This window comes from Schistocerca nitens, chromosome 1, assembly GCF_023898315.1.
Source record: "Schistocerca nitens isolate TAMUIC-IGC-003100 chromosome 1, iqSchNite1.1, whole genome shotgun sequence".
In the NCBI taxonomy this organism is placed as follows: domain Eukaryota; kingdom Metazoa; phylum Arthropoda; class Insecta; order Orthoptera; family Acrididae; genus Schistocerca; species Schistocerca nitens.
Genome location: NC_064614.1, coordinates 13,409,405 through 13,553,583, shown reverse-complemented (window position 1 = coordinate 13,553,583; position 144,179 = coordinate 13,409,405). Strand labels below are relative to the sequence as shown.

Sequence of the window (144,179 nt, the reverse complement as noted above, 5' to 3'; positions counted from 1 at the left end):
TCCCAAGGCTGTCAGTAGTTCCAATGGAATGTTGTCTACTCCGGGGGCCTTGTTTCGTCTCAGGTCTTTCAGTGCTCTGTCAAACTCTTCACGCAGTATCGTATCTCCCATTTCATCTTCATCTACATCCTCTTCCATTTCCATAATATTGTCTTCAAGTACATCGCCCTTGTATAGACTAGCTATATACTCTTTCCACCTTTCTGCTTTCCCTTCTTTGCTTAGAACTGGGTTTCCATCTGAGCTCTTGATGTTCATGCAAGTGGTTCTGTTATCTCCAAAGGTCTCTTTAATCTTCCTGTAGGCAGTATCTATCTTACCCCTAGTGAGATAAGCCTCTACATCCTTACATTTGTCATCTAGCCATCCCTGCTTAGCCATTTTGCACTTCCTGTCGATCTCATTTTTGAGACGTTTGTATTCCTTTTTGCCTGCTTCATTTACTGCATTTTTATATTTTCTCCTTTCATCAATTAAATTCAATATTTCTTCTGTTACCCAAGGATTTCTACTAGCCCTCATCTTTTTACCTATGTGATCCTCTGCTGCCTTCACTACTTCATCCCTCAAAGCTACCCATTCTTCTTCTACTGTATTTCTTTCCCCCATTCCTGTCAATTGTTCCCTTATGCTCTCCCTGAAACTCTGTACAACCTCTGGTTTAGTCAGTTTATCCAGGTCCCATCTCCTTAAATTCCTACCTTTTTGCAGTTTCTTCAGTTTTAGTCTACAGTTCATAACCAATAGATTGTGGTCAGAGTCCACATCTGCCCCTGGAAATGTCTTACAATTTAAAACCTGGTTCCTAAATCTCTGTCTTACCATTATATAATCTATCTGATACCTTTTAATATCTCCAGGGTTCTTCCATGTATACAACCTTCTATGATGATTCTTAAACCAAGTGTTAGCTATGATTAAGTTGTGCTCTGTGCAAAATTCTACCAGGCGGCTTCCTCTTTCATTTCTTAGCCCCAATCCATATTCACCTACTACGTTACCTTCTCTCCCTTTTCCTACACTCGAATTCCAGTCACCCATGACTATTAAATTTTCGTCTCCCTTCACTATCTGAATAATTTCTTTTATTTCATCATACATTTCTTCAATTTCTTCGTCATCTGCAGAGCTAGTTGGCATATAACCTTGTACTACTGTAGTAGGTGTGGGCTTCGTATCTATCTTGGCCACAATAATGCGTTCACTATGCTGTTTGTAGTAGCTTACCCGCATTCCTATTTTCCTATTCATTATTAAACCTACTCCTGCATTACCCCTATTTGACTTTGTGTTGATAACCCTGTAGTCACCTGACCAGAAGTCTTGTTCCTCCTGCCACCGAACTTCACTAATTCCCACTATATCTAACTTTAACCTATCCATTTCCCTTTTTAAATTTTCTAACCTACCTGCCCGATTAAGGGATTTTACATTCCACGCTCCGATCCGTGGTAAGTCGCAGAAATCGCAGGAGTCGCAGAAATCGCAGAAGTCGCAGAAATCGCAGAAGTAGCAGAAATCACAGAAGTAGCAGAAATCGCAGAAATAGCAGTGGCGGAGGGATACACGACCTAGGTTCCTTAACTGCGACAAATCACAGTTAAGAATAACAGATACTGAAAAGTAGCATTCACAGAAATCACTGATATCGGAAAATCGCAGTTTAGCCCATCACTAGTTGAATGACTCGACCAAGTTTGAAGTGGAGGTGTTTACAAAACCTGGAGCCTCGCTGAGTAGTGTTGTGGGTAAAACTGACTTCCGTGAATTACCTACCAAAGATTTTCTTGTAATTGGCGGATCAAACGATGTTAGAAAAAATCAAGCACCTGATGCAACCTCTGTCCTCAAGAAAACACTAGCTAGACTCAAAATGGTTCAAATAGCACCAAACACTATAGGACTTAACATCTGAGGTCATCCATGCCTTAGACTTAAGCCTAACTAACCTAAGGACATCATACACATCCACGTCCGAGGCAGGATTCGAACCTGCAGCTGTAGCAGCTGTGCAGTTCCGGACTGAAGCGCCTAGAACCGCTCGGAAACAGAGGCCGGCAGCCTAGCTAGACTCACACATACAATAGCATCACAGTGAACATACCACATCGACATGACTTGACTTAAGGTTCATGTGTAAACAAAGAAGAATCAAGAACTAATATTAGATACAACCAAATCTGTGATCATTTTTATAACGTAACAGTAATAAATATAAGCACTCTTAAAAGAGACTGTTACACAAAACATGGACAGCATTTTAATATTCTGGTAATTAGCTTTATGCCAGGCTATTGATAAGGTTATAAGTGATAGGTTAAAATTGCAGAAAACAATCCACAGTCTTGAACATGAATCTCCCCAGCAGGGAAACTTGCAGTGATGACCAATACTTGTTCTTACAAATCTTGGTCTAGGCCTATTAACCTTCAACTACCACCATTAACTACAAAGTTGGATTATGAGAAACCAGTGCTACAATTAGAAGAAGACTGTGACCATCTGCCCTTCTTTCATATAAGCATACAGTCAGTGAGAAATAAACTGCATGAACTTGAACTGGTTTTAAAAGACTTGCACTGTGATATTCTGAGCCTAAATGAGCACTGGCTTAAAGGACATGAATCCAAGATGTACATTCCTGCTGGTTATAAATTTTTAACTGCCTATTTTAGATCAGTTATGGAAAATGGAGGAGTGTCATTACTAATGAAAACTGACCTCAAACATACAGTTAAGTTTACAGAGCTTAAGGATTTAGTGCATGAAGGAGAAATTGAAATTGCAAGGGATTCACTTCACCAAAAGCAAGATTGTTGTAGTGTCTATGTACTGTGTCCCCAAAACTGGTGCCAAAGTTATTGTCCAACATGTAGATAATCTCTTAATGTACTTAGATATAACAGTCAAAAAACGTCAATATTTGGTTACATTAATTTAGATGTGATGGTGCATAATTCTAAAAGCAGATTACTGCTAGATATCCTCAAATCATACAGTTACAATTGCCCTAACTATAAGCCTATCAGGCAGGATGCCTGTCTAGATAATGTCATATCAAACATTGGCAAAGGCGATGTGGTCTTAAATGTTGTTAAACCAGTGCTCTCTCACCATGATGGAATTTTCCTGAAATTAAAGGCGTTAAAAAGAAATCATGCTCAACCAATAAAACCCTAGACAGTGATGCAGTTAAATCCATGAAATGTAACAAACCTCACACAAAGACTTTTGACCATCGATTGGTGTATTACCATCATGGAGAATGAACCTTTAAGTGATGCTTTTGATTATACCATTACCACTATCTTTAATGAAATTACCCTCTCATCATTAAACACGATAGACTAAATGCAAGGAGAAAACAGAAAAGTAATGTAACTGACTGCTATACACCTTACTTAAACAACTTAAGAATTCTGTTACGAGTTTACTATGATAATTCTTGCAAAAATAATGAATACAGACATACATACGCCAAATTAAGAAAGCTTTACAGAAAATTTATCATTTCTGCAAAGAAAAAAGCAAATGAGAACTATATTTCTCAGGCCAGTAACAAATGTAAAAAAATGGCTCTGAGCACTATGGGACTCAACTGCTGAGGTCATTAGTCCCCTAGAACTTAGAACTAGTTAAACCTAACTAACCTAAGGACATCACAAACATCCATGCCCGAGGCAGGATTCGAACCTGCGACCGTAGCGGTCTTGCGGTTCCAGACTGCAGCGCCTTTAACCGCACGGAACAAATGTAAAGCAGCATGGAAAATAGTTAAAGCACAAACAGGTTTAATTGCAGAAAATTTACCTGTCCCTCTGAGTGCAGATGAAATAAATAATAGTTTCATAAATTATGGGTATAGGACTATAACAAATGAAAGAGATTGAGAGGAAAATGCCGATAGACTTCCCAGTTTGTGAGAAACAGAATTGCCAGCAGACCTGCCACAATTTGGATTTAAAACCATTTATCCTAAGGATATACTGAATGTAGTCAAATCATTGAGCAACTCCAGAACTGAGGACATCTATGGTTTATCTAATTTTATGCAATCCACTGTCTTACCTAACCAATAGGATTTTTACAGAATGAACATTTCCAGACTGTTTTAAACTGGCAATTGTCTTGTCCATATTCATAAAAGGAGACAGAAATTACAAACTCATTGCAGCAGTACCTTTATTATCCGAAATTACTGAAACATTATTGAAAGACCAATTACATTATTTTTTTGCGCCCCAATATAGATTCTGAAGTGGGCTATCAACAACAAAGGCAGTTCAGGAAGTTTTATTATCAATATCACATGGTTCTGAAAATAGAGAACATATCTATCACATTTTAGAAGATTTAACCAAGGCATTTGACACTGTCACCACACAGTATTTTAATTTAAAAACTTGAAAAATATGGAATAACTGATGTAGAACTATTATTGCTGAAAACATATTTGACAAAAAAAACCAAATGGTAGTTTTAAACTAAAACAACAAATCTGACCTCCTCAAGGTGAAATATGGAATTCCACAAGGATCTGCACTGGGACCTTTCTTATTTATTGTGCATGTGAATGACCTGCCCAGCTTATTACCATACAAATCTGTATTACCATATAAATCTGTAATGTATGCCAAGACACAATTTTTATCACATCATGTAGTGACATGAATGTAGTCAAACAACTGAGCAACTCAAAGAAGGAAAAAGCAGCTTAGTGGTTCCAAGAAAATAGACTGTCATTAACTAAAAACAAAACTGAACACATCTACTTTTCCCTTGGAGATATTAATAAACGCAGACATTCAGTAAAATTCTTAGGCATATATCTAGATACTAAATTATGCTGGAATACCCACATAGAAGAGCTCTGCAGTAAGTTGGCAAGTGTTTTATATCTCCTTAGGAAAATGAAGGATTGTGTCACTAAGGAGTGCAAGCTTATGGCATACTATGCCTTTTTCCATACACATTTGCATTATGGAATACTTCTTTTGGAAACTCTGCTGGGGCAAAAGATGTCTTCCTCTAGCAGAAGAAAGCCATTAGATGTATTTTTGGCTTGAGCAAATTTACGTCTTGCAGGCAGTACTTTATTGAGCACAGAATACATACAGTCCCCAGTCTATACATACTCAAAGCGCTTATGCTAGCGAAACAGAATGCCCACATGTATGAAAGTAGGTCAGATGTGCACTCATATGAATCCAGAAACAGGAACTTATTAGACATTCCTTGTAAGCATTTGAGTAAAGTGCAAAATAAACTTGTACATGCCGCCAAAAATTTTTTTAACATTATATCACATGGCACAAGGGAGCTGCATGAAAATAAATTTAAAATAGTGGTAGAGGCATGGCTGAAAGAGAAAGCATTCTATAGTACAAGTGAATTCATACATAACAAAATTTAATGCTCTTTTATACAATGAAAAATATGATACTCTTTTATATAATGAAAAATATGGTGCTCTTGTCTGTCTGTCTTGTCTTGTCTTGTCTGTGCAACTGGTGTAACTGATTATGGATGAGTACAAGATATTCAATATTTATGTAATAGTATCTATATATGTTAACCTTTTGTATAATCATTTGTATAACCATCTATTTAATTATATATCTACCTTTTGTATAATTTGTGTAACCAACTGTATAATCATGTAACAAATGACAATGCCTTAATGTTAAAAAATACATCGGCTCAACCACTTGTTTATAGTGTAAAACACTTGCGAGGTGCCAGGGCTATCAGTGTATTTAACACTAAATTCTTCTAGAATCTTCATATATAAAGGATGCCCTAAGCCCCCCTATTCTAACTCCGACTTTTTGCTGTTGCACATGGATTAAACAGAAACACGAACTGCCTGTAATCGACCCTGCAAGTGGAGTAGAAAAGAGTTTGGCACCTGCAATAATTTAATTTGATAAATAAGTTAAATAAAGTAAAGTTTCATTAACGTAGTGAGAAATGATAGGGTTGCTCTACCGATTAACAGAATGAAAGTTCTGTCCAAAATAACAATATGATTTATTATCACTCAAAATAATAAACAAAACCACATGAAACATTTACAATACATCAAATTGGCTCAAATTGGATACTCAAATAAATGCTGTGAAGGTGAAGTTGTCCCTAAACTAGTTTGTGACATTTATGACGAAGTGGTATGTGGAGCCAATTCCTTGCAACTCAAGTCTTAAGAGAGACACGCAGCCAACCCAGCATTAACTGCTGCTACATTAGTGAGAACTCAGACAATGAACACCCAAGACAGATCAAAGTTAGAAAAGACAAACAGGCGTGCTCTGCTGAGCTCGGATTATCACCTAGCAAAATTGCCTGCTTTGCTGGTGCTGCGGACGTACATTACCAAGCTGTCTTCTTAACTGCACGGACACGATCTGGCATACCGGAGGCGATGGCTGGTTGCTTCGACGTCCCGTCGTGGTGATGATAATGTCGCAAGTATAGCCCGAAACAAATTATCCTGGCCTGGTTGTTCCACACTAAAGACTTCCTAGCAATACAAATGCGCCCTTGAGGGAGACGAAGAAGGCTCGCCACACAATCACTGACGGTACAGTGGTTGATTTTAACAATCGAAGTCACACAGTAACTCCGATACAGTCAACTTTAGCCAAAACTGCTCAAGACAGACAACATAGGCCTCTTGTACGCAGAACGCTCAATTGCCAACTGTACTCGGAAAGTTACGTTGAAGTCGAAACTTCAGCAACTTCGTCAAACAGTTACAATTAAATAAAAGTATATTAGACAGCCAACGGAAGGCAGGCTGTCCAGAGCAGTGAGAGCTCAGTCTTGTAACCTACTCCGACCGAAAGGCGAGAGCCGACTCCCCACAAGAGCACCCGTACAAACCGAACACAGAACATTCCCGCCCCCACGACAGTGACCGTGGTTAACTGTTCCAATCAGCAACTCGAAAACCGGCGGAAATTTCCACTCTATTGCCGGAGCACTACCATTCCATCAATGGAGATTCTTAGCGCCAATTTCTGCGCCGATTTTGCTACGTCACGGAGCTATGCCCTGAGCAAGCCAATCACAGTTACTATACGGCAGAGAACGCGGGAATTTGCGCGCCAAGGCTGGTTGGGAACACAAGTCATTCCCACGCCTCGCTGGTAGCCCGCCAGAAAGTGTTTTCGCTAAGTTTCTGCAAAGTAACGGAACCTCTAGCCCAGCCGCTACTTCAGGCCCCTCCGGGCGTGTCTTTTGACAATGTCGGCGTCTGGAAAGCATTTACTCGACTCCCTCACACCCGTCGGCTTACCCTTTCAAGATCAGAAGAGCCCGCCTGTCACCGGACTACCTGGGTGACGAGAGACGCTGCGTGGGAAGTCCGCGTGTGAAGGAATAGAACTTTTCACCGCATGCAATTAGAGAGGAAAATCGTAAGATAGAAATATGAGAGGGGGTCATGCCACCTCTCATAGCCCCTACGCCATTTTAGATTGTAATTGGTGAGCGGTTGGCTCACTTAGGAGGAAGGTAGTGAGTCAATCGCCCAAGAACAATCTTACAGGGAGCCCCTTCCAAATTCCGATTCACACAGACATTCACTCTCTAAATAAGGCCCGGGCATGTGAGAGAAATATGAGCAATTTATTCTTTACAATCAGAGTTGGAGTGCTCCGCAATTAAATGCCCAAGATGTTACAACAATTTGAATCAGTAAACTAACCTGAACTCACTCACACATGATACTATTTAAGTTAACAATCTCTTTGTGAGCTTTCAGAATCTAATTACAACCTCTCTGCAGCAAGAATAACCTTTACAAAATGTTCCCTGAACTGATGGTCCATTCACAATGACAGTGGTGGTATCTGCTTCAGTTTATGGGGACTTCAGGCACACTGTTTGCATACACACAACAATAAATACAAAATACAAACAAAAAACATGGCGTGGAGAACAATACAGAAATTTGTGATTTGTGCGCCCTACTCTATCACTTGCATAAGAATTACAGTGTAAAACACAAACACATACAAGGTATTACAAAAACAACACTAGAGAAAGAAATTTAAGAAAAAAAACAAGGTTCATGGGGTGCCAAGTTGTGCTTGCACATTGCACAATGTTCACAACTGTGCTCAGAATGAGGCACTAAATCACATTGCTGGAAATATTCTCTGAGGGGGTTGGTATGTTGAGTCATATGCATTGATGCATGTGGTTCCATGTCTTGAGCATAGGAGGGGGGCTTTTGGGATGGGGCCACAGTACTGACATCACATAGGGCTAAACGTCGGGTGTTGTTGCTACGTTGTTGCAACAGCAATAGGGTGTGCTGGAGCATCTGCAGTACACTGTTGAGATTGCAGCAAGACCCACACATATGATCACGGCAGTACGGTAGGAAGACATAGGCTCTCCTCATGTCGATTAAATGTCTCTGAGGACTACTAGTTGGGATGCATCACTAGTCCAGGTCTCTTCTCTCCCTGGACAGTACTTTAAGTTTCCCAATATTGCAGTTCGACGAGTGATGATGGCACGTGGAGTGACTCCACAAGTGTGTGAGGTGATCCAGACAGGATCGAACTAGGAGCGACGATTCCTACAACTGCTCTCTAAGTGAGAGGAGAAGTTAAAAATGAGACAATTCATTTGTTAGAGTTTGTGGCACGATACTGATTTGTGTATGCAGATCGGCCAATGCTAGTGAGTTGTAAACACTCAAATAGGTGATTATATAGCGTCCCTTTCTGTCCTGAGGCACATGAGGCGCAGGTTCTGACAACTTATGTGATCTTCGTGTACTCACGACAACGTGGTCTGCCGCAGGGAATCCCTCCAAACGGCTGCCGCATCCGGAGAGCTAGCTGGCTGTTGCGTGCTGGTCGCATGTCAGTGTCAACGGCCAGCCACACTTTCGCTTGTGGCCCGGCGAGGGCTGTCTGCCGCCTAATCCCTCAGGTATACGGCCCGGTGACTGACAGCTTGTAGGACCGGATGCCCCCGCGCCCTTCTCGTCAGGTGGTGCGCTGACCCTCCCCTTCTTGCAGGTAGCCGATGACCTCTTGTTTTTGCTCCGCCTGGCCTCTGCATTGCCACGATTCCCGTCATCTGCACAGTTCTGACAAAAATCTTATGCCTAACTTTTTCCTATGACCTTCTATGTTATAATAAATTTACATAACGATACATTGATGGTCTGTCATTTCAGACACTCTTATTTTAATTTTATAGTTATCAATCTACGGCTATCATTATAACAAAATCTTAGTGTATCTAATCTAGACATGGAAATAATATACCTTGATATTTGTGTATAGACCGATCTCACTACTGTACATGGTGTGTGACGCTATACTGGATGAACACTTAAATGTGCGGGCCCGCACTTATATTACTATTACTTATATAGAGCGACAGTAGACATGCTCAAGAGTTAACTACCAACTGCCAACGATCTACATTCTATGTCTTTTGAATAAATTAGGTGATTATGCAGGTGGAAGTTTTACTGAGTTATAAACAACATGCAACTATTCTACATTCGCTCGCCCCTCGTCCCTCCACTTGGGGTCTGTGGTTTGGTGACCTGAAAAATAGCATCCCAACAGGCGCGCGCCAAACACCTATGGTAGAAAACCCCCACAATATTAAGGATCTAGCTATTGTTAAATCCTAAAGTTTAACTTATCCTAGTATATAGTACTCTCCTTTTTTTCTATTTTTATTTTATTTTTGTTTTACCTTATACAACAGTCTTACATAATTCCTGTTACGTTGAGATGTCTCGCTGCTCGCCGCTGTTGACGACAGTGATGTGCGCACTGTACGACATGACCTCCGAGTTTTCATTACGCATCACTGAAACTCCGGAGACTGGGTTAGCCATGGCTATACAAGACAATAAATTTATAGTTGAACTTAATTTTGTATGTGATGCAGTTTTAGCAATGAAAGCGCACCTTTCCAGAGGCAATGTAATATGACCAAGCCAAGACTGGTTCCTGTTAAGGATTCAGTCGCCCACCACACGCTAGCTACACAGTATGTCACGAATATCCAAGTATAAGTCCCTGGTTATTCATCTGTGGCAGTCGCAAGCAGCATTTCTACCGTCTAGGGCACCAATGGAGTCAAACGCTCACAGGTTCACTCCGACTTGCAAGACAATGATGCTGGCGCATCACTGTAAAAACTATACTGCCCATATTCATCCTCGAAATCACGCAATATACCACAATCTTGCAGTGCACTGTTGCGTGCCTGCAAGCATTGGTATGAACGTCTCACGAACTGATTGTGGCTGCTATAGAGCGTATCACGACTCTTCTAAAAGCACGTTCTTGTATGCGCCCGTTTGTGCGACATCTCCTCACTCATCATTATCCCTCAACATGGACACCAGACAGGAAAGGACAAAAACATTGCTCATGAAAAGGTAGTGTCTCCTACTCCATCGACATTGGTAGTCGCGAACATAAACAAAAAGAGGATAGCAGCAGTAAATTCTTATGCGAGACAACACAGCGTGTTAATACTTTAGCAATCTTAATCTATTAATGCAACGATTATTGTTCCCCGAAGAAAGGTTCATATATTTGCCTATTCTACTATGCACATCACTTACACTACTACTATAGCAAGGTTCATGTATTTGCCCATTCTACTATGTACACCACTTACACTACTACTATTCCACGAACTTCTTTATGTGAGAGATGTGGTGGAGTCCTATGGACTTCTTTCCTTTCAGCGTCTCCAATTCATAAGCATTGTGGTGAGCTGCTCTCCTTATACAGTACGGGCCGTTGTAAACAGAATAGAATTTTTGGCATTTCATTTTTTGTTTGTTAGAGAGTCGGAAAGACTTCACGAGCACCCTTTGTCCAATTTGGAAGTGTCGTAGACGAGCTCCCCTGTCGGCACGTCTCTTCCTGACCTCTGCTGCAGCCCGTATCCTCTTGAGAGCCAAATCCACTATGGCTCGGTGCTGCGTTCGCGCCCTTGATGGAAAGTTTACGACTTCGGTTATCAAGTCCTTAGGAACCCGGTTTTTCAGTACTGTAATGGGTGCCAATTTTGCTATCCCATGGGATACCTCATTGATCACCTCCTGGAAGTCTTTAAGGAAAACGTCCCATGTCATGTGCCGTTTGTTACAGTACAACCGGCACAAGTTTCCGAGTTCCTTAATAACCCATTCTGCAGAATTCGAGCTCGGATGGTGTGAAGATATAAAAATGGGATCAATTTTACATCGACGCAACGTCTCCTTCCATGTTTTTGACTTAAACTGTGGCCCGTTATCAGAAATAATTCTACTCACATGACCAACCTGTGGTAGGAAATCCCGGATTAGGGCTCGTGATACAGTTCGTCCTGTCGCCCTCTTCAGTGCCGTAAAGGTAACGTATTTGGACGTTAGTTCAACAAACACTAATACGTAAGTATAAAATGGCTCTGAGCACTATGGGACTCAACTGCTGTGGTCATCAGTCCCCTAGAACTTAGAACTACTTAAACCTAACTAACCTAAGGACATCACACACACCCATGCCCGAGGCAGGATTCGAACCTGCGACCGTAGCAGCAGCGCGGCTCCGGACTGGAGCGCCTAGAACCGCACGGCCACCGCGGCCAGCCAGACTCGTAAGTATATCCTCTTCTTGTTCTTGGCAAAGGTCCCATCAAATCTGTTGCTGCTAATTGTCTTAATTTGGTCGGTACGATTGGGTATAATGGTACCTGCATGCTCACAGTGGTGTGCTTAGCCTTTTGGCAGTCTTTACACACCGACAGGACCCTCCGAATTCGACACTCCATGTTTCGAAAGTAACACATGGTCCTTAGCTTGAGATTGCACTTGCGTGGTCCGAAGTGTCCATAGCTGAGGTGAGTATGCCATATAATCTTGTTTATTAGGTGTTCAGGGATGCATACCCCCCATTCAGTGTCATTGGCATAATTTCGATGGAAAATTATGCCTTTCCGCAAGAGGTAGAACTGCCTGACGGTGGCGTGTCTTCTGTCTATCCATTTCTGTTTCAATAACACTAGGGCAGGGTCCTTGTCTTGCTCCTTCTTGATGTCCTGCATACTACAGGTAATAAAATTTTCAAAGGCTACTTTCTGCATATAGAAAAGGCAGTAGTGATTTGCCTCCAGATCTTCTTCCATGTTGTGCTCAAATCCGATCGGTGACCGTGATAAGGCGTCTGCAATAATGTTCTGACTGCCGGGGATATATTCTATCGAAAAAATTGTATTGCTGCTGATATGTTGCCCACCTAATGAGCCGCCTGTGATTAAGCTTTGCAGTCATCAGGAACTCGAGTGCCTTGTGGTCAGTGTAGACCCTCGTCTTGCGACCAAACAGAAGGTATCTGAATTTTTTAAACGCCCATACAATAGCCAGCGCCTCTAACTCGGTTACTGAGTAATTCCTCTCACTCTTGGCTAGTACTCTGCTACCAAACGCAATTGTCTTCCACACCCTGTTTCCTTCATGTACATAGTCTTGGAACACCATGACACCCAGACCTGAGTATGAACTGTCCATGACTATGCAAAGCTCTTCTGCTAAATTAGGGTGTGAGAGGATGGGTGCTTGTAATAATGCGAATTTTAATGCTTTCCATTCGGATTCGGCCGCCTCATCCCATTCCCAAGGAATCTTCTTTCCTGTAAGTTGATGCAACCTAGGACTGCTCTGAGTTTTGACATGTATAAAGCGGTTATAAAAATTTATGATCCCCAAGAACCCCCTTAACTGCTTCTTTCTCGTAGGAATGGGAAACTTTTCAATCGCTTCGATCTTTTCGGGATTTGGGGCAATGCCCTCACCCGTGATGATATGTCCTAGAAATATGACAGAGGACGTCCCAAAATTCGATTTTTCGATATTGATAGTTACTCCGTATTCCTTGAATGTCGCAAGAGGTTCACCGACGACCGCATTGTGCTCTCCCCAAGATTTCTCCGCGATCAGCAAATCGTCCACATAGCTGGTGACATGACGTTTCAAATTATCGATTAGTATGCCGTCCAGCCCCCGAATGAATGCGGCAGGCGAAATGTTCAAACCAAATGATAGACGACGAAACCGGTAACATCTTCCAAATGCTAAAAAGGCTGTATACTGTCTGCAATTTTGATGGAGCTCGATCTGCCAGAAACTCGATTTTGTATCAACTGATGAGAAGATTGATATTCCATGGAAGTTTTGTAAGAGTTCCTCTAATCGTTCTGGTCTGTCTGTTTCGGGTTCTATTATGGTATTAATCTGTCGCGAGTCCAAGACTAACCTAATACTACCATCTGCCTTCTCGACTACTCTTAACGGGTTATTATAGGCTGAAGCCGTAGGTTCTATTATTCCTTCACTCAGCGTTCGCGTAATTTCAGCTGCTACTTTCTGTCGATATGCCAAGGGGATTGGGTAGGGTGGCACACGAAACTGGTTGTGCGGACGTACACGGAATTCATATTGGAAGTTCTTTATTGATCCTGTCTTGGGAATGAAAACCTCCGCATGTTCTACTAGTAATTTATGAAGTTCTTTGCGGTGGTCGCACCTTATATTCTTTATTGCTTCCACTTTTTCTCCTATTTTCTCCTTTATTTCTCCCATTAATACGACTTCATTCTCATCCGTGTCCTCTCCCCTACCCGCAACGTCGACCTGTTCTTCCTTTCTGTCTTTCTGACACGCATAGTTTATCCGAACACAGTTAGACGGTAGTTGAGCTGGGATCAGCTGGTCGTCGAACTTAATGTTGACGGGATTCCCTTTCCTCAGAACCACTTCACCTTGTCCTACATCAACTATCGCTTCATGCTCATTTAGGAAGTCCGTTCCTATTATCATGTCGATCGCCAGATTTGGCACGATCTAAAAGTTAGACTCTATTTTGTGTCCTTGGCAGGAGAATTCCAGTCTTGTTTGTTGGGTGACCTCCGTACATTTACCCGCTAATGCCCCTTTTATTTTGGTTTTCTTAACCGATAGGACAGGCCAGTCCACCTCCTGAGAGCACCTCTTGTATGCTGCCTCAGATATTGGTGTTATGTAGCTTCCACTATCTATTATCGCATTCATACTCTTTTCAGCTATTGATACTGTGATAAGAGGCTGCCGATCCTGTCGAGGAGTTGTTTTATGTTCTTCGAGCAGGATTTCTGATAAATCTTCGTAATTTATCATCAGTAGTTGGCCAGGTCCGAGATTACGTGCGAAATTCCGGCGGCCTGTGTTCGCACTAGTCTGGCGTCAATCCCTTGTTACGCTCCCGCTCCTCTGACGTGCATTAGGATTTGCGGGTCTAGTTTCAATCTCCTGGCTACACTGTTGTCCTTAGTTTCGCTCTCTCCAATTACGGTCGCTTTGCCGTTCGTTATTCCTCCTATCCCAGATTACTTGTCTAAATTGACCCTGCTCCCTGACATTCTGGTTTCCGTGTCTTTGGTTTCCATAACCTTGAATAGCGTAACCTTGGCTTCCGTAACCCTGGTTTCCTAACTGACCAGTGCGATTATGCGATCTGTTGTCGTCTTCCCTTCCTGGCCCGTGGTATTTGTTATTTGTTACTTTGCCCCTTCTTCCTGTCCTTTGCGTCTTGTTTATCAAAGACAACTTCGAGTTTGCGCAATAGACTCTTGAATGCTTCTATGTCAGATCCACACTTCCCGACAAGTGTCTGTTGGTACCTAACTGGCAATTTGGAAAAGCAAAATTTAATGATTTCTCCGTTGCTATATGGACTATCTAAAAATTGATTCTTCTTGAGTAAATCATCAAGAAATTTGGTTGCACTCCTATGCCCGGACACTTCCAGTTCAGGACAAAATATTATTTCCTCTTTAATCCTGTCTTGCGTTTCCTTTGACCAGTAGGTCCGCAGGAATGCACCAACAAATTCCTGATAAGTCCGACACGTCGCTGCCACACCTCGCATCTTTTCCGCGGCTTGGCCTTCGATGTGTCCACATGTGAATTCTAATTTTGCCTGGATTGGCCATGATGCCGGTAATGAATTTGTAAACTGCATCACCCAGCTCTTCGGATGCATCGACCCTCCATTTTCTTTGAACTTCTGGAATTTTAGTATCGACAGGAAGTGATTGTGATCAAAATCCTGTCTGATCCTCGCACTGGTGTTGTCACTCGTTTCCGATACTTGCACGTCTGCTGAGTGTCCTGATCTATCTTGCTGATAACTGTGATGTGCTACGTCTGTATCACAGTGGATGTGGCACTCAGAATACACTCTCCTAAGTGGGCTACAATTATTGGAGCTATTACTCGCTGTTTCTGCGTGTGCATTGTTAGTTCTGCACTCGGTAATTGGGCTAGAGCACGGCGGGCTTTTCCTCGGAGACACAATTCTGTGTACTCCATCATTGGTATCCGAACGCGCAGTGCTCGTGTGTCCGTTTTGCTCTAGTTTTGCTATCCGACTCTCTACTTCTTCCATTCGTTTCGTGTTGTTCGCAACCGCGATATTACCCTGAGTTTTTAAGAACGCTAGGGATTTTGAGTGGGATTTAGTTGTACGTCGCAAGCGCCCTGCGAGTTTAGAAGTTGCTTCCGCGACTTTCATTGCCCCTATTGCCGCCGTTTTGGCCAGGCCTGCTACTTTTTGTGCAGCCATTGACATTTGTTTGACTTCTCCACATTCTTTCTTTATTGTTAGTAAATCCCCTCGAATTTCTCCTACATGCGAAATTACTGTCTGAGTGTCGTTCTTACGCTGTTCATCAGCTTCTTGCTTCTCCTTCTTACGCTGTTCGTCAGCTTTTTCCTTCTCCTTCTTACGCTGTTCGTCATCTTCTTCCTTCTCCTTCTTACGCTGTTCGTCAGCTTCTTCCTTCTCCTTCTTACATTGTTTCTCATCTTCTTCCTTCTCCTTCTTACGTTGTTCATCAGCTTCTTCTTTCTCATTCTTACGCTGTTTCTCATCTTCTTCCTTCTCCTTCTTACGCTGTTCGTCAGCTTCTTCTTTCATTGATCGTAGGAAGCTCAGTATTGGGTTAATGTCATCATTTTGATCCTAGTCACACATGGGTGATGTAACTCTGGACACCTGGGCTCTAGAGCTCTGACGTGACCGAGCTGGCCCCTGTCTGCTCTCGTTCGTTTGATTATAAACTTCTGCTACCGTCTCGACCTGTGTGCCTGTCTCAGTTTCATCCTCTACCTCACTATCGTAATCACGGCGGGGACGTTGCTCTAAGATCGCGTCCAAATCACCTTCCTCATCAATGACCCTGTCGTCCTGTCCTGCTAAAAATGTGCCCATCTCATCTCCGAACCTATCCCCGTCAGTAAACTGCCCCTTATCCATTATGCAATCCTCTTTTGTTTTAACTTCGTTCGATAAGACTCGTGAATAATCTACTCAATATATTTTTTCGACACAGACACAAAATTTCAACAACGCCGTTCCAACGCTGTAATTACATGCACAGAAACTGCACACAAACCCGACAAAGTGTGAAGTGGTACGGACACCACATCAAAGAAACATGTAAAACAATGAACAAACAAACAAATATATACGCTGAAAACAAAAACAGTAATCATGCGCAGCTACTTAAAACTAATCACGGAACTACAAGAAAAACACGTTGGGTATTAATCATTAAAAAAAAGTTGAGAAAAAAATTTGAATGTTCCTACAAAGAATACTGTTTGCTTATCAGTGATTCACAGGAAAGATCCGAGGCTAAGGGTCGCCATTTTAGGTGAGGTGCCGGGGCTAGCAGTGTATTTAACACTAAATTCTTCTAGAATCTTCATATATAAAGGATGCCCTAAGCCCCCCGTATTCTAACTCCGACTATTTGCTGTTGCACATGGATTAAACAGAAACACGAACTGCCTGTAATCGATCCTGCAAGTGGAGTAGAAAAGAGTTTGGCACCTGCAATAATTTAAATTGATAAATAAGTTAAATAAAGTAAAGTTTCATTAACGTAGTGAGAAATGATAGGGTTGCTCTACCGATTAACAGAATGAAAGTTCTGTCCAAAATAACAATATGATTTATTATAACTCAAAATAATAAACAAAAACACATGAAACATTTACAATACATCAAATTGGCTCAAATTGGATACTCAAATAAATGCTGTGAAGGTGAAGTTGTCCCTAAACTAGATTGTGACATTTATGACGAAGTGGTATGTGGAGCCAATTCCTTGCAACTCAAGTCTTAAGAGAGACACGCAGCCAACCCAGCATTAACTGCTGCTACATTAGTGAGAACTCAGACAATGAACACCCAAGACAGATCAAAGTTAGAAAAGACAAACAGACGTGCTCTGCTGAGCTCGGATTATCACCTAGCAAAATTGCCTGCTTTGCTGGTGCTGCGGACGTACATTACCAAGCTGTCTTCTTAACTGCACGGACACGATCTGGCATACCGGAGGCGATGGCTGGTTGCTTCGACGTCCCGTCGTGGTGATGATAATGTCGCAAGTATAGCCCGAAACAAATTATCCTGGCCTGGTTGTTCCACACTAAAGACTTCCTAGCAATACAAATGCGCCCTTGAGGGAGACGAAGAAGGCTCGCCACACAATCACTGACGGTACAGTGGTTGATTTTAACAATCGAAGTCACACAGTAACTTCGATACAGTCAACTTTAGCCAAAACTGCTCAAGACAGACAACATAGGCCTCTTGTACGCAGAACGCTCAATTGCCAACTGTACTCGGAAAGTTACGTTGAAGTCGAAACTTCAGCAACTTCGTCAAACAGTTACAATTAAATAAAAGTATATTAGACAGCCAACGGAAGGCAGGCTGTCCAGAGCAGCGAGAGCTCAGTCTTGTAACCTACTCTGACCGAAAGGCGAGAGCCGACTCCCCACAAGAGCACCCGTACAAACCGAACACAGAACATTCCCGCCCCCACGACAGTGGCCGTGGTTAACCGTTCCAATCAGCAACTCGAAAACCGGCGGAAATTTCCACTCTATTGCCGGAGCACTACCATTCCACCAATGGAGATTCTTGGCGCCAATTTCTGCGCCGATTTTGCTACGTCACGGAGCTATGCCCTGAGCAAGCCAATCACAGTTACTATACGGCAGAGGACGCGGGAATTTGCGCGCCAAGGCTGGCTGGGAACACAAGTCATTCCCACGCCTCGCTGGTAGCCCGCCAGAAAGTGTTTTCGCTACGTTTCTGCAAAGTAACGGAACCTCTAGCCCAGCCGCTACTTCAGGCCCCTCCGGGCGTGTCTTTTGACAATGTCGGCGTCTGGAAAGCATTCACTCGACTCCCTCACACCCGTTGGCTTACCCTTTCAAGATCAGAAGAGCCCACCTGTCGCTGGACCACCTGGGTGACGAGAGACGCTGCGTGGGAAGTCCGCGTGGGAAGGAATAGCAACTTTTCACCGCATGCAATTAGAGAGGAAAATCGTAAGATAGAAATATGAGAGGGGGCTCATGCCACCTCTCATACTAAGATTGACGCGTTTCGGAAGTCAAGCTTCCATCATCAGAATAATAAAAAGCAAAAGAACCTGTTAAAACCCGCTAAAATGGAACATGCACTAGACTGTGGCTAGGCCGTGTCTCCATAATATCCTTTCTTTCAGGAGTGCTTGTTCTGCAAGGTTCGCAGCAGAGCTTCTGTAAAGTTTGGAAGGTAGGAGACCAGGTACTGGTAGAAGTAAAGCTGTGAGGACGGGGTGTGAGTCGTGCTTGGGTAGTTCAGTTGGTAGAGCACTTGCTCGCGAATGGCAAAGGTCCCGAGTTCGAGTCTCAGTCCGGCACACAGTTTTAATCTGCCAGAAACCTTCATATCAGCGCACACTCTGCTGCAGAGTGAAAATCTCATTCTGTGACCACTGATGCAAGACTTGTCTGTTGTGAGAGGATTCTTACAGCAAATGTAAGTGAATTTAACTTTTTATTTACTTTATTCATGTATGTCTTCTATTTCAGCTTATCCTGTATATGTATACTCAATTATTTTGTCACATTCACAGATGAAACAGTGTTTCCATCGATGTTAAAAATGTGTGTTACTGGGTGGAGTTTCTGCAAAGTGTGGAAATTGATTGTCACTGTTTTTCTTCAGAATTTATTATTAACTTGTTTGCTCTGCACCTTTTTGTTATATAAATTTGATATTACATCTGCAGTTGTTCTTTGCAGGCTGTCTTCATTGCATTGTGTCTTATGCACAAAATACTATTGTCCCTTTAGTTAGTTTTACTAATAGATCATTAACATGAAGAATGAGAAGAATAGGACCAAATCCTGGCCCTTGAAGAAAACCATATGTGATATTTTTTGCATCACTATAAAAATTAGAAATTTTATGCATTTTCGTATCTTTGTATATTATTTGAGTGATCTCTTGACGATCATACAGGTAAGAGTGAATCCACCTGTTTGATAGGCCATCTATTACAAAATTCCTTAGCTTTTGCAGCTGAATGTCATTATACAATGATTGGAACTTAAATAGTGGCAACTATTTACTCACAGCTGATACAAAAGAGTTACATGATTGCACCTGTTACTGTCCTTCAAAGTGGTCACCAGCATTGTGTAGAACCCGTTGCCAGCGATGTGAAAGGTGTAGTATACCGTTAGCACAAACTGTTCTGTTGATGGTGCAAATGAAGCGGTCTACTGCATGTCGAAACTCTGGAACATTTGTGAAGCGAATGCCACGAAGTGGTTCCTTCATCTTCAGAATTAAATCAAAGTCACAAGGACGTAAGTCGTATTACTGTTCGTTTTTCTAGTATCACCTGCGACCAGCTTTGTGAAAGAAGCGGCGAAACATTCTGCACAACCACCCATCATTTTGCACGACAATGCGCAAGCTGTGGCTGCTGTTTTCGGTCGATGGGACTGGGAAGTACTGTACCATCTACCAGACTCCACGGATTTAAGTCCTTGTGACTTTGATTTGATCCCGAAGATGAAGGAAACTCTTTGTGACAGTCGCTTCAGAACTGTTCGAGAGATTCGACAACAGTAGACCACTCCATTTGCACCATCAACAGAATAGGCTCTGCTAACGGTATACCACGCCTTCACACATCGCTGGCAATGTGTTCTACACAACGCTGGTGACTATTCTGGCCAGTAACAGGTGCAAACATGAAACTCTTTTGTATCGTTTGTGGATAAGGAGTTGCCACTATTTAAATCACATCTCTCGTATTTACATCAAAAACTTTCCTAAGGTCAATGAATATAGCAGAAACATGTTGCTTATTATGTAGTTCAGTTAGAATTTCATCTAGACTTTGTAGGCTGTCCTGGCGCAGGCTGCAGACACTTAAATATATTCATGAAAACAAATAGTTAATTCAGTAATAGCTGTCGCTTACGTTATATTACACCCTAAGGAAGCTAATTAGAGCATTTTTCATCTTATCCATTGGAGGTTTCACTTGTTTCAACGTATTTTAAACCAAATTCGTATCCCAAGGGCTGGTTTCTGTGTACTTCAGACATAGGTTTTCATACAAATTTTAGACGTTTGGGTAAGTATTAAGTGAAGCGTTTAGGTTGTTCACGTTACACATACAGAAGGGTCTAGAAAAATGTAAATACTCCTTGATAGTTAATGTCTCTGGAACAAAATTATATAGTTGTAATTTTGTGCAGTAGCATAGTCCATTGTTTTCTCAACAGATGTTCGCATGCTTTTTCCATTAGATGACAGTACAGCAAAGAATGAAGTAAGATTGACATTGGAGGAACGCGAGGTGTCTGCAGCTCGTGGTCGTGGGGTAGCGTTCTCGCTTCCCACGCCCGGGTTCCCGGGTTCGATTCCCGGCGGGGGCAGGGATTTTCTCTGCCTCGTGATGACTGGGTGTTGTGTGATGTCCTTAGGTTAGTTAGGTTTAAGTAGTTCTAAGTTCTAGGGGACTGATGACCATAGATGTTAAGTCCCATATTGCTCAGAGCCATTTGAACCAATTTGAACGCGAGGTCATATTAAATTGTCCTTGAAGTGTGAAAACATGATGGATGTACAAGGGCACTAGCATAGTGTATACGAAACTCAGCAACCAACATGTACAACAGTTTATCGTATTCATGATGACTTTCAAGCAAACATTACTATTCTGTATGTGCATAAGGAAGGACCTGGCCAACCAAAATCATCAACAAATCCAGCTTCAAGTACTGTTGTGTTGTAAAATTTCACTAAGTCACCTCAAACATCTGTGAAGAAAGGTGCACATGAAAGTAGAGTTAACCAACCAACCATACGACGAATTCTGAAGGCTTATAAGTGAAGACTCTACATTGAAGATCGCTGCACACTTTGAACAAGGATCAAAGGATGGTGTACTGCAAGAGTTTTTAAGGCATGCTTCGAGAGGATGAACAGTTTGCAGGGCGTCCTAACGAGACGCAATTTAAACTGAACAGTTTTCTAAACCGGAATGACTGCATGTACTGGGCTCCTGAAAATCCTTACATTGATGTGGACAAACATATTAATCTACTGGGTTTAAAAATGTGGTGTGGTCTGTCATTGCTCGTTTTGATTGGTCATTCTTCTTTGATGGTACTGTAACTGGTGAGATGTCTCTTCATACGCTGCAAACACCGATTTTCCCGGCCATCCGAGAAGTGTTTGTAAATAAAGATTTTACCTACAGCAAGATGGCGCTCCGTGTCACTATTACAGAGATGTCATAGCCCATTTGGATGGAAATCTACCTGGATGATGGATAGGTCGAAAGGAGCTGCTGAGTACCCACCAGTCTCCAGACACTACACAACTTGACTTCTACCTATAGCGGACTTTTAAAAATAAGTTTATGAACAGAAGCCAGCTGCACTGAACGAGCTATGAAAAAGCATCGAGGCATCTTTTGTGGCTATCGCACCAGCAATATTAACAGCTGTATTTCAGTCAACAGTTGAGTGTCATCGAGCTTGTTTGGCTGCTAACAGGAGCCTCTTTGAACGTATAAAACAACCTCCACCTCATGCAAGAATTGTAATGGTGCATTATTATGTTTCATTAATATTGTTTATCAAAGAGTGTCTACATTTCTGGACCCCTCTGTATATTTAGAATGCCATACCAACTTGGGGAGTCAAAGGTTTTAAGGTTAACTTTTATTCCTTTTCAAATGGCTTAAAATCCATATTGTACGGGTTTTCAGTTTTAACGTTATTCTAAGTGCATTATGTTATTATATTGATAGTATATACATATGTTTGTGTTCCTCTTATGATCTGTAGTTAATAGATTATTACTGTCATTGTCTAGATAAATTTTGTAAAATGATTGTAGACAACCACGAGCGAGAAATGTTTAAGATGCTGTAGAGAAGTTAGTTCCAGGTTTCTATGCAGCTGTTGTGACAGTAAGAGAACAGTATCTGACAGTTTCATTATTGACACAAACAATAGATTTATCTTGCTATATCAGCCAACTAAGGAAGAGGTTCAAGTAGATGTAAGGATAGTCAATACTCCTCAGACTTTCACCATGAAACCAAGTGTTTAAAAAAAGCAAGTTGGAGGAAAGCTCCATTGTTAGCTAGTAGCCATGGAAGAGGAGTAGGCAACTTCTTGTAGGAAAAATTAGGTGAGAGGTACAAGATCACAAGTTTTTTCGAGCCTAGTGCATGTCTTAGCCAACTGACAGACGATGTAGGATCATCGTGCAAGGGTTTTACAAAGCAAGATCATGTTGCGACAGTGGGTAGAGCAGGAAACAGTACTGATAGGAATCAGGTCTACAATACTGCACATTATCTGGTAAAAATAGTAGCTGCAACGAAGCACACAAATGTTGGCTTGGTTTCTGCTTTCATGCAATATGATCGCCCCCAATTAAAACCTCTATCTGGAGGGTCAATGTGGAGTTAGACCAGCTGCTTCTGGCAGCTATTTTGTCAGCCATGGGTTTGGTTCTTGTTAATATTATTTGTAGATGACACTTCACAAGGCATAGCCTGCATTGCAGTAGGAAAGGGAAGGGCAAATTAGTGGGAGTGATAACAAAATTTTTAAGGGGGCACTGAAACGCATGGTACTATCTGTTTTTTAGGCTAAGATCAGTGTACAATCATTCAAAATTGAATGAAATCAAGCTTAATAAGAAGCTCAGACCCACCCCAGTTGAAAAATAATAGCAAAGTGTATAGCTATAACATTAGAAGAAGAGATGGTGTTCACTATTCTGGGTTAAATCTGTCTTTGGCTCAGAAAAGAGTGAATCATACTGTCACAAAAGTCTTTTGTCATTTATCAAATAGCATTAAAAGTTTGGCAGATAGTAAACCAGCATTTAAAAATAAATTAAAAGAATTTCTGAATGACAATTCCTACTACTCATTAAATGAATTTTTAAATATGAATTAGTAGTTGTAATACAAACATATATATATATATATATATATATATATATATATATATATATATATATATATATGTATGTATGTATATATATATATATATATATATATATATAAACCTTAAATTGACATGTTCCCTATCATTGTAAAATGTTGTATTCATGAATGAGATTTTCACTCTGCAGCGGAGTGTGCGCTGATATGAAACTTCCTGGCAGATTAAAACTGTGCACCCAACTGAGACTCGAACTCGGGACCTTTGGCTTTCGCGGGCAACTGCTCTACATCCCCCAGGCTGTGGCTAAGCCATGTCTCCGCAATATCCTTTCTTTCAGGAGTGCTAGTTCTGCAAGGTTCGCAGGAGAGCTTCTGTAAAGTTTGGAAGGTAGGAGACGAGGTACTGGCAGAAGTAAAGCTGTGAGTGCCGGGCGTGAGTCGTGCTTCGGTAACTCAGTTGGTAGAGCACTTGCCCGCGAAAGGCAAAGGTCCCGAATTCGAGCCTCGGTCGGGCACACTGTTGTATTCATGTTCTTCATAACAGTTATTAATGCTATGAAATGTAAAGTGTAATGATATGCCACTTCTGAATACATGCTGAGAATCGCTTATAATCATATATTTACTTAGAAAGGGTGTTAGTCCCCTACAAAACAGTTTCTCAAGAATTTACCAAAGCTTAACAATACTGATTCAGGCCTGTAGTTTACCGCCTCAAATTTGTCTCGTTTCTTGTAGAGCATTGTTAATTTTGCTATTTTCATATTTGTTGGGAATATACCACTCACAAATGGTGAGTTGAAATGTTTGTTAATGGTTCTATGATAAATACAACAATTACTTTTTGATAATATCTGGTATTTGTGTATTACTTTGGGTTCTAGAAAAATGTAGCAACATGTGTGGCTGTACTGTCACTATGAGTTATCTTTGAACCTAAGTTGAAGTAAGATTTGGAGGATGTTATTGGCAATGTTAAGTTGACTGAAATTCTGAAGGCAGCAAGAATAATAAACAGGGAGTGAAATGTTGTCTACAACTTGCACAGAAATCAAACTGCAGTTACATGAGGTGAAGGACATGAAGTGAAGCAGTAGGGCTGTCAGTAGTTGTGAAGTGAGTGAAACAGTGGTGTAGTCAAGGGTGTCGCCAACCAATAGGCGCAGGGGGCACAGGGGTGGGATGGTATAATGAGAAGCAAGAAATTGTGGTACAATGATTAAGGCAGAAAAATTGTTTAGTGCCAAACAAAATCATAAACGATTACAATGAATTTTACAAATTAGTAAAATTTAAGGAACTTTAGATAATATACAATCGCCTCAGATTTTTTGTATTTTCTCCTAACACTTTACTAATAAAAACTTCTTTTTGGCAAGAAGAAGTTTTCTGTGAATACTCATCGTTGCTAAACCAATGAGGTGGCTTTTGACATTGTGCTTCTCAACTAGGTTTTGATTCTTCTTAAACTGCTGGAAAATCATCTTAAACTGCTGGAAAATCATTCCACAAGGGATAGAAAACAATTTTTTAATGCTTTTCGTGTTTTGGGAAAGAAGTTTTCTGCTTCTTTCGGGATATCAAGAACATTTAGTTCCCCTGGTTTCTGTGTGTTCCGCCACAATTTTCACCAAAGTTCAATTTCACTTTTTACATTCGATAAATTAGAAAAAAATGGCGATGGTTTTACAAGCTTCCATTAAATGATCTTTCAACATGGTCATCATGCGTGCAGAATGTAACTGGGATAACGCAAATGCTGGGGTGCTTTCGTCAGCAAAACTTATTTCAAAGGAGTTAATAATAGTTTAAATAGGGCATTATTAAAGCTCATCTCTAGAACTTTGATGTACTGACTGCTGAGGGGTTGCCTCTATGTTGCTGTCTCCCAACTATGTACAGGACGGTTTTTATATTGTCCAACCCAAATTTTTCAGATCTGACAGTATCTGTCGTAATTTTGTCTGTGATTGTTTCAAGATGATTTATCACAATGAGTTTTCAATAGTCGCAAAATTAATGTAATGTGCTGTGAGGCCTTGGCTGCAAACCAAAGCAGTGGACTGCAGTATATTTACAATTGGTTCCATCAGAGCTGAATATTGCGATATTGAAATTAAACTCAGAATAAATGGAAAGCAGAAGCAGCTGCATGGAGTTAAAAAGTATTTTTCCAGCCGAACCGCTTCCATTATCTTTGACAGTTCCCATTGTGTTCCAAATCCCAGGAAGACTGTTAAGGCTATCGATGACTAAATTCAGTTGCACTTTTTACACAAGATTGCTGAAACATCAGTGTCTTTTCTGCTCATAGCTGAACAACTATGAAATCCCAAACCAACACATTTCACAGGAGCAAGATTTTCTTTTGCCAAAAAGTCATTGATGGTCTGTGCAGTCGGTCTAGCATCTAGAGCTTTCAGCCCGTTAATTCAAACGAACATTTCTTCCACTGTCCGATTCCTCATCTATGTATAAGGCCCTTACTGGTCATTATTCAGTTCCAGAAAGATCAGATGTTTCATCTGCTAATACACCATACGATTCTGCCTTTTTCACTTTCTTTGTAATATCTGCCTTGTGCACATCACCAAAAACCCTGATATTGTCACTTTAGACATGGGCCAATCGATAGCTTGCATTCTTTTTCCCATGCACAATATGCTTCTTCAGAGCCACGTCTCCTCCTTCATTCCTTCCTTGTGTAACTGTTCCATAATTCTTTCTCCATAATTCCTCCAGTCTGTATCTTGTCCTTATGATTTTAATTGTGATAAGTAATAAAATGAAATTACTTACCTAAATAAATGGCATTTTGTTGCATTACTAATATCACGCATTTAATCATCAGTCAAGTTAGTATCAGTAATATGCAGTTAACGAAGCATCACTCTACGACTTTTTTTATCGTTAGTTTCTTAGAATATTCACCAAAGCCACAAAGAGGACACCAAATTCGAAGTTTCAGTAGGAGATTTAATGGATTCCAGCTTACAACACTAACAAACGCAAAACATTAAAAGTGTCGTAGACTCGTGGCTTTGTGGGGATAAAAGGAGGTAGCACATGAGTTTCAAGGTATGACGAAATAACAGGAATTTTGGATTTCGCAACTCCCAGTCGTTTCAAAATGAATATGTTTTTCTTCCTCAACCATTTACAGACACACGAATATTTCATAAACGTCAGAAATTAATTTCCAATCCATTGCGCCGAGTGTTTTCATTGGTGGATGTTAACTCCATTTCAATTTGTTGACTGTACTTAGTCTTCAGAATGGTATGAATTCGAGGGCGAGGAAATAAGCGCACGTGAGATTTCAGTTCAATAAATCCAACAAACATTTCTTCGACTTTGTTGAATTCATCATCGACAATAGAAGCCCAATCGATAATCGTTCAGTTATAGAATATCAGATGTTTCATCTTCTAATACACTATACGATTTTGCCTTTTGCACTTACCTTAACCACATTACCACAAATCCTGATTATGTCACTTTGCAAATGGACCGATCGATAGCTTGCATTCATTTTCCCATGCTGATTTTGCTTCTTGAGAGCCATGTCTCCTGCTTCAATTCGCTCCTTGTATAACCCTTTCATAATTCCTTCGCCACAATGGTTTACCTCCCTCGGACAGGTCGCAAGTCCTGCAAAACGTAATGCAAGAAAGAATGGATTTAATAATTTATCTGTTTTCTTGTAATTTTTTCTTAGAGTACTGTATTTATTAATGTGTGCATTCACTGGAACACTTGCAAGAAATGCTCTAGCAGGGTCTAGTGGTGCTCTATGGAATGGGTTTGTGTGTGCTTCTTGCATTACTCGTGAACATCTTCGAACTTACAGGCTGTCCTTATGATAAAAAATCCCAATACGCCCATAACACACATCAAATTTGGCGGAAAAAACGTTCAGTATTTACAAAAAGGTCCATTTTTGTACTGCAACTCCATCTGCTTTGCTCGGTGGTAATGTGCTCACCTCCCATGCAAATTGGGCCCGGGTTCGATTCCCAGCTGGGTTGGTGATTTTCTGCGCTCGGGGACTGGGTGTTGTGTTGTCATCATCATTTCATCCTCATCTATGGCGCGCAAGTCGCCCAATGTGTCGTTGAATGAAGTAAGACTTGCACTTGGCGGCCTAACTTCGCCAACTAGGGCCCTCCCGGCCAACGATGCCATACAATCATTTCATTTCATTTGTACTGGGAATATGCCAACTGTGATAAATACGTTTCCAATCAGAAATAATTAAATTTTCACTTTAAATGCGTGGCGTCTTTCAAAAAGTTATAGACACAGGGGGTGTCCAATAACTTTCCAGCAACTCTTTCTTCCGTTTGGTTGATAAAACTGATGCTCGATCAACTTATAGAGCAGTCGTCCAGTGTAGAATCCGTATTTGGGTCCATTTCTAAATCTGTAAAAGTAAAAAATCGATATTATGGACGGCCATGGGACAGAACAGGAAAAGTATTGAAGGCTAACTCTATCATGAAGTTTAGAAATGCTATTGAACAGTAAGTCGCTATCACATTTAGAGTAAATTGAGAGTCAGTGATTTGGTAATGTTTTCCCCCAAACACACTTTCTGAAGTATTAGGTTTTGACAAGTCTGCCACATAATCATAAGAATATACAAATCACTAATTGTAAAAACAACATTAGTCCAAAAAAGTAATTTTTTCAGGAGAAGCAAAAAACTGTATACAGGCTAAATAATGGACAGTAGGGTAAATCCATTAACTTTTATATTGACTGTGTATGTTAGGTAAGGTTTTACAATAAAACAAAGTACCTTAAATGTAATAACTTTGCATGAGCGATTTTTTTTAATTGTACGGACTAATGTTGTTATTGCAGGATGAATATTTTGGACTGACATTTTAATATTAACATTTGTTTATGTTATCAAAAATTAGTTTATTGCATAAATATAATATACAATATTACTTGTACAAGGTCTAATGTTGTTTTACAGAGAAACTGAAAAATATTGTTAATGTATGCACACACTGTATGGAAAGACTAAAGATATGACGATGTAAATCGTGACATTAGGAATTAAATTTCTTATCTCACCAAACAGGACAATGAAGGATTAACACTACACTATACAGGTTATTTTACACCAAAAATTTATTATGAATCATCTTCAGGAGTGTCCACAGAAGGCCACTCAGGCAATTCCAGATAAAAGGCTTTGTGCTCATCAGGAATATATTGCATTAATCGTCCCACATCTTTCAATTTTTTGACATTGATTGCAACTTTATTATTATATGCAATTTCTGCAGGCAACTTTGGTTCTGTGTGTAATGAATGTCGCAATGAAAAGCGGTGTTTTACGAGACCATCAATATGATAGTAACAGTCAACGTTACCTGGAAACATTTTACTGTGATGAAGCTCATATATGAGGACACTGTGATTTCACTTTACTGCTTTTGTCCACATTCGTTTCATAACTGTCATCAGACAAACAGGATCGCTTATAAAATTTGGGCGACCATTTTTTGTAATCCAAAATCTCTTCCATGGTAACAAGCTTTACATTAATTTTTTTTGATGATGTCAACATACATTGAACATACTCATACAAATAATATATTCTGTCTTTTCTTCTTATCACCCGATTTATGGAAGCAAATGTACGATCACATGGTACAAATGAATGGCCATGCACAGGAAAATGCTGGAATACATCTTTTAATCTGCCAGAACTTACAACTGTGTCGTTCTTATTTTGCACAGGGCACCCATCCGAGAACATATGTAATTCAGTAACACTATCAGGTACCTCTGTGTTGATGTAATCAACCAAAAACGAGCATACTTCCTTAGGTCCTTTGTGAGCAGTACCTTTGTGGTACAAATATACCTTGGATTTGTTGCTCTTTAGGTCTGTAATACAGAATGTATTAACGTTAATTTGCCATAAATAAAAAGCTTCCGGTACTGGAAGCTTAGGCAACTGCAGATTTTGCATATAATCGAAACACAATGCTACCATATGCTCATTTTCTGCACACTTCTCCTTAACAGCATCCACCTTTAAATAGAATTTTTTGCTTCTTCTTTTATGTACCATGAGTTCCACTACAGCCACACGCTTTGCAATATCGTTCAATGATGGAGTCTTAATCTTCACTGAAAATGACTCCCAAGAGCAACAAGTATCGATTTGCGGCCGCCCAAAGCGTAAGTTAAAACGCACATTGAAAACCCTTAAATAAATTCCATATGACATTCTGGTATGAGGATATAACTTCATGAACAGTTCGTACATAGTTTTTACAGATAATTCAGGATTTAAGTAATGCATTTCTTTGCTTGAATAATGGGAGATGTTCGTAGGGAATGTTTTAATATGCTACTCAATTATCGATAGGACTTCCTGTGGTGTTGCATTGGTTGAAGCAGTACATCCTCTATTGTCACATAGGCGAACATTATTTTTCACACAGTTACAAATTCGTCGCACACGTTCATTTGTAATGCCAAAAAGGCTACAAAATGCCTTTTTGCACACTTCGACCCGCCAGCATCTCCAGGTACCACGTGATGTCGATAATTTAGTGCTCTTGGCTTATGCCAGCCATCACTTTTCCGGGGTCTTCTGCGTACCACATCTTCTTTTTCGATCAGCCCTGTAAGGTAACCATCTTGTGTGTTCTTACGCTCAAAATCGTGAAATTTAGTGAATATATCTATCTGTTCATGTTCATATATCCTCTTGAAACACGGTTTCTTACATCTGAAACATATTAATAAACGAATACCAATGTCAGAAATGTAAAAGAGTTGAAAAAAAATTATTTACGTAAAACTTTTTATTGATAGAGTAAATTGTCTATATGATATTTACGTACCATCAAACATAGAACAGATGGGAACCTCTAAGAAGTAAAAAATACACAGACAAGAGATTAATTCACATTGCCTTTGTACTTACCCACAGTCAGGTCGTATTTTTACAGCATTAATTTCTCTTCCACTGTGATTCACGTAACCAATTCCCTTCGTTCTGGCAGCTTTTATGACATTTCTTGTATATAGTTCTGGTTGTGCACCACTCTTCTTCGACATTGTGCATAGATAATCCAAAGAAACGCGTTCTATAAACAAAACTAAATGACAATGTATACACAGCTGCTACAACAATGCATACAGGTAACAAGATCACAGGCGTCAGATGTGCTGCCATCTGGCATGCATTCTATTCACTACATGACACAAGATCCTAGTGTGTTCGTTTGGTGCTGCCATCTGCCATTTCTTGCAATAATAACATAAGTCCTGGACTCACGTTGTTACTGCAAAGAACACGAAAAACTGTATGCCTGTAAAAGCATTAATATATGTAGGACAAGTGTGATTTTTGCATAGATGCTGCATCTAAGTATCCTGAAGACTTCTCTGCATATATCTAATTTTTGCCAAAAAGTAGACTTGTCTTGTTTTTACCATTACCGATTAATATAGAGTAAGCATCAAATTTTTTCGTTAGTTTTCGAGACTGAGAATCCCCTGTATTGAAAACAAGGTTTTTTCTATTCTCCACATCTTTATCACCCTTATTGCTATCAATGCTCCTGCCTTCTGTTTTTTTTCATTTCAAATTTCCTGAAAAACAAAAGTGGATCGTACCGTTGAGTGGTACTTAAGATAGGTAAATAAATTAGTGTAATCAATGTGAAGTGAAGCAGAAATTAGAAAATAAATGAAAACTTAGTTTAGTTTAGAAGAATTACACACTGGCAAACAGCGGGCAGAGCAGAAGAGGCAATGACCGTGAAGTCAGCACGTTCAGGAGAAGCCATCGCCCTCCCCACATAAGCGGACGCTGTCGATTCAGCCGTCAGGGCATCGCCTGACCGCCTCACGTGTTTCTCAATTGTCACATGTGATCAAAGGCCCTCACCTACATTCCAAGAGCCAATGACCGACTTTAAGAAGATTATTCGAGAAGCTTTTCAACGTGATAGAAGAGGCAATGACCGTGAAGTTGATCCCCTCCAGTGAACTGAAGTAAATAAATATGCGAGACGCAGTGGGCCCGACAGAGTAGTTTTCAGTTCAGTTTCAGTTCTGAAGACCGTCATGCAGGAAGAGACTACATCGTACACAGAAGCACCAAGTCCGCCGCTGTAATGGTATAACAAGCAGCAGCCTCGCCGCCAGGAGACAGAAGTTAGAAGATATTTGAAAACTGAATTTTACGTACCCTGGTGATTCGTGAGGACGGGAAGGAGATGGCCTCACACCAGCAGTCACCTGTGAGCTGGCGATAAAGATCTGACAGCCGAAGACTGGCAAGCTGGAGTCCGTTGTTCGAGTCCAGGACACTGGCCTTCCCCCGCCGCGCCGCTCCGCTGGCCGACGCACAACACTGACACACGCGGCCGCTTAGAAAAGAGAAACACTGGGACGCCACATCCAAGGTATCACCATCCGATTCACGACTTCATTCTCAATAATTAAACGGGCCGCCTCGCGATGTGAGTCTCCAGCCAACTGGGCAAAACAGCGATACGAGATACACACCGCCAGGCGTAATCAGACGCCGCCGCTGCCACAGGTTGCAGTAAGTAGTGGGATATGAAGAAGCTTGCACAGGATAGCAGTAGCATGGAGAGCTGCATCAAACCAGTCTCAGGACTGAAGACCACAACAACAACATTAGTTTCAATATTGCACAGTTTTCATTACTGATGCTTGTATGGGAAAAGCTATTTAATTAAAAAGTTTGTACATTACCATAAATTTATCAGTCCTGCCATCTCTAGTATTTGAACTGCAAATGTAAGTCCATTTTGATTTTTCAAGAGAGAAATGTAATTACTTACCTGTTCAACTTTTCAGTCCCTGTGTAGGTATCTTTCTATGAGCGAGTGGTTTTATATGATTGCTGAAGCATGGAGCTATTGTGAAAATAGCTCTTTAATTATTTTCTTTTATAAAACACTGACCTACAGAATTTTCCCTGACAAAGACAACTCAAACTTAACCTATTCATTTACTACCCACAATATACAAGCCCAACACAATTTGACTGCTTTATATTGATAACATGGCTTCCAATAATTAACACAGAAGAATGGCCCTGAATTGCAAGAAATCCTAACAATAATACAAGTGCAAAAAATATGAAATTAAAGAAATATGGAACTACCCCCAACTCTGTTAATTGCCTCAACTAATTTCAATCACGAATCTTGATAGTGGTAACCCCATTCTTTTTGATAAGTCACTTACCTCACAGAAAATCTTCTTAGCACGAACTACAGCAAGTAGCAACAACAGTTGGCTAAATAAAAAGCTTCTAACTACTATAGGCTCTTAACTACTAGGAGGCATATGGTTAGCAAAAGAAAGATTTTGTTGAAGAGCAAACAATGTATTTAGAAACTTTTACCTGATGCATGTGACATCCAGTTCCAAAAATTATATAGTTGTCAATAATTCCACAACCCAAACATTATCAACCATACATTCATCCTCATACATTTTCTTGCGTATTTTCTTATAAACACATCATTTCATCTTCCATTACAATACACTTCCTATCAACACCGAGTCTCCACTCGGAATATCATGTCCATACACTTCCGTACCCACTCGCTAACTGCTAGTCCATCCAACCACAGAATCTCTTGTCGAGGGCACAGAGCACTGTCACTGATATTAACAAAGTCTATAGCGCTGCCAACATACAAACATGTTACTTACAATTATATCAGCTTACTCTGAAACGAACCTGGCAGGTATACAATATGGACCAGAAGCCTTGCCTTTCTTGATTGTTTTTAACTTGCTTTTCTACATGAAGGATATCTACTTCTAAATTACTTGTGTTGGCAATTGTTCGTGATTCGAATTCTGAAATATTTTTTCTGTCTTCCTTTGAAAAGGAATTTCCGAAAACCGTGTTTAGTAACTCTGCTTAAGTGGCTCTGTCATCAGAAACATCACCAATGTTATCATACAGTGGAAGTAATGGTTGTGTCTTGCCACTGGTGTAATTTATATATCACCAGGATTTCTTTGAGTTTCCTGCCAGACTTCGAGACAGAATTTCATTGTGGAAACTATTAAATGCATTCACATTGAAGTGAGCTTCTGTAAAACTTTGTCAATCTTGAGGAATTTGCATTCTTTCAAATTTGGCTTGCTTTTCTCACTGCTTCTGCAGCAGTGTTCTGACTCATTCTGTGTACTAATTTATTTCGTATGTATCTCTCAATTTCCATCAGCACAATATCTTTGAATTTAAACCACATCTTGTCTATGCTTACGTAGTCAGACCAGAAGGAGTGAAGACTCTCTCTTAGGAAGGTGTCAAATGAATTTTTATCTGATTTTTGAAATAGATGTATTTTTGGTTCATTTTTGGTGGATTTGGATGTTATAGTATTCTATCTAGCTACAACAACCTTGTAGTCGTTAATCCCTTTATGGCTTGAAACTCCTTATTGGACCATAAATATTTGTTGCTAAGAGATCAAGTATGCTTTCGCAACCATTTACACTTCGACTGGGCTCCTGAACTAGATGATCAAAACAATTTTCTGAGGATTTCGTACGATGTTTTATGCCCACCATCGTCTTCAAACATGTATTTTCGCCAACATATAAAGAGTAGATTGAAGTCACCACCAAAAATTTTGTCTAAAATTATTTCTGGCTTTAGCCAGCTTTCTGTACCTATACAGATTTGAGATTCAGTGGTTTCTGTTAGTGCTTGGAACTCTGGTTCTCCAACATAGCTACAATAGTTTACAGCTATGGTATTTATTCTTTCTATGTCTACCTTCTTCCTGTTTTCGTCCTGCATCCTTTCATATTGAAACCTTTACTGCAAGTTCCCAAGTCCCTCTAACAAAAAGCTGCCCAGTCCCCTCCATACAGCCCCACTGCTGATGTAACTGCTTCCTTCATGTAGTGAACTCCTGACCTGTTAAGCATTACCTGGGAACCCACCATCCTAAGGTGTAAATTGAGGAAGGTGCAACCCCTATAGCTGCTTCCTCTGTGTAGTGGACTTCCTGACCTATTTAGTAATACCTGGGAATCCATCACCCCAAGGTGTAAGTTGAGGAATCTGCAACTTACATGGCCGCAGAACCCTCTGAGTCTCTTATTCACACACCCCTCAGCACTGTACGAAAGGACCATAGTCGGTTCTGTACATAATGTTGCAGATGGTGGGCTCTGCTTTCATCTCTCAAGGAAGACTGGCAGTCTTTCCTACTTCAGCTAACCACTTGAAACCACACAGAATCTCTTCCAATCCAAAGCTACACACATCGATAGCACCAACATGAGCCACCACCTGCAGTTATCTGCACACTGTGCTCTTCATGGCATCAAGGAGCACCCTTCCACATGTCTAATGACTCCTCCTGGTATGTATACAGAATACAAATTGGAGTCCTTTCCCTCCTGTGAAGCTGTGTCCCTAAGGGACACCATTATGCACCTAACACTGAAGTTCCCAACTAATGGTAACCTTACTCTCTGTGAATGTTCAGACTTGTAGGCCGAGAGGATTCCTCTGAAAAAGGGTGAGCAACTTCATCTGCCTCAGGGACTTTGTTGAACACATATAATGCCTGAAAACTGTTCATCAGACGAACCTGGGAGGCCCTGCCATTAGCCATTGGAAAGTCTTTCGCTGCCAGCCACACCTTAGAACGACCTCCCACTCACCATGGATGAGGGATCAGTGTGGGCAGTACCCAGAATGGCTATAGTAGTGGACTAATTGGGGGACACATGGGTCATGCTGGACATTCCTCACATAGCCCCATCTTGCCTCCCAAAAGTGACGTCCATTAGCGACAGCCTTAAGTTGTGTGATTGAAACCAATGCCACCTGGTGCTGTGAGCGATGGTTCACCAAGTTGTCTTGCATCTGAACATTGCAGTACAGATGGCCTGATAAATACACAGACATGTATGAAATATGAGAGTTGAAGCTAAAAAACACTGATGAAATGTAAAGTACGTCTCTTCTTTTCAGAAGCTGCGTCAGTTCACAGTACTCGTAAATATAATTTTCAAACGAATGATGCAGTCGCCTTTATCTGCAGCAGGAACACAGGTCCTCACTCACCGACAGTCTAACCGACACTGACCTAATGTAATCAAAACAAATAAACAAAAAACTGTAAGACACGAGGGTCGATACAAGCGTCGATACATGCTGGCAAGCAAGGTGGTGGGGGGTTGCGGGGGACGGGGAAGGGAGAGTACTTTACATCAAACTGCTATTAAAACTATAGACTGTGCCTTGTAAACAGACAAATACGCCAGAAATTAAAATAAAGCTAAACTAGTATGCACACATATATTTCAAAATAAGTCGCTCCTGTTTGAAGTTCGTGAACATAATTTGCAAATGAACGGGGTACTCGCCTTTATCTGCAGCAGACACGCAGGTCCTCTCTCACTGACAGTCTAGCCGACACTGACCTGATCTAACCAAAATAAATAAACAAAAACCCATACGATTTTAGGTTCGATGCAAGTGGGGGTACTGTACACAACACTGCTATTAAAACGAAAGACTGTGCCTCGTAAGCACACAAATACGCCAGAAATTAAAATAAATTAGTATCCACACAGATAATTGAAAATAGGTCGCTCCGAAGCAAATGAACTGTGTACTCTTCTTTATCTACAGCAGGTGCTCTGTCACTGACTGTCTAGCCAATATTGTGTATGTTGTCACGTGGAAGATGGAGGGCCACTTGCACATGTTGAAGGATGTTGGCAATCACTCTCATTAGCATTTTAGGACTTAATTTTGTTTGTATAGTTGGTTGCACAATACGACCCTTGGGAAACACAGTCAAACAAGTGCAACGTCCTAATAACCACTGCTAGTTTGTGATATCCATTGAATCGGCGGCAGTGCTGTGTGCTCGCCATGTACATGGGTCACAATTGTGGGAATTCGTTAGTGGAGAGTAAATGGCATGATGTGTTGTTAATGTTCTACGAATTACACACTTTGTTACTGTGGGTACACGTAGAATAATCACAGAGAACATTACAGGAAAGCATGCCACAACACACTACACAGGAAACAGAAAGATAAGAACAACAATTTCTATAAAGTTTAACACACGTTCATTATTTATATTATCGGATTGGTGGTCGACGTCGATCTCGGCGATCGATACAATCAATTTCGAATATTAGCAGACGACAACACCGTTCTTCCCACCAACTCGAAGTCAAAATTTTTTCTTCCAGAGTAACTTTGACGCCCCGTTCCATTCCATACCGTTCTATTCTGTTGATGGCCTGTGCGAATGCTGCAATTTGGAACAGATTGTGAAATATCTTGACGCCCTTTCCGTGCCATTCCATCAAATTTTAACTGACCTGTGTTGAGAAGAAGAAATCGAACAGTCTATCTCAATTACAGGACGTCACTATACTGATTTTCAACCAACAACTCCTTTTCAGTCATTGTTTTTTTCCTACGTCCCCCTTGTGGAAGACATCTCCATCATCATCAATTATGTACAGACCACGACTTTTTCCTGACGCATTTACTATGGCTACATATTTTGTCTCTCACCTAGTTATGGCGACACCAGTCATGTTATTTTTACGTGCACGTTTTCTATTAAAACAGAAGGTACTTCTATTGAATTTATACAGTGCTCCTGTCACTGATGTATTTTGTAAAAATTAGGATAATTGTTGGCCGTGAATACATCAAATACGGTCGTTGTATATACGTTATTGCATTATGAAATCTCGTAAGATCGTTGGTCTTTATTGTACGTTCTGTCAAAAATTTTGTACGTAGATTGCAAAATTAATCAGAGGCTTTGGGTGTTGCAGCCATGGAGGTATACATCCATGGCAGCAACTGCGGAAGTAGTAGCATCTCTGAGAAAGTCTTTCGATAAACGTTTCGTAATAGGTTAAGTTGTTGGTGTTACCCATGCATGAGAATTATTGTAAAGTAAACTGATATGGGAGATCGAACGACGTATTCCGGTAGCATGTATTCCGATTTTTCGAATAAGGATTCCGACTTGAACGTTCCAGGTAGGAAAACTCTGTAAAATATATGTTGCACAATAGGTAGCATTAACAAAATTTCTTTAGTTCAAAACTAAAAATATAAATTTTCATTCCAATGACAGTGTCACCAATGATTACAGAACTGTTTCTCTGAGTTGTTCACAATGTTGTGCAGAGCTGTGTGTGATTACTGGCATTAGTAACTGAACAGTTTCCTAAATTTGTGTAGATGAGATAGGCTTAACGTGTGTGTTGTGAAATTATAGAAATGTTCATGTGTTCTGAAGAGGTAGAGCAATGATTTGATAGCACTTAGTGTGATGCATATACATTGAAACGTCCCGGTATTTTTTTTTTGCTTCAGTTATTATAACAAAATAGTACATTTGTAAACTTACGATTTATTGTAAACGATTTAGAGATGTGAGTCCTCGAATGCAGTAGTTGTTGTGATTATGTATTTATTTAGAAGAGTGCGTAATTTCAATTTGTTGCAGGCTCAACGAAAAACCTCGCTCCCCTCTCTCCTTACCTGAACTTCAATCCTGTGTACCTACCACAAAGCCAGCCGGAGTTCATATTCCCTGAAGGTGCTTCGAGACAGAGAGGGCGATATGAGCTAGCGTTTTCACAGATAGGCGTTTCATGCATGGCAGGAGCAACAATAGGAGGCATTAACGGATTTTACAATGGGCTGAAAAGTACAACCCTTGCAGGACATACTGGAAAGTTGAGAAGAACACAGTAAGTAAATTTTTCTACACACATATATATTGGAGGTTTGTTCTGTAATGCAACCTTAAAAAATATTGTGCCCACAGAAAGTATTTTCTAAAAACATTGATTTGTGCTCAAGTTGTTAGAACATTGGTGGGTTATATTTGTCAAATTTTCCTCGAGATAAGGAATTTGTGCATATTTATTGAAGTCTTTCATTGGGATTATTAAAAAGAATTGATGTGTTAGATTTAATTTTGAGAAAACCAGTGTAATAGGCCTAAACATGTGGTTACATTAAAGTTTCTGTATAAGAAATTGCATACGACATGTTTTATCACAACACTGAGAAGGATCAAGAGGTCGGCTGTGTACCGGTACAACCCCTTGTCACTTGTAAGTAAGTTTCTCATATCGTTGCTGCTTTTTGCCATTTTCTTTGTTTTGCACATTTGTTGCCTCCATACATATTTAACCCTTAATGTCCCTGTTGTGGTCTCACCTACTGCTAGCATTTGTTGTTACTCTGTTGCTAATGCATAGTGATGGGGTAGGAGACTACAGTGTTTTCCAGTTTTTCTTTCCTGAAGCTGCATTGGTTTCCTTTCTCAATAACTTGAACGTGGCTTGGACCTATACTATTACTACTATGTCAGTGCTATCTGTCTATGAGACTTTGTGATATGGATTCAGTAACCAGGTCTATGGCCACTGTTCATGTTATCGACTCTGACTTTGAGGGTACTACCTTAAAATAGTTTGGGGACGGGTTAGGAAATGATCTTGGATCAACAGTGTCAAAGAAATTGAAAGTGAACATAATACAGTATAAGAACAGTGCAATTGTGAAGATGAATTTGTTTTGCCACTTGCGAATTCCTTGGGTGAAAGAAGTGATGAATGAGAAGTGTGGAGTCTTAATCTTTTGCTCTGCTGAAATACTGTAGGTTAAAAGAAATGTCGTTGCTTGTCGAAGCCTGTGCTAATGAAGACCAATGGCATTATTTCTCTGCATATTAGACATATAGCGGCTGGGGTCGACCGAAGCATCCGATCCCACCCATTGGCTTTGACCCGTGACATAAGGCTGTTGTGATGTGTGACGTCACGATGGTGCGGAATTTAGTTTGTGAGAGTGGCGTGTTTGTAGGTGTCATTTTGATGCGATCGGTGGTGCTCTCTGGTGGTGTGTTAGGTGATGTTTTTGATTTAGTTTGCGAGTGTGTCATCGTTTGTGAATTTTGGTAAATTACTTTTTATATGTCTTTGGTAGGTATGGATATGACTGACAGGGTCAACAGTTTTCGGTTGTCGGCTATGATGGGGGACAGTGCGTTGTCTCTAATAAAATTTCTTCAACTATTCGCATTTTTGGATGAAGTCTTGAAGTGTTGATTATGTCATGAAGAACTGAGGCTTACCTAGCGTTTCGGTCCAGGGATGGCTGTATGTGGAGATGTCGTAAGGATAACAGGTCAAGGGAAGTGTTCGATCCCAATGTGTGGCTGTGAATGTTGTTGGTATTGGTGTTGGGATATGTTTTTGAGCTATATAGGTCAAGGGAAGTGTTAGGTCCTAATTTATGGGATCGGGAGCCGCTGTTGAGCTATATAGGTCAAGGGAAGTGTCCAGTTCCAGATGATTTAGTGGTATTTGGGTAGTTTTGTGATGTCGGTTTTTTCGTCGTTTTGCGTGGTTTTGTATGGGGGTGGGTGTCTAAATTTGTTTATATTTAGTTTGTCCCCACCCAAAAACCCCCTATTTCGCGCGCTTGTCCCTTTAGTGTCATTAGCCTTTTTGTGGAACGTGTGTTTGTTTTTCGATATATTTTCGTCCTCATAATGTGTACGTGATGACTTTATATACACCATATTGGAATCATGGTTTATGGTCATTTCTGCCATATTTGTGACGTCGTGGGTCAAAGCAGACGGGCGGGATCGGACGGTTCCGTATTTCCGGCGGCTGAATAAATTTGTTCTTCACAATTCCTACAAGGACAGTATTAGAGTGAACTCCATAAATTTTTGAAGAAGCTTGTAAACTCACTGGTGATGCCACAGATAGAAAAACGAGTTGACAAGTATCACACAGCCCATGAATTTCGTGCATCCTTCACCGTGTTTTGAATACAGCAGAACCAAGAGAAGTTGTAGAATGATTGGAAACATGCAAAACATGCTCCCAAAAAAGAAGAGAGAGACGTATTTACATTGTTGCAAGCCAATCTGACTTGAAATCTCTACAAAAATTTCCAGCAAGTGCAAAGAAATTCTCTGAAAGAAGGAAACTAAATGCCTAAAAACTACCGGTGTAATTTTCATTTTTTGGAATGTTTTGTAGCAGTTTGTTTGTAGTATTAAATGTGTAATAAACAATAAAATTATAGGCATAGTCCATATCAATTCACGCAGGCTAGGGAAAATCTTATCTTCATAGTCTCAGATGTTATCGAATTTAGCATATGTTAAAATGAAGGATTAAGCAAGAAATACGTATTTTTTGTTTTCTGCAAAAGAATTTCTGTTTAGAGATAGAGCCCTCCATAAGATGACAGTGCGCATACCATTTTAGAAAAATATTTAAAAGGCTGTATCTTTGGAACAGTTCTAGATATTTTATTGGTTTTTTTTTATTTGAAAGATAATTGCCATATGATTACAAAGAAATCCTCCATTTGGACGTATCTGTCAAAGTTCTGTTACTATAGTGTTCTCAACTTTTTAATTATAATTTATGGAAATTTCTTTCTAAAAAATGCGAGTCCATATTTTTTTTAATTAATTTATTTTTTTTAAATTATTATTAGTACCATATAGTTTTACATTCCCTGAAAAGGATAGCTTCCACTTTTAGGTTGAACAGGTTTTTTAAACAATTGAAATTTTTGACATACATACAACATTATCACATAAGAGGCTCTTATAAACAGGGTGTATACATGGAGAAGGAAAAAAATTTCCCGGTTGAAAATACACTTTCTCCCGGGTTAAAATACACTTTTTCTGTGTTAAGTGACAGTATACTTTTCCTAGGCACTGTAAAACTTATCATTCCTTTGATGGTTTATGGTTTTATACACCGGCACTTTAGAAAATGAAACTCATGGGAAAAAACACGTTTTGGAAAGATCTTTGATGTGCAGCAACATGTACGCTACATATTTTTGTGTTACGAAGGCATAAATTCAAATTCCACCGAACACCGCCTGTTACTTTCGGAAGCATTGAAATCGAGATTGCGACGTGCTTTTGTAAGAAGCCAATCACAGCTCATGTCACGTGATCTCGTCAGCTTATGACAGCTTAAGACACATGATGTAGTCAGCCAATAGCAAGATCACTCTTAAGTAGCGCGAGCACATAAATAAGAAAAGTTAATGGTTTAAATTAATATACATATTGTTGCTACAAGAAAAGCAAAGCTTTCACGTATAATATTGGTCTCGAAGATTAATAAGCCGCAACAGATCCTAAGCTTCCACATATAATGTTGACCTTTTTTGCACGTGTTACACTTTAAGATACATCACATAACTATGGCAGTAAAATTTTTAATAATGACATAAATGTCTGATCTTATGGGTTCGAAATTCTTCTAGATGGTCGTCCCCACAGAGTTGATTTTTAAATGGAGTCAAACGCTCTGTGATTCAAGAAATTTGTCTTGCATTCTCGCACATAGCCCATCTTGCATAAAAGGAAACGCCCGCCCCAGTAGCTGAGTGGTCAGTGCGACAGAATGTTAATCCTAAGGGCTCTGGTTCGATTACCGGATGGCTCAGAGATTTTCTCCGCTCAGGGACTGGGTGTTGTGTTGTCCTAATCGTCATCATTTGATCCCTATCAACGCGCAAGTCGCTGAAGTGGCATCAAATCGAAAGACTTGCACCAGGCGAACGGTCTACCCGACATAAAACAAAATTTACTTTGAAAGTAACGCTTCAAACCACCATTCGCAATATTTTCCCGTGACCTGTTAGAAATAGGTTCGTTTCAGCAGTTACCAGAGAGCGCCAGATAACAGGCGTCACTGCACTTGCGCAGCTACGATGATGCAGGAAGCCCGTATTTTCGTGCGTGTAAAACATTAAAAGATCTTGCATTAAAACGAATTTAATGTAAACAGCTGTCACGCTCATCGGAGGCAATTTGTTGTTAAGAAGCATTGCATAGTCTTCCTAAAGCCTTTGAGACACTTTGCTGTTGGCAGACACTTGTATGAGCACAGTGTTTTGTTGTTGTATATGGCGCATTTCCTTTGCGACTTAAGTTTTATTTTCGTTTATATTCTCTTGTTCATGTTTTGTTGCTGCGATATAATTCTGCAGAAGCGGGATACAGTAATATTCTTTGTTAGAGTATTGGTTCTTACTAATACTTCTTCCAGGCCAAGTGTCTGTGAAGACAGTCATTCCTTTCCAGCGCAGTCACCACCTTCCTAAAAGAAACAAGTCTCTCACTTTACGTCGCAGACTATTAATGACTTCACAGGCCCAACCAAGGTGTCATATGTCACGTGCTCCAGTAATTTCTTCAAAGTTACCACACAAAGTTCAAAATTCGCGCAGTACTCAGATACACAGAAATCTCTAGGTGGGTGTGGAACTACCCACTTAGGTTGAAGTGCATAAATTTTGATCTTCGAATATGTGAAGTTGTATTGTTGCTCTTATAAACTGCAAAAGTTTCTTTAATACTGCAATTCATGTTCCTTATCACTTTCACAGTGTTTTGAACTTCAACTATTATAGTGTCTTTTTTGTTGGCACTCTGGCGAGAAGAGTCCCATTTATCTTCCAGATAAAATGACTGTACTATTTGAACTTGAGCTGCTTCTACTGGATGACCATAATAAGGATCTTGTCTTCCAAAGACTCCTTTTACGGACCTGACATTTCTTGATTTGTCTACCATGTACTGTGATGCTGATGGAACGTGGTTAAAAATTTTTCTTTGGAAATGTCTCCGGAATAATAGTTAAAACTTGCACCTTTTCACTGTAGGGTGCACAATATTCAATAGCTGAATTGACATTTGTGAAAAATTCCTGGCAAGTGGTGCTAGAGTGCTTTGGTTCATTTTCTTCTGAGGCTGTAATTTCTACTTTGAAGAGTGTGGTCAGTTTTGCTGTAGTGTATTCATCCATAGCTTTAGTAATTTCTCTGTGCTATCTTCACTTTGAAACGGAGTCTTCAAATGAGAACACTTACTCCCAACCTGTTTGTCTATATATCACTCTCTTATGGATATGCAAATAGTCAGTACACTTAACCCTGCTGTGGCCCCAGTCAGAAGACGTTTTTAACAGTCCTTTTCGCAAAACATACTGCAACTGTGTAAACTGGCAAATTCCTCACGAAAACACAGAACTCAGTGGATTGTCTCAGATTTCTTACAAGCCTCTTCAGTAAACAAATTAGCACTGAACAACAACCACGACAAAGAAACTGGCAAGAAACTACAACAAAGTGTAAGAAATATCTGCAACAATGAAAGTGAAAAGAAATAATTGCGACAAAGACAATAGAAATAAACATTGTTACAAAGAAATTTTGTTGTTGTGGTCTTCAGTCCTGAGACTAGTTTGATGCAGCTCTCCATGCTACTCTATCCTGTGCAAGCTTCTTCATCTCCCAGTACCTACTGCAACCTACATCCTTCTGAATCTGCTTAGTGTATTCATTTCTTGGTCTCCCTCTACGATTTTTACCCTCCACGCTGCCCTCCAATGCTAAATTTGTGATCCCTTGATGCATCAGAACATGTCCTACCAACCGGTCCCTTCTTTTTGTCAAGCTATGCCACAAACTCCTCTTCTCCCCAATTCTATTCAATACTTCATCATTAGTTATGTGATCTACCCATCTAATCTTCAGCATTCTTCTGTAGCACTACATTTCGAAAGCTTCTATTCTCTTCTTGTCCAAACTATTTATCGTCCATGTTTCACTTCCATACATGGCTACACTCCACAGAAACACTTCCAGAAACGACTTCCTGACACTTAAATCTATACTCGCTGTTAACAAATTTCTCTTCTTCAGAAACGCTTTCCTTGCCGTTGCCAGTCTACATTTTATATCCTCTCTACTTTGACAATCATCAGTTATTTTGCTCCCCAAATAGCAAAACTCCTTTACTACTTTAAGTGTCTCATTTCCTAATGTTATTCCCTCAGCATCACCTGACTTAATTTGACTACATTCCATTATCCTCGTTTTGCTTTTGTTGATGTTCATCTTATATCCTCCTTTCAAGACACTGTCCATTCTGTTCAACTGCTCTTCCAAATCCTTTGCGGTCTCTGACAGACTTACAATGTCATCGGCGAACCTTAACGTTTTTATTTCTTCTCCATGGATTTTAATACCTACTCCAAATTTTTCTTTTGTTTCCTTTACTGCTTGCTCAATATACAGATTGAATAACATCGGGGACAGGCTACAACCCTGTCTCACTCCCTTCCCAACCACTGCTTCTCTTTCGTGCCCCTCGACTCTTATAACTGCCATCTGGTTTCTGTACAAATTGTAAATAGCCTTTAGCTCCTTGTATTTTACCCCTGCCACCTTCAGAATTTGAAAGAGAGTATTCCAGCCAACATTGTCAAAAGCTTTCTCTAAGTCTACAAATGCTAGAAACATAGGTTTGCCTTTCCTTAATCTTTCTTCTAAGATAAGTCGTAAGGTTAGTATTGCCTCGTGTATACAAACATTTCTGAGGAATCCAAATGATCTTCCCTGAGGTCGACTTCTACCAGTTTTTCCATTCGTCTGTAAAGAATTCAATTTGCGTTAGTATTTTGCAGCTGTGACTTATTAAACTGATAGTTCGGTAATTTTCACATCTGTCAACACCTGCTTTCTTTGGGATTGGATTTATTATATTCTTCTTGAAGTCTGAGGGTATTTCTCCTGTCTCATACATCTTGCTCACCAGATGGTAGTTTTGTCAGGACTGGCTCGCCCAAGTCCGTCAGTAGTTCTAATGGAATGTTGTCTACTCCCGGGACCTTGTTTCGTCTCAGGTCTTTCAGTGCTCTGTCAAACTCTTCACGCAGTATCATATCTCCCATTTCATCTTCATCTACATCCTCTTCCATTTCCATAATGTTGTCCTCAAGTACATCATCCTTGTATAGACCCTATATATACTCTTTCCACTTTTCTGCTTTCCCTTCTTTGCTTAGAACTGGGTTTCCATCTGAGCTCTTGATATTCATGCAAGTGGTTCTCTTTTCTCCAAAGGTCTCTTTAATTTTCCTGTAGACAGTATCTGTCTTACCCCTAGTGAGATAAGCCTGTACATCCTTACATTTGTCCTCTAGCCATCCCTGCTTAGCCATTTTGCACTTCCTGTCAATCTCATTTTTGAGACGTTTGTATTCCTTTTTGCCTGCTTCATTTGCTGCATTTTTATATTTTCTCCTTTCATCAATTAAATTCAATATTTCTTCTGTTACCCAAGGATTTCTACAAGCCCTCGTCTTTTTACCTACTTGATCCTCTGCTGCCTTCATCCCCCAGAGCTACCAATAATTCTTCTACTGTATTTCTTTCCCCCATTCCTGTCAATTGTTCCCTTATGCTCTCCCTAAAACTCTGTACAACCTCTGGTTCTTTCAGTTTATCCAGGTCCCATCTCCTTAAATTGCCACCTTTTAGCAGTTTCTTCAGTTTTAATCTACAGTTCATAGCCTATAGATTGTGGTCAGAGTCCACATCTGCCCCTGGAAATGTCTTACAATTTAAAACCTGCTTCCTAATCTATCTGATACCTTTTAGTATCTCCAGGATTCTTCCATGTATACACCCTTCTTTTATGATTCTTGAACCAAGTGTTAGCTATGATTAAGTTGTGCTGTGTGCAAAATTCTACCAGACGGCTTCCTCTTTCATTTCTTACCCCCAATCCACATTCACCTACTATGTTTCCTTCTCTCCCTTTTCCTACTCTCGAATTCCAGTCCCCCATGACTATTAATTTTTCGTCTCCCATCACTACCTGAATAATTTCTTTTATCTCATCATACATTTCATCAGTTTCATCATCATCATCTGCAGAGCTAGTTGGCATATAAACTTGTACTACTGTAGTAGGCCTGGGCTTCGTGTCTATCTTGGCCACAATAATGCGTTCATTACGCTGTATGTAGTAGCTTACCTGCACTCCTATTTTTTTATTCGTTATTAAACCTACTCCTGCATTACCCCTATTTGATTTTGTATTTATAACCCTGTATTCACCTGACCCAAAGTCTTGTTCCTCCTGCCACCGAACTTCACTAATTCCCACTATATGTAACTTTAACCTATCCATTTCCCTTTTTAAATTTTGTAACCTACCTGCCCGATTAAGGGATATGACATTCCACGCTCCGATCCGTAGAACGCCAGTTATCTTTCTTCTGATAACGACGTCCTCTTGAGTAGTCCCCGCCTGGAGATCCGAATGGGGGACTATTTTACCTCCGGAATATTTTACCCAAGAGGACGCCATCATCATTTAACCATACAGTAAAGCTGCATGCCCTCGGGAAAAATTACGGCCGTAGTTTCCTCTTGCTTTCAGCCGTTCGCAGCACCAGCACAGCAAGGCCGTTTTGGTTAATGTTACAAGGCCAGATCAGTCAATCATCCAGACTGTTGCCCCTGCAACTACTGAAAAGGCTGCTGCCCCTCTTCAAGAACCACACGTTTGTGTGGCCTCTCAACAGATACCCCTCCGTTGTGGTTGCACCTACTATACGGCCATCTGTATCGCTGAGGCACGCAAGCCTCCCCACCATGAGCAAGGTACATGGTTCATGGGAGGGGGGGACAAAAAAATTAGTAAGAAAAAACTTCATTGAAGACATACATTACCCTTGAAAGTAAAAAATGATTTTTTAAAATAAAACCTGTCAAACTTAAAAGTGGAAGCTCTCCTTTACAGAGAATATAGTGCTACATGGTACTAATCAACATGAGAAAAATCTAATTTTTCTGGATTGGCATTTTTGAAAATAAATTTTTTTCTGTAAATTATAAAAAAAAACATAAGATGACAGTAAAATAACTTTGATGGATATGTTCAATTGGATTATACCATTGTAATCATGAAGCGGTTACGTTTCAAAGAAAAAGCAAACTCTTAACAAAATATTTAGAAATGTTACAGAGATACAGCATTTTAAAAAAATTTCTGAAATTGGCACCTTCAAAATGGTGTTTGCAGCCTCATCTTTGGAGGCCGTTTAATTACAGTGGTTCCTTGGACCTGGGACAGTGTGAGACCAAGAAATGAACAGGAATGCTAATGGTTAACTGTGTGTCTATGTATAATCTCCAATTCCTACTGAATCCCCTAGGCCCATCCCTGGACATCTAAAAAGTCCATCTCTCTCCAATCATCCCCCCCCCCCCCCACACACACACACACATACACAGCTTCTGCATGCCTTCCAAAATCCATAAATCCTCAATTCTAGACACTCCATTATAGCCAGTTACTGTGCTCCCACTGAATGTATTTTCCCTCTTATTGGCCAACACTGCCAATCAGTTGCCTGAAGCCCATTCTGTCAAATCAAAGATGCTAACAACTTCCTTCACCATCTTGCGATCACCCCCACCCCATTACCACCTGGGTCCCTACTCATTACTGTCTATACCTCTTCCCTATACAGCAACATCCTTCATGCCCATGGCCTTGCTAATGCCGAACACTGCATCTCCCAGTGGCTTTCAGACTCCAAATCCACCACCTCATTCCTGACACAACTTACCAACTGTATCCTCACATATACTACTTCTCCTTGTAGAGGAGGATATACAAACAAGTCGATTGCACATCGAAAGGCATCCGTATGGCTCTCACTGTTGTCAACTTGTTTATGGGCACTCTTAAGGGAACTTTGCAAGTCTCCTAAATCCCATGTCTGGTTCACATTCATTAATGATATCTTTATGATCTGGACTGAGGACCAAGACCTTATCCTCAATCCCCAACTACCTCAACACTACTTCTCCCGTCTGCTTCACATGCTTCTCCTCAACCCAACCTTCCTAGACTTTGACCTACACCTTTCCAATGGCTCCTCAATGCTTTGTTTGTATTAAAGTCACTAACTGCCAACAATACCTGCATTTTGACAGCTGTCACCTTTTCCACACCAAGAAATTGCTCCCATTCAGCCTGACCACATGTGGACACCATATCTACAGTGACAAGAATTACCTTGCTCAGTATGCTGACGGTCTCACAAGGATCCTAAGACAGCCAGTATCCCCCAAATATAGTCCACAGATTGCCTGTGCCATATCCTCATACTCTCTTTAATTGTACCACCAGTTCCAACAATCAGCATTCATCTTGTCACCCAGTATCATCTCGAACGAAGCAACTGATCCTTATTCTTGTGCAGGGCTTTGGTCCTCTTATAATCATGCCTAGAAATCGGAGACATCTTGCCCTAAATTTTTCTAACCCCTCCTGAAGTGGTACTCCGTTGGTCCACCCAACGCAACATCACTGTTCTGTTCTTTGCCACAGCCACTCCCGAACCCTTGCTACATGGATCTTAACCCTGTGTAAGGCACAGATGCGAGACCTATCCAATCCACCCACCCAGTACATCCCACTGCAGCCCTGTCATAGGCATATCCTATCTCATCAGAGGCAGGACCATCTGTGAAAGTGGCCCATCGGCTGCAATTGTTGCACAACATATTATGTGGATATGACCGCCAACAAGCTTTCCACCAGAATGAATGGCCCTTGGGAAACTGTGTCCAAGAACAGTTGACAAACTAGCGGCACAGCACTCTGCTGAGCACAACATGCAGAGCTCAATGGCTGCTTTAAAACATGGGTCATATGGGTACTTCCTTTAAACACAGTTGTTTGATAACTACTTAGATGGGAACTATCTTTACAACATGTCCTTCCCTCTCATAATCCCTCTGGCATCAGCCTCCTTTACTAACCCACTGTCCACACATCCTCTACCAAACAGTTTCTCATGCCTCTGTCCTGTAACTCCCTCCCAATGCACACCTCCTTATCATCATCATCACCATCATCATCATGCTCTGGCTCTGGTACCCGTGCGGCCCCTGCCCGCTTGTTGTATTCCAATCTTGTACACCTGCTGCCTCCTTCTGAGCTGCTAGCCACCTGTACCCAGTCATTCCTTGTGCTTCCCACCTATTTCTCCCTGTAACCACTCCAGCTGACACAATTCTCACGTCCAGTCCATCTGCTGAATTGCATCTGCAGTATTGTTTGTCCAGCTAGCTCAGTGAAACTGTTAGATAGGCAACCTGCAGCAAGGGACTGTGCACCATCAACCAGGTTAGGCGTATAATGAGATAGATATTATTTATTTTTATAGATATTATTTATTTTTGTAGATATTTTATAAAAATGTAATTAAAATTCTCTAGTTTTTTCCTCGCCTTTGCACCATATCATCATTGAGTCAGTATATTAACCTGGATTTGGCAATTTTTCTCACCCAGAGGCATCACCAACCCCGTACCACCAGGCCCAGATGGAAATTGGTATCCCTTTGTTTTATCAAATGTTAGTCTTGTCAAAATGTGAGAACTTTTGCAAATTGTGTAACTGAGGTGGGATGTGGGTACCTGCCCGGTATTCACATGGACAGATATGCAGTATTCTCAAGATTTGGTTACTACATATTAAAAGTGCATGTTTTTTATTACAGGCTCCTAAATTATGTTATGAAACAAGGAGCAGCAACTGCCAACACCCTTGGAGTCATAGCCGTTATGTACAGTGGCTTTGGCACAATATTGTCATGGATGAGAGGATGTGATGACGAACTCAATACAATGTCAGCTGCAACTGCAACAGGCTTGTTGTACAAGTCATCAGGTATGTGACTCTTAACCACAATATATTTAATTGCAGATTATTTTATACTAGTTAGTGTGTATTCAATAAACATCAGTGGTGTACCAAGAATACCTGTATCTCGCTCTTGAATAATATTCACTGTTTATATACATGGAACAGTTTCCATTTTTGCAAAATGTGGGTAGTCACTCCCATCCACAGCAGTCTTGTAGGAACTTGTTAAAGCTGCTGTTGAATGCAGCACTCGCTATTGCTGACAGCCAATAAAATGCAAACAAATCAGTTGATTGGCCAGTGACAGTGCCCTCAGAGATAGAGGTTCTGCATATTCACAGCAATATGGAAAATAAAGAACATTCATATTTGCATTACTAGTTGTGGGAACTTCTGGAAAGGTCCTCATTTTATCCATGGTGGAGACATCTGTGATGATGAGTGGAACTGGTAACTTCTGTTCAAAATTTATGTGCTTGTGTCAGATAAACAGTTCTAAAAACTACTGGATATCTTGGAGACACAATATAGTTGACCACTGCTAGAAAAATAATGAAACAAATACAGTTGGAGGAAACTGGAATACTCTCAGCATCTTTTAAGTCTTGGTATACTTAGTTATTTGAAATATGTTTCTAAGTTCTTGCTTACCGTATTTACTCGAATCTAAGCCGCACCTGAAATTTGAGACTCGAAATTCAAGGGGAGAGAAAAGTTTTAGGCCACACCTCCAAATCGAAACAAAGTTGGTCCATTGTAAAATGAGACACAATTTAGGTCGAATGAATGATGATACAGCTACAGTAGTTTGGTTCGAATCATAAGCTTAGCAGTTAAGCTTTACCAGGTAGCCATTGCTATGCGTCAGGTGCTCCATCCGTATTTATAGGGGTACCCTTCCTTTTTCATGTGCTTCGTCAGGTTTGAATCGATTGCTTATTTTTCTTTGATCTGATAAGTGCCTTTCTCTTTGTTATAGGTGTTTACGTCACCATAAGCTTAAACTGCATTACTGTACTGTGTCATGCATTGTTTGTCGCATTCTGATAATGAGTGTTTACGGCCTGTCGCCGCTCGCGGCATGGCTTGCTTTTGTGCGCGCTACCGCCGCTTACAATTAATAGAGAGAGGAATCATCTCATTAGTGAAACAATGGCAAGAGAGTGCTATTTGTTGTTACTTACACTGCTGCTTTCTTTGATAATGATCAACAAGAACCAAATAATAGACTGCGTATGATAGAAGATGTTCTGAATGAGAGTTTATCTAAAAATTTTCTCTGTTTGAAAATCTTTGCAGATGCCTCTTTTGTACATTACATTCTGCACAGAAATTAGTCATCTTAGATTTACAAATCTAGTCAATTGCCGTTCATTTCTGACTGTATCACTATTAGGCATAAGAATAATAAGAATATAAACACGACATGATATGTATATTCTTCCGCCTTTGCTGTTGTCTCACACTAGTTTCGTAGTTTATTAGGCAGACAGGATTTAAATGAGATAGCAGCAAACACGAAAGAATACATGGCAAAATGTTTATATTCGTATTATTCTTACGGTGAAGAGAATGCTGCATGTGATTCACAATTCATAAAAATTCCTATTAGCAACCATCTCTTCTCACAGGTAGGAAAAAATTCAGAACGAAGAGTTGGCCATATTGACAAACATCCCAAACAGTCCTGCCAGTTGAATTTTCGTAGTACATTGAAATGCTGCTACATTCGAAGATGAACAGTATGGAATTTGTATTTACTTCGTTGGATAATGTATGAAAATGCAGTGGGCGAAACTCTGGGCGGAGAAAAAAAGCTCGTCTTCCACCTTTTTTTTTTTTTTTTTTTTTTTTTTTTTTTTTTTTTTTTTTTTTTTTTACTGGCGCAGAGGTTTTGGCGCCAGTATTTATCTTTGTGCCTGCAAAGCATGCCTGTGTAGCGCTACATATATTCGCGGCTGAAGTTAGTCCTCGCAGCACCTACCAACATTTTTCAGAGCTTACGCTTACTTTGCACTCGATTCTAATCCGCAGGCGGTTTTTTGGATTACAAAAACCGGAAAAAAAGTGCGGCTTCGATTCGAGTAAATACGGTAGTCACAATGGAGCCTTGTGTTCACTTGTGAGTAGGGACTGTAAAAATTCGCATTTTTGCAGTAAATGCAAAATAGATGCAAATTTTTCCTCTAAATGCGAAACTGCGAAATTACTTGATGGTGTTTCATAGCAAATATTTATCCATACAAGCTGTTTATCAGAGATAGTTCGAAATAGCATTATTTTCCACATACAGTATCAAAAATATAAGCAGTTAGTGGTATTGCACATCATCTGGTGAACCCCAATTTGGAAAGGTAATGTGCACAAGAAACCTACTTGCAAAATAGTATATGAATGCAATGATTTATCGATGCGATCAATGATCTAGTGCCCTGCCAATTGTGGATGGTTGAATGGTCTGTTTAAGATACATGTCAAGTGATGCAGCATAGTACTCAGTCATGGGACCTAGCTTTTTATGAGAAAGAAATGCTTGCATTTGTTTGTTAGCTAAAGCTCAAAAGATAATATAATGCAGACAGTTTTAATGTGGCAAGTTGGGTGGTGGACATTTTGAACTGTAGTTGCATCGAATACTGCTAGAGGTTGGGCCTCAACTACATCGTTAACAATATTCTGTTAACTAGGGCTGTGTTTGAAAACAACTCAAACTGTTTGAACAGTTTGTCACAGTTTGGGAAATCTCAGGTTTTGTTCGATCTGTTGATCGGCCTGCTATCTAGTGTGCTGTGTTGGTACTAGACGACCTGTCATAGCCTTTTTAATGCACTATGCACTTTATTAATAGAAATAACTCTGAAACACGGGCTGAAATATATGCTAGGGGGCAGTTCGTGTGTAACAATGGCGACTAATGAATTAACAAATGGTTGCTATCGAGATTCTATCCAATTCTCGAGCTTTCACTCGCCCAACGATCTAGTGACGCCTGATGTTACTATCTCCAAGGCTGGTCTTGTTGCAATGGATTCTCTTAATGAAAATTACATTCACATTATTGCAATGAATATTTTGCCCTAAATTTAATTCTTCAGTAATTCCCCCCCCCCCCCCCCCCCCCCCCCCCCCCCCCCCATGAACCATGGACCTTGCCGTTGGTGGGGAGGCTTGCGTGCCTCAGCGATACAGATGGCCGTACCGTAGGTGCAACCCCAACGGAGGGGTATCTGTTGAGAGGCCAGACAAACATGTGGTTCCTGAAGAGGGGCAGCAGCCTTTTCAGTAGTTGCAGGGGCAACAGTCTGGATGATTGACTGATCTGGCCTTGTAACATTAACCAAAACGGCCTTGCTGTGCTGGTACTGCGAACGGCTGAAAGCAAGGGGAAACTACAGCCGTAATTTTTCCCGAGGACATGCAGCTCTACTGTATGATTAGACATGTTTTGAGGCATCAAGGGATCACAAATTTAGCATTGGAGGGCAGCGTGGAGGGTAAAAATCGTAGAGGGAGACCAAGAGATCAATACACTAAGCAGATTCAGAAGGATGTGGGTTGCAGTAGGTACTGGGAGATGAAGAAGCTTGCACAGGATAGAGTAGCATGGAGAGCTGCATCAAACCAGTCTCAGGACTGAAGACCACAACAACAACAACAGTAATTTTCATGATTATTTCATCTGAATGTTGCCATTTTGTTTTCAAACTGTTTAAAATCTGTTGTTCTAATATGTAAACAGGGATTGAATTGCTCATCTGCAGCTCTCTCTCTCTCTCTTTTTTATAAACAAATAAAATGTTATACTGGGTTGAGTAAAGTAATATTTTTTGGAGAACAACATTTTTGTTTTTGTCTGTTACCTGTACTTAAAAACCAGCATAAATGTTTTTGTATCCGTGTGTACGTGTGCTATATGAGAAAATGTATTGTAAATTTGTTCAGAAACAATAAGATATTGTGTAGTAGTAGGATTTAATGCTATTTCCACCACTGTTTCATGAAATTGTCGTATTTAAAGAAGAGTCATAGCTTACTGTTGTGGCTAGCTCGTAGATTCTTGCATATCCCTTGCACTCGTGCTGTGCGATTCAAATGTTGTGTGATTGTTTGAACAAGCCCGATAGTGTATCGAGCGAAGCAGCTTATTGAGTAACCTCAATCCCGTTTAATGCAATCGCTTCAGGCAAATGCCGGCGTAGTTCCTTTGAAGGGGCACAGCCAATTTCCTTCCCCATTCTTCCCTAATCCGAGCTTGTGCTCCATCTTGAATGACCTCATTATCGATGGGACATTAAATTCTAATCCCCTCCTCTTTGAACGCAAGTATAATTTGTTCAGCCCTGCTGCTAACTTCAGTGAGCAGTTGCGCGGTAGCCGTCCCCAATGCTTTGTGTGGTATGTAACTCAATGTTTTCTTATTTTGAAATAAGTGAAGCAACTAGTCCTGGTCTATCACGGATTTGGGTTACGACCCTTAAAACACCAGAAGAGATTGGTGATCCCTGTGACAAAGTGTCGGTTCTGTTGTAAACTGCTGTCCAGCAAAATGAGGGTGGCATTTGTTTCCCTGCCCTGTGGCAGTCAAAATTCTAGTCTGTTTATGCTCGTGACCATCAACGACTGTAGCCAATAGCACCCATCCTCTGCATGGTAGTGATAGGAAAACAAAATATGTAACCTTTTCGACCTCGCCAAAATTCGTCCCCTAATGTTAAAATTGAATAGCCGTTCCTACGGTTCTACTGCCTTGTCAGTTCTATCTGTAACATTGTTAAGCGCGGGTCGTAAGGCTATGAATGCCCACGAAAGGTCGAAGTTAGTGCTCTGTAGATTTTTTTAATCTTCAAATTAGGCAGAAAAAGACTAATAATGTCCAGAAACACTTTATATCAGAGACACATTCACTTAACTAGTAAGAAAATGCTGCTGCTTTTCAACAGAACAATCATTTCTTTAAAACTTAATTACAGCCAAACGAAGAAGTGAAAGGCCATTTCGGAATAAAAGGTGTTAAGTTTTTGCAAAAGCAAACATTCCAGTCAGAAAGCTCCCAGTCAGCACTTTTTTTACGGTCAGTTTCAAATAACTAATAATTTAATTGTCTTCACTAATGTAGCGTGACAAACTTGTAAATTTGTGCATCTAGTCATTTACAAACAACAAAAATAGTTGCAAATTTTGCCAAAAATAATGCTACATTTACCTGTCCCTATTTATGTGCAACGAGGTATCCAAAAAGTGGTTGCAGGTAAAGTTAATTGTCGTGCAAATGTAGTGTCCGTGACAACAGATTCCAAACATAACAACAGAATTATCTCTGGGTTTCTTAGTACTCTCCAGACTTGGACAAAGTATTCAAGTAAAATGCAAATTTAATTGAACAATGTGGAACTACTTCTATCTGGACTAGGTAGGATCATAGTTCATCTGTATTATTGAAAGTAAAGCTAATCTGGAAATTCAGAAAAAAAAAGTTTTGTTGTTCGTTAATTCAAAAACTGGTTTGATGCAACTCTCCATGCTGTTGATTTCTGTGCAAACTTCTTCATCTCGAAATATCTACTGCAATCCCCATCTATTTGAACCTGCCTACTGTACTTAGCTCTTGGCCTCACTCTGTAAATTTTACTCCCGACACTCCCTCCAATACTAAATTGACAATTAATTGAGATCTGTGAATGTATTCTATCGACCAGTCCTTTCATTTAGTCCAATTTGCCACAGGTTTCTTTTCTCCCCGATTCTGTTCAATGCTGTCCTCATTAGTTAATGCAATCTACCCATATAATCTTCAGTGTTGTTCTGTAGCTGGCTTTCAGATAGTTGGAGAACGAACATGTGTTTGTTCTCCAACTCTCCAAAAGCTGGTAAGTTTTCACTCTTTCCTGTGAGCCTGTTGACAACTCAACGCTGTGACATCCCCTCTCCCCTTTTGTTGTCACTGTTGATATTGAGCCGCTACTGCTACAACTTGGTCGGTGGAATGGAGACTCAACGCGCAGTGATGGTTGTCCCTGTCGGACAACGTGGAACAACACCTGAAAATCTGTAAAGAAAATTGTTCCTCGCGTAATGTATGAAAGTCCATTTGTGAGTCTGCACAGTCTTCTCAGCGATGAGAACTGCTGATTTTAATTGTTTGTTATGGTTTTATGATGATTTGCTATGCCCTGTTAGTTAGTTATTGCAGTATTGAGTGAATCATTCATCACCGGCATCGTTTCACACCACTGAAGCGAGAAAAAAATCATTTGCAGTTCAGTATCAGTCGTTGTTACATTGCTAGGCATAATTGTTCACTACGGCACGACGCAAATAGAGACATAATCTACAATGCTATCTTGCTTTCGCGCGTCATGATATTATTTTGGTAAAACACTCCTATCGATGCTCAATGTTCAAGTCATTCTTTCAGTTAGAATGTCACAGTTAATTAATTTTGATTATCAACTACCACACAGTTCAATTAACGATGGAGTCAGCACGTGAGATTTCCATTACTGATGAACAATTTTATTGCTCCTTCTTAGCAATTAGTTTATAACAATCACACCACACGCACACTGATGGATCGGATCAATTAAGATGCTTTTCAATTCGGTGATCGTGACAATTACGACAACTTTTACAATCGGCGTATTTGTATTATCTTCATGTGGTCGAATTAATGTTTCCTACTCCAGGCTAATCAGGTTTTACTGTCTTCCATACTATGTCCATTCTTCATTGTAACTGTTCACTTTGATAAAGGATGAGTCCAACAATAATATCTCCAATCATTAAAGTTCATTAACTCACCGTACACTATCAGAATATCGCTTAAAGTTCTCAAGTCAGAGTAACTGAGAACAAAGTCCACGCATCTGTCACACAATTTTTTTTTTTTTTTTAAATGGAAACAATCTCGTAGTGTTCCGTTTGTGGTACTTAACAAACAGTGCTTTCTCTCAACTTGATAAGCAAGCTAGCAAGCGACTAACATTTCCATGATCGAGCATTGTAGACGCTTTTAATTTCCGTTTCACCACGTTTGCTACTCTTCCACAATAAATGTTATCTCTGACCGACATATTATTTTGGACTCAACTTTCGTCATTCTGATTGGCAGTTATTACTGAGATGTTTGATGGTTAATTAAAAATAACCTTTCTTTCTACCTATATATCGTGACATACTCAGTAATACAAAATTGTTAAGGCTTTCGTGGCCACTTGTTGACAAACTGCCTATTGGCTTCTGTCTCGGGTTCTTCGGCCGACGTTCATCTAATCCGGCAATGGAGGGTGAAGCTTTGACAATGCCAGCCACTCGTGCTGGCGAAACGTCAGAAAAATCATTAGATGAACGTCGGCCGAAGACCCCGATACAGAAGCCAATAGGCAGTTTGTCATACTCAGTAATTACTGAAATTGATGTTGATCAAAACTTTAAGGTGTTATATTATTGTCAAAGTTGTCGTACCTGTCAGGATAACACTGTTCCCTACTTTAAATTATCATGACATTCTTATTTGGGTTTTCGGGTTTCTTGGGGTGTTACAATGCCTCTATTATTCAGTGAGTGGTCTCCTCTATTCCTAGTTACTTACAATTAAAATAAGTGTTAATAATGTTAAACTTCAGAGATTCATTAGATGAAATGGAACCTTGTAGCATTTATCTCAGGTGAGTCCCACTCCCACTCTCCACCATTAGTTATGCAAACAGCAGATGATGTGGGTACCAAGAAAGTAAATATCAAATGGAACAAGACAACTATTACAGAGAAGTGAGAATTTGGTGACGGGTTAATAGGTGCGTGATCAAATCTGCTGATTTAAACAAGACAATTCTGAGCTGTCTTTAAGAAGACCCACTAAAACTGGACAAGAATAACAACCGAAAATGGAAAAGACTTTCGTCTATATCTACATCATATTCCTTGAGCCACGTAATGCTGTGTGACAGAGGGTGCTTGTGGTACCACTAACTGATCAGTTTTTCTCTGTTACACTCACGAATGGTGCATGGGAAGAATGACTGCCAGTATGTATCTATTTTAGCTCTAATATCGAGAATTTTGTCTTCGTGGTCATTTCGTGAAGTGTGTTTTGGAGGAAGTAACATGTCCGACTCTTCCCGAAAGTGCTCACTCGAAATTTCAGCAGTATTGTTCATCCACAATAAGTTGAAGATTGGCGCAGTGGCTGTCGGGAACAGCCGTGCCTCAGCATTATGCCTCCCAAGGGGTGAGGAGCAGTTAGTGAAGGCAGCATCAGCTGCTTGTAGTAGTGCTGGCATCACTAACATTGTTTTGTGCTTAACATGAAACCAGAGGCGGCACTTGTGGAAATGTTATCCGCTAAAGAAACACCTCCGTCGGGTCAGCAATTGCTTGTTCTTGTTGACATATTCATGCTCGAGTGTTTTATCTAGAACTTGCATATTATTTATGTATCAAAAGTAATGACAAATAAAGTAGATGAATGTACAGCTAATGATACTAAGAATCAAAAGTCAAAAATTAATTTTTGTAATCTGTTTGCACATTTCATTTATCAATTACAGCACAGCTGTAATGTTTACAAAGTGTGCTTAACTGTCAATATTCTGATCACTGTAGATCACTGCCATTTGTTTGATTCAAGATCGTAATTACCACTTATGGTGTGGTACTGGTGATAACTTCATCAATGGCCATTTCCACTATCCCAGCTTGTTTCCAATACTCTTTCTCCAGCTGATGCACTTTGTGCAGTGACTGAAACAAAAGCAGCATTAACAAGTTCAGACAATGTTTCCTTCGACGTGTCACCAGTGACATTGCTCTCCCTTAAATTGTGTTTTATTTTGTACCAAGCCAATTTTATCGGATTTAGATCACCATTGCAGGGCACTAAATGGACTACTTTGTGGCCACTGCTGTCGGCGATTTTGTCAGAGACATACACTTTCACAGCTTGTTTGTTTGTTTTATTTTAGATAACAGTTCCGCCTTTCTCATTGAGTTGTTGCAGTTTATTTGCCTGTTTTGCAACCATCATAATCCTGAAATCATATTTATTAGGCATACTGTCTATCTTCCTGCTATGGTATTGTGCATCATCCACAGAGTCACAGAATTGGGTGGAATATTAGGAACACCCCCCTCCCCTTCCCATTGATATCTGCTACTTTTGTGCACTTCAATAAGTTTGCAAGGTAGTGCAAACAGTTTATTGTCTGAATCTCCTGTAGTAAATACTGCTTGCAAAAATTGAAGCGTAGTTAAAATGCAGTAACCTTGGTGAATAGTGCACCACGTTTTCATTTCCTGCTATTGAATATTTGATTATACATTAGATGTGATGCTCGAATTAGTCTAAGTGGAGTCCTCTGATTTTAGCTAAAGAAATAGTGGTAACATTTTGTACACTTTTTTTCTGCTTCTTTTATTTTTGCATTTCATCAGTATTTTTGTTCATTAATGATAATGTAACAATAGTGGTAGCTACCCTGGTTTTTAAGAATGACTGCAATTCTGCAACAAGTACTTGTAGCAAGTTTCTGAAATAAACTTGGCCAATTGACTTACAGAAGTTACTTGCCAGTGGAAAAAGCTTTTTGTTAAACCCCGTGTTTAGGGGAAGCTTGACTTGGGCAGCACTCGGAGCCAAAAAAAGAACATCTTTAAAGTAGTGCTCCTTCCCCCCCCCCCCACACCCCACCCCTCCACCACCACCACCACCACCACCACTTCTGGTAGCATTAGTGAAATTCTGAAGTTATTGTGGTCAAACAGTAAACCTCTCTGTGATACACAATGCCTCTCTTCTAATGCCTGCCACTGGAGTTCATTGATCATATTTGTAGTTCTCTTGTGGTGACTAAGCAAAGCAGAGACGAAATGCACCGCTCTTTGTTGGATCCTACCCCCCTTCCCTTCCTTGCCCATCATTCTTACATGGCAGGGATCCCCGTTTGTTAAACAAGACTCAAGAATCAGTCAGACAAGTTTCTTTATCACTGAGTTAAATTTCCATAAGATTCTTCCTTCTAAATCAGATGACATCTATTTTCCCTACTGTTTTATGTGGTCACTCCACTTGAGGTCGCTTTGGATAGTTACTGGTAGATATTTTGTGGTAGGGCTGTTGAGTAAACATCGAATTTTGTAAGGTATGATGGCAGATAGCACAGTCTTTAAAAACAAAGAAAATTGTATAAGCATTCCTAAACTCCTAAAAGTTTTTGTATAACTAAAGAGATCTACATCTACATCCATACTCCGCAAGCCACCTGACGGTGTGCGGCGGAGGGTACCTTGAGTACCTCTATCGGTTCTCCCTTTTATTCCAGTCTCGTATTGTTCGTGGAAAGGAGGATTGTTGGTATACCTCTGTGTGGGCTCTAATCTCGCTGATTTTATACTCATGGTCTCTTCGCGAGATATACGTAGGAGGGAGCAATATACTGCTTGACTCCTCGATGAAGGTATGTTCTCGAAACGTCAACAAAAGCCCGTACCGATCTACTGAGCGTCTCTCCTGCAGAGTCTTCCACTGGAGTTTATCTATCATCTCCGTAACCTTTCGCGATTACTAAATGATCCACTAACGAAGCGCGCTGCTCTCCGTTGGATCTTCTCTCTCTCTTCTATCAACCCCATCTGGTACGGATCCCACACTGCTGAGCAGTAATCAAGCAGTGGGCGAACAAGCGTAGTGGAACCCAATTTTCTTTGTTTTCGGATTGCATTTCCTTATGATTCTTCCAATGAATCTGTCTGGCATCTGCTTTACCGACGATCAACTTTATATGATCATTCCATTTTAAATCACTCCTAATGCGTACTCTCAGATAATTTATGGAATTAACTGCTTCCAGTTGCTGACCTGCTATTTTGTAGCTAAATGATAAGGGATCTAGCTTTCTATGTATTCGCAGCACATTACATTGAGATTCAATTGACATTCCCTGCACCATGCGTCAATTCGCTGCAGATCCTCCTGCATTTCAGTACAATTTTCCATTGTTACAACCTGTCGGTGTACCACAGCATCATCCACAAAAGGCCTCAGTGAACTTCCGATGTCATCCACAAGGTCATTTATGTATACTGTGAATAGCAACGGTCCTACGACTCTCTCCTGCTGCACACCTGAAATCACTCTTACTTCGGAAGACTTCTCTCCATTGAGAATGACATGCTGCGTTCTGTTATCTAGGAACTCTTCAATCCAATCACACAATTGATCTGATAGTCCATATGCTCTTACTTTGTTCATTAAACGACTGTGGTGAACTGTATTGAACGCCTTGCGGAAGTCAAGAAACACGGCATCTACCTGTGAACCCGTGTCTATGACCCTCTGAGCCTCGTGGACGAATAGCGCGAGCTGGCGTTCACACAATTGTCTTTTTCGAAACCCATGCTGATTCCTACAGAGTAGATTTCTAGTCTCCAGAAAATTCATTATACTCTAACATAATACGTGTTCCAAAATTCTACATGGACGTTAGAGATATAGGTCTATAGTTCTGCAGATCTGTTCGACGTCCCTTCTTGAAAACGGGGATGACCTGTGCCCTTTTCCAATCCTTTGGAACGCTACACTCTTCTAGAGACCTACGGTACACCACTGCAAGAAGGGGGGGCAAGTTCCTTCGCGTACTCTGTGTAAAATCGAACTGGTATCCCATCAGGTCCAGCGGCCTTTCCTCTTTTGAGCGATTTTAATTGTTTCTCTATCCCTCTGTCGTCTATTTCGATATCTACTATTTTGTCATCTGTGCGACAATCTAGAGACGGAACTACAGTGCAGTCTTCCTCTGTGAAACAGCTTTGGAAAAAGACATTTAGTATTTTGGTCTTTAGTCTGTCATCGTCTGTTTCAGTACCATTTTGGTCACAGAGTGTCTGGACATTTTGTTTTGATCCACCTACCGCTTTGACATAAGCCCAAAATTTCTTAGGATTTTCTGCCAAGTCAGTACATAGAACTTTACTTTCGAATTCATTGAACGCCTCTCGCATAGCCCTCCTCACACAACATTTCGCTTCGCGTAATTTTTGTTTGTCTGCAAAGCTTTGACTATGTTTATAAAGAGACACAACTGGGTGGCTGTAAGGAGGAGGCTGGGGCAGGGGGGGTAGGGGTTGGGGGATGATACAGTACTGCTAGTGGGAGCAGGCATGGAAGAGATGGAGAGTGTGGGGCAACTAGGTGCAGACTGAGGTCAGGGAGAGTGGGGGAGTAGTAGGAAAGGAGAGAAGTAATAAAACTGGGTGCATGGATGGGATAGAGGGCTGTGTAATGCTGGGATGGGGGCATGTAAGGGGCTAGATGGGTAAGGTCAATGGCTAATGAAGGTTGAGGCCAGGAGGGTTATGGGAACATAGGATATAATGCAGGGAGAGTTTCCACCTGTGCAATTCAGAAAAGCCAGTGTTGGTGGAAAGAATCCAGATGGCATAGACTGTGAAGCAGTCTGAAATGAAGAACATTGTGTTGGGTGATATGCTCAGCAATGGGATGGTTCAGTAGTTTCTTGGCCAGTTTGTCAGTAGCCATACATGCAGACAGACAGCTTGTTGGTTGTCATGCCCATGTAAAATGCAGCACTGTGATTGCTGCGGAGCTTGTAGATCACATCTGGTTTCACAGGTAGCCCTGCCTTTGATGGTGTCAGTGATGTTTGTGCCTGCACTGGACTCAGTGTTAGTGGGAGGATGTATCGGACAGGTCATGCATCTGGGTATGTTGTTGTTGTTGTTGTTGTTGTGGTCTTCAGTCCTGAGACTGGTTTGATGCAGCTCTCCCTGCTACTCCATCCTGTGCAAGCTTCTTCATTTCCCAGTACCTACTGCAACCTACATCCTTCTGAATCTGCTTAGTGTATTCGTCTCTTGGTCTCCCCCTACGATTTTTACCCTCCACGATGCCCTCCAATACTAAATTGGTGATCCCTTGATGCCTCAGAACATGTCCTACCAAACGATCCCTTCTTCTGGTCAAGTTGTGCCACAAACTCCTCTTCTCCCCAATCCTATTCAGTACCTCCTCATTAGTTATGTGATCTACCCATCTAATCTTCAGCATTCTTCTGTAGCACCACATTTCGAAAGCTTCTATTCCCTTCTTGTCCAAACTATTTACCGTCCATGTTTCACTTCCATACATGGCTACACTCCATACAAATACTTTCAGAAATGACTTCCTGACACTTAAATCTATACTCGATGTTAACAAATTTCTCTTCTTCAGAAACGCTTTCCTTGCCATTGCCAGTCTACATTTTATATCCTCTCTACTTCGACCATCATCAGTTATTTTGCTCCCCAAATAGCAAAACTCCTTTACTACTTTAAGTGTCTCATTTCCTAATACCCTCAACATCACCCGACTTAATTCGACTACATTCCATTATCCTCGTTTTGCTTTTGTTGATGTTCATCTTATATACTCCCTTCAAGACACCATCCATTCCGTTCAACTGCTCTTCCAAGTCCTTTGCTGTCTCTGACAGAATTACAATGTCATCGGCGAACCTCAAAGTTTTTATTTCTTCTCTGGGTATATTACAAGGATATGAGCAGTGAGGCAAGGGGTTGGGAGCACGAGTTGTTCAGGGATGGACAAGGACATTGTGAAAGTTCGGTGGGTGGCAGAATACCACTGTGCGAGGGGTGTGAAGGATAGTGGGTAGGACATTCATCATTTTGGGGCACGATGAGAGGTAGTCAAAACCCTGGTGCAGAATGTGATTCAGTCGCTCCAGTCCTGGGTGGTACTGAGTCAAGAGGGCAATGTTTCTCTGTGGCTGGACGGTGTTGAGTGACGGGAAAGATAAGGCACGGAAGATCTGTTTTTGTACAAGTTTATAAGGGTAATTACTGTGCGTAAAGGCCTCAGGGAGACCCTTGTTATACTTTGAGAGGCACCGCTCGTCACTGCAGATAAGACAGGCATGGGTGGCTAGGCTGTGGGGATGGGACTTGTTTGTGCAGAATGGAGGGCAGCTGTCGAAGTTGAGGTATTGCTGGTGATTGGTGGGTTTGATAAGGACAGAGGTACTTATGTAGCTATCTTTCAGGAATGTGGATTGGGTGTCCTCACCCTTGATCCAGATTGCGAAGGTGTCATCAGTGAACCTCAACCAGGTGAGGGGTTTGGGATTCTGGGTGTTTAGGAAGGATTCCTGTGGATGGCGCACAATAGGTTGGCATAGGATGACGCCATGCAGGTGTCCTTAGCTGCACCCCGGATTTGTTTGTAGGTAATGCCTTCAAAGGAGAAGTAATAGTGGGTGAGCATATGGTGACTAGGAATGAGGTTGTTGGCTTGGTATCTGTCAGGTGTTGGAAAAGACAATATTCCGCCAATACACCCAGTCTTTTTACTTCTCTACTTTTCCAGTACTCTCTCCTGCCTGCCGTCTAACCTCCCAACTGCACCTTGTTGCCGTACCCTCTCATCACCTCGTCCCTGCATGCTCCCACTAGCAGCACTTTACCGTCCCCCACCCGTACCCTGCTATTACTCCCCCTCTCCGCTCCAGCCTACCCCCACCTGGTTGCCTCTCCTGTCATGCGATGCTGCTCGTAGTCTGGCTTCAGTTGACACATACTATCGTGCGTGCGCGCGTGCGCATGTTTGTGTGTGCGTGTGCGCGCGCGTGCCGATAAAGGCCGTGTCGGCTGAAAGCTCATTTTGTAACAATCTTTTGTTGTGCTTATCTGCGACTTAGCATCTCAGCTACATAGTGAGTAGCAACGATCCTTTTCATATTATTGTTACATTCCATCCTGGATTTTCCATTGTTTGATATATTCTCCTTCACTATTTACAACAGTGCTGGAGTAAATTTTTGATCTTGCGATTGTAGAAATCGTGTGGTTTTGAGGTGAAGAATGCATCGAGCCATGTTTGGAGCTCATTTTCATCTGGAAAGGGACCTTGGTGGTTGTTTGACAGTGTGTGGAAAAGGTGTACATGTGAGGGTGCAAGATCAGATGAATAAGTCAGTTGTGGAATGACTTCCCAACCCAACTTCTGTATAGTGTTTTTTGTCAGTGTAGAAGAATGCGGGTGAGCTTTATCATGGAGGAGCATCACTTTACGTAGTTTTGATGGTCGTTGTTCTTGTCTTGTATCTGCAAGACTTCTCATTTGATGACAATAAATATTCAGCAGTGATGGTTACACCTCAGGGAAGCAATTCATAGTACATCATTCCATCACTGTTCCACCAGATGCGTAACAAGTTTCTGTGGATGCGCACAGGTCCAGTACAGGATAGGAATGGTCAGAGCTGTTGATGAGCCAATTTATGAAGAGCAAGCAGAGATGCACATATGGCCATCCACTAATGTTTATGATTTTGACTTTGAGCATGCGGTACCTGTACACCTGATTTTTGGACCTTCCCCTTGAAATGTCGCACAATGGTGGAATGAAACTGTTAATCACATTTGCCAGTTCGTGAGTCCACAGACATGGATCATTGTGAATTAACACACACAAATGGTCTTCATCCAGTGCTGAAGGTCCTTATGAATGTGGAGAATTACTAATGTGAAGAAAGCCATTTTCTTTCTGTTCTCTGTCCAACAGCATTACTCCCACACAGGCACAAATATTTCTGGCTACCTCCACTGCTGTTACCCCTCTGTTGAACTGAAACGAAGAATGTCATAAATGCTCATATTTTTCCATGTGGCACTCCAGTTCCTAGCACCCACAGCTCCATACACAGTCTCCAAATAACAGAATAACATTATGCAAAATCAGATAGCAATGTTGAACTACAAACAAAAAGTGATAATTAATAGACAAACCCATAGCAATTAGAATACCAACATGCAAAACAAAAACAATGGTATGAACTTAAGTGCCAACCTAATACAGTTAATAATGAAGATATATTCTGTAAGTTACACCATATGATGAGTAAAAAGCAGTTGAACTTATGCAGAAAGGAAATGTACAATGAGATGTTTGTATTTCAGTCGAAATCATTAAAGCTAGATGAAAAATACTGTAAAAAGAACTTGAAAACTCATTTCCAGATTTGTTGTTACTGAAAATAATTCACCAAAAGTGTAAAAATTCTTTAGTTCTGTTTTGCAGGAAAAGGTACAGACAGGACAAAAAATAGTGTATCAGCTTCCTATCCACCATGTGGAGGTATTTCCTAAGATTATCTTTCACCACACAGAAAGAAACAATAAGGAAGGAGTAAGCTACCTATAAACTTATTGCAATGGACAATTTGTAGATAACAAGGTTATAAGAGCAGATCAGTGAGTATGAATTAAAAGTTTGACTAGGATACATAGATTTAGAGATTTTGACCTGGTTTCAACAGAAGCTGGTCCGACAGACCTTAAAACATTAAACTTTGATTCAGTTTATGTTAATGTGATGAAGAATGTGTATCAATGCTTCAGCTTCCATTAATTATAAAAAATTTGGCAATTAAGAACTAAAAGAGCAAGCAAGGAGATTTCTCATCATCCAAAATATTCTCAACAGTCTTTAGGAAGTTTTTCACCTTGAAGTGTGGAAAAAAGGAGGACTACACGTATATGAAATGTACTGAACTGCTTTTGTTTTGCTCCAAAATTTTATTGTTCATATCTAGTGCAGATACGTTTAAAGAAATGACAGAAGTTAAGAGGGCAGATTTGAAATTAGATTTGGAAATCAGATGCTAAGACTAAAATAAAGTATTATGAACATGTGGAAAATAAAACTGTACATATTAACAAAGAAGCATACAATCCAGTGACGAGATTTATGTAGTCAGGACAACAGAAAAAAGACTGGATTGAATGGAAAAGAAGTAACAGAAGAGAGAAAAGTTGGCTAAGGTGCTTATGGCAAACTAAGTAAATAGTTTATCTAAAAACAAAGATGATGTAACTTAACAAACAAAAGCGTTGGTATGTTGATAGAGACATTAACAAACACAAACACACACACAAAATGCAACCCACGGTTGCTTCATCAGGAAAGAGGGAAGGAGAGGGAAAGACATAAGGATGTGGGTTTTAAGGGAGAGGGTAAGGAGTCATTCCAATCCCGGGAGCGGAAAGACTTACCTTAGGGGGAAAAAGGGACTGGTATACACTCGTGTGTGCGCGTGCGCGCGTGCGCGTACACACACACACACAGGCAGACATGTGTAAATTCAAAGAGGTTGGGCAGAGATGTCAGTCGAGGCGGAAGTACAGAGGCAAAGATGTTGTTGAATGACAAGTGAGGTATGAGCGGCGGCAACTTGAAATTAGCGGAGGTTGAGGCCTGGTGGGTAACGGGAAGAGAGGATATATTGAAGGGCAAGTTACCATCTCCGGAGTTCTGATAGGTTGGTGTTAGTGGGAGGTATCCAGATAACCCGGACGGTGTAACACTGTGCCAAGATGTGCTGGCCATGCACCAAGGCATGTTTAGCCACAGGGTGGTCCTCATTACCAACAAACACTGTCTGCCTGTGTCCATTCATGCGAATGGACAGTTTGTTACTGGTCATTCCCACATAGAAAGCTTCACAGTGTAGGCAGGTCAGTTGGTAAATCACGTGGGTGCTTTCACACGTGGCTCTGCCTTCGATCGTGTACACCTTCCGGGTTACAGGACTGGAGTAGGTGGTGGTGGGAGGGTGCATGGGACAGGTTTTACACCGGGGGCGGTTACAAGGGTAGGAGCCAGAGGGTAGGGAAGGTAGTTTGAGGATTTAATAGGGATGAACCAAGAGATAACGAGGCTTAGGTGGATGGCGGAAAGACACTCTTGGTGGAGTGGGGAGGATTTCATGAAGGATGGATCTCATTTCAGGGCAGGATTTGAGGAAGTTGTATCCCTGCTGGAGAGCCACATTCAGAGTCTGATCCAGTCCCGGAAAGAATCCTGTCACAAGTGGGGCATTTTTGTGGTTCTTCTGTGGGAGGTTCTGGGTTTGAGGGGATGAGGAAGTGGCTCTGGTTATTTGCTTCTGTACCAGATCGGGAGGGTAGTTGCAGGATGCAAAAGCTGTTTTCAGGTTGTTGGTGTAATGGTTCAGGGATTGAGGGCTGGAGCAGATTCGTTTGCCACGAAGACCTAGGCTGTAGGGAAGGGACCGTTTGATATGGAATGGGTGGCAGCTGTCATAATGAAGGTACTGTTGCTTGTTGGTGGGTTTGATGGGGACCGATGTGTGAAGCTGGCCATTGGACAGATGGAGGTCAACGTCAAGGAACGTGGCATGGGATTTGGAGTAGGACCAGGTGAATCTGATGGAACCAAAGGAGTTGAGGTTGGAGAGGAAATTCTGGAGTTCTTCTTCACTGTGAGTCCAGATGATGAAGATGTCATCATTAAATCTGTACCAAACTTTGGGTTGGCAGGCTTGGGTAACCAAGAAGGCTTTCTCTAAGCGACCCATAAATAGGTTGGTGTACAAGGGGGACATCCTGGTACCCATGGCTGTTCCCTTGAATTGTTGGTATGTCTGGCCTTCGAAAGTGAAGAAGTTGTGAGTCAGGATGAAGCTGGCTAAGGTAATGAGGAAAGAGGTTTTAGGTAGGGTGGCAGGTGATCAGCGTGAAAGGAAGTGCTCCATCGCAACAAGGCCCTGGACGTGCAGAATATTTGTGTACAAGGAAGTGACATCAATGGTTACAAGGATGGTTTCCAGGGGTAAAAGCTTGGGTAAGGATTCCAGGCGCAAAAGTGCCCTACTTGTGACAGGATACTTTCCGGGACTGGATCAGACTCTGAATGTGGCTCTCCAGCATGGATACGACTTCCTCAAATCCTGCCCTGAAATGAGATCCATCCTTCATGAAATCCTCCCCACTCCACCAAAAGTGTCTTTCCGCCGTCCACCCAACCTTCGTTATCTCTTGGTTCATCCCTATGAAATCCCCAAACCACCTTCCCTACCCTCTGGCTCCTACCCTTGTAACTGCCCCTGGTGTAAAACCTGTCCAATGCACCCTCCCGCCACCACATACTCCAGTCCTGTCACCCGGAAGGTGTACACGATCGAAGGCAGAGCCACGTGTGAAAGCACCCACGTGATTTACCAACTGACGTGCCTACACTGTGAAGCTTTCTATGTGGGAATGACCAGCAACAAACTGTCCATTCGCATGAATGGACACAGGCAGACAGTGTTTGTTGGTAATGAGGACCACCCTGTGGCTAAACATGCCTTGGTGCATGGCCAGCACATCTTGGCACAGTGTTACACCGTCCGGGTTATCTGGATACCTCCCACTAACACCAACCTATCAGAACTCCGGAGATGGTAACTTGCCCTTCAATATATCCTCTCTTCCCGTTACCCACCAGGCCTCAACCTCCGCTAATTTCAAGTTGCCGCCGCTCATACCTCACTTGTCATTCAACAACATCTTTGCCTCTGTACTTCTGCCTCGACTGACATCTCTTCCCAAACTCTTTGCCTTTACATATGTCTGCTTGTGTCTGTATATGTGCGGTTGGATGTGTGTGTGTGTGTACGCATATATACCTGTCCTTTTTCCCCCCTAAGCCGATCCGACAGACCTTAAAACATTAAACTTTGATTCAGTTTATGTTAATGTGAAGAAGAATGTGTATCAATGCTTCAGCTTCCATTAATTATCAAAAATTGGGCAATTAAGAACTAAAAGAGCAGGCAAGGAGATTTCTCATCATCCAAAATATTTTCAACAGTCTTTAGGATGTTTTTCACCTTGAAGTGTGGAAAAAAGGAGGACTACACGTATATGAAATGTACTGAAGTGAAGGAGAGGGAAAGACGAAAGCATGTGGGTTTTGGGAGAGGGTAAGGAGTCATTCCAATCCCGGGAGCGGAAAGACTTACCTTAGGGGGGAAAAAGGACAGGTATACACTCGCGCGCACACACACGCCAATATCAAACTACACATACACAGACACAAGCAGACATTTGTAAAGGCAAAGAGTTTTGGCAGAGATGTCAGTCGAGGCAGAAGTACAGAGGCAAAGATGTTGTTGAATGACAAGTGAGGTATGAGCGGCGGCAACTTGAAATTAGCGGAGGTTGAGGCCTGGCGGATAACGAGAAGAGAAGATATACTGAAGGGCAAGTTCCCATCTCCGGAGTTCTGACAGGTTGGTGTTAGTGGGAAGTAGCCAGATAACCCGGACGGTGTAACACTGTGCCAAGATGTGCTGGCCGTGCACCAAGGCATGTTCAGCCACAGGGTGATCGTTATTACCAACAAACACTGTCTGCCTGTGTCCGTTCATATGAATGGACAGTTTGTTGCTGGTCATTCCCACATAGAAAGCTTCACAGTGTAGGCAGGTCAGTTGGTAAATCACGTGGGTGCTTTCACACGTGGCTCTGCCTTTGATCGTGTACACCTTGTTCCTAAAATCCACAAACCCAATCATCCTGGCCGCCCCATTGTAGCTGGCTTCCAAGCCCCCACAGAACGTATCTCTGCCTACGTAGATCAACACCTTCAACCCATCACATGCAGTCTCCCATCCTTCATCAAAGACACCAACCACTTTCTCGAACGCCTGGAATCCTTACCCAATCTGTTATCCCTGGAAACCATCCTTGTAACCATTGATGCCACTTCCTTATACACAAATATTCCGCACGTCCAGGGCCTCACTGCGATGGAGCACTTCGTTTCACGCCGATCACCTGCCACCCTACCTAAAACCTCTTTCCTCATTACCTTAGCCAGCTTCATCCTGACCCACAACTTCTTCACTTTTGAAGGCCAGACATACCAACAATTCAAGGGAACAGCCATGGGTACCAGGATGTCCCCCTCGTACACCAACCTATTCATGGGTCACTTAGAGGAAGCCTTCTTGGTTACCCAGGCCTGCCAACCCAAAGTTTGGTACAGATTTATTGATGACATCTTCATGATCTGGACTCACAGTGAAGAAGAACTCCAGAATTTCCTCTCCAACCTCAACTCCTTTGGTTCCATCAGATTCACCTGGTCCTACTCAAAATCCCATGCCACTTTCCTTGACGTTGACCTCCACCTGTCCAAGGGCCAGCTTCACACGTCCGTCCACATCAAACCCACCAACAAGCAACAGTACCTCCATTATGACAGCTGCCACCCATTCCACATCAAACGGTCCCTTCCCTACAGCCTAGGTCTTCGTGGCAAATGAATCTGCTCCAGTCCGGAATCCCTGTCCAGTCCGGAATCCCTGACCATTACACCAACAACCTGAAAACAGCTTTCGCATCCCGCAACTACCCTCCCGACCTGGTACAGAAGCAAATAACCAGAGCCACTTCCTCACCCCTCAAACCCAGAACCTCCCACAGAAGAACCACAAAAGTGTCCCACTTGTAACAGGATACTTTCCGGGACTGGATCAGACTCTGAATGTGGCTCTCCAGCAGGGATACGACTTCCTCAAATCCTGCCCTGAAATGAGATCCATCCTTCATGAAATCCTCCCCACTCCACCAAGAGTGTCTTTCCGCCGTCCACCCAACCTTCGTAACCTCTTAGTTCATCCCTATGAAATCCCCAAATCACCTTCCCTACCCTCTGGCTCCTACCCTTGTAACCGCCCCCGGTGTAAAACCCGTCCCATGCACCCTCCCACCACCACCTACTCCAGTCCTGTAACCCAGAAGGTGTACACGATCGAAGGCAGAGCCACGTGTGAAAGCACGCACGTGATTTACCAACTGACCTGCCTACACTGTGAAGCTTTCTATGTGGGAATGACCAGCAACAAACTGTCCATTCGCATGAATGGACACAGGCAGACAGTGTTTGTTGGTAATGAGGATCACCCTGTGGCTAAACATGCCTTGGTGCATGGCCAGCACATCTTGGCACAGTGTTACACCGTCCGGGTTATCTGGATACTTCCCACTAACACCAACCTGTCAGAACTCCGGAGATGGTAACTTGCCCTTCAGTATATCCTCTCTTCTCGTTATCCGCCAGGCCTCAACCTCCGCTAATTTCAAGTTGCCGCCGCTCATACCTCACCTGTCTTTCAACAACATCTTTGCCTGTGTACTTCTGCCTCGACTTACATCTCTTCCCAAACTCTTTGCCTTTACAAATGTCTGCTTGTGTATGTGTAGTTGGATATGGGTGTGTGTGCGAGTGTATACCTGTCCTTTTTTCCCCGTAAGGTAAGTCTTTCTGCTCCCGGGATTGGAATGACTCCTTACCCTCTCCCTTAAAACCCACATCCTTTCGTCTTTCCCTCTCCTTCCCTCTTTCCTGATGAAGCAACCGTGGGTTGCGAAAGCTTGAATTTTGTGTTTGTGTTTGTTAATGTCTCTATCAACATACCGACGCTTTCGTTTGGTAAGTGATATCATCTTTGTTTTTAGATATATTTTTCCCACGTGGAATGTTTCCCTGTATTATATTCATATAAGTAAATAGTTTTAAAGACTAAGCTTATGATGTGTCAGAAAAAAAAATCAAAACTACTTACATAAATAGTTTTGACTTGTCAGTGAAATGTGGACTTCTAATACATAAGCAGTTCAAAAGCAGAGGGTGCTGAGTGGAGAGAGGTGTGCCGGAATGTAGCAGGACAGACAGTACACAGTCATATGATCAGAGGACAAACTGTAGAGGAATATGTAATGAAAATGAAGTGGAGATGGGTGGGAGATGCAATCAGGCAAATGAATGGTAGCTGTATGAAGGAAGTTCTCTGCTGGTCTCCAAAAGATGAGGAAATAGGTAGCTACCGAATGAAAAGCAGATAGGTCATATTGAAAAACATGAAGGAGCAATATGTGTAAATACATCTGTAGAATGTAATCCATGGATGATTACAGAAATGGCATTTGCCAGCTGGTGATTAAGATTTTGATGTTTCCCTAGTCACTAAGAATGAATGCCAGAATGAGAAAATAGCTGCCACCATGCGTGTACTAACACAAAAATGACTTTATTGGTTGGTGCACCACATGTTAATTTCCTCTTCTTCCTATACACAGTGTCTCCTGTTGATACCCATTTCCTTTAAACACTTCCCCTTCTTTTCTCTTTGTTGTTTGCCGTACACATCTTGCTGCACGTACTCGTTATCAGGACAGGACAGGACAGCACAGTTTAGTGTGCGCTTTTGCTCTGAAGGATGTAGCTCCGTAAGCTGTTTCCTGTTTATGTTCCTTTCAGCTGCGCCATGCCTCCACTGTATTGTGTGTTCTACTCTGAATTATCCAGTATTGTAAGGTATGCTTTGCTTGTGTTGATACAAGTGTTTTTGACATGGCTTCATTTGCATTTTTGTTATTACTTTTTTCTGTAATATTGAGATTCTGGTTTTCTGTTTTAGCTGGATTGAGAAAGTGTGCAATTGGAGGAGGAGTTGGATTCACCCTTGCAGCAGCTTATTGCTTGTGGAGTTCTAGGGATAAATTGCAAGATTTTCGCCGTGAATTCAATCCAGCGTAAGAATGTGTTATAGTTTGTTGAATATTTATAGAACACTCAAAGGAAAAGATTTGTTGACAATTTAGATCTTGTTTTTTGTGAACTTGTACATAAAACTTAGTTATGAAGCCGGACAATAAAGCACTGTGTAAAGTAGAGGCTACAAATCAAATATGGTTTTGTGGCATCTAGTAAACTCTCAGAAAACAGAAGATATGATATGCTGTATTTGTTTTTAGGGATTACTTGAAGGTTATGATACACTGTTATGCTGTATTGTGAGTTTAAGATTTTAGCTCTTTGTGAAATCTGTGATTTTAAAACCAGTGTAATAGCTGCTGTGTGTGCTTGTTGATAAGTCGCATGTGTGTAATGGCTCATTATAGTTCTAGTTTATATTCTTTTATGGGCTCCCAGAGATTTCTTCTGCCATTTTTTGCTATATAAATATAAAATTTTGCTGTTCTGGAGGTGTCAGTAAACATCTTTCCTTTCCAGATATCATCTAACTTATGTAGAAATACAATTGTTATAACTATCATTTTTTAGTTCATAGTTATTTTTGGTATTTTGAGGTGTCTGAGGCACAATTCTGAAAATACACGGTGGGATTTAAGTAGGTAACAAGAACAATTTCAGTCTGCTCAGGAAACACTGAAAACGCATGTGATGGAACGTGTATTCAATCTAAAAACCAGCAGTAGGTACTATAAATTGCTGTAACATGGGGTTAAAATTGTTTAATATTACGTGGATGGAAAGTCATTGCAGTCAGGTATATAGACTGTCAACAACCGATATGTACTAATTACTAAGCTGTCACTTGGTACCTTGAACTTATATTGAGAACCTGTTGTGTGCTTAAGAATGTAATGAGACGGGGGAAACTGCAGGAAACAAAGAAAGTAAATTAAATTAACTGATGGCTATTAATTTTGGGGAGCAGATAGAAGATTGAGAAAATGGTGCTTGGAAAAAATTATCTAGAACATGAACAAATTTTGGTGAAATAAGAAGTTACTTTTCCAGTATACTTCTATCTATCTTACAGTGTTTACCCTCACCCATCTTTTTTCCCCATCTTATTTGTCCCATCTGTTCTTAACATTCATTTCTCATTGTGTGAAATAAAAATGTTGCCATACTGCATAACATAAATCACATTTTACACTTTTTTTTTATTCCTGTTTCATCATGCTAGTGTGTTACAGACGAGTTATTCTGTGAGTGAAGTGAAAACATAGACAAGAGTTGCAGAAGTTGTTGTTGTATGATGAATTGTTGATTAACAGTCTAACTTCAAGATAAATTAAATCCACTGAGTTGATGTATGTGATGAGGGCGGGGTTATTAAGCAAGGGAACCAGTAAAAGAGACAAAGAACAAACAAAATTATTATGTTCAAGAGCAGCTCTCTCTGCTGCGTATTAAGAGATGGATTGCCAGTATTACATGGAAAGGTGGTGGTGGTGGTGGTGGTGGTGGTGGTCTGATCTAAGGGATGAAGTACTCAGGCGAGCCACCCAAGTTAATGCAACACAGCAGATGTATGTTTACACACTACATGATATTGCAGGAAGTATAGACATTTTGCATATTCAGAAATTCGCACTTCAGGTTTGTAAACAGATAACTGACCTCCTGATATAGAAGACAGTGTTACTTGCATTAATAGGCAACTGTGGAAAGAGGTCATGTTTTTCTGATAATGAGTTGACAAGAAAACATGGAAATTAATGTTAAAAGTTGCTGTTAAAAAAAGTATTCTCCTCATGTGGCAGTGCTGATATGAATGCTAAGCCCATTCGTACATGGTCATTTAACATAAATATGAAACCAGACTGACTGTAAAGCAGATGATGTCCAGAATTTGTGGTGGTGGTGGTGGTGGTGGTGGTGGTGGTGGTGGTGGTGGTGGTAGCAGTAGCAGTAAAGCTGCTATTACATTAGCAATTTAATCTTTAGTTGCTGCAAAGATTCAGTGTGTTTAATAAGTGGAGTTACGAGGAAATGCCTACTCACAAGTAATGCCCATACTTTGGTTAATCATAAGTTAAAATTGTACTTTGCTCTGTGGAAAGTGATCACCTTTTCAGCCCGCATGGGTCACTTCCTCAACCTTGCACCACTGTGATGATCCTTGCTCCAGTACTCTTGAGATTTTGCTGCATTTCTTGTGGGACTGACACTTGCGGAGAAAGAATTCTGTTGGGTGACTGGCTTAACAGCGGTCTGGGGAAAGTCATGTATGATGAATAGTGAAATCGTGTAAGGGGATGGGGTATCCTAATGGAAACCTTGTTATCTACTACCATATATTATCATTAAGAGAATTTTATGCAGAGTGCATTCATTGCGTAAATTCATTGGAAGACATTTTTACGGTAGGCTTAATTTGGAGTGTAAAAATTGTAGAGGGAGACAGAGATGAATACACTAAGCAGATTCAGAAGGATGTAGGTACTGGAAGATGAAGAAGCTTGCACAGGATAAAGTAGCATGGAGAGCTGCATCAAACCAGTCTCTGGACTGAAGACGACAACAACAACAACAACAAATTTGGAAAGTCTGCTCTTTGAGATGACAGCACAGGTGGAGAGACTAAGTATATTTCCTTAAATGCATAAAAGCTAATAGTGACACATACTTTAATGATGTTTGCACTTGCTAGTGACTCCCCCACCCCTCTCACCTCTTAACTTTCCAGATGCACTCTGGGGGGGGGGGGGGGGGCAAAATTCATTTCCCATTGCCATTTACACATCTAAACACTCTACCCCTCTATCTGCCTACCGCCCTAGCTCCCCCCCCCCCCCCCCACACACACACACCCTTGGTAGAACAGTTAGACCACTGGCAGCAACAACAGTGCTTAAGCACGGAAGGTATGGGAAGTTGAATACTTATCAACTAGCTACAGAGGCTTTACAAAGCCACACGACGTAGTATAGTAAGTCCACACATCATGTCATACAATAGCTCGTGTCACACCAATGATGAAAAAAAACACGTAACACCAAAGTAAAAAACATAGATGATACCATAAAATCTCCTGCCAGTATTTGAAATTTCTGCATATTTAAGACCTGTCCTTGCATTTCATCTAATTAACAGTTATACATACCAAAAGTATTTTAAAAAATCCAGCCTTTCAATAACCATTTGGAAGTTGAACAAAACATCACAAAATTAATTCACCACTTTCTGGACTAAGTCTTCCTCAGCACATTGATATGGCCTGCCTGGCATGCACCAGTACTTGGTTGCCTGCTCTGTGTTATTGTCACTGTGGTAGTTGTTTGCCCGTCACTGAACTCTAGTCTCATATGCCTTCCAGAGCTCTAAGAACATGGAATACAACCAGCAAAGACAAACACTGACATTAGTATCTGACACACATATCTATCCCTAATACAGGTGAATAGAAACCCTTTTGTAAACAACACTACTGATGCTATGTACACATTTTATATTACTCATTAAACATTTGACGAGTTGGATCCCCCTTAACAAGACAGGTAGAGTTTACACACCTTCAAAGTGATAACAAAGCCTGCTAGTAAAATTACCCATATAGTACTTCAGTCTTTCCCAATTTGGAAAAGATAAAATAAAATGTGTGACTGCTAACGATTATTACGACGTTAGTCACAAAATACCTTAAAATTTACTTGATGACATCATTGACTCAGTTAGGCAAATACTACCCATATTTATTCTAGAAGAAGTTATGAAAAATACAAAAACAAAAAATTCATTTCATCGGTTGGTAGGAAATCCTTTCTGCTACGGTAAACCAATCCTCACTAAAATTTTACGACTTGGATTCTTATCAAAACTCGAATCTCCAGCAACTTGCTAACTGAGAAAACACAATAGCCTAACTCTGAAATTTGTTCAACAACGTCCACTGAAATTGTCATCATCTCTTTTAGGTGATAAAACATCACCACCTCGTTCCAATAAATGTTATCAAATTAAGTAACTGAAATACTCTATAAAATCTCATTTGACTCGCACATCAGTACACTTTTACCCAGTATGTTTATGTTTATTACTGTATAGAGAGTGCACATGGAAAGATTACCTCTAACAATACGTGTCGCATACTTACCCCCTGTATGTGCTGCTTCAGATCTACGATGTTCTCAAAACTAATTACTTCTTAGGCCTCGGTTACACCAGCAAATATACATTTTCATTAGGTTTCTGAAATACTTCAAATGGCTCATGGTACACGTGCCAAAGTTTTTATATTTCTGAGTCTCATTTCTTTGACTGGTCCTTGGTATTAACAAAGCTAAATCACTGATCTCGAATACAATAGGTTTCAACCCACTATTGCTTTGTCTATTTTCTTTCTCTTGTCTTTTTCCTCATTCGATCCTTCTGTCTTCTACTTCCCTTAAACAGTTAACAGTTACCTGACTGGAAACTTTCTCTGCCTTTAGCAAATTACTGGATTTCAATCCCTTCTTTAGCTCATGTGGAGTTAACCCAATGGCCTCATGTCATGCATTATCTAAAATTGCCTCAAATGTAGGTACATAGTTGGCCCATGAAGTATATATAATATCTCGTGTTTCCTTGTGGGAAATAAGCTGAAATTTTAATGAACTTTACACCATTTCTCTCTATGCAATGCTTGAACCACTTAGACACAAACTGGAGCTGGAGTCCATTGTTAGTCAGCAAGAATCTTGTTTACCCAATTGGGGTATATATCTCTTTTTTCCAATTTATCAACAAGAGTTGTAGCATTTGTGCCCTTGATTGCATAGAATTTGACAAACTTCAAAAATATTTCTAGCACCACAAAAATTTTAACTACACCATCTCCTTGACACTGGCAAAGGGTCAAACGAATCATCTGCTATTAATTCTTTAGGTCTAATAGTCACTACACTTAATCTCAAACCTTGAATTGGCATGATAGTTGCCCTCACAGTCTGTCACATAGTGTGCGGAGCTAACCTCTTTCTAAACCTCCTCCATAAGTTGCTAAATATGACGCTTTCTTGAAGGTTGGCAATACACTTATGTGGCCCAAAACGTCCATAACTTTAATCAACTGACCTAGTGCATGACTTCACATGATCTTCCAGAAAGTAGTGTGTCCGTCATTCCACTTTATCATTCTTCTTCCAAAAAAGAATATCCTTGTGCAATTTATAACCATCAGAGTTAAATTATGGCTTGACCAACCTCACATTTTCATCTGCATTTTGCTCACGTGTAATACTCTTGACACACCTCCCTAATTGTTGTCTCATCTTTCACCTTCTCATAGAATAGTACTTTTATCTTACTCTTGTCCTGCGTTGCCTCCTGATAACCTCCACTCAACATCGACAACTGGTACAAGGTGTCCACTGTGATGTTCCCATCACCTCTTATACAGGGTGGCTCATTTTAATCCATAATGGGGAATAACTCGAGATGGGGGTCAGATAGAGCAAAATGTTTTATCTAAAACTTGTACGTACCAAAGATGGTCACGCATTGCTACTAATGGCCTTGACCTTCAACATGAATCTGAAGGTGATTTGGAGGTTGTGGTTTTTTTTAAAAAATGGGAACACTAATATTTGGTCTAAGACTTGAAAAGAGCAGCAAGTTTTATGTAAAAAAAAAAAAGGATATATTATTCAAAGTCATGACTAATTCAGTAACGAGCAGATAAGCACATATGTCTTTAGTTCTACTAGGCAATAACTTGGAACAGAGGAGGGGGTATAGCAAAATACAATGTTAGATACAAAATGGAAGGGGTGTCCCGAGAAATGAGAGGCGAGGGGACTCATTTGACAACTTGTAAATCAGTGATCTAGATTTTATGTACGTTAGTTATGTCTCGCAAATGCCACAATATCGGTTATACACTGTGATGTATTTATTTTCGCCAATAAACACTTTAATTAGAGTTCAAACCTTTGTTTGTTTTTTCCAAATCAGACCAAAAAAATTGTGGACGATGATTTCACAGTTTAGTTGAGCAATATGAGGACATGCATTGTCTTGCTGGAGAATCGCACCTCTCCTCTGAGATCTACGAAGTCTTTCTCTCTCTCTCTCATGGCTGGCTTCACCTTGTTTGAAATCAAATCAGAGTAGTATTGGCTATTCATTGTACGCTGCTTTTCGAGAATCACAAAAAAATTGGACCTTCAACATCCCAAAACACCATCAACATGACTTTTCTTCCTGATGCTTGGGTTTTGAATTTTTTCTTGAAACGTGAGTTGGTGTGCTTCCACTCCTTGCTTTGTCTTTTTGATCCTAGCTTATAATATTGAACCTAAGTTTCATCACTAGCTAAAATTTTGTTTAGGAAGTGCTCACCTTCTCTTTCATAACGTTCCTTTAGCTCTGTGTACACTCTCAACTTTGTTTCATTGCGTAGGCATGTCAACTCCTTTGGGACCCATCTTGCACATGTTTTGTGGTACTTCAGCTTGTTACAGACAATGTTATGAACTATACCAGTATTAACTTGAACCCTATCAACTATTATTTCTACAGTCACATGGCAGTTGGCATGAATAATGTCATCAGTTCGACTTTCAAGTGAGGGAGGTGAAACTGCAACTAGTCAGCCAGAATGGTGTTCGTTAGTCACCATTTTTGAACTGCTCTACCCACTTGTAAAAATTTGCCTTATTCATACAACCTTCACCATAAACTTCAGACATTCTATAGTATATAATCACTGGTTTCTTGCTTTCAGAAAATAAAAACAAATAACAGAATGTTGTTCAACTAATGTGGGCATTTCAAGCAGAGTAACCATCTTGAAATGTGTTTTTGAGGCTACGAACAAAACAATGTTGTTACATCAGCTGATCAGGGCTCATTCCAGTGATGCTAACTGAAAGCCATAGAAGTACCAAACGCGCCCAGCTAACAGTTTTTTTCCACAGATCAATTTGTCTTTCTAATTATTGAATGACCCTTGTACAATGCACTTCTCATCTTGAGCATAAAATCAAAATACCATCTGCACAAATAGTAATCCTAGCCAACAAAGTCCTTCATAACACTTGATCAATTGCTTGGACTGAAAGGAAAAAAAAGGAAAAGAAAAAACAACATACCTCCACATTTAACCCGAAGGGGACCACCCCGGAAGGCAGTGTAATATCTTGACTCCTCTGCAAGTTTTATATTCCATTATCCACTACCGAGCTTGGTGGTGCAGTTGTTAGCACACTGGACTCTCATTCGGGAGGACGATGGTTCAATCCTCCATCCGGTCATCCTGATTTAGGTTTGGGGTGATTTTCCTAAATCGCTTCTGGCAAATGCCGGAATGGTTCCTTTGAAAGGGCACAGCCAACTGCCTTCCCCAGCCTTCCATATTCCGATGGGACCGATGAAGTTGCTGTTTGGTCCCTTTTCGCAAATCAACCAACCAACCAGTATCCACTAGTAATGTCTACTTGGTCCCTTGAACCTTTTGTAACATTTTCTCCATATTGCCTGACCTATCATTCTGCTGTACCGCAGTTTCATTCAAACATGCTTTAATCACACAGTTCTGTTTTTCTTCCTCACAGTAATCCAACAGACCTAACAGCGAGGCATGCATCAGAAGTTTTCCCATATCTTTATCTTGACACAGTTGGAAATACAGAAACATTGGAACCATTCACCATGGCTCCTTGTCAGTAACAGTTGTCTGTCTTACTGAGCAGTTACGTTTTTTCCACAATAAGCCAGTTACATTGGCCTAAATACAATGAAGCTGAGATGGAATGCGATATAAATGATGAGTTGACATCTGATTGCTGTGAAATTGTAAGTGATAAATTCTGCATCCACTAATGAACTGAGTGTGTCTTCAGCAGAAGTTCATGAGTGGATCAACATTGACAGATACTTAGTTGTAAAAAAAGGAGCTATAGAGAATGTAATATTACAAAGTATTTTCAAACCACAGTAGGCACAAAAAAACGGGTGTGACTAAGAAGGAACACTTAATGCTCACATCTTGTGGACTGAGGTTTCAGTAGCCTTAAATATTTTTGTGCAATTTGTTGAGAGAAGCGAACAGTACAACACTTCTGAAGTTATGAATTTGCACATCACACAAAATAATTTTTGCCAAAAAAGTTCAATGCAAGAAATAAGTTAGCATTTCTGTGATGTCCCAGAGAGCTGAGAAGAAAATTCCAGCAAAACTTTTAATTTTTTATACTGTAATCCCTCCTGCAGTGTTTAATAAATGACAATTAATTGTTTTTGTACACTGGAACTATAGGTTTGCTTATTTCCCTAGTAAGTTTTTAGAAATAACATTAATAATCTGGCATATTTGATACACCAGCACTGATAGATCCCCGAGCATGCCAGATTATCAAGGTTCTTCTGTACTAAGGAGTTGTTATACCACACTTTGGCAGTGCTCCACAACCCCCTTTTTCTTAGGATTTCATTAGGTACTTCCTCCCATCTTGAAACTGGTATGAAATAGGGCTTTCCAAAAACTAGAATATGCTCCTTCACCTCTTAATTTACATTCAAACCCATTGACTGGTCTTGGTCTATCAAAAAAATGCCATTCTACTCTACACAGAACCTGCCTTAAGTCTTCCTGTTGCTCGTCTGTCAATTCTTGTATACTTCTCACTTTCTCCATGATAATTTGTTTCTAGTCACCGAATACCCCTGTTATTCTGGGCTATATTCCTTCCTGCCTCCCCTCCATGAACCATGGACCTTGCCGTTGGTGGGGAGGCTTGCGTGCCTCAGCGATACAGATAGCCGTACCGTAGGTGCAACCACAACGGAGGGGTATCTGTTGAGAGGCCAGACAAACATGTGGTTCCTGAAGAGGGGCAGCAGCCTTTTCAGTAGTTGCAGGGGCAACAGTCTGGTTGATTGACTGATCTGGCCTTGTAACACAAACCAAAACGGCCTTGCTGTGCTGGTACTACGAACGGCTGAAAGCAAGGGGAAACTACAGCCGTAATTTTTCCCGAGGACATGCAGCTTTACTGTATGATTAAATGATGATGGCGTCCTCTTGGGAAAGAAAATTGGCGTTCTACGGATCGGAGCGTGGAATGTCAGATCCCTTAATCGGGCAGGTAGGTTAGAAAATTTAAAAAGGGAAATGGATAGGTTAAAGTTAGATATAGTGGGAATTAGTGAAGTTCGGTGGCAGGAGGAACAAGACTTTTGGTCAGGTGAATACAGGGTTATAAATACAAAATCAAATAGGGGTAATGCAGGAGTAGGTTTAATAATGAATAAAAAAATAGGAGTGCGGGTTAGCTACTACAAACAGCATAGTGAACGCATTATTGTGGCCAAGATAGACACAAAGCCCATGCCTACTACAGTAGTACAAGTTTATATGCCAACTAGCTCTGCAGATGATGAAGAAATTGATGAAATGTATGACGAGATAAAAGAAATTATTCAGGTAGTGAAGGGAGACGATAATTTAATAGTCATGGGTGACTGGAATTCGTCGGTAGGAAAAGGGAGAGAAGGAAACATAGTAGGTGAATATGGATTGGGGGGAAGAAATGAAAGAGGAAGCCGCCTTGTAGAATTTTGCACAGCGCATGACTTAATCATAGCTAACACTTGGTTCAAGAATCATAAAAGAAGGTTGTATACCTGGAAGAATCCTGGAGATACTAAAAGGTATCAGATAGATTATATAATGGTAAGATAGAGATTTAGGAACCAGGTTTTAAATTGTAAGACATTTCCAGGGGCAGATGTGGATTCTGACCACAATCTATTGGTTATGAACTGCAGATTGAAACTGAAGACATTGCAAAAAGGTGGGAATTTAAGGAGATGGAACCTGGATAAACTGAAAGAACCAGAGGTTGTACAGAGTTTCAGGGAGAGCATAAGGGAACAATTGACAGGAATGGGGGAAAGAAATACAGTAGAAGAAGAATGGGTAGCTCCGAGGGATGAAGTAGTGAAGGCAGCAGACGATCAAGTAGGTAGAAAGACGAGGGCTAATAGAAATCCTTGGGTAACAGCAGAAATACTGAATTTAATTGATGAAAGGAGAAAATATAAAAATACAGTAAATGAAGCAGGCAAAAAGGAATACAAGCGTCTCAAAAATGATATCGACAGGAAGTGCAAAATGGCTAAGCAGGGATGGCTAGAGGACAAATGTAGGGATGTAGAGGCTTGTCTCACTAGAGGTAAGATAGATACTGCCTACAGGAAAATTAGAGAGACCTTTGGAGAAAGGAGAACCACTTGCACGAATATCAAGAGCATTGATGGAAACCCAGTTCTAAGCAAAGAAGGGAAGGCAGAAAGGTGGAAGGAGTATATAGAGGGTTTATACAAGGGCGATGTACTTGAGGACAATATTATGGAAAGGGAAGAGGATGTAGATGAAGACGAAATGGGAGATAAGATACTGCGTGAAAAGTTTGACAGAGCACTGAAAGTCCCGAGTCGAAACAAGGCCCCGGGAGTAGACAACATTCCATTAGAACTACTGATGGCCTTGGGAGAGCCAGTCCTGACAAAACTATACCATCTGGTGAGCAAGATGTATGAGACAGGCGAAATACCCACAGACTTCAAGAAGAATATAATAATTCCAATCCCAAAGAAAGCAGGTGTTGACAGATGTGAAAATTACCGAACTATTAGTTTAATAAGTCACGACTGCAAAATACTAATGCGAATTCTTTACAGACGAATGGAAAAACTGGTAGAAGCGGACCTCGGGGAAGATCAGTTTGGATTCCGTAGAAATGTTGGAACACATGAGGCAATACTAATCTTACGACTTATCTTAGAAGAAAGATTAAGAAAAGACAAACCTACGTTTCTAGCATTTGTAGACTTAGAGAAAGCTTTTGACAACGTTAACTGGAATACTCTCTTTCAAATTCTGAAGGTGGCAGGGGTAAAATACAGGGAGTGAAAGGCTATTTACAATTGGTACAGATACCAGGTGGCAGTTATAAGAGTCGAGGGGCATGAAAGGGAAGCAGTGGTTGTGAAAGGAGTGAGACAGGGTTGTAGCCTCTCTCCAATGTTATTCAATCTGTATATTGAGCAAGCAGTAAAGGAAACAAAGAAAAATTTGGAGTAGGTATTAAAATTCATGGAGAAGAAGTAAAAACTTTGAGGTTCGCCGATGACATTGTAATTCTGTCAGAGACAGCAAAGGACTTGGAAGAGCAGTTGAACGGAATGGACAGTGTCTTGAAAGGAGGATATAAGATGAACATCAACAAAAGCAAAACGAGGATAATGGAATGTAGTCAAATTAAATTGGGTGATGCTGAGGGAATTAAATTTGGAAATGAGACACTTAAAGTAGTAAAGGAGTTTTGCTATTTAGGGAGTAAAATAACTGATGATGGTCGAAGTAGAGAGGATATAAAATGTAGACTGGCAATGGCAAGGAAATCGTTTCTGAAGAAGAGAAATTTGTTAACGTCGAGTATAGATTTAAGTGTCAGGAAGTCATTTCTGAAAGTATTTATATGGAGTGTAGCCATGTATGGAAGTGAAACATGGACGATAACTAGTTTGGACAAGAAGAGAATAGAAGCTTTCGAAATGTGGTGCTACAGAAGAATGCTGAAGATAAGGTGGGTAGATCACGTAACTAATGAGGTGGTATTGAATAGGATTGGGGAGAAGTTTGTGGCACAACTTGACTAGAAGAAGGGATTGGTTGGTAGGACATGTTTTGAGGCATCAAGGGATCACAAATTTAGCATTGGAGGGCAGCGTGGAGGGTAAAAATCGTAGAGGGAGACCAAGAGATGAATACACTAAGCAGATTCAGAAGGATGTAGGTTGCAGTAGGTACTGGGAGATGAAGAAGCTTGCACAGGATAGAGTAGCATGGAGAGCTGCATCAAACCAGTCTCAGGACTGAAGACCACAACAATTCTTTCCTGATCTTTTGTGCTGCCTTTCCATATGAATGGTGAGACTGTCAGTTAGGCAGCACCTTGCATTCCTTCTGCAGATAAGGCGAGTACACTGTTTTCTAATTTCTTGCGTGTTTGCATGCTTACGGTCTAGCATTCTAGTAACTGTGTAGTTTGAGTTTGGCCATCTTTGGTATGGGTAGTGACTAATTTCTGTGTTTAGAAGCGAGCTGAGCTCCTGGCAATGTTGGCTTTGATTGCACAGCTTGAGGCTGCTGCCAATATGCATCACTGAGAGATCAGACGTGGGGATCCGAGGGACCTCCAACATTGCCCATGTGTTCCCCATTTGGTCCACTAGTGTGACCACTCCGGGTACTGCACCCACTGATGATGAGCCCTCACCAATGGTTGAGTGGAAGGTGGTTCCGAGGTGTGGAAGGCAGTGAAAGACTTTTCATGGGGCCAGTTGGAGTCCTCTCTGGTTCGTCTGACGAACAGGTTTCAGGTGATGTCTCTGACTGTGGTGAGTTGCTCTTAACCAATCAGGGGTCCACTACAGTAAGGGCATTATTTTAAAAGGGTGCACGGCCAACACAGGAAGTAGACCGAGCAGCAATTGGTATTGTAGTTGTAAACTGTCTTAGCTGTGGTTGGAAAAGAACCAGAGCTCGAAGCAATAATAGAAATCATTGAAGCTCAAATCATTATGGGTACGGAAAGCATTCGGAAGCAGAGAATAAGTTGAGCCAAGATCTTTTACAAAGGATGTAACCCTTTTCAAAAAGGATTTAACACAGTTGGTGGTGGAGTGTTTATTACTGTCAGAAGTTGTTAAGCGTGTAGTGAAATAGAAGTCGGTAGTTCCTGTGAGCTTGTGTGGCAGCTGGAAATGATTTAATAATTGGTTCCTTTTACTGCATCCCCATATGATGCAGATGCTGAACAGTTCAAAGAAAACTTCTTATTTCAAATAGGTAACCCACTCACTGTTGCAATTGGTGGTGACTTCAATCTACCATTTATATGTTGGTGACAATACACATTTAAAGATGGTGAGTGGCATAAAACATCATCCAAAATCTTATTGAATGCATTCTCAGAAACTTATTTTGAACAGTTTATTCAGGAGCCCACCCAAAGTATAAATGATTGTGAAAATATATTTGACCTCTTAGCAGCAAATAATCCTGAGCAAGTAGGGAGCATCATGAAAGATACAGGGATTAGTGACCACAAGGTTTTTGCAACAAGACTGAATGCCAAAACATCCAAACCCACCAGAAATAAACACAAAATACATCTGCCCAAAAAGCATAAAAAAATTCACTTGACTCATTCCTAAGAGAGAATCTCAGTTCCTTCCAACCTGACTGTTAAGTGTAGACCAGATGTGGTTTAAATTCAGACAAATATTATGGATGGCAGTTGAGAGATATATACCAAATAAATTAATGAAATATTATACCTGAATGCCCATGTTACACAGAATGGATCAGAACACTATTGCAGAAGAAACGAAAAAGCATGCCAAATTTAAAAACGCAAAACCCCCAAGATTGGCAAAGATTTACAGAAACTTGAAATCTGATGGAAAAGCCAGAGAGACTCTGGTCCTACTTGAAGTACACCAGTGGTGAGATGCAATCAGTACCTTCACTGCACAATAACAATGGTGATGTCATTGATGACAGTGCCACCAAAGTAGAGTTACTAAATACAGTTTTCCTAAATTCCTTCATCAAAGATGATGAAGTAAACATTCCAGAAATCGAATCGAAATCAACTGCCGATTTGATTAACTGACAAGTAGATATCGTATAGTGAAACAGCTTAAATCACTTAATAAAGGCAATTCCACTGGTCCAGATTGTATACCAATCAGTTTTGTTTCAGAGTATGCCGATAAAATAGCCCCATACTTACCAATCACTTACAGCTGCTCGCATGTTGAAATATGCATATCTGAAGACTAGAAAGTTGCACGTGTCAAACATACTCAAGAATGGAAAGAGATCTAATTTGCTGAATTAGACCCTTATCAATAATGTCAATTTGCAGTAGAATTTTGTAACATATAGTTCATTTGAATATTATGAATTACCTCAAAGAAAATGATTTATCAAGAAACAACAAACATGGATTCAGAAGCCCTCGGGCTCAGCTTTGATTTGCTGGGTACGGACTTGGCGACCCCTGGATTCCTGACCTGGGGACTGGTAAGCGCCGCCAGTCCCATGTCACCATAAGCTCTGGGCATGATTCAGCGACAACTGCATGGCGATGGAACGTTGTGTGTCTCAGGGAACGGGTATCTTGGCTTGACCGTCCGGATCGCGAGGATGGGATAAACCTAAAAAAAAAACCTCAATCTCAAGATGTGCTGCACACTGTTGCGATGCACGGCTGTTGAGGTGGAACAGTCATTAGTGGGCAACCTCTGGGTGACGTGCCACACCTCTGTTGTATAAGGCTACCTCAGGCATGCAGTGCTGTGTCTGAGTGGACCCTTATTTCTCTAGCTGCTCATGGGTCCAAGCTGGAACCCTCGAAATCTTCTCCTCCCAGTGGGAAGGGTGTACCGCTTGGGAGTATTCACACCCATTCATCCAAAAAGGTGAGAGGCTAGTCGTCCTGATAATAAGAATACTTTGGACTGCAGTAAAGGGCTCGTGGAGTCATGAATAACAATGTGTTCCTGGCGATAGAGGAAGGAGGGGACATTTGAAAGAGTTGCCCCCTTTTATATCCATAAGGGTTTTGAAGGGGGGTAAGGGCCAAGGGAGGTGTCGCAGTGTTTGTCACTGATGCATGCCACTCCTCTGTTCTCCCCTTGGCTACTGACCTGCAAGCAGTTGCAGTTCAAATTCATGTATGTCAAAGAATCACTGTTTGGTCACTGTATTTACCTCTGCGAGCTGCACTAGACTCGAGGCTCTCGTGGATCTTACTGTGCAACACCCATAACCATTCCTCTTCCTGGGAGACTTTAATGCCCATCATGTCCTGTGGGGCTCGGCCAATACTTGCCCTGGGGGTTTGGTTTTGAAGGGCCTCATGACATCTCCCAAGCTGTGCATCCTCAACAAGGATACTCACACACATTTCTCTGCTGCTGCTGGGTCATTCTCAGCCATGGACCTCTCTTTTGTTCTCCTACCCTCACTGACTCTGTTCATTGGGAGGTCATTGACAACCTTCATTCCAGTGACCAGTTTCCAATCCGCCTTCACTTCTAAATGGCTCATCACCTGAAGTTAAGTCCCCCAAAATGGATGGTCAGCAGGGGTAACTGGATGCGTTTCAACCAGCTGGCGGTGTTAGAACACTGACAGCATCCAAGGATGGTTGGACCACATCACATGAGTAGTCCATTGTGCCGCTGACCTCTCCATACTGCAATCCTCAGGTCATCTTAGGAAGCAACCAGTACTTTGGTGGACAGATGAGTGCCATTACGTGATGTGGGAAAGGCATGCGGCTCTTCAACATTTTAAATGCCGACCGACGGCAGACAACCTTAAGGCCTTTTGAGTTGCGAGGGCAAAGGCTCGACGCGTCTTTAGGGAGAGTAAGAAAAGGTCATGGCAAGTGTTCCTGGACTCCATCAATCATTCCACTTATTCTATAAAAGTATGGGAAGCCATCCGGAAGATTTCCCGTAAACACAGCCATTTACCGATAGCAGCAGTGCTGAAACAGGGGTGCCTCCAAACTACACCCAAAGACATTGCTCAGATGCTGGCCTAACATTTTACACAAACTACTGCCCATGCAAGCCAGGATCCGGCATTTTGTCGGTATCATGCGACTGTAGAGGGAAAAGTTGGACTTCTGGCCCAACAGTTCTGAAGCCTACAACTCCCCTTTCTCCATATGGGAGCTCGAATCAGCACTGACAGATGCGTGAAACTGCACCCGGTCATGACCAAATCCAGTACTACATGCTTCGACATTTGCCAGTGACATCAAAGAAATTCTCCTCGAATGTTGTGACCAAATATGGTCTACAGGCAACTTCGACAACTCGTGGAGGCAGGCAGTGCTGATCTCTTCTCAAATAAGGAAGGTACTGCGCAAATGGTTAACCATCATCTGATCTGGCTGTTAGAGACCAGGCATCTCCTTAGCCACTCTGTCTACAATCTGACCCTCCTAGAGGTGACTATTGAGCGGGCTTTCCTCCATAAGCATCACTGTATCAGCATATTCTTCAGTATAAGTAAGGCATGTGATACTACTGTTCTTGCACAACTGCATTGATGGTGCTTTCATGGCCACCTCCCCGTCTTCATACGGTCTTTTCTGCCTCAGTGGTTTTTTAGGATCCGAGTTGGTGACATGCTCTCTAATCGATTTGACCAGGAGGATGGTGTTCCTCAGGGCAGTGTTAAAAATGTTACCCTCTTTGCTGTAGCCATCTACAGTAAGGAGTCTTGTACATTTCTCCTAATTTGTAGACGATTTTGCTGTTTTCTGTTCCTCCTCCACTGTTGCAACAGCGAGCCATCAGTTGTGACTTACAGTAGGAGTGGTTTGCAAAGATGGGTTTCCAGTTTTTTGTGTGTGTGTGTGTGTGTGGTGTTTTTTAATTTGCCTTCCTTGAATATGGGGGACACCATCGTACATTTTAGAGAGACAGTGCCGTTTCTGGGCTTCATTTTTGACTCCCAATTGTTGTGGTTACCACAACTGTGAGACCTGAAAGCCAGAACCCTGAAGGCACTGAACATCATGAAGTGCCTTAGCCACAGGTCTTGGGGAGTGAACAGGGTGTGTCTCCTTCAGTTTTATCAAGCTTATGTGCATTCACGGCTGGGCTATGATTGCACAGTGTATCGGTCAACGTGGCCCTCTTACTTATCCATCATTGACACTGTCCGTTATGAGGGGATTCAGATGGCCACGGGTGCTTATTGGACCAGTCCCATGCCCAGCCTCTGTGCTGGGGCAGGGGAACCGCCACTTAAAATCTGACTTCATGGTCCGTCAGGCGTGTAACTTCCGTGCAGTTCCAACTTCACCCACACACTGTACTGTTGCTCGTCCACCTCTGGAACGCCAAACTTGCATGTTTAGCAGTCTTTTCGTTGTGCCTGTGTGCAACTCGATATATGTACATGGTGAGTAGCAGTCTGTCTTTTTCTTAATATTGTCATTAAACCAAAGACTTTTATTTATTGGCAGAACACCTAGGAAATGCAACAAATCTGTTAGAGAGACTGTGGGCACTACACTTGTCTGCTATCTTCTGGAGCATTGCTGTGTGCTGTAGGATGTGCACATCAGATGGACCTGATGGAAAAAATTGAAAAATTTCAAACAAGGATGTCTCGTTTTGTATTATCGGGAAATCAAAAAGAAATATCTCTCTAAAATCTTCACATTTCTCTCGACCTTACATTCCATTCCATTCCTTCTTCCCCTTCAGATAACCTCCCCTCATCTGTCTCGTACTTTAATCTCAAATATTCTTCCACTCCATCCTCATTGGACTGTACTATCAATCAACCAATGTCTTTGCACTGGCAGTTATGCTTCACATGACTATGTTGAAACTCATGTTAGTACACCCTCTCCATGCCACATTCAGCATTTCATCCACCCATCTCTCGAACAACCCAAATTCCAAATCTTCACCCCCCCCCCCCCCCCCCCTCGGACCATCTCTCCCAAGGTGAGGTTGCCCTTCATTTCTATCTAGGGGTCCAACATTTGTATCCATATTTGGTGACCACCTCTGCGATGATTTTTATCCCACCGATTTGAAGTCTTCTGCCCATTTCTGTTATTCCCTTCCACTCTGTTTACTCTGTATTGCCCTCTGTCACCCAGCCCATTAAATCTGTCATAGTTCAGTGGCCCACTGTTGGGATAAATTCTTGCAGTTCTTTCCTGGAAATCAATAAATTCCTCAACATTATCCCTAGGTGCTGCACTACCATTTGCCTCACCTGATGTGGGAATTTATCTCAAGATCCAGTACAATCATTGCAGCACCATTTTGTTGTGGAGATGCTTTATTTCATTAACCCACTGTCACAAAAGGCCTTTAAGCTACCATTCTGTGGGTTGTATATCTCTCCTCCCCAGAAGTCCCTCAATATGGATTGCTCCTTATTCTTAGACTAAAAATCATTCTGGTTAGTGCATTAAGAAAATCTTTCGAAAGCTCTAAAAGATAATCATTTCTCACAGGATCGTACCTAAAAAAAACTTTGTACAGTTACCAAGCCAGCTGTCTGTATGCACGCGTGTACTACTACTAATTTCTGTATTACATAACTCTCTAACACACTTTTCAGTATTTATGCAAATATTCTCTACCTCCTGGGACAGTTTGCGTGCTTCTGGTGTAACCACGCCATGGTTCTCATCACAGTGAGCCTGTGTGACTTAAGTTTATTGTTCTACAAACATTCGGGAGGACAACAGTTCAAACCAGCATCCGGCCATCCAGACTTAGGTTTTCTGTGACTTTCCTAAATCACTTCAGGTAAATGCTGGGATGGTTCCTTTGACAGCACACAACGATTTCCTTCCCTAATCCAACCTAGCGCTCCATCTGTAATGACCTTGTCATCAGTGGGTCATTAAACACTAATCTCCTTCTCCTAAAAACATTCCAACACCTTTATATTGCTTGGTTAACTGTTCTTTCTTGCATTGACAATCATTAGTGACCTCCTCTATCTGCTTGACTATTCTTGCCTTCTAGTCACTACTTCTGTTGCCACATATGGTTCTGATAGTGTCAGTATCTTTCTTGAGTTGTGTCTCTAACACGGTTCGATTCAAATGTAACATATTGACCTCAGAACTGAATAAATCCATACCTGATATTTTCATGTCAGATTTAACTGAACTTACTTCAGATTTAACTGAGGCTACATGCTTCCAAATATTACATGGGTAGTTTGAAAAGTTCTCGGAATGGATAGGAAAAAAGTACTTACATCACTGAAACTTTATTTTTCAATGTAGTCTCCTTGTAGATTAATGCACTTGGTCTAACAATGTTCCACTTCATTGATTCCATCTTGAAAATGAGTTTCCTCCAGGCCTGCGAAATAGTTGTCAACTCCAGCTATCAGTTCTTCGTTTGAAGTGAATCCTTGTCCACCAAGAAAAATTTTCTGTTTTGGGAAGAGATGGAAGTCTGATGGAGCCATATCAGGTGAATAAGGTGGGTGTGGCAACAATTCATACCTTAGTTCGTGTAATTTTGCCATGGCGATGGCACATGTGTGCGGGTGCACATTGTCTTGATGGAAGATGACTTTCTTCCTTGTTAAACCTGGTGTTTTTCCACACATATTTTATTGCAATGTGCGGGAACAACAACAGAGCCATGTCACTGCCACAGCTCTCTTCCAAGAGCACTGATGTGGCACGTGTTTACAGGCAACAGTCCAATGAATATCACGTGAACAACTTGTTGCGCTAGTGCTGACCTCTCGTGGTGATATCGGAGAAATTTTCAAACCACCCTCATATTAAGCATTTGTAGCTACATATCCCAGTTAAGAACCACATAAGCTTCCCCAGCACTAAGATTGTAATCTTGCCTCATTATGTCTTCTTGTCTCCCATTAGATACCTGCACACACCTTGCAACACTACCATATGTGTGACACACAAAACTATCATTGTTGTAATTATTTTCTTTTATTGATTCCAGTTCAATAACCTCCTGTCCTTTGTTTCATGCAAACAAACATTGCTGCCATTCACATCCACAGTGACAAATTTTCCACCCAAGGTGCAATTACACACAATTACGCTGCACAGTGTCTCTCCTTTGGTTTATTTTGTGCTAATACGCCACCCCGTGTGTCGGACAGCTGCAACTCTGCTGCTGCTGTCCCTGTGTGGGCACATTAGGTTCGCTAGGGCTGCTGGGAAGTATTCAGAGATGGTGGAACTGCTCCAAGATTGGTTACTTTGCTCTGTCCAACACACATTCACACTAGGAACTTTTTGACTACTGTTGGTTGTTAGCGTGTCGTGCCATACTTGTGATGTCACACATTTGCATCCCCATTCACATGTCACTATTTGCGTATCTGGGCCATGTTTCTCATGTTTAAACATCATAGTTTACTATACTAAACAGCTTCGTTCTGGTCGTGACATCCAATGTTAACTTGCCTGTTGACTTATTCCCCTTCAAATATTATTCCAATGTTCCATATTTGTTCTGCACTCATCACATTGAATAACCAAGCTGAAATTTTTTATTTCATGTCAATTTATTTGTTGTTTACCACTTGTTAAAGCACAATTTCCCACCACAAATAGCAAAAATTATGCCAACTTTGTGAAAAAAATTCATTTCTGGTTGCCCTTGTCGTGTTCACATCTAAACTCCAATCTCTCTCTGTTAGAACATTCAGAAAACAGACAACAACAATGATTAAGTGCTAAAGGTGCGTGAAGTCCAAACTTAACAACCAGCTACAGAGATTTTACAAAACCACACAAAAACATAAGATGTCAGTAAAATTGTGGAAAGGATAGATCACTACATACCATAAAGATGACATGTTGAGTTGCAGAAAGCCACAATGAAGGGACTGTTAAATATGAGCCTTTGGCCAAAGCCTTCTTCAGAAAAGAGAAACCCATACACGTTCACTCTAGCAAGTACACCTCACACACACTACTGCTACGTCCTGCCAGACTGCAACAGAAACGCGATGAACAGGAGCAACAATCTGGAGCAGGCAGGGAAGGGAGATGGATAGCAGTTTGTGGGTGGCGGAAGAATTGGTGCTGCCAGGCAGCAGGGAAGAACTGACAGTTGCAGTGTTAGGAGGCTGTGGGGGAGGGAGAGGATGGGGAAAAAACAGGGTGTGGAAAACAGAGAAGCAGATGAAGGTGAGGGCAGGCAAATTGTGAGAATGTGACAAGACAGAGGGGGCAGAAACAGTTCAGTGAAGTGTGTGGGGACAGAAGATTACTGTAGGTTGAAGCTTGGATGATTTTTGAGTGGAGAATATGTTGTAATGACAACTCTGTTGCGCCATTCAGAAAAGCTTGTTGTGAAGGGGAGGATCCAGATGTCTGTGTTTGTGAAGCAGCCATTGAAATGAAGTTTGTTATGCACAGCTGCATGTTGTGCCACAGTCTGGTCCACTCTACTCTTGGCCAAGGACCACTGTTTAGTAACCATACCAATATAAAAATCTGTGCAATGATTTCAGCAGAGCTGGTATATAACATAGCTGCTTTCACAGGTGGCCTGGCCTCTGACGGGGTAGGATAAGCCAGTGATGGGACTGGAATAAGAAGTGCTGGGTGGTCTTGCACATGGGGCTTCCATAGGGATATGATCCCTGTAGCAAGGGGCTGGGGCTGGGGTTGGGAGTGGCATAGGGATAGCGTAGGATGCAGAGGTTGGAATTAGCTCCTCCCCCCAGTATTGAAAAACATTATTCATTGAGAAAGATTATTCAAACTGAAAAAGGTACCAGGACATGGCAGAATTTGTTGAATTTGATTTTGAATTAGCTCACTTCCCTAGTCATGTTTATTGCCTGTCTTGTGGACAACGAAGAGTCACACCAAGCGAGGTGGTGGAATGGTTAGCATATTGGACCCGCCAAGGGACTGGGTGTATGTGTTGTCTTCCTCATTCCATCATCATTTGTGAAAGTGGCTAGATGGGGCTGTTTACAGATTGGGAATTTGTACAGGCCCTGATGATCACGCAGTTGAGCACACTACAACCCTAACATCATCAAACGCTGGACTCGATTTCGGGAGGACGACAGGTCGTACCCATATCTGGCCATCTTGATTTTGGTTTTCCATGATTTCCCTAAATTACACCAGGCAAATGCCATGTGGTTCCTTTGAAAGGCACAGCTGATTTCCTTCCCTAATCAGAGCTTCTGCTCTGTCTCTGATGACCTAGTTGTTGATGGAACGTTCAATACTAATCTGCTCCTCCAAATACTCCTGATCATTGGAGCAAAATTATGACTGAGGATAATGAGACTAATATCTCTAATGTCCGCTTTCTGTAGGATGTAGAACATGGCTAACTGTTAACATTTCCTTTCATGGAAGAAAGGAAGCTTTACTCAGAAAGAAAGTATGGGTTAGGGAGTGATTGTCACAAAGTATCCAACAAATGAAGTGTAATAGGACCACTAATGATCTCTTGTTCATATGTTATCAGATATGGTCAACAGCAGTCTTATTTCTGATGATGCTGTTGTCCATAGGGAACTATCATTACTAGGTCAAGTAAGGATATGTAGATGTGGATAGTATTTTGGTTTGTTCCATTGAATTGCAGTTTACTTTGAATGTGGAAAAACGCCCGTAACAGCTGTTGTTAAATGTAGATGTCATTTTACAATATCGGTAATGAATTTATGAAGACTGTCGTACCATTTAAATTTCTGGGGGTAAATTATGAAGCAGTTTGAAACAGGATGAACACTAGTAATCAATAGTAAGGACAATGTGTGGAACCATTAGACTTTTCTTGTTCTGCAGTGGAGTGTGTGGCTTTGAAAGTTTGTGGCAGATAAAAACCATATGCTATATTCGGCCTCGAGCTCGCAGTTTTACTTCTCTTCTACCTTTCAAACTCCTCAGAAGATAGGAAAAAGGCAGTGTGGCCTGATATGGGGTCGATGCGATCAAGCAATATTCAGATGTAGGCCACAAAAATGTTTTGTGTATGATCTTTAATGCAGACAAACTGCAGTTTCCCAGTATCAGTGAATTATATTTGGTTTATTTACAACACTTCATATCTCTACACATTTACACTCATAAATACTTTTATAACATGACTGACCTAGTTGTAACTCGTTAATTCTGTAGTTGAAGGATACATTACTTTTACTTTTCATGAAGTGCAGAACTTTGCACTTCACAACATAAAAATTAGTTGCCACTCCTTACACCAGGCTGATATCGTTTGGTAGATCTCCTCATTACTAATTTTCCAACCATCAGTCACGTGTACTGCACCCATTATTTTTCTTAACATTAACTGTATTTTCCATCAGTACTTGGCAGAATGTGATAACAATATTAAACCTGACTGTGCCCTAAGAAGCTAAAAGCCAGTTTCTGACGAAATAAACATAATTTTAGAGAACATTAGGAAGTGTTTCCTTTTTAATCATGACTCTTCTAACAATCCATCATTCAAGTATTTCTGTTCTGTCCGGCTCATGGTTCATTATTGAAGTTTCACATGCATATAAACATTTGGATCATACCTCTGTAGTAAAGGGTTTTAGTTTTGTATTTCTAGTGATGGATTTCTTGTTGTAGATATTTTCAGTTGGATCTATATGCTCTTTCCATTTTACTCTTTCATCTGTTGAAGGTATGTTGGTAGTCAACATGGAAAACAGGAGGCATATGCAAAGCTCCATTGGAGTATTTGGAAATTTGTGGCAGAGAATGAAACACAAGAGAGCAAGTCCTTGAAGCTTCAGTTAAGAAAACATAAGTTATGGGCAGATCTTCTGGTCAGTACAAAACTTCAGGATGTGAAGTATGTAGCCTAGCACTGGCTAAATACACACTAAAAGTAACAGTAATACCACTTTCCTAACTTCATGGAGGGGAGAGGAGTAGGTTAAGAATGTTTAAAAAGGGAGGGAGGGTCACTTGGACCAATCTGTCATCAAGAGGATCGACGTGTGCCTTCACAGTTGCAGCCCCCTGACAATGCAGGCATCGCACTGTGCTGACCCTGTGTGTGCTGAGGAGTCATTTCCTGTCCAGCCTGGCTAATGGCTTCACTGCCAGGTTGCCTTTTTGTGTCAGGATGGCACCTGTGGGCAGAGCCTCCAATCAGGGCAGCAGATCTGCAGTGAAATGATCAAACTCATCTGTACCTGTGGCCATGTCAACACAGTCGTCCCAGCAGATAGAAAGCAAAGTTTTAATGCAGAGGCTTTTGATCCCATGGCGTGTCCATCTTTGGCCACACCGTGTGTTGAGAATCGGGCAAGGAAAAATGGAGATAGATACTTTGCCTATTTCTTTGTATGTTTTATAGCTGATAGGGAATGTGTGAAAATACTGAGGATAGGTTCAGAGAAGTTGCTGCAGCACAGAAAATGAGAAATGGATCTTTGTTGATCAAAACTTTGAATGCCAACAAATTGCAGGCGTGTGACAAGCTCAGAGTTTTATACCAGTTACCATCTCTCCTCATAATAGACCCAGCAGAATTCTAGGTGTCATCGTCCATTGGGACCTAACTGTCAGATGAATCATCTTTTAACCTCAAGCAGTGTAGAATCTGTTGTGTTTGTCACTTCCAGAGAGGACCTAGGAATAGTAAGTTGCACACTGGAACTTTCTTCCTAGCCTTTAATGGAAATGTTTAATTTGAGAAAGTTAATGGTGTTGAGCCATATTTTTCTCCTCTTATGAGATATTGTAGATGCCAGAGGTTTGGACACGTCCTCCCATCATGCTAATGAGGCTACTTCTGGTTAGTGTGGAAGGACAATGCACGATGGCAGCCCTTGTGAGGAACCCCCTACATGCGTAAGCTGCCTAGAATACTGCCCCCTTCGTCCATCGACATACGGTTTTCAAGAGGGAGCAGTATGTCTAGAAATATAGAACACTAGACTGTGTATCATTTCAAGATGCTAATAAAAAGTCTGAACAACTCCACACAGTCAATACTATGTCCAACTCACAAACATTGTGTCAGAATCCACACCTAGTATGATAAGTTCTCAAACAGCAGTCCTTGAACCACATGTCAATGCCAGTTTTTCAATACGGGGAGGGGACAGCAGCTTTTCCAGCCCTCACACCCACAGCACTGGTGATAAAAATCCCACCTGTGGAGCTGGAGATGCCTCAGTGTTCTCCAGCATTGTCAGGGAAGAGGTCATGTGCGCCAAGGTGCCCCCTTCCTTCTCTGGACAAAACAGACCAGTAATCTACCACCAACCAATGGCTGATTGAGTCACAGGCTGTGGGTCATAGCAATGAACAGTTCTCTCCTGTCCCAGAAGTCAAGACAAAATTGTCACAGTAACTATAAACTCATACGGACAAGGAGGAAAAATCAAAACCATAAGAAGGTTTTCAAAAACTTATAAAAAAATTAAGGAAACATTTGTCAATGTTCTTGCTCTGTTTAAGACTAGCAGTTTGATGTCTAAATAGGGGAAAAAATACACTCTGATAAATCACTGCTTGGTCGTTACTTTTGGATTTTCTAAATTTTCAATACCAAACTTTGGAGTTCATTTTGACTGGTTATTTTTCAATTTAGGATATTTTGAGTAATAAACAGTGTTGTAGAGGAGGCTTTTCTATGAGGGTAATCCCAAAAGTAAGGTCTCCTATTTTTTATAAGTACATAGACCTGTTTATTTCTATAATGGTTTACATCAGTTTACAGCTTGAACATTTTGCTATTTTTTGACATAATCACCATTTCTGACGGTGCATTTTTGTAGACGCAGTGGCAATTTTTGTATGCCCATATCATATCAGCTCGCAGCCATGCTGTTCAGAAACCTATGAACCTCTTCTTTCACCTTGTCACTGGAGCTGAATCGCTTTCCGGCCAAATGTTCTTTTAACCTAGAGAACAGGTGATAGTCACTCGGCGCCAGGTCAGGACCATATGGTGGGTGGGTGATTATGTTCCAGTGAAACTTGCAGGAGAGCAACAGTTTTCCGAGTGATGTGTGGGCAAGCGTTGTCATGGAGAATGTGTACCCCCTTGCTCAACATTCCTCTTCTCCAGTTCTGAATTGCCCGTTTGAGTTTTTTCAGAGTCTCACAGTACCTGTCAGTTTCAATTGTGGTCCCAGTGGGCATAAAGTCGACCAACAATACCCCTTTCCGATCCCAAAAAACGGTTGTTTTGACTTTACCGGCAGACTGTGTTTGTTTGAATTTCCGTGGGTTTGGCAAAGAAGGATGCCGCCACTGGTGTGATTGTTGCTTGGTCTCAGGTGTAAAGTGGTATGCCCAGGTTTCATGACCCATGACAATTGAATCCAGAAAGTTGTCCTGTTCGGCTGCAAGGCAGTGAAGAAATGTGTGGGAAGCATCAACTCGTTGCCGCATGTGGTCCTCAGTCAGCATGCGTGGCACCCATCTTGCACACACCTTCCGATACTTCAATGTTTCTGTTAAAATTCTGTGAGTGATGCATTGGGAAACCTCAGGAACCAAAGTGCAGAGATCCTCCAGGGTGATCTGCCGATCTTCACCCATGCTTTGCTCAACCTTCAACACTGTCTCCTCAGAAATTGATGGTCTCCCACTCCTTTGTTCATTGTGAATTTTGGTCTGACCAGCTGCAAACTCTCTACCCCACTTATGAACATTTTTGACATCCATGCACGACTCACCATACACTTCTGTCAGATGGCGATGGATTTTAATCGGCGCAGTGCCCTCTGCGTTCGAAAACCGAATAACTGTGCGCAATTCACACTTGGCGGTAACATCCGACGGGAGCTCCATTCTCAACGGCTGCCAAGCCAAAACTGAGCGTCTCAGTGCGGCGTGCGCATGTTTACACACAGCGCGTGAAGCGCTCTTCATAACAGTGTGACCAAATGCCGCACAAACAGAGTTCTGTACTTATAAAAAATAGGAGACCTTACTTTTGGGATTACCCTCGTAAAAACAGACATGTCAGTTGCAATGTTGTTACTTGACCCAGTGCAAAGATATTCAGGTTAACACTAATGTCTCCGAACTGAAAAACTGTCAAGTGCTTACAGATAAAAATGGCCATCATTCAGGAACAGCACAAGGTAAAATAAAATAAAAAAAAAGTTTGTAACTTCTCAGTTACAGCGTAATCACAAATAAAAAGAAAAAAATATTTAAAAATGGTCAAGCAACCAATTTAATTTTTATTGGATCACTTCACTTGCAATGACCCTTAGCCTTGTTTGGCCTGTGAAGAAATACATAAGACATAGGCATAAGAATAGCACCGGTTGTATCACCTGACCATGATATTATTGCACTTGACCCCCTGGCCATCAGAAACACATGGTGACATGACAATAAAGAATACAGTCATGACAAAGGGAAGTGCATCACACTGTGAACGGTTGTACATATTGATGGAAGTGGCCTCACTGTCAGCTGCAATAATGTTTTGGTCAACTAATATATCTCCATGTTTCTCCTCACACTTGTTACTCGTGCTTACATCATGTACTGGGAATGGGTCTTAGTTGTGCATTCTCAAGTTTGTTGCCGAAAAGCCCGACGAAAGCCACTTGTATTTGATCAGACATGACTGTAAAAAGATGGACATGTCTGGCTAAGGCACCCTAGTGGCGTGGGCTAATAGATAGTACACATGTACCTTCAGCGAGCAAGAGTTGCCTCCACATGATGAATCTACATCTACATCCATACTCCGCAAGACACCTGACGGTGTGTGGCGGAGGGTACATTGAGTACCTCTATCGGTTCTCCCTTCTATTCCAGTCTCGTATTCTTCGTGGAAAGGAGGATTGTCGGCATGCCTCTGTGTGGGCTCTAATCTCTCTGATTTTATCCTCACGGTCTCTTCGCGAGATATACGTAGGAGGGAGCAATATACTGCTTGACTCCTCGGTGAAGGTATGTTCTCGAAACTTCGACATAAGCCCGTACCGAGCCCGAATACAGTAGTCTCTCCCCGTTGTCCTCGAGCATCAGCTGTATTGCAGAATGGTATTGTCCCTAGTTTGGAGGTATTTTACAAGTTGCAGTAGCAGTAAAGTATAATGCTCCATTTACTTAAAAAAAACTGGAGGAGTCACAGCAAACTTGAGAAATCATATAAGGAGAAAATGTGCACAATGTTTCTTGGAATAGACAAATTTGATCGATATAATTTTACTGACATGGTATAAACTTGGGGTAATAACTGAACCCTTAATTTTGTGATTGCTTCAGTCTGAAAAAACATGCATCCAAACTTGACATTGCAGGGAAGTCATCAACTTGAGGCCTTTTGCTAGCTGTCGCTGTGCCCTTGTCCTTCACCTTAGTAATCTCTGCTGGAGACAATGAAACTTATTTCTGCCACAGCTTCAACCCCACATTGGTTTTGATTTATTACTCCACCTTCATTACAATTCTTCAGTCTGTATTAGTTACTAGAAGTAATGGTAATAACAATTGAAAATTGGTTTTTTCATAAACAAATAACTTCAAGTAGTTTTAACAGTTGAGTAAAGCTGGAGACAAAAAGAATCGGTTAAACCAAGAAACAGTTGTTCCAGCATTAACCACCATCCCTATAATGGCCACCCACCAACAACAGTAGTTGAGCCAGGTGGCGCAGTAATTAGCACATTGGCCTCGCATTCGGGAGGATGACAGTTCAAACCTTTGTCCTGCCATCACGATTTAGGTTTTTCACGATTTGTCTAAATCGCTTCAGGCAAATGCTGGGACGGTTTCTTTGAAAGGGCACGCCTGACTTCCTTCCCTAATCTGATGGGACTGATGATCTCGCTGTTTGATCCCCTCCCTCAAACCGACCAGTAATTCCCAGCATCTCTCTCTGTGGTGACATCTGTACTGACTACACAACCTTTGGTAAATGTTTCACAGCACACTTCACCATCCTACTATTTTGTGACCCGGAAACATCCTGGCGGAGCACAACTGCTTATTCTTCCATGCACAAGACCTTGAATTATACAATGTTGTGTCGTGGGGTAGTGAACGGGAGTTCCACAGTGTCAACAAATCGACAGTTAAATGCGTAAACAGCTTAGCAATGACAGCGTAAGACACTTGGTCAGGTTCTTCTATCGCATTCGGCAAGCAGGTGAGTTCCCCACCTCAGTGGATGAGGTGGTATTATTCCTGTCATGAATCTGGAAAAAGCCCTCAAATTTTTGACTAATTATTGACCTACATTAAATGTATTCATAATTGAAAATATATCAGATGTAGAATGAACTGATGGTTTTCCGTATTTGCAATTGCTAATACATTTAATTATTTCATAACAGCCATAGTCCCCGTAGTGCCTGTGTATGTCCAAAGGAACTCTGCATCGTATTCGGAATAGCACAGGCACTGCAATATTATAATTATTGACCTGTCTCCTAATGAGCTGGATGTATAAATCATTCAAAAGAATGGTCAGTTGACAACTGTGTTGGTGCCTGGAAGCCGGAGAACACTTATTGCAATTTCATCGAAGTGGCTCTGTGTTCTCAGCTGAAATCTGCAGTGCACAGTGCTTTCACACATTGCCGACATCTAGTTATTGTGTTCTTCGACATGCAGGAGACGTAAAATACCTTGTAATTGTGACATAAAGTCACCCCGTAGTTTGTACCCAATCTTAAGATCTGGATGGTTTTAAGGTGGTGACTTCTTATTTGGTGACCAATGAAATAATTGTGCAGTGCTCCTATTGACTACCATGCTATGCCACCTGGTGCCATCGCATCCTATCTGCTCTGCGTGAGTGGGGCTTCTAGGGTTGCTAAACTGTTTTTGTCCATGATTTCCTATTCTAACTCTTCAGAGTCTGGATAGGTCAACCCTCAGCAACCAATATATGTACAGCAAACTGGGGACCCCCACCACCCACCCCCTCCACCCCTCCGTATTGGTTCTGAGCCTAACCCTCTCCACCACTGCAGTCGATGGTGTTGTGACTGCAGTGGGATGCCCAGTTTCGTCGTCACTGTATGTGGGCGAGTGTTGTGTGTATGACAATGCAACATCATCTTGCGACACTGGACACCATCTTCGAGGGCCATCAGAAAGCACATGACTAGGCCTTAAATCGTGGCTATCAGGTTTCTCCCTAGAAACTTGCTTTGTGCACTTCTGTAGGCTGAGGACTGCGAATGTGCTCCCATAACTTTACTTTGGCAACCAGTTGCTTGAAGTTGTTGGAACTTTCAAATTTGTAGGCCTTTGATTTAACATGGTTACCACATGACTGCCAGCTCAAGACAAATTACGTGAGGAATTTTAATATCCTCATATTTCTCAGCAGCACCTCCTGGGGTGCAGAATGAATGATTCTTTTGCTATTCTACAAAGCTTTGATTTTATCCCACATTGACAATGGATGTGTTGCCTTTGGGTTGGCAGCACCATCAGTACTGAGCTCGTTAGACCTTGTCTGCCACAGAGGTGAGTGATTGGCAACTGTCCCTGAGGTGAGTGCCCGAGTGGCCTCCCGCTACTTTCTACCTCTGCACTATCGTGCATTGTTAAATTTTTTGTTTATGTATTTTATTTCCCTCTAGTCTGTACAGTCTTCTTTTACTCACTCATTTTAGTAGTATGGTCTGTGATGACCCTTCTTAGAGTACACTTCAGTTTATAGCTGCCTGGGTTTTAATCTCACTTTAAACCAGCTGACTTGCTACAGTAATGTGACTTTTCGATGATGCGGGCAAGACCACATATTCAGGAGCTGTCAGTTCTCCTTTTCTCGTTCCACATCATTTTACATGAATTTCCAGTGCAACGAGTGACTGATAACCTAGATGTTATAGTCCCTTTGTACCTGTAATCATAACAATCATTTACTCATTGGATGCATGATATCTCTCTCTCTCTCTCTCTCTCTCTCTCTCTCTCTCTCTCTCTCTCTCTGACCTTTCCCCCTTGATCTTTGGCTACCTTCATATGCACTACAGGTTGGTCCCTGTTGTCCTGGAGTCTGAGTGACCTGCGCTTCATTTGATACCTTTTCCATCTTTTCTCCTCGTCCTTGGGGATGGAACTAACTATTCAGAAAGCTATAGATGAATCGTCAAAAGATCACTGAAAGCTAGCAGTGCTGTTAACAGCTTTAAACTGCGATGTGCAAAAGGCTGCAGGTGAAAACAGTAGACGACTGTAGAGCTATGACAACAATGAGAAATTGATATAGAGATGTTTACAAAATCGTGTTTCGAGATTAGTCCATGTAATTGTGTTACCTGTTGCAACCAGCCAACTGCAGCTGCCTGGGGTCTTCTTAGACCAACTCGATAGTAGAATAGTGTAGTGACTTTTACTTTTTGTGGGCCTATCGGTAGTACAACACACCTCCTGAACGTAAGTACCTGTCAACAGTTCTTTAATTTGTAGTACTGATGTGTTAGTTGTCACTAGCACAGTTTGTACATGCCATTAAATATTCAAGAAATTGTATCATCAGGACTTTCAACAAAAAGTAGTGCCAAGTAGCTTCACTCTAGTTTTCAAGTTACTCTGCAATAATAATGGTAATGTGAAAAAGGTAGTACATCTCAATCTGACATGTTTTAAGTCTTTAATTGAGAACCCTTGTAACTTCAGAACCACGTTTGGATTCAATTACTTTGCCATTGTTGAAGTTTTATTTTGTGTTTTACAGTTTCACTATCCAAAACATTATTAACGGAAACATTCCACACGGGAAAAATATATCTAAAAACAAAGATGATGTGACTTACCATACGAAAGTGCTGGCAGGTTGATAGACACACAAACATACACACAAGATTCAAGCTTTCGCAACCAACGGTTGCTTATGGTAAAACGGAGAAGGTGAATACAAAGTGAACCTACTGGCAAAAACAGAAAGAGAAAATAAGACGCCAGAAAAGATTTCGAAATGCGACAGTGACAATAACAAACCGTAAGCAACCGTTGGTTGCGAAAGCTTGAATTTTGTGTGTATGTTTGTCTTATTTTCTCTTCATGTTTTTGCCAGTAGGTTCACTTTGTATTCACCTTCTCCTTTTTACCGTAAGCAACCGTTGGTTGCGAAAGCTTGAATTTTGTGTGTATGTTTGTGTTTGTGTGTCTATCGACCTGCCAGCGCTTTCATATGGTAAGTCACATCATCTTTGTTTTTAGATATACAAAACATTATTCAGTTACATGTTATCTGTGTAGCCTGTAAGGAGTAGTGCCAATATAAACACTGTTGGAAAACTGTATCAATGTATGGGTTCAGATATGATAGGATCTTGTCAGCAATAGCATAAGGGCTTGAACATGCAGATAGGTTGAAATAAGAGGCAAAAAGGAATTCATTTACAACAGCTAACACAGCTCTACTGTTGCCATTTATTTTTAAGTGGTATGCTCTAAAGACTAACCAAAGGATTTACATAGCTCACTAATCTTTTTCACATTAGCTTCCTTAATGACTTCCCCATAGGAAGCTTCAGAGTGTCTCACAAAGGTATCAGGTTGGAAAACAGTAAACCGTGGGCCACAGCAAAGTCAGATTGAGAAGTCTACCTGCTGCTCCTGGTAGCCTCATCATGTGACCAAACGAAAATCTTTTGGATTAGATAAAAGTCAAACTTTTACTAATCAGAAATTCATACTTAACAATGATGCATAAAAGTTGGCTTTGAAGCAGTTTCTCTTGAATTTCAGTATTGTTGGTTGTATGTACACTTTTTCACAAAAAGAAGTTTTCACAGTTACTACTATCTGCTATCAGCCACGGTTTGGCAGTGACCATTCATTTGACTGGAGAGCTGTTGGTGGTCATGCATATGTAAAATGCTGTACTTGAAATTACAGCAGAGCTCATGTGACAAAACTGCCCTCACAGGTGACCCGCTTTTGATAAGGACACGAAGGGGTATTGGATGAGTGTATTGGACAAAGTGCAATAGAGCTTCCACGAAAGTGTGACCGATGGGGTAACCAATTGGAAATAAGCGTGGCATAAGGATGGACAAAAATGGATAGATTGGATGGTGGTGGGGTACCACATTGAAAGGGATGGGAGGGATTGTATGTAGGACACTCCTCATGTATAAGCTCTGTGATAAAGAAGTAATACTAGGGAAGGATATGCTTCAGTTTTTCTGGTTTAGGATGGTACTTTTTTTTGGGGGGGGGGGGGGGGGCATTGCTCCTTTGCAGCTGGATCCTGAATTGGTCAGGATTAGGGGCGTGTGTGGATATGACTTTGGAGATCTGTTTGCGGACTAGATTTGCATTAGTAATACCAATGTACTGTGCAAGTGATTGCCACTGCAGATATATCATCTTTCAGTGGACAGGCTATATGGATACGTCCTATTGTGTGGAGCTGGTGACACTTACCAATTTTGATTTTTTTCTTTATAATCTTCTACCTTACTGGTATTCTTATATAAACCTAGATAAATGGAAAGAACCAGCTGTTGTTGAGAGGTTCAGAGGGAGCGTTGTCCTATGATTGACAGGAACAGGGGAAGGGAATACAATAGAAGAAAAGTGGGGTAGGTTTAAAAGATAAAATAGTGAAGGCAGCAGAAGATCAAGTAAGCGAAAAGATAAGGCCCAGTAGAAATCCTTCAATGATGAAATAAGAAAATATAAAAATGTAGATGATGAAGCAGACAAAAGGGAACACACACACACACACACACACACACACACACACACAATAAGATTGACATAATGTGCAAAATGACAAAACAGTGATATCTGAAGAAGAAATAAAAGGCTGAAGGAGTGTGTTTAATTAGGGGGAAGATGATACCCCTTAAGGGAAAGAGGAGATGCCGGTGGGGGTGGGGAGGGGGGGGGATACTTATGATACAAGAAGATAAATTTGAGAGAGCAGTGAAAAATGTAACTGAAAATAACACTCCTGGAGTAAACAGCATTCCCTTAAACTGGGAGAGCCAGCCATGATATAACTATTCCACTTGGTGTGCAGGATGTGGGAGACAAGTGAAATACCATCAGACATAAAGGAGAATATAGTAATTCTGAAGAAGGCAGATGCTGACAGGTGTGACTGTTACCAAAGTATTGGTGTAATAAGTCACGGTTGCAAAATACTGACGTGTAATATTTACAGAAGTATGGTAAAACTAGTAGAGGCAGACTTTGGAGATCAGTTTTAGGTCCAAAAAAATGTAGGAACACGTTAGGAAATACTGACTCTACGAATCATCTCAGAAGATAGACCAAAGAAAGACAACCTATGTTTATATCATTGAGAGATTTGGAGAAAGTTTTTGATAATGTTGACTAAATTCTTATATCCAAAAACAAAGATGATGTGACTTACCAAACGAAAGCGCTGGCAGATCGATAGACACACAAACACAAACATACACACAAAATTCAAGCTTTTGCAACAAACTGTTGCCTCATCAGGAAAGAGGGAAGGAGAGGGAAAGACAAAAGGATGTGGGCTCTAAGGGAGAGGTTAAGGAGACATATTTGGTCTTTAAATATGTCTGTGTGTGTGTGTGTGTGTGTGTGTGTGTGTGTGTGTGTGTGTGTGTGTGTGTGTGCGTGCGTGCGCGAGTGTATACCCGTCCTTTTTTCCTCCTAAGGTAAGTCTTTCCGCTCCCGGGATTGGAATGACTCCTTACCCTCTCTCTTAGAGGCCACATCCTTTCGTCTTTCCCCCTCCTTCCCTCTTTCCTGATGAGGCAACAGTTTGTTGCGAAAGCTTGAATTTTGTGTGTTTGTTTGTGTGTCTATCGACCTGACTAAATTCTTAGAAAGGTTGAAGATGGCAGGCATAAAATACAGAGAGTGAAAGGTTATCTACAACTTGTACGGAAACCAGATTGTAGCCATGAGTCGAAGGACATGAAAGGGAAGCAGTAGTTGAAAAAAGGAGTGAGTCATGGTTGTAGCCTGTCCATGATGTTATTCATTGTATGTAGATTGAGCAAAATGTGAAGGAAGCCAATGAGAAATTTGGGAAGGGAATTAAAGTTCAGGAAAAGAAATAAAAACTTCAAAGTTTTGTTGATGAGTTTGTAGTTCTGATGGGGACGGCAAAGGACTTGCAAAGAGGTTATAAGTTGAACACCAATAAAACAAAACCAAGCTTAATGGAATGTAGATCAGGTCATGCTGAGGGAATTAGGTTATGAAATCGGGCACTAAAAGTAGTAGAGTTGATGGCCAAAATAGAGAGGATACAAAATGCATATTGGTAATTGAAGAAAAACATTTTTGAATAAGAGAATTTGGTTAACCCTGAATGTATTTCAATAATCTTCTTCTGGAGTGTGGTCTTATACGGAAGTGAAACGTGAACAGTAAACATTTCAAACAAGAAGAGAATAGAAGCTTTTGAAATTTTATGCTGAAGATTAGATGGTGGATCAAATAACTAATGATAGGGTACTGAAACATATTGGGGGGGATTTATGCCGTGACTTGACAGAAAGGTGATCAGTTGCTAAGACACATCCGGAGACATCGTGGCATTGTCAATGTGGTAACTGAGGAAAATGTGGGAGGGTAAAAATTGTCAAAGGAGATCAAGAGATGAATATAGGTTGCAGATTCAAATGGAGAGTAGGTGGCAGTTCCACAGAGACCAAGAGACTTACAGGATAGACTAGTGTGGAGAGCTGCATCAAACCAGTATTTGATTTGAAGACCACAACACAACAGTTCTTGTACAGTGCAAAGGGACAAACTTTGTGGAAGAATCTGTGTTCTAAAACTTAAAGGCCTGTTTTGTTACATCTGTGGTCTAATCTTTTATTTCTAGCCATGCTTTTGCAGTGCTGCCCAAGTATGCAGTGTAGGGCTTTTATCGCCATCTTTTTTTCTAGTTGAAGTCTTATGCTTACACATGCCGGAAAATGTATTTGTACAACAAAATTAGTCTCTTTTCGCAGAAGTCCTTACAGTTAAGTAGTTCAGCGTTCCCCACACTTTTATCTCAACCAGTGTCAGGTATATATATCTGATGTGTATTGAGGCAAAATGTGTTTACAAAATGGTTCAAATGGCTCTGAGCACTATGGGACTCAACATCTTAGGTCATAAGTCCCCTAGAACTTAGAACTACTTAAATCTAACTAACCTAAGGACATCACACACACCCATGCCCGAGGCAGGATTCGAACCTGCGACCGTAGCAGTCCCGCGGTTCCGGACTTCAGCGCCAGAACCGCTAGACCACCGCGGCCGGCAAATGTGTTTACATTAATAACTCTGATGCCATGCAGGAGTTCTTTCTAGTACCCACTTTAACAACAAAATGTTGTTCTTTCTTTGTCTTGCGTTTGCATGTTGTATACCTTTCATGTCCTTTGTTTGTCTGTATGTTGGCTGAAACCATCTCATATTTAGTTCATCTTGGACATCAGGAAACACTTCGAAGGTTCCCACATTTCACTTCTTCAAAATATCTTATTTCCTTAAACAGTAATTGGTTGGTTGTTGTACAGGTACTGGACAAAAATATGGAACCACAAGCTCAGTACGGTGTAGGAAATCAGTTGGCAATCAAAGCAGCTTCCAGTCATCTCGGAATGGATAAATATAGATCCTTTATGGTTTTCAGGGAGTCTTATGTTTTTACTGCCAAACAATGGCAATTTCAGATAAGAGTGATGGAGATGGATAGTGATCTCTCTCTCTTCTCTCCAAAGTAGACCAAAAGGCTCAATAACATTGAGATCTAATGGCTGTGGTGGCCGGGGCAGATGTGACAACTCATCCTTGTGCTCACGAAAGTATTCCCAGATAAAGCAAGCTATGTGAACAGTGGGCCTGTCATCATGGAACACACCATCACCATTGAGAACATTGTAGCATGGGATGGACCTTATCAGTCAGAATGGTCATATAATCCACCGCAGTAATACGACCTGTGAGAGTAACCGTGGGGCCCATGGAATATCTTGATATGGCTGCCCAAATACCTCTGACCACATAACTTTCCATTGTTACGTATTCCAGTGCATCACTGATGAGTGGATTTGGAATTCCAGCTCTCTCTGTAGTTCCCTGCTTCTGTAGCTCCCCGTGTGTTGTTTTGGTGCTTGCAGAGTTTGTGAGTGGGACCTTCAGTTCTGCAGTGACCTTTGCCCTGTTGTCCTCTTTATTTTTCACTCCAATCTGTTTCAGTGACTGTCTGACACAATAGTTTGCAGTTTCATTCACGTTGTGACTTAGCAGATTATTATTTTCCGCTTTACCTTTGTGCGGTATAAATCTTTGATATGGTACCTCTTGAAACACCAAATACTTCAGCTACCTTGGTTATGGAAGCACCCACCACAGGAGCGCCAATAATTTGCTCATATTGAATTTTCTCGGCTGAGACATAATGCACTCAGCTACACAGAACAATGTTCAGACCATGACTGACACCCGAAACGTATTGAAGAAATTGAACAGGTGCCATTCATGGTCAAATACAACAGCACAACCTGCAAGCTTGACCTGCATTTTTTGTGCGAGCATGCCTTTCTTACAGTGTCACCATATTTTTGTCCAAGCCCTGTATGTGAAGGACACAACTCCATTGTAACAAGTAGTGCAACTGTTGATATTCCAAAGACCCTGAACATTTTCATATGGTTCTCTGTGCTCGCTTCACAGGCATAACATTCATGAGCATGACTCTAAGAGTCTGTACACTATTGTGGTACTTTTGAGATATGGAGGAAAGTATTGTTTTTTGATAAGATTGGGTAACAAACTTTTTTGGATCCAGTTTGAAGTGTCATAACAAGCCACATAAGGATATTGCTAGTCCCGCACTATATAACTCAAATGGAGTATCATCTCTTCACTTGGTGAACAGAATTTGACAAAGACTGACCACGGAGGCACAATGGTTAAGGCTGAGAGAGAGAGAGAGAGAGAGAGAGAGAGAGAGAGAGAGAGAGACGGAATGAATGAATGAATGAACGATTTCATTTTGATGCTTTTGACCAGGTGATATAAACTGATGTACTCATTTTAAAGATGCGTATAATGATGTATTGTTTCAATTGTGCTGTGTAGTGATACTGAAAATGTCATTATGTACTTCTTGTTTAAATAATTGTACTTTCTCACAAACAGACGAAAATTCTAATGGGCACTCCGTACTAGCAGCGCACAAGTGCTAACGTCAGTTGGGGCAAGTGGCAGCAGGAAAAGGTCACAGTTTGAGTGATTATATTATATTTATCAGTAGTTTTTGAGTAATTTATATGACTGAAACATGCTGTGATTTTGTGAATACTCATGTATTTTTAAGCTAATAAATAGTTATTTTTTGATCTCTTGTAAGTAATAATTTTATTATTAAAGCAGAATCAAGTGTTTCTTTTTCTTTTAATGGAGAAATATAAGTATGACTGTGTCAAATAGGTGCATCGAGATTCATTGTTACAAGCAAGGCACTGAAGTCCCATTGAAAGACTTGCAGCAGGCCTTTGAGCTATACAAAACTATTATAGTCACTGTGCTGACTTCATTTAGATTTTGCAAAGTGTACTGACAAGGTTCTAGGTTTCAACTAATGAATTTTATGTACTTAATTTTCTGTCAGAAGAGATGTAAACTCTTTGGAGTATTCAAATAATGAATTTTGTAGTGAATAGTTGGTGCATTTGGAATGTTATTTGTATTCTTGGTTGTTTTGACTTCACTATTGTTGCAAATCAGTGTGTGTGTTCACCAGTAACAGAAGAATCATCCTGAACTCTTCTACTGCTGCTTCTATGCAGGTACTTTGCAAGCCACCTTCCGGTGTGTGATGTATCATTATCACTTGCCTCCTTTACTGTTTGTGTGAGTAGCATGCAAGAACAACTGCATATGTACACTTCCTGTTGAGCTCAAATCTCTCTCTTTTCTTACCTTTGGTCTTATCAAAACACCCTCCAGTTCTCCAGTTAAACTCCTAAAACATTCGTATTTCAGTAATGTACCTTCTCTCTGGTTCTCCAGCAACATTAAACATCTAAAGTGGTGTTGGATATTGCCCAGAAAACCATCATTCTTAAACATCATGTAGTGAAATTGGAGTCATGTTAAGATACCGCAAAAAAATATACATAGTACTCTTAACCTTTACTAGCTCAAACATTCAACTTTTATGTGATGTTATTAATGAATCTGGGGCGAGAGCAATTTTTCGCCACAAACCAAAAACTGTGGCCAGTGCTGATCAGGGAAATCCAGATTTCAGTTCCAGGCTAATACTACCCACTATAAATACAGCCATGCTGTCATTGCTGTGTGTTCTGTCTTACTTGCGTGTGCAGATGAAGAAAACACCTGTGAGATAGCTTGTAACAACTGTGTTGTTACTGATATAGTAACTAGTATCTTGTTATCTGTTACTGATACAGTGGTGAAAAAATGTAATTTAAAGAAGTGAAAGAGGAAGAGACAGTTATATGGAAATCTAAATGGAAAAATTATAACGGACAACTGGGACCTTGCAAGTGTCACTCTGCGGAGTTCATACACGTCATGAATTCCACTGAGGTAATGAATGGCACTTATCATTTCTGCCTACCTGTGTTGTCGAAAAAAGCATAGAAGATCCTATGGATTCATGACTCAATCCACACACCTCCGTTAGCTTAATGTATGCACTTGGTCGTCTGCCTTAGATTCTAACTGTTTATCTTCCTTTAACTCTCCATTCATATTTAAAATTGTCATACCATAAAGTTTCAACATAAATGTACAGATAAACATAACACCGTCTTTCTTGTAATTAGTTATTTATACTTTATTTTATGACAATAGCAGTACGTGATCTTACGCAAAAACCTGATTTGTCATAAACATAAACACCGCATGTCATAGGTCAACTAAAATCAAAGTCCCCATTTCTAAGCTGTAGACAAAACTATGTTAAATATTTGTTCCACAACCTAAGTTGAAACTGTGTATGAAAATTCAATAGCCTTTCATAAATAGCTTGATTGGTAACTACATCTGGCGAAGGAGGTGTGTTAATTGGTAGTTAATGGCAGTAAATACTAATTCAGCTATTTAATTGTTTATTTCTTAGTTTTCCTTTCATGAAGCACTTATATTGGTTTGTGACTTGTAACGTGAAAATAAAGTCATCATCATGCACTTTTCTAGTTGCGTTAAGTATAGAGTGTATAATCTAGTGTCAGTGTCATCACTTGAGCTTTGATACTTGCATTTAATTTAACTTTTATTGTTCAATAAATAAATCTTCTAACGGTTGTTCCATGATCTGGGTTTAAACTGACATTCACTCAACAAAATACCGAGTCTAAAACCAGTACGCTGGAGAAAGCTGGATCGCTGTGCCTGGCTAACTGTGTTGCTGAAGGTTGATGTGCAGCGTAAGAAGCCTTTGCTTGATGCCATGGTGTAGTTGTGGAGCTAATGAAACAGTTAAAATTCTTTTGTAGTTGCATCTGCCAATCAGATTCATTGTCTTTTAGTAACTTCTTCCTCAATGTAATTGTCATTTGAATTAATGGTTATTCATCGTCACACTGTTTTAGCTCCCTCTACAACTTTCTTCCTGGGTTGTCCATGTTTTACTGCTGGCGACATGCTTCGTCCCACGCTTCAGTGTGGGTAGGCATATATTTTTCCAAGCTTGTTTCCTGTGTCTTACATTCTGTTTTATCTTATTGTTCTGAGTCTTTTCTTGACACCCATCTCAATCTGTTACTGAGTGGGCACTGAAGACCTAGCCGTCATGCGCCCTTGGTCCCCTCTCCATCATCATCAACACCATTTCTTCAGAAGTCCGCTAAAACTTTTTCGACTTCATTACTTGCTGTTATGTTCTGGTTGTTGACTATGTTGCTATGGACAATGACACTATTTGTCCATGAAATCTTCCTTCGAAACTGCTATTTTCTTCTTGCTGTTCTTTTAATATATTAATTCTTACCTCAGTTTAATTGTATTTCCAGCACATTAAATATTCTGGGTCATGCACTGTGCTCTCAGGTCCCTATGTCTGAAATAGTGTGTATTAGAGGGAAACATTCCACTTGGGAAAAATATATATAAAAAACAAAGATGCTTGACTTACCAAACAAGAAAGCACTGGTAGATAGACACAATAAAAAACACACAAACACACACACAAATTTCAAGCTTTCACAACCCAAGGTTGCTTCATCAGGAAAGAGGGAAGGAGTGGGAAAGACGAAAGGATGTGGGTTGTAAGGGAGAGAGTAAGGAGTCATTCCAATCCCGGGAGTGGAAAGACTTACCTTAGGGGGGAAAAAGGACAGGTATACACTCTCACAAACACACACACATATCCATCCGCACATATACAGACACAGGCAGACATGTGTAAATTCATAGAGGTTGGGCAGAGATGTCAGTCGAGGCGGAAGTACACAGGTAAAGATGTTGTTGAATGACAGGTGATGTACAAGGGGTGGCAACTTGAAATTAGCAGAGGTTGTGGCCTAGTGGGTAACGGGAAGAGCGAATATATTGAAGGGCAAGTTCCCATCTCCGGGGTTCTGATAGGTTGGTGTCAGTGGGAAGTATCGAGATAACCCGGACGGTGTAACACTGTGCCAAGATGTGCTGGCTGTGCACCACGGCATGTTTGGCCACAGGGTGATCCTCATTACCAACAAACACTGTCTGCCTGTGTCCATTCATGCGAATGGACAGTTTGTTGCTGGTCATTCCCACATATAAGGCTTCATAGTGTAGGCGTGTCAGTTGGTAAATCACGTGGGTGCTTTCACACGTGGCTCTGCCTTCAATCGTGTACACCTTCCGGGTCACAGGAATGGAGTAGGTGGTGGTGGGAGGGTGCATGGGACAGGTTTTACACTGGGGGCGGTTACAAGGGTAGGAGCCAGAGGGTAGGGAAGGTGGTTTGGGTTTTCATGGGATGAACCAAGAGGTTACGAAGGTTAGGTGGATGGCGGAAAGACAGTCTTGGTGGAGTGGGGAGGACTTCATGAAGGATGGATCTCATTTCAGGCAGGATTTGAGGAACTTGTATCCCTGCTGGAGAGCCACATTCAGAGTCTGATCCAGTCCCGGAAAGTATCCTGTCACAAGTGGGGCATTTTTGGGGTTCTTCTGTGGGAGGCTGTCTTTCCGCCGTCCACCTAACCTTCGTAACCTCTTGGTTCATCCCTATGAAACCCCAAACCACCTTCTCTACCCTCTGGCTCCTACCCTTGTAACCGCCCCCAGTGTAAAACCTGTCCCATGCACCCTCCCACCACCACCTACTCCATTCCTGTAACCCAGAAGGTGTACACGATCGAAGCCAGAGCCACGTGTGAAAGCACCCACATGATTTACCAACTGACATGTCTACACTGTGAAGCCTTCTACATGGGAATGACCAGTTACAAACTGTCCATTCACATGAACGGACACAGGCAGACAGTGTTTGTTGGTAATGAGGATCAATCTGTGGCCAAACATGCAGTGGTGCACGGCCAGCACATCTTGGCACAGTGTTACACCGTCCAGGTTATCTGGATACTTCCCAATGTCACCAACCTATCAGAACTCTGGAGATGGGAACTTGCCCTTCAATATATTCACTCTTCCCATTACCCACCAGGCCTCAACCTCTGCTAATTTCAAGTTGCCGCCGCTCATACCTCACCTGTCATTCAACATCTTTGTCTCTGTACTTCCGCCTCGACTGACATTTCTGCCCAACCTCTTTGAATTTACACATGTCTGCCTGTGTGTGTGTGTGTGTGTGTGTGTGTGTGTGTGTGTGTGTGTGTGTGTGTGTGTGTACCTGTCCTTTTTTCCCCCTAAGGTAAGTCTTTCCGCTCCTGGGATTGGAATGACTCCTTACCCTCTCCCTTAAAACCCACATTCTTTCGTCTTTCCCTCTCCTTCCCTCTTTCCTGATGAAGCAACCTTGGGTTGCGAAAGCTTGAAATTTGTGTGTGTGTTTTTTATTGTGTCTATCTACCAGCACTTTCTCGTTTGGTAAGTCACAGCATAGTGAGTATTAGTTCAGACAGTGAGCATCCTTCTGTCCAATTCTGAAATGCTGCTTCCTGAAGTATTATTCAAACAAACCGTGTAGTTATTTGTAATATGGACCTCTTCTATGCTACAGCTGTTCTTGTGCTGAAATCTGGAAGCTTTAATCAATTCTCAGCTTCTACTACACGATGGAAAGTATTTCTTCCAACAGCAGATACACCTTACATTACAACTAATGGTATGAGGGGACATCATATCTACAGAGAATGTTCATACATGGAATCGTGATGTTGCATGAGCTGAATCTGACAGTACTAATGACAGTCCTCTACGCATATGATATACAAAAGGGAATGAATTGTCATATGTCCTTTGTGACATCAGTCCCACTGTCAAGAAGGCCAGTTTACTCAGGAGCATCCCTCGCTTCTTTGAGCCGGAATGCCATAACATGAAATAACTGCCACACCAGCAGGTATCACATCACATAGCAAAGTTGCCACTGTCGTCTCACCTTGGAGATGGATGGCATCCATCCATCCATCCATTCGTTCATCTATCCATCTCAGTGTACATGCAGAAACAATGAACCTTCAAACAGTTTACAATTCTGAACTAATTGGTTAAAAATAAATACTTTCACTGTGTTGATCTTCATTAGTTGGCTAGGCAGACCTTGGGTAACCCATCGGTTTACCAAAAGTGATGTGTTACCTCACAAGTTTCAGGTACACATGAATATTACTCTGCATCTTTCACAGTGTATATTAACCCTACTAAACAGTGAGGTTATACTAAACAGCATTTTCCATTCTGTAGCTTCTCATACCTTTAAAAAATATTTTCTTTGGTCTGTAGTTGTACTGTTTAGTTTTGATTCTGGGCTAAAAGCTACTAATTTTGGTACATCATCATCAGACCATCCTAGGATAAAAAAAATCACAGTACAGAGCAAAATAATGATTTAAGAAACATTTACAAAATGTATTTTGTATGAGTATACAAACATATAGAAACAATAAATGGAAACATAGCAACCTAGAAAAATTAGAGGCATTTGGAGAAAAGAGAAGCAACTGTGTGGAAATCAAGAACTCAGATGGAAAACTAGTCCTAAGCAAAGAAGTGAAAGCTAAAGTGGAAGGAATATATAGAAGGTATATACAAGTGAGATTTTGTATTGTATTGTATTTTTTATTGGTCCTGTTGTCTACATAGCAGCTTATGCATAAGACACCGGACAAGTTCAAGTTATAAATATACAGGCTGGAAGTCATTTCAAGGCATACATATGTAAGGTTACAATAATACACTTTACTCATAAGTATTTATATAACACATTTCATAAATTTAAATATTCTTCAATGGAGTAAAAGCAGTGATGCTGTAAATATGACTTTAGAGATTTTCCAAATGTATTGACCTCAGTGATAGCTTTTATGTTTTCAGGAAGTTCGTTATAAAGCTTAACTCCCATGTGAAAAGTACCTTTTTGGCACAGTGCTGTGCTGATTTGAGTCATATGTAAGTTCCTGTTTTGTCTGGTAAAGTGATCATGTATATCACAGTTTTTTTTTTTTTTAGTCTCCAGTCCTTGCCTATTACATTTAATTTAAAGAACAAAAGGGTTTCCATAATGTATACACATGGTAATGGAGGAATACCAGATTTCTTAAACAGGGGTTTACAAGAGTCTCTAGGCTTGCACCCAAACAAGATTCTAATGGCCCTTTTTTGTAGTTTAAAAGTGCTATTAGCTGTTTTAGTGTTTCCCCAGAAGGTGACCCCATATCTAAAACGAGAATGAAAGTACGCATGATATGCATTCAATACTGTTTTCTCACTACAGCATGATTTTAATGAGCAAAGAAGGTAACATGTTTTGCTCTGTTCTGCATTGAGATATTCAATATGCTTATTCCATCTGATGTTACTCTGCAGCCAAAGTCCTAAGAATTTGGTTTCAGTATTGTTACCAACTGGTTCATCATTGATAGAGACTGATGGGATAAACATGTCCTTGTTAGGAACATTGTGGAATTTTAGAGCAATGGTTTTTCTTACTGTTTATTACAAGCTGATTACTCTGTGCCCAGCTGGTAAGTTGTTTCGTGACCGTGTTTACTGTCTGCTGTAACTGTTCGTCGTCGTCTCCTTTTAGTAGAATCATGGTGTCATCTGCAAATATGATTGTTTTGTGTGCATCAACATTTAAGCTTAGATCATTTATGTACAGAAGAAACAGAAGGGGTGCCATTACTGATTCTTGGGGTACACCACATTTAATTTGTTTATAGTCAGATAAGTGATTAGATACAGTTCAGTATTTGTGTGCCTGATGCACACTGCCTGCTTACGATTAGTCAGGAAGGAACTGATCCACTTGTTGGACAGACCTCGAATACCATATCTTTCAAGCTTTGATAGCAGAATTTTATGGTCCACCATGTCAAAAGCTTTTGAGAAGTCAAAAAATACTCCTATTGTTTCCTGTTTTTTGTCCATCAGGCTTAGGATGGAATTGATGCACTCATAGACAGCAGTTGTCTTTGACCTCTTATTTCTGAATCCATGTTGTTCATTAAATAGGATTCTGTTTTTATTTATAAATTTCATAAGTTTCTCATACATAACTTTTTCCAGTAATTTAGAGATGCAGGAGGAAATTGTGATGGGTCTGTAGTTATTTATATTATCTTTATCCCCTTTTTTATATACATGAATAACTTTTGATGTTTTCAACACATCGGGGAAAGTGCCTGCCTGAAGTGAGCAGTCACATAAATGTGAGAGTACTTCAGTTAGGTTTGATGTGCTCTTCTTTAACATTGTTGCAGGTATACCATCAATACCTGCCGATTTGGAATTTTTTTGTCCTTTTATTGCTTTAGCTACTTCATCTTGTGAAACAGAACTGGTGTACATTGATCCTCTACATGCACTTATTTTATATTCATTTGCCTGGGTACTCTTAAAGTTTGATTGTAACATATTATCAGCAACACCTGTGAAAAAGTTGTTAAATGTGTTGGCTACTTCTAAGGGGTCTGTTACTTTTTTATTTTTATGTGATAGTGTTATATTTTTGCAAGATTGTCTGTATTCTCCACATTCTTTTTTTATAACACTCCACATAGCCTTTGATTTATTAGCTGAATTATAAATGATATCATCATTATGCTTTATTTTTGCTGCTTTTATTACTTTTCTTAATATTTTGGAGTATTTTTTATAGTATGCGCGTACTGCAGGTGAGGAATTTTTCGATTTACATATTTCATGAAATAGTCTTTTCTTTTGGCATGAAACCCTTATTCCCTTTGTGATCCAGCTGTTTGTTCTAGAGTTCCCCCGTATGGTTAATGTTTTCAGTGGGAATGCAAGTTCAAAGAAATGGGTTAATGTATCAATGAAAGTGTTGAATTTTTCATTTATATCGTTCATTTTGTACACTCCTGACCGTTTTTCTTTCTATAATAAGTTGTTGAAGTAATTCACATTATGCTGATTATAACTTCGATATGCTGTTCTGAAAGACATGTTGTTAATAATACTGCCTTAATATTTGAGCAAGATGGTCACTAAAACCTGCATTGAAAATTTTTAGTGAGGTGTTGCGTAAACTCTTCTTGACTAGAAACTGATAAAGAGCTGTTTGGCAAGTTTCTGTCACTCGAGTAGCTGCTTTTACTTCAGCCTTTAAATTGTTGGAAGGTTCAGAATGGTCTCCCTATTTCCACTATTTGTGAGGAAATCAATATTGAAGTCACCACAGATGATCAATTCAAAATCCATTTTATTTACTTTATTTAGCAATGACTTCATTTTGTTTAAGAAAAGTTGAAAATTCCCGGATGATGATCGGTAAACTGTAGCAATAACCAGGTTGAAATGAGTAATTTTTATAGCTGCAGTTTCATAATCCTTTTCGACGTTTGCCCTAGTTAATTCAGGTAGTGTAATAAAATCTACATTATCCTTTGTGTAAATTGCTACCCCACCCTGCTTGCTGTTTTTCCTGCAGTAGTAAGCAGCCAAAACAAATTTGTTTATTTTAGTATTCTGGGTTAAGCCAGTGCTCAGAAATGCATAACACAGAGATATCATTAAGTTCATATGTTAACAGTACATTAATTTCATCGATCTTATTACGCAGGGATTGCACATTATGGTGATAAATTTTTAGTTTGGGTGTATTCACGATTTGGTAATTGGGAATCATATTTACAGCATCACATACCTCTAGTTTAAATTAGGAACGTCAGCAGTGTTGTATTTTTCGTTCTTCTTTCTTGTTTATTTTGTTTTCATTGCTGTTGTTGGAAGGATGTTCAGGAAGCTGATAGTGTTCTATCCCTTACAAGTCTTTCTGAAGGACATAGATGAAGATGAGATGGGAGAGATAAAACTGCGAGAAACATTTGATAGAGCACTGAAAGACCTAAGTCGAAACAAGGTTCCTGGAGTAGACGACTTTCTGTGAGAACTGCTGATAGCCTTGGGAGAACCAGCCATAACAAAACTCTTCATGTAGTGTACAAAACGTATGAGACAGGCAGAATACCCTCAGACTTCAAGAAGAATGTAATAATTCCATTTCCAAAGAAACCAGTTGCTGACAGGTGTGAAAGTTACTGACCTATCAATTTAATATGTCATTGTTGCAAAATACTAGCATGAATTCTTTACAGAAGTATAGAAAAACTAGTTGCTGACATCAGGGAAGGTCAGTTTGAATTTTGAAGAAATGTAGGAATACACGAGGCAGTTCTGACCGTACAACTTCTCTTAGAGGATAGGCTAAGGAAAGACAAATCTGTGTGTGTAGCATTTGTAGACTTAGAGAAAGCTTTTGAAAATGTCGACTGGAATACTCTCTTAAAACTCTTGTAGGTAGCAGGGTAAAATAGAGGGAGTGAAAGGCTAGTTACAGCTTGTATAGAAACCAGACAGCAGCTATAAGAGTAAAGGGGCATGAAAGGGAGGCTGTGATTGAGAAGGGAGTGAGACTGTGTTGTAGTTTATCAATCTGTACATTGAGGGAGAAGTAAAGAAAACCAAAGTAAAATTTGGAGTAGGTATTAAAGTTCAGGGAGAAGAACTAAAAAGTTGGGGTTCACTGATGGCATTGTAATTCTGTCAGAGAAAGCAAAAGATGTGGAAGGGCAGTTGAATTGAATAGACATTGTCTTGAAAGGAGTATATAAGATGAACATCAATGACAGCGAGACAAGGATAATGCAATTTACTCGAATTAAATCAGCCGATGCTGAGGGATTTAGATTAAGAAATGAGACACTTCAAGTAGTAGATGAGTTTTGCTGTTTGGGCTGCAAAATAACTAATAATGGCCAAAGTAGAGAGGATACAAAATGTAGACTGGCAATGGCAGGAAAAGCGTTTTTGAAGAAAAGAAATTTGTTAACGTCAAATATAGACTGAAGGGAAGACTGTAGCTGAAAGTCTTTGTATGGAGGGTAGTCGTGCATGGAAGTGAGACATTGACGATAAACTGTTTAGATAAGAAGAGAATAGAAGCTTTTGTAACATGATGCTACAGAAGAATGCCGAGATTAAATGGGTACGTCATATAACTTATGAGGAGGTACTGGATAGAATTGGGGAGACAAGAAATTTGTGACACAGCTTGACTAAAAGAAGGGACCTGTTGATAGGACACATTCTGACTGTGTGGGGTGTAAGAATTGTAGAGGGAGACCAAGATTTAACTTCTCTCCCCATTAAATTGAAGTTAATGTCTAGTTACTTGAGTGGAAAGTTTGGACCAAGAGAGGTCACTTCCCCAATATTTTAACAGGATTATCTCTCACACTCCCGGGTATAAATTTAAGTCTTGTTTGAATTGTCAAGTATATAAGCAAATTGATTAGGAAGTTTCAATTCGTAATCATATTCTGTCAGCACCTGGAATAAAATTTCTGTGGCTCTGCAGAATTCCGGCAATCGTTGACTGTAAAAATTCTGAAAATAGTCAGAGACACAATTGTATGCTGTGGGGAAGCCGTCTTGGATGCTATAATGTACTCCCTCTGCACCATAGGAATCAGTGCCCAAGTTGTGTGTTAATTTCTATAAAAGTCCAGGAATTAATCTCTCAAAATAGAGCATAAGCAACTGTGGTGCAAGCCTTACTGATTTCCTAGCATACAAAGTTCCCTATGAGTTACAACACATCAAATAATGTTCCAAGTCACAGACAAGGGAGAAGTTAAAATAACCAAAGAATTGAACATACCTTTTCCATTCATGAAATTATATTTTTCTATAAATGATCTTCATAGATACATTTCAGGGTACATCATCCTCTTGTATGAGATGAAATGTTATCATAATTAATCAAATTACATTTTGTATTCAAAATGGCAGCTTCCAAGAATGCTGTTAATTACTGTGATCATACGCTCCACAATTCTAAATCAGAAATAAGTTTATAGTACACATAATGTTCAACATTATATCCACAGAGTTTTTATATCACGAGGCAGAGATAATCTCTCTGAGTCTTTGATCCATATAAATCACTTGCATAGCTACACACAAAAATTTGTGCTGAAAGAGAAAAAGTAGCAGATTCAAAAGAATAAAGGTTACAGTAGTTATTCAGAGATAAAGAGCCTTGCATAGGATAGAATAGAAGGGAGAGCTGCATCAAATCAGTCTGTGGACTGAAGACCACAACAACAACAGGTATCTTCTACAGTGTGACTATCACTCTTCTGATGGCCGCAGTTCCATCTGTTTATTGCTTAACACTAACCCTTTACTTCTAGTATGTGACACACCTACTTGGGAGACAAGCACGATGACTGCCTGAAGGGGCTGCCTATATTGCTTGCTATCACATACAAAATATATTTTGTAAATGTTCCTTAAGTTATTATTGTAACTTTGTGCTGTGATTTGTTTTAAACGTAGGGTGGCCTGATGATGATGATGATGATGATGATGATGATGATGATGATGATGGTACTAGGTATCGAAATAGATAGCCAATATCTGATTCCAGGACTGTGCTTCTGTTTTTCAGTAACAATGTTTACCTCTCAGCTGAGGATTAATGTTACTTACATTCGCACATCACATCCAGGAAAGAAAGTAATTGTATTGGAAAATTTCCTCACTCAAGAAATTGAGTTAGTCATTTTTTTTTTTTTTTTTTTTTTTTTTTTGTGCAGTCTATAAATAAAATCAAATTTCACACAATAACTAGTAATCATTTTACTACCCATAGAAGCATTGAAATTTCTTGTACTTAGTAGGGCTTCGTGAGTTGTGAAATGTAGATATGTTTATTGACTCTATAAGTATGAGACAGAATTGCAGGCAGTCACTTACCTTCAGCTGGTGGAATATCAGGGCTGCCATTAGGCACATATAAAATTGTATGACACCATCGTAGCTTGCACAGCTAATATTTTCTTCCAGGAGGAGGAGAGAGGAATAGGGCGAGCAAACCTAAAAAGCAAGGATGAGTGACTGAGACCCCAAGGTAAGAGGAACACACCTCACATTGTCAAATATATTTCATGTAATATATTGAAATTGATGTTACAGAACAGTAATGCCCAAATTTTGACTTGAAGAGTCTCACTCATGTGTAATTGGTAGATAAGTTAGAATAAAAGAGAGACTTAGACAGGCAGTCTCGAGTAAGCTCACAGTGAAATATGGCACGAAAGGCAGGATCATGTCACACACGCACACAGTATGTAACAATGAGCACAGCACGAGGACATGCCATGGGCCACAAGGGCTGCCCAAAGTCCAGGGAAAATGACATAGGGTACTTCTCCAGACAGCTGCATATGCATGAGCACATTCTGGAATTCTGTAATATGTCAGTCAATTGAGTATTGGGGTGACGTACCAGGAGCTTTCCTATTTCCTGGATGAGGAATTTTTTATTGGATAGAAAACAGTGGCAGCTAAAACACTAGTGCTTATGGAATGTCTGTATAGTGCAAGTGAGGCTTGTTGGTGGAGTTGAGAATATGGAAAAAGTTCAGAAATCGTTGTGTGTCAGTGTCAGCTAAAATGATGTCATAGACCTTAAAGGAGCATACAGCAAAGCAAGGCATGGTGGTATTTATCAAACCAAAAAAAAGGAGACATCAAAGTTTTAGATACAAAACAAGAGAAACCACTATTGAAGATAGCAGAAAACTATCAAACATTAAATTGAAAACTGAGGTCAGCTGTGAGCCATCAGAGAAGAAACGCCTGTTGTTCATGCTGCATGGTCGTTCCCAGCAGTAAGCCAAACGAAGACATTATGACAAACATCTATGAGGAAATCTTGACAGAGAAATGAGTTGAGAATATTTTAATAAGGAATATATTCATAAATTTAAGAAAGGTCCTCCAGGAAAAGTCACTGTACATCATTTGAAAGAAGTATGTCCTGGTAAGAGAGAGAGAGACTGATAAAACAGTGGAGGAAGCTATATATTGGTTTCTTTGCATTATTTGTTAAAGATTATTCAGCACTAACTAGATGTCTCAAATGCTTTGCTTGTGGAAATGTATACAAGTTCTGTGATTCAGGAAATATGTCAGCCTTGTGGGAAAATAGATAAAGAAAGAAGTAACTATCCAACGAAAATGAGTCCATCAATCTGTCTATATCCTGCAAAAGGGGTGGGGAGATGCTCTGCAAGAAGAAGGAATTGTCCTACTTATCAACGCTATTGAAAGAGTAGATCATGGGTAAGTATAACAACTCAGTAGTTCAGCCCACAAATAAACTCAACAAAGAGAAATACTCTCCTCAGATCTGAGGCATAAATTTCCACCTACATGATTTGACATAAAGTGCATGCTGTAAAATGGTGCTGTGCTTGCTGTGCCAAAGACATGTTTGAGATTGCCATTCAGACTGATAACTCAGCTGAAACTCCATCCCCATCTGTAAATAGAAAACAGATGCTGGAGATTTGCACGAATAGTGTTGACAATATATCACTGCAGATCTATAGAACACCAGTAGATCCTCCACAGTTGTGCACTACCTATAAGGCTACGCTCAAGTTGCCCAGACTCTGTCTGGGCTAGAAGAGCTGATTATTCTAAACACTGCCTGGAGACATCTAGTGCATGTGAGACACCCTCTCAGAAATTTAATTACCTTCCTGGTTCCCAAATTAGTAGAAGGAATTTAGCTAAAAGTAGTGGATCTTCCGACTTGCACGGTTAAACTTTCTGTATTAAATTTAAAAAGTATGCAAAATAAGAGGATTTGGATGTAGAGCAAAATTCAGTCACATGAATGGCCACATTGTGCATAGTGTGGCAGTGCTACATGAATTACACAAGCTGTTGCAAGAATAAAAATTTGATGTAATCTATATGACCTAGCCATACTCAGTGCAAGGAAGAATCCCTTGCATGCCTTAAAGCTGTGGAAGTTGCAATAGAAGGGAAATTTCCACTTGCAGCTTAAGGATATTGAAATTCAGGAAAATCACTCAGTTGTATGGTGAGTGCACCAGTTACAGAAGTTAATACTGAAGATACCATTTGGTTTATTGTCAGCACGTACAGGGCTACTGCAAATGATTTATTCGATTTCAGCATTGTATATTTTGTGAAGTACTATATATACAAATATGACTGATGCATAATTAGAACTGTAAACTCATAGTGTTTTCATTGTGCCTACTAGTAGGCATCGTGAATGCAGTGCCTTGACAATACGGCAGCAAAGCAAGAAACAAGTTTTTGTTTGTCGGAATATGCGAGATATCTATCCGTTAGGACAGTGCAGTGTGCATTCAGAAGGGATTATGGAAAAGAACTGTCCTGTTAACATTGCATTGTCCATTGGTATTGACAATTCGGGACACTCGTCTCTGGAAAAAGAAAAGTACTGGTCAACCAAGGGTGCCAGATGAAACTGAGAAGAGGCTGAGGGAAAGTTTTGTTTGCAGTCCAAAAAATTGTTGGCCTCTGCAAGCCATGAACTTTGAATACTGCAACAAACTGTGTGAAAGATCTCGCGGTTTTTACGTTTCAAACCATACTGTCTGCAGCAGAGTGTGGGTCTTATAAATCAACAGGAAATTGAGGTATGTGAATGAGATGAGGTTAATGTTTCCTGTGCAGTGTCATAGACAAAGCTGTACAGTCGCATTTTTCTCAACTGTGATGGGCACCTCTTACCTTAATGTGTGTGCCATTGTTCTTATTTCTACAACAGACTACCGATTCAGAGTATCTTCCAACAAGAAAGGTATGCCCCCCCTCCCCATTTGTAAAATCAATGTATGACACACTTCCGCATTGCTGTATTGGGTATAGTACTGAAGATGATGTGGCTCTGTTTCTTTGGCCCCTAGGCTTTCAGACTTAACAACTTGTGATTTTTTTCATTTGGTGTACATCAAGGACTCTGTTTCCATACCCCTACTGCCAATAACACTGGAACTAGTCAGAGAATGTATCAGTGCTGCTGTGATTACCATTGAAAGGATATTGCTAGTGAAGGAGGGGTGAGAGGTGGTCGTGATGGGCCGGAGGGCCCAACGAAAACACTGCTGTCAATAAAGAGACCTTTTATTCAGTCTCGGAGCACGCTCTGTCACGGCTCGCCGAGTTCGCTGCGTAGGCACCCCACAGCTGTAGGTGGCTGGTGGCATCCGGGCAAAAGTCATGTCAGTGACAAGCTACCACTCAGTCTGTGGTGGTGCCTGGGATGGCCCTGGGCTGTGAATGTGGCTATACCAGTGGTGTGCGGAGACTGCTTTGTGTAGGATTTGACCTGCTGCTCCTTGGCAGGAATCACAGTGTCTGGTACTGTAGCTCTACATCCTCAGCAGGGAACTCAGTTCTGTCAGCCACAGGTGCGGACGGCAGATTGGCAGTGCTCGGGCACACGATGTTAGCGGGCACAACCCAATCTCAAACGCGTGGGTGCTGCTGGCACCAGTGACAAGAAGTGCTTCTGCCTTAATTCAGCCACATTTATATCGCTCTGAAGCACATCTGTTTCATTAAAACAAGGCACGTAGCCACATCACCTGTAACAAGAGACTTGCTGTGGTGTGGTGACATTGACCTGTTCACTATGGCCATTACCACCGTGCTGTGTAGTTTTCCTCCAGAAGACGGGGTAACAACACTACACTGCCCCCTTGACGGTGATGGCCCATTCCCTCTGCTCTTGGTTTGGCCCAGCTCTCTATTGGAATTACGTGAACCCTTAATCTGAAAAACAAGTAGATTTTACTGGATCGACTATTTGTAACAACTATACAAGTATTATTTTGATCTTCATCTTTCTAAACCTATTTTTTGTCTCTCGCTCTGAGAATCCAGTCCATGGGAACTCAAATTACCCGTGGACTGGGTTTCCACACAGCTCGTCATTTCAAATACATAAGAGCTAGTCAGAGCAAAATCATAGATATTAGGGTGCTAGGAATAGGGACCTCAAGTTCTTGGTTACTTGACATCTATCATCCCAATACTGTTCCACATGCTGCAACAATTGCTCAGCAGTGATTCACCCCTCCTGCACTGCTGTCATCCGACTTTGTGAATGGTCCAGGCTTGGATCCCAGGTGTCATTAAGAAAGGTAAGGTTTTGTTTGGAAAACATCTCTAAAGGTTTATCTGGGCAATACAGCTGTGGCTGTGTTGCATTCAACAGAGTAACTCCCATCATTGTAGCTGGTAAATGAAACACGGATCCCGTAATATCCCACAGAGTCCTGTTGATAACAGCCCACCACCTCGCCACTCTTAAACATCTTGCCACCATTAGTTTCCTTAACCCACAGCAATGAGCTATCACTATTGCAAGTATATCCAATGTAGACTCACTTTCTGAAAATACAGTTCTGGTTCGACCACCTATTTTTGCTTCACCTCTGAACTGTTCTGATGCACATACTCCCACCTGTCGCATCCTTGTGAGTTAGGCAAATGGTGGCTACCCTACTTTGACATTGCAGAAAATTGCCCTCGGTCATCACCACGTGTCAATCCCTGTCTTCCGCCACTAGCAGCACAGCTTTCTCTTGCACTTGCACAAATTTTCCAACTGCCACTGACATTTGGATAGGTACACCCTGTGTGACACTGAAGCACTGCATGCTTGCTTGCTACCAGTATCCTCACTGATTCAAACAACCATGCATTACCCATTGTCACACCCACCATTGCACCATGGTAGTACATCGGCAAGTTCTCACTGCTGGCTACACTATAAAATATAATTCCAGCAGTATTCGCCTTGTACCTTCCTCAACAACCTGACATACTCCTCAGGTGATAGCAAGAGTAGACTTACTGCCCAGGTAGTGCTTGATGAATGGCTTCTATGCAAATTCATTAACTCCACATCTGTGACCCAGATACTATCTCCAAGTGATGGCAATAGTCATATAATTATTCTTACATCTACTACTTACATATATGTTTTTACTACTTCTGAATCCCACTTTAGAGTGCTAGCCAAGGCTCTGGCATAATAAGTGACTTCCTCAGTAGACTGTTAAAGCTCACAAAGTTCACAATCTGTGTGGAATGCCAATCCATAGTTGGTTTATTTGTCTTCACCATACTTGTTCTATTCAGTTTCCTCACGTCACTTGCATCCGCCGTCTCGAACATAGTCTTCAGCATTTACCTCCAGCAACTATCCAACCTCTTTTCACCCTTGTTGACTGGTTAGGGACCACTCCAGTCACTTCCTGCATGGCCAGACACTGTGACCGAGCGTTTCTAGGCGTTTCAGTCCGGAACCGCGCTGCTGCTACAGTCACAGGTTCGAATCCTGCCTAGGGCATGGATGTGTGTGCTGTCCTTAGGTTAGTTAGGTTTAAGTAGTTCTAAGTCTAGGGGACTGATGACCTCAGATGTTAAGTCCCATAGCACTTAGAGCCAGACTTCCTGCATTTGTTCTTTCAGTCATACATAAACCCTTACAAACTCCATGTACTCCTTTGACATATCTCTCAGCATTCCATTTCTATTTGGTAACTGTTGTACCCCTGAAAACACCTCCTCCAGCTTTTTATCTCATTCCACAATTCTCACACTTTAAATACTAAACTCAATAACCATCTGTATCTGGATAACACTGTGTCTTGTTGCCTGGAAAATAGAACTCTCCCATCCTGGTGGTGGTCTTGTAATTCCCCCACTCCACCCTTGTCAGAGAGGTACAGCATTGCCAAAACTAGCATTCTTGTTTTCTGTCCCTTCTCCCATTCAGCAACTGAAGACAGTGATCAATATGACCTCCCTGCCTCTGAACAATGCTTAACATACTAAAGATAAATCCTACGCTAACACAAACGTAAAAAAATCACAATAAAAATGCATATCAGTTATTTCCTTGGTCTCAGTGCACACCAAACATGTGAGGTATCTGAACCACCCCTTGTTGCTCATCCTTCTGCTTCTTCTTCTTTGCCCTTTTCCTCAGTTTCTTCCCCCACCCCCACCCCATGGAATTGCTTCTGGGGCACCGTTGAATTGTTGTAGACACCCAGCATGCATAACTGTTGACCCTGTTAGGAGTCAGCAGCTTTACATTTACAGGTGATGTGGTTTCAATTACATGGTACCGTGTTACAAACTTCATTTTTCTCTTTGGAGTATATGGACTTGACATCATCATCCATTGGCCTACTTATATTGAGGTAACCCACCCACTTGATTTATTGCCTCTTCTTGCTTCTCCAATGCCGTAGTATTTGCTTACTGGTCCTTTATCCAACTTCCTTCACCGTTCTTGCAAATTCTCAGACCGATTTTCCATTCCTGCCTCCTTTCTGTCTAATAACATCAAACAGCAATGGCATCTTCTTCCCATACAGCACCTCATATGGCGACAACCCTGTGCTAATGTGCACTTTGGACTTGGATGCACTCACTATGAAGGACAAATGTGTGTTTCAGATGACGTGGACTAGTTATTAATTAGGTCATCAGGTCTGACATGACGTTTGTTCCCTGGTCCATAATTATTGTCTCTGGCATTCTAAACTTCAATATCCACCTATTAACCATCTCAATGTTACAAGGAAAATTGTCTTTATGGTCAGCACAAAATGATAACTTGCAGGTGTTCAGATGAATGGTCCCAGCATGTCCATCCAATGAAACTAAATGGTTCTTTTGCTTCTGGCAACGTCTGCAATAGTACCTATTCCAATTCAAATCTTCATACTGTGCACATTGCACACAACTTGTGACATACTGATTGATATCATTCTTCCTTTTCTCCACCAGTACTTCTCTGCCACTCTCAGATTTGTTAGTGTCCCTCATATCCTGACAAGATGTGATCATGCATTTCATGGAGTACTTATTGCTTCAGTTCTGCTGCACAACCACCCGTGGTCCTAATTTCATTTCTCTAAACAATAACCCGTCGTGTCTGCTAAACTGTTGTAGCTTGCAAAACTGTTGTAGCTTGCAAAACTGTTGTAGCTTGCAAAACTGTTGTAGCTTGCAAAACTGTTGTAGCTTGCAAAACTGTTGTAGCTTGCTAAACTGTTGTAGCTTGCTAAACTGTTTGCGCTCCGCATTAGTGCTCTGTGGTGTTCGCCATTCCACAAGGTCTTGATATACCACTTACTACTGCTATTCTCCTACTTAGCCCATCCGCATTTTCCTGTTCCTTCTCTGGTTTGTGGATTATTTCCCACTCAGATTCACTGAGTTTTAATTCCCATCCCGTTAGTCTACTGAATGGGTCCTTCAAACCTAGTAACCACTTCAAAGCAGCATGGTCCATCACTATCTTGAACTTCATTCCATACAGGTTACAAAGGAAGTATGTTACTCTGTATGCCAAACTAAGCATTTCTCTCTCTGTCATAGAATAATTCTTTTCTACTCCATTCAGCTGTCTTGATGCAAAGGCAATAGGTTGTTCGTGACCCCCAACCTCTTGGCTAAAAATGCACCCAAGAGCATAGTTCAACACATCACATGACAATATAAACTCCATCAGAAATTCTGAAAACACCAGTGCTGGGATCTACGCTAAAACCTTCTTTAACTTGACAAACACTTCCTGACAATCCTTAAACCACACAGACGTAATACCCTTCCTCAACAACTGCCTAACCAGTCGTCCAATATCCTCGTATCCCTTCACAAACTTTCAATAACAATTTGTGAGACCCATGAAAGATTTAACTGCTTGGTTGCTCTTTGTTGTAGAAAATTTTGGATAAATCTAGGATCAGTTCTTGCACCATTCTTACTAATCACATGGCCTAGATAGTTGACTACTTCTAGCGCAAAGTACCTTTCTTGGTACTTAGTGTCATATGAGTGGCCCACAATCTCTTGAATACTTCTCTCAGTCATTGCCTCTGCTTCTGCATATCTCTTGAAAAGATGATTATGTCTTAAAGATGCACCAGACACTAACAATGTCTCAGTCGTTTTGGTACTCTGTCCAGTAATTGCTGGAATATTTCCACTTCAGTTTTCACTCTGTCCTCTGTAGCAACTTCTAACTGATGATATCCACTCTTGAAGCCCAGTGTACCAGCATTTTTCAGATTACATAGACTTCTTCAGTACATTTACAATTCCTGGCCCCCAGGGCTACTCTTTCTCCTCTTATACCATCACCCAGTTGTTAATAAATTCTTCCAAAATTGGATGCAGTGATCACAGTATTCTGTATAGTCTCAGATATACCAGTGCTTCATCTACATCTACACAGATACTCTGCAAATCACATTTAAGGGCCTGGCAGAGGGTTCATCGAACCACCTTCACAATTCTCTATTATTCCAATCTCGTATAGTGCACAGATAGAATGAACACCTGTATCTTTTGTATGAGCCTCGATTTCCCTTATTTTATCTTGGTGATGATTTTGCCCTATTTAGGTCGGCGTCAACAAAATATTTTCGCATTTGGAGGAGAAAGTTTGTGGATTGGAATTTTGTGAGAAGATTCCTCTGCAATGAAAAAAGCCTCGTCTCTCTCTCTCTCTCTCTCTCTCTCTCTCTCTCCCCCCCCCCCCCCCTCATTTTTTTAAAGTGATGTCCATCCCAAATCACTGTATCATTTCATTGACACTCTCTCCCCTGATTCGCGATAATACAAAATGTGCTGCCCCTCTTTGAGCTTTTTCGATGTTCTCTGTCAACCCTATCTGCTACGGATCCCACACCGCGTAGCAGTATTCTAAAAGAGGATGGACAAGCATAGTGTATGCGGTCTCCTTAGTAGATGTGTTAAATTTCCTAAGTGTCTTGTCAATAAAATGCAGTCTTAGGTGAGCCTTCCCCACAACATTTTCTGTGTGTTCCTTCCATTCCCTGTCGGAATCCGTCGTCGTGTTACAGATGTAGCAGGCAAGGGCCCTTGCAGGAAAAACAGATCTGGAAATTCTACCAACAGGTCCTCCATCTGCGTCTGCTCTATTTCCCAAATGCTTTAGTTTTTCATGAAGTGCAGTCCTAGTAGTATCCTGTGCCCTCCTACATCTCCTGTGCAGCAATCTGCCTCATCTGGAATGTCCAATGTGGCCAGTAGTATTCCTTTCAACAATTTAACCTGTTTGGAGCCAAAGTTATCCACAGTGATGATTATGGTCTTGCCTCCATCACACTCTTTTACACTTACAATGCTACATCTCACCAAACATCATACTGCATCCAACACATCCAGTTCCTCACTATCCTCCAGCGGTTCAAGTATACACAACATATCACGTGGTAAGTCAGACTCTACATTCACCCATAATGACTTTCTGGTGCCACTCAACACAGTCGTGTGAATTAAACGTTAAGTTTTAATGTCATTGCTTGCGATCTAACTGGATTATCGTGTATACTAAATGCTCCTTGAAACACATTAACTCTGACAACAGCTTCCCCTAGCCAGAATGTCCTCCAACTAAGCTCCACTATATGTGGTTAAAGGTCAATTATGGCATGATGTTGATGTGGAAACATGTTAATGCCATGTGTGTACCTTCCACATATTAAAAGTAGAGATACAAACACAATTTAATTCTGTTACAGATAAAATTTCTGTGTAGCCTACTTAAATTAAAATGAGTCTGTTTCTGTGGTCTGTGCAGTGACCTGCAGTAAGTTTTATACTTTGCAGCAATTGTGTATTGTGTTAAATGTTCAGTGCAGCCCATTTACTGCCACCCAGGATTCAGCGTGGAAGAACTGTGTAAACAGTGCAATGTCATGTATATGTAATAGTATGGTATTCGCTTAGTTTACTGTTGCACTAACTATTGAAATGTGGTGAGTAAAATAGAGGGAGGTGTAACTTCACAGGGAATTTTTGATGATGTGACAGACACCATCCATACTGAAGAAGTCAAGAAGCCGTAACTTACTTATTTGGCAGGACCTCTACATCTTGAGGGATTTTGGGATTAATGATAATCAATAAGTGACAGTAAAGCATTGACTGTTCATGTTGGTTCTGATCACACTAAATCGACAATTAACTTGATCTGCACATACAAGAACATACTGACCATAGTTTCCAGTCTGCAAGTACACATTCTCCTTGTGGTCATTGAAAGAAATGTTTGTACACTCTGTTTATTCAGCGGGACCATGAACTATGATTACAAATAAAAGTTTTGAGTTTTAACCGATTCAATTATATTCAGGAAAAGTTCAAATACAAAACATAATAACATTCCTGAAATAACAATTTTCCTGTCATAAACAATACTAGAGCAGTTCAGAGGTGACATGTATGATAAGTTCCCATTACATGGTCTTTTGCCCCAACTTTTAATAATCAGAATGAATTACTTGCCACAAAAGCGGAAAATAATCTCACAACTTGCCACGCGGTTTTGTTAACATTATGTGTGGCACACAAATATTACTTCCGCGAAATCTAGGACGGTGTACAGTCCTCGTGAGTCCACTTCCTATTTGCATCGCAAACATGCGTTTCTTTGCAGCCTGGCTCCGACGTCATCCGCGGCAACGCTTAAGCCAGTGTTTGTCTGACACAGACAGACTGACAGCTCGGTGTGAAGTGTCACACCCCCCCCCCCCTCTCTCTCTCTCTCTCTCTCTCTCTCTCTCTCTCTCTCTCTCTCTCTGCATGTTTAATTTTCTCACATTGACGAGATGTTTGCGGTGAAGCCTATTGTCACTTGACATTTCCTTCTAAGTGATATGAATATTGCTTCGCATGCTCCTGACTTTTTGCATGGGGCCTAACTTGCAATGCAGTAATCGTTTATAGACATTACTTTTTGTTTTCTTTTATTTACTCCGGGATGGATTTGGGTCTCTTGTATTTATTTTGTTGGGTGGGATAATTCCCTAAGCTATTTATCAATGGGTTCTCTGATTTGCTTGCAGTACGGTAGAAGGCTGCTGCGAGTTCTCAGAGCCTTTGCGTGAGTGATTTCATTCCTGCAGCTTTGTGTGTGTCAGCCATGGGAAACTGGGAGGGGACGTGTAATGCCCATCACAGTGCCCTGTTTTGTGTTTTTTGTAGCCCCGAATGTGTATCTTACTGGCGTATCCCTACACAGGACAGACATATTTGGATATTGGTCGCACTAGTGTACAGTAGAACCTTATTCCTGTTGTAGCTGCAAGGCTGCTACTGCTATTTAGCTGGGGGTATAACTCATTTAACCTGGCACTGGCTTTTTTTTTTCGGAGTTCATCGATGTGTGCTCTCCAGATCAGTTGTTGGTCAAGTGTTACACCGAGGTATTTAGCCGTCCCTCTCCAGGGAATTTCGCGTTTGTGTAATCTAAGAGGGATGTTTTCCCTCCGACGATGTGCTGGGGAACATTTTCCTTTCCTCTGTGTAAGCATCAGCACTTGGGTCTTGTCGCAGTTGACAGTGATTCGCCATTTTCTGGAACATGTTTCTGTAGTCAGTGGGTGAGTATTCGTCTGGCAAAGAATGCTGTGTCATCGGCATACTGAGCTGTATGTGTCTGTGAGGCAGTCAATGTGTCGGTGGGGTGCAGGTTGTACAGTACTGGCCTAACACCAATCCCTGAGGGACGCCAGCTTGTATGCCGTGTGTGGATGACTTCTCTGTATCGACTTTGACAGAGAATGTACGGTTGACTGTCTGTCAGGCTGTATTTATATATGGGCACAGCGAACAGCCGAAGGAAACGTCTGCTATCTTCTGCTGTATACCCAGGTAGCAGCATTTAAATGGCCGCTTTCTTGGACACGCATATTTTTATAACACTGTTGTGTATCAATTTACAGTCTTCGTATTTTTATATGAATGGAGTAAAGTTGCCTTTAATTACAGAAAAAGTTTCAGCTCGACTGTATTTAAACGTTGCTGGCTAGAATTTTTAGAACATACTGACAGGAGAACGTGATCTCAGAACTACAACTTCAAGAGACCACAGGCGTCTAAAGCTAGCGAAATGAGGGATGCTCAACTACCGGACCTACCGATAGATGGCTCTACCAGCTGATTACTATCGTCTGTATTGCCCGCCATATTTGAATTTGCCAAGAAGTTTCTCTCTGTCTATATGGTGTATAAGGAATTAAGGATTATCGAAATGGTGATTTCTTGTTCCGCTTTCAATTGTACGAAGCGATGGAGTAAGGAAAGTGACTTACCATTTCACAGGTAATAGAACTACCGATACAATACGACAATACAGACTTAGTGCGTTTGCTAATTCGGTGTTTTTGAACAGGTGTCCTCTAAAGCACCCAGAGCTGCTAAAGAAGTGGATTACTTCCGTGAAGCGGGAATATTTTAAACCTACATCTTGCAGTTTTCTTTGCGGAAACCTTTTCCGACAAGATGATTACGTAGTGAGCCCTGGAATGTGGAAGAAACGTCTCAGACCTGAAACAGTGCCATCAGTTTTTGACTTTCCGACACATTTGATGCCACCAAATAAACAGCCACGACGACATGTTAGGATTTTGAGTGACAACGATGCTTCTCCATTTGAGGTAGCTAATTAATTCCCTTGCTATGTGTGTGGTTTTGACTTTTGTGAATTTATTTCGTTCGGACTCAAATGGGCTGTGTAGGTCTAAGCAATGTTGTAATACAGTTCCATATTTTTGTTTTTAGCGTTCTGTCCTGGAATCCGTGCTTGATTTGCCCTCTGCAGAAGCTACTGATTGCGTGGAGAATGTTGTCAATGAGAATTCTTCCGTGGAAATCATGTCCCATTTATCCAATGTAGAAGCTGCGAATTGTGTCGAAAGCGTTAGTATAAGGATGTTTTCACACCCCCAAAGTTTTCTTGTAATATTTTTTCATCAAGCCTTGAGTTATTTCAAGCATATATAACGAAATTATTTCTTTATTTCAGAGTGCAGTTGGTTCTCAAGTAATTGATTGTGGTATACAGTCGAAAGTAGAAATGGAAGACAAGGCGTCGGAACTTGCAATTTTTTCTCAGACATTGTGCACGAATTAAAACGTAAACTGAAGTGTGTCCGTGAAACACTTAGAAGAAGAGAGAAGAAAGTGTTTTCCATGGATGACATAAGTTCATTGACGGAGAAGGGGCAGCTTCCTATGAAGTTACATAACTTCCTCAATCGTCAGAAAGGAACACAAGTGGAATTAGTGTGCAATTTAGTGGACAACTCTCTCTCGTCAAAGGGTAATAGATACACAACAAATGTGAAAATGTTTGCGATGACTGTGTAGTTTTATTCACCAGCAGCATATGAATACCTGCAAAAATTAATGCCTCTGACCCATAAATCATTGATTTCCAAATGGGTGGCAAGTGTCGACTGTGAAACTGGCTTCTTAAAAGATGTTTGTAAGGGACCAGTTCAGCGATTCATGTCTAATTGTAGACAGTGTGGCGCTTAGAAAGCAAGTAGTTTGGGACCAAGGAACTAAGCAATACACAGGTTTCCAGAACGAGATTTTCACTCTGCAGCGGAGTGTGTGCTGATATGAAACTTCCTGGCAGATTAAAACTGTGTGCCCGACTGGGACTCGAACTCGGGACCTTTGCCTTTCGCGGGCAAGTGCTCTACCATCCGAGCTACCGAAGCACGACTCACGCCTGGTACTCACAGCTTTACTTCTGCCAGTACCTCGTCTCCTACCTTCCAAACTTTACAGAAGCTCTCCTGCGAACCTTGCAGAACTAGCACTCCTGAAAGAAAGGATACTGCGGAGACATGGCTTAGCCACAGCCTGGGGGATGTTTCCAGAATGAGATTTTCACTCTGCAGCGGAGTGTGCGCTGATATGAAACTTCCTGGCAGATTAAAACTGTGTGCCCGACCGAGACTCGAACTCGGGACCTTTGCCTTTCGCGGGCAAGTGCTCTACCATCTGAGCTACCGAAGAACGACTCACGCCCGGTCTCACAGCTTTACTTCTGCCAGTATCTCGTCTCCTACCTTCCAAACTTTACAGAAGCTCTCCTGCGAACCTTGCAGAACTAGCACTCCTGAAAGAAAGGATACTGCGGAGTCATGGCTTAGCCACAGCCTGGGGGATGTTTCCAGAATGAGATTTTCACTCTGCAGCGGAGTGTGCGCTGATATGAAACTTCCTGGCAGATTAAAACTGTGTGCCCGACCGAGACTCGAACTCGGGACCTTTGCCTTTCGCGGGCAAGTGCTCTACCATCTGAGCTACCGAAGCACGACTCATGCCCAGTTCGCAGGAGAGCTTCTGTAAAGTTTGGAAGGTAGGAGACGAGGTACTGGCAGAAGTAAAGCTGTCAGTACCGGGCGTGAGTCGTGCTTCGGTAGCTCAGATGGTAGAGCACTTGCCCGCGAAAGGCAAAGGTCCCGAGTTCGAGTCCCGGTCGGGCACACAGTTTTAATCTGCCAGGAAGTTTCAATACACAGGTTTTTTAGAGTTTGGTGGGGAAGTGCCTCAGTCAAAAGAAGTAATAGAGGCATCCGAGGCTCTGGTTTTCATGCTTGTCTCTATTAAAGGCAAATTTATATGCCTGATTGCATATTTCTTTATCAACGGCGTACAGGCAAATAATCTGGCCACACTGATAAAATCCGCTTTAGAGAGGCTGCATAGTTCTGGCATTAGGGTTTGATGTGTTACATGTGATGGCTGCAAGGTAAATATAAGCACTTTACGTTCACTTGGCTGTACTTTAAATTTTTCCAAGTGTGATTTTAAGAGCTACAATGTTTATTGTATCTTGGACATGTCATATGATTAAGTTTGCCAGAAATGCTCTAGCAGAAGTATCTGCTATTGAGTCTCCAATTGGCATTATTAGATGGCATTTCATTGAGCAAAACAAGGTACAACAAGAAGAAGGTATGGCATTTGCCAACACTATCAGGACAACATATAAGTTATGTAAATAGAAAAATGAATGTTTCATTCGCTTCACAGTCTTTTGAGTTCTAGTGTGGCAGATAGTATAGAGTTTTTGAGGAGGGTTGGTGATCCGAATATTAAAGGAAGTGAAGCAACAGTAGAATTTTTGTATAATATTGATAGGATTTTTGATATTCTGAACTCCAGAAATCCATTAGGTAAAGGGTATAAGAGCCCCCTGAGACTTGACAACAAATCTTATTGGCTTGGTATTTAAAAAAAAAAAAAAAAAAAAAATGGTTCAAATGGCTCTGAGCACTATGGGACTTAACATATATGGTCATCAGTCCCCTAGAACTTAGAACTACTTAAACCTAACTAACCTAAGGACATCACACAACACCCAGTCAACACGTTGGTATTTTCAGACACACTGAAAATTATATCAAAAGCTTAAAAATCATTGGTGTTCCATTGCTGCTCCATGCAAGAAATACTTTTGCTTTAGGGATAATTTTCAATATGCAATCAGTAAGGCACATAGCTCTGACAAGTATGCTTCGTGTTGAATCTCCTTTGAAGTATTTGCTAACATATAAACTGTCACAAGACCACATAGAGCTTTTTTCCCCCTGCATTCGGTCCAGATGTGGTTGGAACAACAATCCAAATGTGCCATGAGAAAGTTGCTCTTGGGTAACAGTGTCACTGCAATGAATGGGAATTGCTCAAATTTTAATGTGTGTTGTTTGCCACCTGTTTATGATTTTCATACAAGAAAGCATGTAGTAGAAAGTGATGAAAGTGCTGCAGAAAATGAAGTAGAGGAGTGGTGTGCACTTCTTGATGATAAGATTAAGTTCTCATTTCACAAGTAAAACATACTCTATTATATTGCAGGGTATGTGTCATTGCGCCTTTCAAGGCAGATCACATGCAAAGACTGTCTTCACATACTGAAGCCACCAATAGTTAAATCTGCATTAGAATGTGATTCTCTCTATGCTTTTCCCAATATGGCCAATAAAAATGCATTTGTAAATTTTGTTAACCGGGGAAAACTGGTTAAAACAAGTGACTGCGTGTACTCTGCTGTAGAATACTTAGAAACTGTTTCAGATGTTTGTGATTGCTGGGGATATGTGACAGAAATATATACAGGCCAAGATTTTGCATTGTGTTAAAAATAAATTTGTAGATTACCCATTTCCTGCTCTTGGTCATGATTACCATTATGAAATTAGGATTGAGGACTTACATCAGACTCAACTTGTTTGTAAGATTGCATCCCTATACTCCTGCATACGCTTAAAAACATGTGGAAAAAAAGCCTGAGAAAATTTTAAACAACAAATCAAGTATAAGGCAGAAGTTAAATAAACTCATATTGTTTAATCATGTATAGTGCTCAAATTGGAAAAATTATGTAATGGGACATTCCATGCAGATGGGTGTGACATTTTGACAGATGTTTAAAACTATTTTGTCCATAGATTTGTTGTTGTGTAATGATGAACTTCAAAAGATGAATCACATTGAAGTAAAATTAAGTCTTTACATCCTGTGTAGATATTGTAACAAAATTATAATTGTTTATTATATAAGCTTATTTTAAGATGTTTGGTGTTACAAAATATGCACTTGCATTAAAAACGGGTGATTTGTGTGAAATTAATGAAAAAAAAATGTTCTGAGACTTATTTGACAGATGGCTTTCAGTGTGAGAAAATATTTCCCTCAATAACTATGTTAACTTAAATTTTTCACTTTAAGAAAACAGTTTAATCACAGGATGGGTGTGATCTAATGAAGTATGCAGTGGCTCTATGTTTCAAACAGTAATGTTTGTGGATACTCTGCAACATAAGAGCAATAAAAATGTTACTCTGTTAATTCTTGTTTTAATACTTCCTATAATGAACACAATGTTCCAGTTGATCATAAGCATTCTTATTACTTTATAACCGTTCTAGAATAAGAGGACCTGAGTCAGGCAAAACCTAATTTTCTGAATTTTGTCTTTATTTTGCTAGGATGTCTTTCTATTATATTTTCCTGTGTTGAGGGAGGGGGGGGGGGGAGAATGTAAATAATCATATATAATTATCTTTCTAGCACTACAAAGTACAGAATACAGTGATTACAGGTACACGTGGAAATCTAGGAAATTTCAGTATTCATGTTACATGCCTAATTTTCAACAACATTTACCTTAATTATACAGTTACACTTTTTGCTGACTTCTTGAACTGTGTACTACATGTTAAAAAGATTTTGCTTGTCATAGTAATAAAAGCATTTCATTTTGTTAGTTCATATGTCCCATACGGAACTGAAATTATCGAGTTATGATGACGAAGGAAGGAAATAACATTAAGGAATCTTACTTCACAGAAATTATGTAACAATGGTTACACTTTTTGCTAGTTAACTTTAACATGAACCATTTAGTTTTCCATTAAGTGTGAAAGCAGTTGCACAGGTCACGTAAAGAACAAAGTTTCCCATAGGAAACTAAAGTATTTTACATTTGAGTTATTGCAGACCCAAAGTATTGTGATCTTCATATTTCTATTTAAAAAAGTTTGTAACTCAAATTCACAGACATTTTGGAATCTGTACATACATGTGTGTAGCAAGGTACTTTTCATGTGCCATGTGAAACCTTTAATTTTCCGGTTTAAATATAATTTATTTCATGAATTACCTTTAATACCAGCACTGTCTGAATGCATTATTTACCATTTAGAAGAAGAAATATTAGTGTACAGAATAACAAACATCATGGAAAAATGCGAGAGATTGTTCTGTACAGAACTTGGAATGGCTCTTTATCAATAGCAGGTAAAAAAGAAGGCTTCTATTAAATGTTCAAAGAAACCAGTTAGTACCTCTTAATTCGCCATAGAGGTGATACAGTAATAAAACAATTAACTTTTTTCAGAATTTCTGCTAAGTATTAAAAGTGTGAAGACCTATTCAATTAGTATTTGCTTTACCAATAACCTGTAGTACAAGCACACGTATAAGCAGATAATTACGGGAGTCAAGAGTTATGTTAAAATTAAAGATACTGACTTATTACTTGCTCACAAAACATTGTAGTTGCTGTACAGTTTATGCTGTATGTGGTGTACCCAATGTGATTCCTGGAGGACATAATATTCTGTTATCCTATGGGAGTGCACTGGTACCACACCTACTGAAAGTACGTTTTGTTGTGGAATAGTTGTATCAGATGTCTGTACCAGAAAACAAATCTCCACTGTGACACCCTCATGTTCTTGGTATGCTATTAGCTATTATTACAGGAATACTCTTCACATGGAGGAGGAAGCATAGTGAGATTTTCTATTTCATCATTTCCAACACTGTACACAACTGGAAATACGGAAGCGTCCGATCTAACCCGTCGGCTTTGACCCATGACGTCACAAATATAGCGGAAACGACAATTCCAATATGGCGGATATAGAAACGTTGCATACGTATCACAAAGACGAAAACACATAGAAAAACAACACACACAAAGGTTTCACAAGAACAATCTGCTAACATTGATAGCAAACAAAGATAATAATAAACAAGTGGTACTCAAGGCCAGGCAGGGGGGGGGGGCTGCGCCCCCCCCCCTGACCCCCTCTCCCCCGCCAAAAAAAAAAAAACTCCCAACCTAACCTCGAATTCAGGGCTACGCTACAGATCAATGTGTAGGGCAATCAAAAGATAAAAAAAAAGAAACAAATAAAAAAGAAGAAAAAAAACAATATTGATTCATTAGACATAACGAGTAGCGACAAAACATATAGACCATAAAGATTGAACAATCTAATGGCAAACTGATAAAAGCCTCATAGACGACTTTAAAACAAAAAGTACAGTTAAAAGGTAAACTATATATTACAGGCCCTAAAACTCCTACTAAGGTAACGTCAACGAGGCAACATCTACAAACACGCCACACTCACAAACCAAACTCCGCGCCGTAATGACGTCACACACCATAACACCCTTACGTCACGGGTCAAAGCCGACACGTGAGATCGGATGTTTCTGTTGACCCACACAACTTTCTTGCACTTTTATGTTATCACATTTTTCCCTTGACAATCGAAAAGAGAGAGGGGGGGAAAAAAAATTTAAGCGAGCTTTCATAACTGAAAACTCTACTTGCGTCATTTGTTATTTTCAAAATGTTACTCTCTTTCCAAATACTGTCCTATTTCTTCCAACCAATTTTGAATTTCTCAAGTTATTACATATTATTTACTGTACATTGTCCACCAATACTTCTGTTGTTACCAGATAGTTTGTAATGTGGCACTACCTTTGTGCCACTGGTATTGGCTAGTGTACTTTTGCAGATAAGAAAATCGACTGGACTAGATTGTCCTGTCAGTATAGGGCAAATTCAGGCAATATGGAACTTTTTACACTAAATTTGCAATATAATGTCACCCTTGTCTCACACAGATTGTAGCAACCATTGGAGTGCCTGTCTGGCCAGCTTCTGCAGCTTTCACTTTCAGGTTTGTTTTTTGCTTGGGCCGTATACTGACAACCAGTCATTCCAGTGATTGACACCATGTCAAAGACTGGAACCAAGATTCACAGAAATAGAATTCTATGGTTCTAATTCAAAGTGTAATTAATTTTGCTCACTGACATGTTTTGAATTCAATTTTAAAATTGTTTGGGTGTCAGACTGGAAAATTACAGTTTTAAGACACCCCAACCTTAAAATTAACAGCTGTGTTCGAGGTTATTTTCAACAAGTTCCTTCACTTCCTACATCATCATGGATCAGTCCAATATAATATTATTATTAGACTTAACTTTGAAATGATACAAGTCATGCATTTAAGAGGAGCCTTAACGTTGGGCTTTGTGTTTGTCTCATTTAAATGTATTTCTTGTCTCGTATCAAAGGCTGAAGCACTGTTAAAAACTGGTGCTTCTACCATATCACTCAGTTTAAATACACCGTGTCATGTACAGGCGTTAATAAAATCATGACATTTAAATTACTGATCAAAGAGAGAGCCAAATTCGTAAGTGCATGTTGCAATTACAGTGTCAGCATATATGCTGATCGGTAATGCATCACTTCAGATAAAGAAAAAATAACGATTTTTTCCGTTTATACGTAAGTAATACTTTAATAGCTCAGTTGTAATTTCTGTTGTCAGTAAAGATACCCCTAAGCAAACGATGTCAACGTTTTTTCAAGAGACGTCTTCACTGTTGTCCACACTTGATTTTCCGAATTATACCAGTAGTTAAAAGCTTCGGCAAGTAAGGTAATTTGTTGACCTCCATTGAATCTTAAATAGTGTTTTAAAACCGGCAAATAAGTAAAGCACTCATAAAATAGTAAACAATTTATAGGTCAGCTTGTCAAACTTTCAAAACACACTCGAATTTAGGAATTTCATAGCAGAACTGTCACTGTTTTTTCTCGCTAGATTAGAAACACTTCATTATGTTGATGTGTAGATATCTAGAACATCCAATATAAAATACTTATGAGGGCGCAGAACGAAAAACATTTTCATCCGTGTTTTGACACTTCGTTTTTTGCCAAATTCAGATATGGCGGACACTCAATGATATAATCTCTTGCCGGCACGCGCTAGAGCCATCTATCGGTAGGTCCGGTAGTTGAGCATCCCTCATTTCACTAGCCTTAGACGCCTGTGTTATCGGGCAACCATTACAGGTAACCTGGAAGTTGGTAACGGAATAACTGTGTGTCTGTTAGTGATGGGCTAAACTGCGATTTTCCGATATCAGTGATTTCTGTGAATGCTACTTTTCAGTATCTGTTATTCTTAACTGCGATTTGTCGCAGTTAAGAGTCGCAGTTAAGGAACATAGGTCGTGTATCCCTCCGCCACTGCTATTTCTGCGATTTCTGCTACTTCCGCGATTTCTGCTACTTCTGTGACTTCTGCGATTTCTGCTACTTCTGCTACTTCTGTGACTTACTACTGTATGAAAAAGTTACATCTGTCAACACGGAAAATTGCATCG

General features: G+C 40.7%; 1 protein-coding gene across 1 annotated transcript; it reads left to right on the top strand.

Annotated features, from left to right (window-relative positions):
* Positions 1 to 37,247: 37,247 nt before the first annotated feature.
* On the top strand, positions 37,248 to 111,217 carry LOC126240588 (mitochondrial import inner membrane translocase subunit Tim23). The gene is made up of 5 exons (XM_049947936.1): positions 37,248 to 37,428; positions 37,902 to 38,148; positions 49,834 to 50,003; positions 73,262 to 73,376; positions 111,018 to 111,217. The coding sequence occupies exons 1-5, from the start codon at positions 37,353 to 37,355 to the stop codon at positions 111,028 to 111,030; spliced, it is 621 nt and encodes a 206-aa protein (XP_049803893.1). The 5' UTR covers positions 37,248 to 37,352; the 3' UTR covers positions 111,031 to 111,217.
* Positions 111,218 to 144,179: the final 32,962 nt, after the last annotated feature.

Coding starts and splice junctions, on each gene's coding strand:
- LOC126240588 (XM_049947936.1), top strand. CDS start 37,353: ATGGGAGATCGAACGACGTATTCCGGTAGCATGTATTCCGATTTTTCG. Junction 38,149..49,833: donor GGAAAGTTGAGAAGAACACA/GTAAGTAAATTT, acceptor TTTTTATTACAG/GCTCCTAAATTATGTTATGA. Junction 50,004..73,261: donor CTTGTTGTACAAGTCATCAG/GTATGTGACTCT, acceptor TTTCTGTTTTAG/CTGGATTGAGAAAGTGTGCA.